The 128,329-nt window shown below is 39.6% G+C and overlaps 3 protein-coding genes, 1 long non-coding RNA gene and 1 pseudogene across 21 annotated transcripts; 4 read left to right on the top strand and 1 right to left on the bottom strand.

Annotated features, from left to right (window-relative positions):
• Positions 1–27,882: 27,882 nt before the first annotated feature.
• Positions 27,883–56,980, bottom strand: LOC104585592 (uncharacterized). Of its 18 annotated transcripts, XR_016085902.1 has the most exons (9): positions 56,438–56,639; positions 40,429–40,590; positions 39,004–39,062; positions 36,743–36,841; positions 36,565–36,650; positions 34,212–34,298; positions 31,547–32,400; positions 31,183–31,317; positions 27,883–28,027 (listed from the first exon to the last, which is right to left on the bottom strand). XR_016085902.1 is itself a non-coding variant. In XM_088904384.1 (6 exons), exons 1-6 carry the CDS (start codon positions 56,663–56,665, stop codon positions 27,990–27,992), a joined length of 396 nt encoding a protein of 131 aa, XP_088760510.1. In that variant the 5' UTR covers positions 56,666–56,874; the 3' UTR covers positions 27,883–27,989. The 18 variants fall into 18 exon arrangements, 4 of the variants coding, with proteins under 4 accessions (XP_088760510.1, XP_088760509.1, XP_088760511.1 ...); XR_016085899.1 differs by lacking the exons at positions 31,547–32,400; positions 34,212–34,298 and adding an exon at positions 56,646–56,822 and having other exon boundaries at positions 56,438–56,534; XR_016085898.1 differs by having other exon boundaries at positions 31,183–32,400.
• On the top strand, positions 30,110–35,971 carry LOC148800670 (uncharacterized). The gene is made up of 2 exons (XR_016085908.1): positions 30,110–30,272; positions 34,598–35,971. It is a non-coding gene; the product is annotated as an uncharacterized LOC148800670 (long non-coding RNA).
• Positions 42,269–42,790, top strand: LOC148800669 (uncharacterized). The gene has a single exon (XM_088904382.1). The coding sequence runs from the start codon at positions 42,269–42,271 to the stop codon at positions 42,788–42,790; it is 522 nt and encodes a 173-aa protein (XP_088760508.1).
• LOC104585607 (protein WEAK CHLOROPLAST MOVEMENT UNDER BLUE LIGHT-like 1) lies at positions 42,800–44,040 on the top strand (annotated as a pseudogene).
• Positions 56,981–66,779: 9,799 nt separating the features above from the next.
• On the top strand, positions 66,780–124,879 carry ABC1 (ABC transporter 1). Its single transcript, XM_010242527.2, has 8 exons — positions 66,780–67,560; positions 80,788–81,007; positions 88,679–88,831; positions 94,587–94,745; positions 95,075–95,234; positions 106,854–106,963; positions 123,259–123,375; positions 124,119–124,879. The coding sequence occupies exons 1-8, from the start codon at positions 66,959–66,961 to the stop codon at positions 124,512–124,514; spliced, it is 1,917 nt and encodes a 638-aa protein (XP_010240829.1). The 5' UTR covers positions 66,780–66,958; the 3' UTR covers positions 124,515–124,879.
• The last annotated feature ends 3,450 nt before the right edge of the window (positions 124,880–128,329 follow it).

Genomic DNA, 128,329 nt, shown 5'->3' with positions numbered 1-128,329 from the left:
CCAAACCCAAATTCACCCCATGTCACATGACAATTTATATTGTCACGTGACAGATTAATCTTCTTATAAGATTAGGTTCTCCATACTATCCAAACCCAAATTCACCCTATGTCACGTGAAAACTTAAACTATCATGTGACAGCTTAATTAATCATATTAATTATGGCCTTAGGCCCATTTCCTTCAAAGGTTCATGAACCAAGATGTTGTATGGCTAATTTATGTCTGATTTGTATGGCGTGAAACCCCACAATGACCTCACATAAGTCTACATGGGTTTAACCCAGCCTCTATGAAAAGGCTTAGCCAATTTTACTGTTGAACGTACTAAACCCCTGAGCACATCACCATGGGCTCAATATGGGCCCAACATTTACACATAAATGATCATTAAATTGAATCATCCTATGAAAAATCCATGGATAATGGACTTAAGTAAGATATATCCCACCAGGTAATCAGCCCTTAATGGTTTCTTATACTTAACCTCTCGACCTATACTGATCAAACACTACTCAACAAGGAAGTACCTCCCCCTTGGCTACAAGATGTAGTGTCACACTCTCTACTTAGATGAATATCGGTAATTAAAACCTTTTGCAAATAGTTTTCATAAAACATTAATACATATATATATCATATAAATATATTTTGCAAAGCTAAATTTCAAACACAGTTGAAATCCATTGCTAGGAGTTTAGGTTTTCATCAAAGAGAATGTAAGCCCAATCATTCACTTTGTCCGACAAAGGGGTCAATCATATCACTATGATCACCCACTTAAGTGAATTATCAGGTTGTCCCAACATACCCAAGTTTTGACCCTTAATGGATCTCACTGATCGGTCTGGTGGTAGCAGAGCACATTGAGGTCACTACTGAGACAATAAGGGATTGCCCAGGCTAATAACTCGCTGAATGGGAAAGAATTGAAACCTCCCAACTGGAACATCGATCAACATCGAATTTGTAGTTGAAGCTACATTTCTCGAGACATGGAGCACGAAAGGGTAGTTGCACAGACATTAAGAAACAACCTCATCAGGGTTGATACTCTTGCAGAGCTCTTTCTCGTTAAAAAGTCCTGCAACAGTTGTTGGACCTTGGGGGTCCTATTAAACTTGTCGACAAGGACAATATCGTGAATGCTGCAAGATCATAAAATGGGGATGCTCTCCGTCATCGTCTTCGTCTTCGTTAGCAAAGTATTACATGTTCAAGAGTCATAAAAAACCCTTGAAATCAAAGGAGAAAATCAAGTTTAAACCCCAACTCAAGATCCTCTATCATTCGAGGACGAGACAGCACTTGAAGTAGATGGTGTTGCTGGCCAAAATCATTGACAAGGAGCAAATCATTGGAAACTTCCACAATCCATATATGTTCTTTCACTGGTTAAGGTGGGGCTTACTAACGAAGGTGTCACGGCCACTATTTATGGCGTTAATAGAGGAAGAGGACTCAGAACCGGAGCCAATGCTGACGATCACACTATTCTCCTTCATCCCCAAATCACTACCTCGGTATAGAACCCAAAACAATTTCTTTAATTTAAATATAGATCTCCAGACCACTGAATCTTCTACGAAGAGATAGATCTAAACCCTCTTCTCCTTCGTCTCCAAAGCACTACCCTAGTATAGAACCCAAAACAACTTCTTTTAATTTAAATCTAGATCTCCATAAACAAATTCCACCAATTGATAGGGCCCTTGGTTTTTCACTTCTCTGGTTTATAGTTTCTTATATTGAAGGTCAAATCTCTTCAGAGGGTTCTGTTATTGGACGGATTTCTACATCAGGGTTGTCTCAGTGAGATTTATGTATTTGATGGATTTTAGGGGGAGCGGAGATTGAGGTGATGAAACAAGGAAGAGAAAGAGAAGGAAGGGGAAGAAGGAAAGAGAAGGGAGAGGGACAAAAGGGTAAAATTAAAATTGGGTTTTAAAAAATTTATATATCATGTGTGTACAAGTTTTGACGGAATACTAACGAATGCTAACAGTAAGGGTATAGCTAGTCAATTGTCAGAAACAATAGGGATAGCATTAGACAATAGTCAAATAGTAGGGGTATATTTAGTCAATTAGCTAAATCATAAGGATAGTTTAAGAAATTTACCCTTGAAAAATTCAATGAAAGAACAAGTTGAAATAAAAAACTAAAGATATTATGGGAAGAACAAAATCTAGGGTAAACTATTGAAATCTTCCCTTAAGTTTTTTACCATTATTAAAACTTCCCCCAAAGTTAAGTAATTTCAATGACCTCCCTTGAGCTTTATAATGACTAGGTTGTAAATTGATCCCTCCTATTACAATCCATTAATAAGATGCACAAAAATATCCAAGATATCCATGTAATTACTAATAAAGCGTGTTTCTACAAAAAAAAAAAAAAACAATACAAATTTATAAACAACACAAAAAGAATTAATTTAAAGTTACAGCTTTACCTTTGAGTAATTGATATGACAGGAAAATTTGAACAATAAATCAATTAAAAAGAGATTGAAAGTGTTTGGGCTAGACAAAATCTGGAAAATAAATATTTTGATAAAAAATAAGTAAATGGATATTTTGGACACTTTCATGCCTCTTTTAAAGAATTCAAACAAAGGGGTCAACTTGCAACTATGTCATAAAATTTAGGAGAGGTGATTGCAACTATCAAACTTTAAGGTGTTGTAACACCAACTGCCCTCGGATTTTGCCCACTGGGCTACATTGTGGGCAAGTTGTTGGCCCAACGTGGGATGAAGGAGAAATTAACAGGCTGATGTTTAGGAATGAAACCCAAGACATCTGCTATTGTGTTAAAAAACGATGGAACTTTGCTGCCTTACGGTTTTTGATTAGTTCTATCGCCAACTTGGAGTCTGATTCGACGACCGCTTCCACCGGAGCAAAATCCTTAACTTCTAACACTCCGAGCCTGATAACTCTCAATTCCGCGTCCAAGGCTGAAAGAGCATATAGCTTTCTGCACTCTATCACCAATGGTTCTCCCCTCTTTATCCTGGATTATTGTTGCAATAGTAGTTGTGCCCGACCTCGCACAAAAGGCTGCATCACAATTAACCTTTATGCAATTTTCAGGGAGGGATTTAGCCTTCTGAAACCAACAGAGGCGACTGAGGAGCATCACTACTATCGTCTGGGAAGGGGCAGCGTTCCTTGAGGACCTTGGAAGCCGAGAGAGCTATGGCTTTCGGGCTTGAAGACGATTCATTAAAGGCGAATTCGTTTTTGGCCTTCCAGAGTTCCCAACACGTTAAGGCCATCATGGCGAGCCCGAGCTACTATATAAATAATTATGTATTATCTATAATTATATAATATATATTATATTATATGATAAATTACAAATTAATACATGTACTTTTGGAGTTAATCTTACTTTAGTACCTGAAATTCAAAGTGTACAAAACTAACAATTAATCTAGTACAAAATCATTAACAATGTTAAATGTCATGTAAAGTAACATAAATTCCCTTAGGATTTTCAATAAGTGAAAGAAACATAATTTCGAAATGGCCAAAATAGCTATGGTTAAATATCTTTTCACTATAAACGAATACCACTATTCACTAAAGTTATGCCCTAGTCTCTTTACAAAGGCTCTTCCCGTTGGAGACAGTAGAGAGAAAATCATTGCTAGAGAAAACGATGGTAGGACCGGAGAAAAGAGTTTTGACACGCCATCGTTCTTGCCATCATTGTAATATATTTTCGAGATATTCAATCCATTATCTTGCTAGATAAGAGGTTATTTGCTCCTAAATCTTGCCATCGTCATGGAAGACAAACAAGGTAAAAAAAGTATTTTTTTTCTCTACTTTCCTTTTATTTTGTGAATACTCATTCATTACCCTTTTCGTTTTCTCTGACTGTTGTCCATTTTGGTTTGTTAGATATGACAGTTTCAAGAGAACCGACTTTGTGAGTGCTTACAATTTTCTTGTGCTACAATTTTGGTTATTTTATTTTGATGCACTTTTTTATTTCATTTAGTTAGAGTGCATGCTTTTCCCATTCGATTATAATTTGGTGTTCTAAATTATTAGGTTTTGTTTTATTCATTTGCTTATATATTGACTCTTGTTAAGTCAATGGTTGGTTTCTGATGGTGCGCAATCCGGTCACTTTTATCTGGCACTTGCGTGACTCCTGAAAGGTACTTGAGATGGAGAAGATGAAGAATCCCCGGGGGTTTACCCGGCGGGAACACTCCGACGCTTAAATTAGAATTCTGTGAAAGATGCAAAGAGAGGATGAAGGCTAAGAGTGCAGATAGCGCGAGTATATGGAAGTTACCTCTATTCCGTGAGATTGGGTTTCTTATAACAGAATTTGGTTGCATCAGGCCCACTAGCCTCTAACAGGGCAGGTATAACCGCCACTGTCATCCTGCCGCAGCCGTTATAGGCAGGGCTGAGGTGGCACGCGCGGGGCCGTCATTGCACGGTACGTGCCTGTCAAGTGTAATGCACCCTGTAAAGGTGGCAGGCACGACACTGTCTGACGAGGGACATGGTTGCTGTCCCCAGATTTGTCGGGTACGATGGTCGGGCAGGAGATCTTCCTGCGATATGCCGAACTGCTCTTTTGCGAGTTACCCTGTGCCGAGCTATCCCGCAAGTGGCGAGCTGCCCGTGGCAAGCTACACCGAGCTGTCCGGCCCGAGGTGTCTTTACCTTTCTTGTAGCTCAAAATGCCTTAGCCTTGGGGAGGAGGTGTAGGTCAGGTGGCTCTCGGCGAGTAGCTTATCCCGCCGAGTTGCCAGGCTGAACTCGGTGGGCCCTTCCCTCCGAGTTGCAGTTGCGTTTGCTGTGCTGTCATGCTGATTCATCGCTTGAGCAAGGTCACGCCCACGTGTACCCGTGCTACGAGGTCGGGCCAAATCACCCTCCATCAATTGCTGGCGGTGTTGACCTAGCACGAGGAGTTCATGTCGCGCTGGGTGGATTTGGCTTCGGTACTCATGCTGCTTCGTCACGCGGCTCGCCGAGCTGGATCGGTCTAGTTCCCGGCTCAGTCAAAAGGAACTCGGGTCGAATTCGGTTTACGTGCGGACGTCACGCGATTCGGACTTCGCGACGCCAAAAAATGCGCTAAACTAATTTCACCTCGAGGAACCCGTAGCCGGTTTTTTTGAGAGCCATTGGATCATCTCCATCTTGACCGTTAATGCCCGGGTGCAACGACTATAAATAGTGGGGGACCCTTGGTCATTTCTTCGCCACAAAGTCATCAGCATCAGTGTTGAGCTCGCGTTTGAGGTTCCCAGCTCGGGTCTTCTAGCTCGGTTATTCCCCTTAGTTCAGTTCGTGTTTCCTGCGGTGAGTCCCCGAGCTTCCTTTCCTTTTCCGAATATTCTTTCCTTTCCGTGTTGTGATGTCTAGTGTGGATAGCCTCATCGACGAGCCCGAGGTGGGTACCTCGGCTCAGGGTGGCTCTTCTGCCGCCCAGCCGTCCAATGTACAGGTGGCTTCGGGTCATCTGGCATCCACCTCCCACCGAGGTTGGGTGCCAGATCAGTTCGGCCCTTCCACCATGACTCCGGAGAGACTCCAGGAACTCATACAGAGGTTCAACCTTCCTGGGGAGTACTCTTACAGTCTCCCCACCGGCAGCTTTCCACGGGAGCACGGTCCCGATGAGATCGTGGTCATTAGGGAGCAACTGGTCGCCGGACTCCGACTTCCTCTTCACCCCCTGATTGTTGAGGTGCTATTGCACTTTAACATTACCTTGGACCAGCTTCACCCGAATTCCATACGGAATTTGGTTGGGACCATTTCCCTTTGCTTCGACCGCTCCCTCCCCATTGACCTAGATATCCTTAGTACTATTTTGGCAATAAAGAAGAGCGCTTCGGGCACTCTCCCCGGGCACATGCGGGCATATTATCTGTCTCCCCGTCCGGGTTTTAAATTAATGCATAAGCTCCCGAGTAAAGTCCCGGCCTAGAAGTGGGACTACTTCGTAGTTCGGAGTAGCATGGGGTGGCCCTTCCCAACTAACTGGAGGGTGGCCGTTCAAGACCCCGGTGTTATCCTCGATGGGAAGACCAAGAAGTCACTTCAGTCGTGGACTCAGCTCGGGTTGAATTACAAGGACTTCACAGCCGAGGAGAAGCTCATCCAGGTCGGCTTGAGCCCGGGTAGGTTTTTCTTTGCTCTGGCTTTTTTGTCTGCATGCTTACTTCGGGGTTACTAACGTCGAGCTTCACTGCAGGTCCTATGGAGAAGGACAAGATAGACGGTCAGAGGCTCTTTCGCCAGATGAAGAGAAAGAAGCGCGTAGCCAAGAAGGCGCGCATTGAGTCTCCGCAGGCCTCCGTCGAGGCTCAGCCTTCACAGGCCCCAGTTCCGTAGCCCGAGCTTCCTGGCGTTCAACCCGTCATCGATCTGGAGGGGGACATGGCGCCTCAGGGGCCTAAGACAGCGGCAGAGCCCACCACTGAGCCTGTCGAGACTGCTGCCAGGGGTGCTACAGAAGCCACCCTTGAGGCATGCCCTGTAGAGGCTATAGCTAGGGCCTGCCCTGTTGGTGCCGCTGCCGAGGCTTCCGAGGAGTCCGCCCATGCGGCAGAGATGACGGTGTCTAGCTCAGAGAGTCAGGGGGGCGAAAGTGTCCTGAACCCCCGGTGTAGTCTCTAGAAGAGCAAGGAGGCTGCGTACCCGGAGGAGGTCACAGAATGGGCTAATCTAACTCCTGATCAGCTCGGTGCCCGGGCTGCTTCTCATACCATGGTGGTGAGTTCCCTGTGAAAGATTCTCTTTCTTTCTCTTCTTTCTCTCTTTTTTTTTGACTGGTCTCCTTCTTGTAGGTGAACTCAGCCGTGCATGCCTTGACTTTTCAATCTGATCAGCATCTAAAACGGGCTTTGGAAGCTGAGAAGTCATCCCACGCAGTCCATACCGAACTGAGGGCAGCTCGCAGTCAGATCCACCACCTGCAGAACGATGCCTCATCTCAGAAGAGCTTTATTGAGGTGCTGTTGGCGGAGAAGAGCGAACTGGCCCGAGACAAGGACAGACTGAGGGCCGAAGTGAACGGGTTTAAGGTCGGCCAAGAAGCCTTGAGGCTTGAGGTTGACAGTCTCAAGGCAGATCGCGACGCCCTGAAGCTCGAGGCGCAAGTCCTCAAGGAAGCAAAAGGGAAGTTGAAGCACGAGGTGGAGTACCTCCGAGCCGACCTCAAAGAGAAGACCGAGATCTTCGAGGATGCCCTCAAGGAGACTAAGGTTCAAGCAGTTATCGACTACGTCCAATCTTCAAGATTTGATGATGTGATGACCGAGGCCTACCGCAAGGGCTTCAAGCTCAGTCGGTGGTTGATTAGACATCTCTACCTCGGTCTTGATACAAGCGCCATCACTACTTCACGGATCACTGATGACATAGTGCGTCAGTCAGCGGATGATCCAGACTCTGAGGACGAAGGCGCCGATGATGAAGCAGAGGCCACTGGTCCGGTTACTGCCTCTGAGGAGGTCCCTGGTGAAGGCAACGAGCATCCCAAGTAGCTCAGTCCTTGTATTTGCGAGCTTGATCTTTTTTCTTTTTGTAACAAACTTCTTGTATATTTGTAATGAAAATACACTTTGCAACATGCTGTGCAATTTACTCTCTCTACTTGTTGAAGTGATTATTTTATCTTGAACCGTTAAGCTATTAAGCTAAACACCCGAAGTGGGGGTTTCTCAAATGTTGTTACCCCGAACTGTCTTCCGGTACTTAGTAGGGGTAACTTATGTACACCGAGGCGAGTAACATAGTAGGGTATATGCCCGACCTGTCTGCGCCCGATTTGAGTTGACATCGGTTGTCCTTAATGGGTTCAACCTGTTGCATGCCGGGGCAGGCTATGCATCACAAAGTTCGTACCTAGGCTGCCTACGCCTTAGGCATTATAAGTACTTAGCCTATGCCGATGAGGCGGCTAGGTTTTATGTGGTGCCGAGGTCTTTCATTAGCTCGGCATTTTAGCCCTTAGGTTGGGGGGCGGCTTATAGTCCGCTCTCCTGAAGTTCACCCGTGCCGAAGAGGTGACAGGGTCTTATAGCGCCGAGGTCATGTTAGCTCGGCATATTGGCCCTTAGGCTCTGGGAGTGACTCGTAGTCCACTCAGTTGTTACAGGTAATACTGTCTTAAGTTGACAATATTCCATGCCCGAGGTACCTATCTCCCTTCGAGGGTTCCGAGCTCATATGTTCCTTCCCCGAGCACTTGTTTCACTTGGTAAGGTCCTTCCCAGTTGGACTCGAGTTTGCTAGCGTCAGGCTCAGGTACCATAACTTTACGAAGGACCAGGTCACCGACGCGAAGGTTCCGCTTCTTGACCTTGGCATTATAGTACCGAGCTACTCTTTGCTGTTAAGCTGCAATACTGATTTACGCGAGGTCCCTTACTTCGTCGAGTAGATCAAGGTTGGTATGCAACTCATCCTCATTCGTCTTATCATTGTATGCTTCCAGTCGCAGCGTAGGTACTTCGATTTTTGCCAGGATAACTACTTCGGTGCCGTAGGTGAGGTTGAAGGGAGTCTCTCCTATGGCGGTTTTCTCCGTCGTTCGATAAGCCCATAGAACACTGGGTAGCTCTTCTGCCCAAAACCCTTTAGCTCGGTCCAAGCGTGCTTTTAGTCCGTGGAGGATGGCTCTATTTGTGACTTCTGCCTGACCGTTTGCTTGAGGATGTGCGACTGAAGTGAAATTCTGTCGAATTCCCATGTCTTGGCACCAGTTCTGGAATTTGATGTCCTCGAACTGTTTGCCGTTGTCAGAAATCAGTACCCGAGGTAACCCGAAGCGGCACACAATGTTCTTCCAAAAGAAGTTTTGGACGTTCTAGGTTGTAATCGTTACAAGAGGTTCAGCTTCTACCCACTTGGTGAAGTAATCCACTGCTACTACTAAGAATTTCCTCTGGCCTGCCACTGACGAGAATGGTCCAAGTATGTCAATGCCGCATTGTGCGAAAGGCCACGGGTTGTTGAGATACTTGAGGTCGGCAGCAGGTTGGTGGTGGATATTGGCATGCTTCTGCATTTGTCACATTTTCTGACGATCTCGGTGGCATCTGCCTTCATTGTTGGCCAATAATACCCCTGTCATAGAGCTTTTTGGATGAGAGCTCAGCCCCCCAAGTGTCCGCCGCACAGACCCTCATGAGTGTCGCAGAGTACGAGCTCGGCTTCAGTAGGTCGCAAGCATCGCAGGTAGGCGAGTGTGTAGGATCTCCGGTACAGCCGTTTGTCTATTTTGACGTATTTGGCTGTCTGGCGCTCTACCCTTTTGGCCGCTTTGCGATCTACGGGGAGGGTCCCGTGTAGCAAGAAGCCCGCGAGCGGGTCAATCCAGCTCGGCTCTGCTTGAATGACGGGAGTGACCTCCTCTACCCCCCCCCCCCCCCCCCGAGAATGCTAGGCCAAGGCAGGTTCTCTATGTACACTGTTCTCATAGTGATATTGCTGGTGCTGGATAACCAGGACAGGGTGTCGGCCTCAACGTTCTTCGACCTCGGGATTTGCCTGATAAATTGTGACTAGAAGTTGAGCAGGGACTCTCTTACTTTGGCTAAGTAAGCAACCATGGTTGGTTCGCGAGTTTCGTAATCTCCTGTTACTTGGTTGACTACGAGCTGGGAGTCGCTACAAATGACGATGTGCTTGGATTTTACTTCCCCGGCTAAAACTAGTCCAGCTATCAATGCTTCGTATTCCACTTCATTGTTGGATGCCGCAAACTCAAAGCGTAGTACGTACTCCAACTTCGTGCCGCTTGGGCCGTGCAGAACTATTCCGGCTCCATTGCCGTGTTGGTTTGAGGAGCCATCTACGTGAAGGATCCAGGGCTCCTCATCCCAGTTCGCGCTTGACCTAACTAGGAGAGATGCCACACTGGTTGCTACTTCACGGGGCCCAGACTCAACTGGCCTGGGAGCTCCGGGCTCGCCCGAACTGGGGGCCTCGTGCTCAATCGGCCTAGAGACTTCGGAGCTGAAAGTGCACTCGATAATGAAATCTGCTAAGGCTTGGGCCTTAATAGCAGTTCGCGGCTTGTATTGAAGGTCGTACTCGCTGAGCTCAACGGCCCATTTCGTCAGTCGACCAGAGACCTCGGGCTTAAGTAAGACTTGCCTCAGAGGTTTGTTGGTGAGGACGATAACAGTATGGGCCTCGAAGTACGGACGGAGCTTCCGATCTGCGATGACCAGTGCGTAGGCTAGCTTCTCTATCTCTGGATATCTCGTCTCTACTCCCTGCAATACTTTACTAACATAATAGATGGGTCATTGAACCCGATCTACTTCCTTTATCAGTACCAAGCTGACCACTTCGTCACTTGCCGAGAGGTACAACTCTAGAATATCGCCCTCTTCGGGCTGGGTTATGATTGACACACTAGCGAGGTATTTCTTGAGCTCGTCAAACGTGAGCTAGAAGTCTTGGGTCCATTCGAACCGTTTGCTTTTAATTGCCTTAAAGAAAGGCAGACAGCGGTCCGCCGACTTGGACATAAAGTGGCTCAGGGCGGCTATGCGGCCATTCAACCTCTGAACCTCCTTCAACTTCCAAGGTGGTCTCATATCTAAGATGTTCTTAATCTTATCCGAATTGGCCTCAATGCCGCGCCGGTTAACGATGTATCCTAGGAATTTGCCCAAGGTAACATCGAAGACACACTTTTTGGATTCAATTTCATGTTAAATCGCCTCAGAATTTGGAAGACAAAATGTAAGTCTTGTATTAATTCGTGTGAGAATTGAGTTTTGACGACCATGTCGTCTACATAACACTCTATTTTTCTGCCAATTAATGGCTCAAACAATTTATTTACAAGCCTTTGAAAGGTTGCCCCAAAGTTTTTCAACCCGAAGGGCATAACCTTGTAAATAAAGACCGAACTCTGTGATGAAGGCAGTCTTTTCTTCGTCCACGGGATCCATCCTGATTTGGTTATAGTCCGAATAGGCGTCTAAGAAACTCAGCAACTCGTGCCCTGAGGTCGCATCCACCAGGCACTCGATTCTGGGGAGTGGGAAGCAGTCTTTTGGGCAAGCTCGGTTTAGGTCGGTGTAGTCGACGCACATGCGCCACTTGCCATTAGCCTTCTTTACCAGCACGTGGTTGGCTACCCAGCTCGGGTAATGGACTTCTCTTATGAAGTCGGCTGCGAGGAGCTTCGTGACCTCCTCGTCGACTGATTTCCATCGCTCCGGGGCTAAGTTGCGTTTCTTCTGTCTAATAGGCCTAACTACAGGATCAATGTTGAGCTTGTGAGTTATAAGATTATGGTCTATACCGGGCATCTCTGCCGCGGACCATGCAAAAACATCTAAGTTTTGAAGTAAGAAACTTACTAGTTCGGATCGTAGGGGTTCTAGAATGGAAGCATCGATCTGAAGTGTCCGAGTTGGGTCTGCTGTTGAAGTCGGAACAGCGACTGTTTCTTCCGTGGGTGTAGCTCGTTCCTCGCCTTGCTCTGTAGGCCGCTCCAGTTCGAGGTCGTCAGCCACCTTGGTTTTCCCCCTTAGGGTGGTGACATAGCACTTGCGGGACTCGAGCTGGTCGCCCCGCGCTACCCCCACACCGAAGTCTGTAGGGAACTTCATTGCCAAATGATAAGTGGAGACCACCGCCCGTAGGACATGGGTGATCGGCCGGCCTATTATGGCGTTGTATGGGGAGGGGGTCGCGACCACCAGGAATTCATGGTTGATTCTGACTTCGCAGGGCCATGTGCCGACTTCCATATGTACTGTTACTTTCCCAAGGGGCCTGACTTCTTCGCCGCTGAAACCCACCAAAGGAGTGTTCGTGGGCCGCAAGTCACTTCCTTGCAACTGAAGCTGGTCGAACGCGGCTTTGAAGAGGATATCTGCCAAGCTACCTGAGTCAACGAGGACATGCCTGACCTCGAAATCATTGATCCTTAGTTTTATGACAAGCGCGTCGTCGTGGGGGTAGTGGATCCCCTGCGCATCGTCCTCCGTGAAGAAGATTGGTTCTTCTGTCTTCGGCCGCTTCGGAGGATTTTGTTCTTCCCTGGTAGCTTCGCGAATTGACGTCCGAGCTGCTGCTGAGGTACAACCTGCAACGATCGAGCCTCCCACTATCATGTGGATGGTGCCCCAAACCGGCCTCTCTTCCGGAGGCTGCCTCTATGACTGTTCGGCCGGCCTACTGCTGGACTCGGGAGCATCCTTATCGTGCTCCCCTTGCCGACCTGCTTTTATATTATTATTATTATTATTATTATTATTATTATTATTATTATTATTATTATTATTATTATTATTATTATTATTATTATTATTATTATGTACAAAGTTCCTTAAATATCCGCGACGGATGAGCTCCTCTATCTCGTCGTGTAGGTTCTTACTGTTCTCGGTACTATGACCATGGTCTCTGTGAAAACTATAATACAAATTCTTATTTCTTTCATTGGGATTCCTCCTCAGGTGGGGTGGCCACTTCACGTACGAGGCGTCCTTGATTGCCATCAGGATTTCGGCCCGCTTCGCATTCAGTGAGGTGTAATCAGTTCGGTCGCTACAGGGACTCGAAACGGCTGACCTGGCTTTGCCCCCTGAGCTACATCCTTTTTCTTCCGGCTGTTCCCTTGGCTGGAAGGCTCTCCTTCTCTTTTCCTCTTCTCGGGTGCACTTTCGCCCTTCTGGTTGATCTCTTCCTCGGTGGCTATAAACCTGTTTGCGAGCTTGAGGAATTCAGTTATGGTCACCAATTGGTTGACAACCATGTGCCACTTGAATTCTTTGTGCATCACGCCCTTCTTGGCCGTTGCAAGGCGCACTGCGGGGTCCAGGCACGGTATCTACATGCATGCATCGTTGAACTGCTTGATATAGCCCCGAATGGAATCTCCCTCTCTCTGGACTATATTGAGAAGGCTTTTCCCAGTTCGTGGGCACCGCTTGCTGGTGACGAAGTGGGACGTGAAGGCTTGCGTGAACTGCGCCCAACTTCTTATCGATTCGGGCGCCAGGTTTCGGTACCATGTGTGGGCCACTCCTCTGAAAGTGGTGGAGAAGGCCACGCACATGCAAGACTCACTGGCCCTCGCCAGGTGCATTTGCGACTGGAGGCATCTACATGATCATTTGGGTCGAACGACCCGTCATACTTGTCGAGAGGGGGGAGCTTGAAGTCCTTAGGCATTGGAACAGCCAGGAGCTCGGGAGACAGGGGGGAGGAATAGAAAGAAGGGGAGCTTTAACTTCACCCGAGCTTACCACTTCCCTGCCTCCGAGCTCGGGCAGGTTGTGGGTGGTAGATCGGCGAGCTCGGCGGCGGCGTCTCTGCTTCTTAGCGGGCTCCGCATTGGTGCTGCTCACCTCCGTGCTGTCAGGAATGGTTTGTGCAGGAAGCAGCTCCGGTCGCTGGTGATGGCTGCGGACAGAGGGATCCTGCTTGGAGTCTACAGCCAGGATCTCAAACCGGTTCTCTAGAAGCGGGGTTTCGAACTTTGATTGCCGAGGTGATGTAGACCTGGCAAGCTGGGGTCCTCCCGACCTGATAGCCCGCGGCGAGGCTAGAGTGGCCGGTCTTTCTTGTCTGCTGCGGGAGGAGTCTTGGCTCTTAGGGGGTTTTTGGGAAGCTTTTCCTTGGCAAGAAGGGCGTTCATCCTGGCAGCGAGACCTAGCTCGCTGTGAGGCTAGGTGTCGAGGAGGGAGCTGAGGCTGAGGCAACTGAGGGAATTGCTGCTGATAGTGGTACTGGGAGACATGGTGCAGCACTTGTTGCTGGTAAAGCTGGTGTTGCTGGAGCTGCTGCACTTGGGCTTGCATGGCCCGCATGCACTGCATCAAATCGTCGAGCTGGTTCTGGCTGGTCGCCAGAGGGACAACAGTCGGTTCAGCAAAGGTTGTAACAATAGAGGGGGGAAGGGGAACACCCACAGGCGCCGCTGCTCGCGGCACGTTCAGGATGGGGACTCCGTCCACCGATAGGTGAATGGTGAACTGCCCAATGCAGACCGTGGGAACCTGGGGTTGTTCCCTGGTGTTATCCATCTCCATGATACGTTCGACATTGCTTGAAGAAGCCATGAACGCTGAGTTTTCAGAGAAGAAAGAACTGTGAAGGTTTAGAGGAAGGCTTTTAGAAGCGGTTTCCGTAGATGACGCCAAATGATGGTGCGCAATCCGGTCACTCCTAGCTGGCACTTGCGTGGCTCCTGAAAGGTACTTGAGATGGAGAAGATGAAGAATCCCCAGGGGCTTACCCGGCGGGAACACTTCGACGCTTAAGTTAGAATTCTGTGAAAGATGCAAAGAGAGGATGAAGGCTAAGAGTGCAAATAGCGCGAGTATATGGAAGTTACCTCTGTTCCTTGAGATTGGGTTTCTTATAACAGAATTCGGTTGCATCAGGCCCACTAGCCTCTGGCACGTGCGGGGCCATCATTGCAAGGTACGTGCCTGTCAGGTGTAAGGCACCCTCTAAAGGTGGCAGGCACAACACTGTTTGACGAGGGACATGGTTGCTGTCCCTAGATTTGTCGGGTACGGTGGTCGGGCAGGAGATCTTCCTACGATATGCCAAACTGCTCTTTCGCGAGTTACCCTGTGCCGAGCTGCCCGTGGCAAGCTACACCGAGCTGTCTGGCCCGAGGTGTCTTTACCTCGGGGTATCTAGAGGCGGGTCGGGTGTTCCTGTTTGGGAGTGGCCCAAAATCCACTGGGAGGAGCTCGGGCATTAGGAAAGGTCAGGGGGCCCCGAGCTCGGAGGTAGCTCGGAATGCCTTAGCCTTGGGAAGGAGGTGCAGGTCAGGCGGCTCTCGGCGAGTAGCTTATCCCACCGAGTTTCCAGGCTAAACTCGGTGGGCCCTTCCCTCCGAGTTGCAGTTGCGCTTGCTATGCTGTCATGCTGAGTCATCGCTTGAGCAAGGTCACGCCCATGTGAACCTGTGCTACGAGGTCGGGCCAAATCACCCTCCATCAGTTTCTTTATAAAATGTCATTTTCTTGATACCATTAGTTTCATTGATAGGGTTTATTGTTCATTATGGTTCCCTACCATGTCTCCCACCTTGTTTGCTACTAAGGTATGATGTCTTTTCTGCCAAATCTTGGGCATTCCCTTTATTCCTCATCAAGCTAGAGGTTAATTTTTTTTTCTTTTGGTTTGGCCTTGCAGCCAATGGTAACTCCCAAGTTAATATGTTGATTGTGGCCCTCCCTCCCCTCATTGTTTGGGATGTATAGAGAGAGAAATTCTAATGAAGAATGGAGAATAAAGTTCATTCCTAAGTTGTTATCGAAAAAATTATCACCTAGATCTAAGAACAAAACAATCATAACCTAGGTTAGCATCCCTCTGAAGGGATGAAAGATCCATCATATGGATGGCCGAACCTTGCAGGTAGCTTGGGCGAAATTTCAAAAATTTATCACTCTCCCATGTGGGAATCACATTACCTATTTTAGAAAATTGCATTTTCAATGATCAATCTTGAACCTAAACCGGACCAGATCTAAAACCAAAAGGTAGGAGAGGGAAATACCTAATATAGAGTAGTAGTAATTCCCAATGAAGGTGTTCACGCCCACGGAGATCACCAAAGACTGCTACCACTGAAGATGATGTAGCGCAGGGTGGAGCAGAATCAGCAGGGTGGTTCTTCAACAAGAACCTGATTCTTCACCAAGAATCTGATGGAGGGCGAGTGAGCACGATTTCAGATCAGTTTTTCTTCCAAAAACTAATATCAAGAACCTTTCTTGATCACTCCTACAGGTGGAAATCGAACTGGCAACGGCGACAACAACAGGAGAAGGAAAGACCAGAAGATGGCGTCAGTTCAACTGCAATTGTCTTCTCTCTTGAATCAGTAATCTTGAATGATGAATTGGGGTTCGCCCTTCACCTCTATTTATAGCCTTAAAGAGAGGTTCTCCTAATCCCTTTAGGAGTTTCCTAATCCAAATCTTGTATTTGGATCAGGACTCTCTTCAAGAGATAAAGATAATCCCTTATCTTATCTGCAGATAAAGATCAACCCTTCTAATTTGATTATGAGTTTCCTGATCGAAATCTCTATTTGGATCTGGATTCTCAGAGTGGATAGGGACAATCTCTTATCCTATCTGCTGATCTAAATCTCGGGACCGCCACTCTTTAATTAATCATATTAAGCCAGTTCGAATTGGGCTTTAGGCCCATTAAGTCCATGTGCTCACTTATCCCCCAAACTGCTGCCCAGTTGGGTATTTTTGTATGGCGTGGGACCCAAACATTGATCTACACATCAGCCACATGGGTTCAGCCCAGCCTCTGTTACAAGGTTTGGCCGAATTCGTTGTAGGAGATAGTGAACCCCTGAGTCCCTCACCATGGGCTCTTAATGGTCCCAACATTTACACTAAATGGTCATTGGGTCAAGCCACCTTATAAAAACCCAAGGACTGTGGGCGGATGCAAGATTAGCCCATTAGGCATTACCCTCAATGGTCTTACACTTAACCTCTCAGCCCATAATGATCAAACACTGCTCGACAAGAGAGGACCTCTCCCTCGGCTACAAGGAACAGTGATGCACTCTATACTCACATGGATCCCGGGAATTAAAACATTTTGAAACCATAATATATATATCTATATATATATATATGTGTGTGTGTGTGTGTGTGTGTGTATCTATATAAATATATTTTGCAAAAACAAATTTCAATGGTTGAAATCGGTTGTCGGCAGCTTTGATTTCCACCAAAGAGAGTGCATCCCCGATCATTCACTTTGTCCGACAAAGGGGCTGATCCTGTCACTATGATCACCATTTAGATGAATTCTTGGACTGTTCCAACATACAGGTTTTGACCCCCTCTAAGGATCTCACTGATTGGCATATCAAAGACAGCCCATTCTAACAACTAGTGCAGTATCATAATCGAGTCTAGGGGTCAAGTGTAACATTCCAATTTTGCCCATCTATCTCCAAGGTCCAAGGCAATACTAAAATTTTGGTCCAGTTCAGGGTTTCAAGAAACCCACACTGCATGTACCTCAGGTCTCACAATGGCAGCTGAGACAAGCTACCCCAATCAACTTGGCGGCACATCAGTGTCAGCCTTGACAGGATAAATCTCCCCTGATCTATTCAACGGCTGTGAAGATTATAAACTAACACGAGTCTCATATGTGTCTAGTTTAAGGGTATTACACAGAAACACAATATAATAACATGAATCAAATATGTAGTTTATTCATTTACATTAAATGTCATAAGGTACATCATTCTGATTGGAGCTAAGGGCATACACTGTCTAACACTCTCAGAGGGAGGGAGGGAGGGAGGGGGGAGAGAGAGAGGTTCATTTTAAATATCTTATGCATGTCTATTAAAAATGGCCATAGACCCCAAATTTGAGTAGTGAACTGGGAGCACCCTCCAATGGACAAAGTTAAAAGTAAATGTGGATGGTGCTTGTTCCAACAATTCGAGCAAATGTGGAGGTGGTTGAATTGAGATGAGCAAGACTCCTTTATTTTCTCTTTTACCTTCTTCTATAATGATAACGATGGCTCTAATATCGTAGCTGAATGCTAGGTCATTCCCGATGCCATAAATTATGCTATGGCTCTTGGTCTCAACTTGGTATTGATAAAGAGCAATTCAAAGATAATGGTTGATTTTATCAATGACAAAGCTAAAGCTCCTTGGCACTTATTAGGCTGGATTGGTGATATTCATGACGTGCTCTCTTCTTTCACTGAAATTTAACTTTAGCATATTCTCAGAGAAGGTAATTTTGTGGTGAATGCTATAGCAAAGCTTGATGTTTCAGAAGGAAGATCCTCCACTTTTGATCGTGTGTTAGCTATTCCATGTGAGATTAGGTTTTCTATTTTTGAAGATTTATTGTACTTACCAAAAATTAGAATTGGCTAAGGTGTACGAAACTGAGTGTTTACGGTGTGAAATTTATCCTAGGCTTCACGGCAAGGTGGGCTACATCCTCCCTATAATCTATTTATATTTTATATTATTTTTAATAAAATTTTATGTGCCTGCTCCTCCACCTAGAGTAATTGGGGTTCAAAAAACAAGAAATTGGCATAAGGGCCATTTATAGCCACTTTAAATTTGTATTTTTTTGCCATTGAGAGATCAGATTTGAACTTGACATGAACGGGTTTGAACCTCATTGAGCATGAGAAACTAAGGAAAGTCATTAAAATCTCGGTTTGATTGATTAAACCTTCGAAGATCCTCGAAAAAATCATGATATATTGAGATTTCTGAGTTTTCCTACTTAAGCGTTTCTAAAACAATAGACACATGGTGGACTAATTTCAAACCAGCTCCATCCTTTATTCTTTATAAATAAGGCAGAGAACAAGCTTTAAGGGCAAATTTTCAAAGGGAAGAAATGAAAGAGAAACCCACCATTCTAATCAGCAAGAACTTGAGAGAAATTCAAAATCTATAGTTGGAATTCACCAAAATCACATCACTTCTCTGGGTATTCATGTTCTAACATTCAACAAAAGCAAAACCACTCTCAAGTATTCACTCTCTTGCATCAAGGAGTGTTTATAAGTCATTCTATCGGTTTGAAATTTCAAAAAACACCATTATCTGGCTCTGCAATAGCAATTGTCAAGCTTAGTCAAAAGCTAAATCAAAGAGATATGTTTCTTAACACGTGTTGTTAGTTTTTTGTTCTTTTTAGTTAGTTCTTAAAATAGTTTTTACCATGTATTTGGTAGTTCAAATCTTTGTGTTATGTGTTTCAATGCATTGTTGAGACATTTGAAAGATTATTATGAGGTGTCGAGCACCACTTCTATGTGAGGCATATCTGTTCAAAACTTGAGGCAATATTCAAGGAAAGAGACTTGATGGAATGTCCATGGGGAGCATCTGTAGCATACACACTTGTTGAGTTTGGGTGGCATATGGATAGATTGAAAACTTTGAACATAGAGGCATATGATTGGTTAAGGAAATTACTCTCAGCAATACGGCATATTTGCAACAATTTCTTGGAGGATTTTAATAAGTGGATACTAGACGCAGAGAGAAGTCCATCATTACATTGGTAGAAACTATAAGGAGGTAGTTGATGAAGTTGGTGCAAATGAGGCACCAAAAACTTGCCAATGATATGATGAATTGTTTGCCCAAATGTTAGGAAAAGAATAGAGTTTTTGCAAGAGCATGATCGGAATTGTTTTGTTTTATATGTTGGGATGTCCATTTTTGACGTGACTCATTTTGATAGATGGGCAGTTGTGAATTTGGAGAGAAGGATTTGTACATGTAAGCAGTGGATCAATCTATGATTTTGTCGATTTTATCTATAACAGTGAGAGGTGTAAATGAGCTTATGGCAATATCATTGTGATCATCCCAGATGAAACTCAATAGCCCACTATCCAACAATAGATCCTCGTTGTCCCACCTACTATTAAGTCACAACTAGGAAAGTCAAGGAAATTAAGCAGCATAGCCCCTGATGAGTTAACAACAGGACATTGTGTGTTTACAAGGGCAGGTTGATGACATGTACAATACGTGGGCAATCAAAACATAATAAAAGGTGGTGCAGAGGCCGACAGTAGAGACAAATAGAAATTAGGGGTGCTGAAGGTGGTGGTGTGAGTGTTGGCCAAGGGTCAAATAGAAGAAGTTCAACACAAGCATTAGAAGGGGCACAAAGAGAAACAAAGGTTAGGACTAGAGAGACATCTAAGAGGGGTAGATTGTTATCCCAAAGGAGTGGATCTCCTTTTCAGAGATGTAGAGCACTAGTTCTAAGGGGTGGAGCTACATCTTAGATAGGGAGGAACAAACTAGTGTTGCGACTACCACCACCCCAGTGCCAAAGGCAAGAATTGAGGATTATTCTTAGGTAGAATAGTTGCTTTTATATATGTTATTTTGTGTTATGTATTATCTCAATCAACTAATAGAATTTTTGAATATTCTATACAAGAGAGCTATACCATGGAAGGTGGACCATCTACAAGGTACCATAATTTACACACATACGTTGTGACTCTACAACATCCAATTTTGTAACATAAATTTCATGCATTATTTGTCATATGACATACATAGAACATCAATGCTTGGTAGAAGTGCAACCCCCTCATTTTATCAAAATTATGAGAAGCATGAAGGGCCCATTGCTTGGTGTCAACCCACTCTCTCTCATAAAAGGCAAGACCTACCCCTAACTGACCATAAGTAGTCAAAAACGCTATGAGAAATAAATAGAACAAGAAAAGAAAAATACAAAAATGTTCACAAAATTTACATATTACAAATGGTACCTTCTAGACAAGCAGTCCCTTGTTAACGATCTTTGCATCCTATTTTAGCCTATATTTAAGATTGCTACTATTTTGGTATGTGCATTGTATGAGGTTAGAAGCTTAAGTCAATAAGAATATCCTTTCCATAAGTCATTTTTCTTTGATAAATGGTATTAATAAATGAGGATGCCAATAAACCAATACCATAGTTATTCATGATCTTATTCATGTTTGTAGAATTAGTCAATTATTCCATAATTATTCATGATCTTATTCCCTTAATTGTGGTAGGGGTTAAGGTGTTTTCATGACTTATGTGGGCTTTAGGTTTGGGAGGAATAAAGTGCCAGGTGGCTTCAGCATGGTAAATTTGAACTATAATCTCCAAAAAAACTAATTTAAATGGGCAACAACATTGATTTTCATTGGGAGCTGACTTTGATTGATGTTAAGCATGATATGAGGTTGTTGATTGTGATATGAAACATTAAAAATCTAAATTATTGGTATTATGATACATGCATGTGCATGCATGCACTAGGCGCACAGTAGCCGAAGACCCGGTCAAAGTGGATAGCAGCAGAAGACCCGGTCATGTTAGCTCTTAGTTGGGATAAGCCTTAGCCATTCAGTTTTAATTCTGTTAGAATAGATAAGTCTTCAATTATGTTCCTAGATAAGTGCATTTTGTTTTTTTGTTGATAAGCTCCTAAGATTAAGGGGCAGTAGTTCCTATTTCTACTCCCAGTTTGTAGCACAATAAGGCTATAAATATAGCCTGAATGAATGGAGTTGGCATTGGCTTTTCTACAAACAAACTCTCTCTCTCTCTCTCTCTCTCTCTCTTCTCCTTATTCTAGATCCTCCTCCCTCTTGTTAGATAACTTGAGCGTATCATTGGTATCAGAGTCGGTTCGACCATGGACACCCGTAGAAAGACTAACGCGGAGTTTCGCAATGAGGTCAATGAAACCTTAGCGCGACATGAGTCGAGCATCGACCAAGTGAACATTGTCTTACAAGCAGTGTTAACTGAACTCCAAGCCCTTCGAGCCTCACGAACCACTCCCAATACCACTCCCGAGATCAACCCCTTCGCCCATGAAGAATCCTCACACCCCCATACTTCCCGTTCAAGCTCCACCCATGACCCTCATCAACACGTCAAGCTGTCATTCCTAAAATTTAATGGGGATGATCCGAGCGGTTGGATTTACAAGGCGAAGCAATATTTTGAATTTCAAAATATTATTCTGGACCAACAGGTGCAGCTAGCTTCCTTCCATTTGGAAGGCATCGCCTTATAGTGGCACAGGTGGTTGACCAAGCATCGCGGACCGCTCACATGGGAAGAACTCTCCAAAGCGGTGTTACAACAGTTTGGCCCCACCGACTACGAGGACCCATCGGAGGCGTTAACCCGCCTGAAGCAAACCACCACTGTGACGGCTTATCAAGAAGCCTTCGAGAGGCTCTCTCACCGAGTTGACGGCCTGCCTGAGAGCTTTCTCATTGGCTGTTTCATTGCAGGACTTCGTGATGATGTTCGTTTAGATGTGAAGATCAAGCAGCCTCGAACCTTGATAGAGGCGATTGGAGTGGCCCGGTTAATGGAGGAACGAAATCACTTACAGCGGAGAGCTAGCCAGCCAGTTCGATCCCCATCAGCCATGACAACCCAGAAGGCGTCACCCAACCCCATGGCCGGTGTACTTGGGCCTCCACCAAGCTCGCGCGTGAACCAGGTTTCCAGTGCTCCTTCCCCAACATTCCGGCGACTCACCAACTAGGAAGTGCGAGAACGTTGTGAGAAGGGGTTGTGTTACTACTGTGATGAGAAGTTCACCCTCGGCCACCGTTGTGCACGTCCACAACTGTTCATGATTGAGGATCCAGAACCGGCGGACGTGGAGACTGTCAAATCAGAGGAAGAAAACCAAGAAGCCATCCCTGAAATCTCCTTCCATGCTATTGCAGGAGCTGAGCACCCGCAAACCATACGTGTTCTTGAGAAACTGAAAAACAAGAACGTGACAGTATTAATTGACGGCGACAACACCCACAACTTCATTGACCAAGCCATCGTCTCCAAGTTCGGGTTGCCAGTGAACCGAGACAAGAAATTTCAAGTTATGGTGGCCAACCGTGAAAAGATCGAGTGCATGGGGTAGTGCCGAGCTCTCACCCTCGCCATTCAAGGACACCCCGTTACTACTGACTATTATGTTCTTCCCGTCGCAGCATGCCAGTTGGTGTTGGGAGTACAGTGGCTAGAAACGCTTGGACCCGTCGAGATGGATTACAAACAATTAACCTTGACGTTCAAAAAGGAGGGACTCTCTTGCACCTTCCAAGGATTGGGATGAGCCAGCATCGAAGCCTTCTCACCGATTTTTCTTCCACCCGAGATGGACCACCTTCTCACCGAATTTTCCCATGTGTTTGAGCCACCCGCAAGCCTGCCTCCTAAACGACCACATGACCACCGGATTGCACTACTTCCCGACAAAGGACCGGTTAGTGTGAGGCCATATCGATACCCGTATTACCAGAAGACCGAAATAGAGAAGATGGTGAAGGAGCTTTTGTAGACAGGGCTGATAAGACCAAGCAATAGCCCATTCTCATCACCGGTTTTGCTAGTGAAGAAGGCTGATGGAGCTTGGCGGTTTTGCGTGGATTACCAAGCACTGAACGAAATCACTGTTAAAAACAAGTATCCCATCCTCGTGATTGATGAATTATTAGATGAGCTCAACGGCACCAAATTTTACTCCAAACTAGATCTACGATCAGGATACCATCAGATTCGAGTGCAAGAAGAAGACGTTCCTAAAACGGCTTTCCAAACACATGAAGGGAATTACGAGTTCTTAGTGATGTCGTTCGGCTTGACGAATGCACCTGCAACTTTTCAAAGCCTCATGAACGACCTCTTCCGTCCATACCTCCGGAAATTTATTTTGGTCTTCTTCGACGACATTCTGGTTTATTCTAAATCATGGGAAGACCACCTATCTCATTTGAGAGTTGTTCTAATTGTATTATCCTCTAACAAATTATTTGTAAAAATGTCAAAATGTCAATTTGGTGTTTCGCAGGTCGAGTACTTGGGTCATGTAATTTCAGAACAAGGCGTGTCCGTTGATCCAGCCAAAATACAAGCTGTTCTCGCATGGCCTACACCGACATCAGCAAAGGGGGTCCGTGGCTTCCTCGGGTTAGCAGGATATTACCGGAAGTTTATCCGCGACTTCGGAAGCATTGCAGCTCCCTTATTGACCAAAGGGGGATTCCAATGGAACGAGGCAGCAGAGCTGGCCTTTTAGCAGTTGAAGAAGGCACTCACTTCACCGCCAATCCTACGTCTACCAGATTTCTCCCAATGGTTTGTGATTGAATGCGATGCGAGTGGAACCGGGATTGGTGCCATCCTCATCCAGCAAAACCGATCGGTGGCCTACTTCAGTGAAGCATTGAAAGGTTCAGCCTTGGCATTATCCACCTATGAGAAGGAGATGTTAGCTATTGTCAAAGCCGTTAAGAAATGGCGCCCATATCTGCTTGGGAAACCATTCACAGTCCGCACCGACCAAAAAAGTCTTAAATATTTACTCGAGCAAAGGATAACCATACCGGCACAAACGCGGTGGCTGCCAAAGATACTGGGCTACGACTATGAGATCGAGTATAAAAAAGGGGCTGAGAACCAAGGTGCGGATTCCTTGTCACGTATGGCTGAATTTCAGTTTCTTTCCATCTTTATACCACACGCAGACTAGTGGCTGACGCTACAGGAAGAGGTCAAACAAGACACCTTTTATGGGGAATTGATGAAGAAGCGACCCTCCCACAAGTTGCTTCAACGGGATGGGGTATGGTTCAAGGGGGACAAGATTTATTTGAGCCTCGCCTCCACCTTGATTTCAAAGGTAGTGGAAGACTGCCACTCATCCCCTATAGGAGGACACTTTGGGTTTCATAAGACCCTATCTCGCATCAAACACAACTTCCTTTGGCCCCAAATGCGTCGGACGGTGAAGGAGTTCTTGCAGCAATGTGACGTATGTCAACGCTTCAAAACAGATTGCATGAGACCAACGGGATTGCTTCAGCCATTACCGATTCCTACTCAAATGTGGACAGACATCTCCATGGACTTTATCGAAGGATTGCCTCCCTCCAATGGGTACATGGTTATCATGGTAATTGTGGATCAGTTGACAAAATATGCCAACTTCATTCCCTTAAAACACCTTTTCACTGCCACCATAGTCGCGAAGGCATTTGTTGCCAACGTTGTCCGCCCACACAGAGTACCAACATCCATTGTTAGCGACCGTGACAAGGTATTCATCAACTCATTCTGGTAGACACTTTTTCAGATGCATGGGACGAAATTGTGTATGAGCTCAAGTTACCACCCCCAAACTGACCGGCAAACCGAAGTTGTTAACCGGACGTTGGAGCAATATCTACGGTGCTTTGCAGGTGACCAGCCGCGAAAATGGTTAGAGTGGGTTCCTTGGGTAGAATACAACTACAACACCTCCACTCACTCTTCCACCAAAATGACACCCTTCGAGGCAGTCTACGGGATCCCACCCCTAGTCTCCTGACCTATGTACTGGGTATTGCTCGAGTAGGGGCAGTTGACGAATACTTGCGTGACCGGGACATCATCCTACGCGAGCTACAACATAACCTCTAGGTAGCCCGGAACCGGATGAAATGTCAAGCGGACCAGCACCGACGAGAAGTCTCGTTCGTAGTAGGTGACTTCGTGTATGTGAAGCTACAGCCTTACCGGTAGACATCGGTGGCGTTTCGGCGTTCCATGAAGTTCGCCCCACGTTATTTTGGGCCATACCCAATCATTGAGAAGATTGGTCCAGTAGCCTACCGCTTAGCCTTGCCCCCCGGCTCTCAAATCCACAATGTGTTTCATGTCAGTTTGTTGCGGAAGCACTTGGGACCCATCACCCTACTTCCACTCAGCTTCCTCCAATCTCGGATACTTCGACCATCCTACCCCAACCGGAAGCAATTCTGGATCGTCGTATTATTCACAAGGGCAAATACTGCCCAAAATCCGAAGTCTTGGTCAAATGGATTGGAGCGCCAGCTAAGGATGCAACCTGGGAGAATGAATGACGCTTCAGAAAATCTTATCTCGACTTCCTTGCGGACAAGGATCCTTCAAGGGGGGAGGAAATGATACATGCATGTGCATGCATGCACTAGGCGCACAACAGCCGAAGACCCGGTCAAAGTGGATAGCAGCAGAAGACCCGGTCATGTTAGCTCTTAGTTGGGATAAGCCTTAGCCATTCAGTTTTAATTCTGTTAGAATAGATAAGTCTTCAATTATGTTCCTAGATAAGTGCATTCTGTTTCCTAGATAAGTGCATTTTGTTTTTTTGTTGATAAGCTCCTAAGATTAAGGGGCATTAGTTCCTATTTCTACTCCCAGTTTGTAGCACAATAAGGCTATAAATATAGCCTAAATGAATGGAATTGGCATTGGCTTTTCTACAAAGAAACTCTCTCCCTCTCTTCTCCTTATTCTAGATCCTCCTCCCTCTTGTTAGATAACTTGAGCGTATCATATTACCCTTAAATTTGGGTTCTAATATTTGATATAAATTGATTGATGCAAGAGTTCTAAATATGTTAATGGAATCACTGACAATGTGAGAATTCAACATTTGGACTTCATAGATCATAACTTTTTAGAGATTAATTACTAGAGCTTGATATGCTTCCTTTTTCATGAATTTATTTCCATGTAAATCCATTAAAATTTGAACTTTTGATTGAATGGATATAGGACACTTTGATGAAGATGGATATAGGAGATTTTATAACAGTTAGGTATATGTAGGGGTGTACAATCAGTCAGTTCGATTAGAACTGAGAACGTAGCTGATTATTTGGTTTGATCATATTCCCCAACAAAACCAAACCGAATTGGAGTTTCAAATTGAACTGAACCGAACCAAATTTATTTTGGTTGTCACTAGGAGCATTAAAAAATTTTGATATAATTGCTAGGGGTAATTAATTTAAGGGAATAGTTATTCCCTCCCCCTCTCTTGGGAATGAAATCCCCATTTCAACTTATTCCAATTCCTGTTTGAACCAAACAAACTATGGTAATAAATCATTCCAATTTCGATTTTGAAGGATTTTGATTCTAGTTCCAATTGTGAACCGAGCTGACCCTAAGAACATGATAATGTGGAACTTTCAAAAGTTGTTTAATTATTATATTTTGGGTGCAATTGGTTTTTTGTTAAAAACAATTAAATGGTTGATTTTTTTGTGACAGTTATATCGAGAGTTTGTTGACAATTAGTTTTTTTTTTGTAACATTTAAGTTATTATGTCATTTGAATTTGGTTTTTTGTATCATCTTAAACAGGTGTATAGATGAGTTATTGTATCCTTTGAGTTTTTTTTTTTTTGTGTCATTTTAATCAAGTGAGTTATTGTATTGGTCATTCAAAATTAATTTGATTTCTAGTAGGTGTTATCCAATTCCTTGCAAAGTCCTATGAAAAGTAAACAATAAATACATTTATTTGTATTATCAGGAAGTGATGGCATCCCTCAAGGAAGTTGACTTGGACATTATTCCTTCAACTTGACTATTGGGATATGAATCACTTACAAAAGAAGGTACCATAATTAGTTTAATGAGTATTATTCTCTAAATGATCCTACCCATTTTCCATGCAAAGGAATGATGCGAGAAATCTAAAGTGTCCATAAGGGCTATGTAGATCGTCTATATGGTCACTCCTTAGTCCAAACAACATAGCACATCTTGTATTGGAGTTTTCTCCAAGTGATTCCAATTATACGCAATTGAAATTCTTAATTTAATAAGTGCCTAGCAATATAAAGTAGGTCATCCGTTTTGTATTCAGTTGACTAATTGAATTCCCTCTCTCTCTCTCTCTCTATATATATAAGTGCGAATAAAGGGTTTTGGCTTCTGGAATTTTCATTGGACAGTTTTAAACCTATATCTTTAGGTCTTTGGAGGGCTTATATGTAACTATAATTTGATAAAATGTTGCACATTAATTGACACAATGAAAGAACACTACTAGAAAAATTACCTACAAAGCCAATAAAAAAATGTCTTTAAAGATAGAAAAAATACCTGTAGAAAAGAATTAGAGGCACTTTGGTGATTGCCTCTAAATGTTATAGAGGCACGTGTCATATAATTAGAGGCATATCTTATAAGTGCCTCTAAAGATGAGATATTGAAACACATAATCTTGCCTCTAAAGCATTGATGCTAAAAGCATTTTATATAGGCATATATTAATGCCACTAAATATACATTTTTAGGGGCATTTTAATTAAATTTGAGGCAAATCTAATTACCTCTAAAAATAATTTTAAGAATCCTTTTTAATCTTTATAGAAACACTTAAAATTGCCACTAAAGTAATTGGTTTTATTTAGAGACACTTATGGCTGCCTCTAAAGCTTATGTAAATCTATATACAAACATTTAATTTGCTATTTAAAGCAATTCATTCACATATCTATTAAAAGATGGCCATTGTTTTTTAATATTGTTTCATATTAATTGATACAAATTCAAAGAGAAAAGAGCAATCCATCTACAAAAACATATAGAATAAAAAATACAAAAAACAATTCAGTATTTCATCTCGACACCATCTTCATTCTCTTTCTCCTATAATCTGCAAGAAAAAAATAATACAACAAAAAGCAAAAAAAAAAAAACGTCAAATTAGTTACTATATTTTTCAAAAGCAAAAGATCTTTACCATCAAATTACATATATATCGAATGATTCTTACCTTAAAAACAACCTTAAATCCATAACTTAGTATATGTTTAAGTAACTTTTCATGCCTTCCTTGTAGTTAAATTAGAAGCCAAAACATATAAACTATGAATCTTGCTTAAAAAAGGGCACTTTGGGGGTTGTCTTTGGGAATAACTTCATCTTCAATTTATCAGAGTTAAATAAATAGAATACCAACCAAAAGACTCAATGTTTCAAAACATCAATTAAAATTAAAGAAATAACATTAGATTTTTTACCCCTATTCTGGAACTTCCTAGGTTGTTGAGGCTACAACCAACAAATGATTAATTAAAAATTATGTAATTGCCATGCTCAAGAAACTTAATATCTTCTTGCGTGGTTTCCTTTATCCTCTGCATTTGCATCAATTTTGTTATAATTTTGGTCACTTTCTCATTTCTTGGTTTGCCATACAAAGTTTTTCCTATTCTTGGTATTCATATAATGTATCCAAACTTCTTTCGATACTCCCTATACCATGTAACCTAGTTTAAGACTATTGGATGGTCTTACCTTATGGGGGAGAGGACAAATACTAAAACTCAACATGCTCCAAAGACACTTAACCTTAAAACATTCTCCCCCCTTTCTTGTCTACTTAGTACCTAATCATATCGACTCTAAGATTGAGTCCAACCTCTAGCATTAAGTTGTTAATTAAAATGCATTCACTTTGTGTGTGCATGTGATAGAGGTGTTATTGGTTTGTAAACACTACAACCTAAATAGACATGCCATACAAATCCAATCACTACTAGAAAAATCACCTATAGAGTCAACAAAAAATGCCTCTAAAAACAGAAAAAAAAATGCCTCTGAAAAGAATTAGAGGCACTAAGGTGATTGTCTTTAAATGTCTAGCATCTAAATGTTATAGAGGCACTAAGGCGATTACCGCTGAAAAGCATTATATAGAAGCATGTATAAATGCCACTAAATGTGCATTTTAATTAAATTTGAGGCAAATAATTTGCCTTTAAAAGTAATTTTAAGAATCATAGTTATGCTTTATAGTAGCACTTGTAAGTACCAGTAAAAGTATTGGTTACTTTTATTTAGAGGCACTTGTGTCGGCCTCTAAAGATCAATTATTTTTATTTTAAAAACTATTTATCATATGTAAAGCTTATGTAAATCTACATAAAAACATTTAATTTGATATTTACAATAATTCATTCACATATATATTGAAAGATAACCATTTTTTTGTATATTGTTTCATATTAATTAATACAAAGAAAAGAAAAGAGAAATCCATCTATAAAAATGTAGGCATTTTATATTAATTAATACAAATGCATATGAGAATTTGTTCTTTTTCTTTTCTTAGAGTAGGAAGTGAATTGTTTTCAACTTCATAGGAATGGGAGAATAATGTAATAGATGGAATGTCAAGATGAACTTTTTTTTTTCTTTTCTTAGAGTAGGAAGTGAATTGTTTTTATAGATGGATTTCTCTTTTTCTTTGAATTTGTTTCATAGGAATGCATATGAGAATTTGTATTAATTCTTATTTCAAAAGTATTGGAAACTCTTTTCTTTTCTTAGAGTAGGAAGTGAATGATTCTCATATTAATTAATACAAATCTCAATTCAGGTAATAAATGTAGGCATTTTATTTCAAATCCTTGTAAAGGTAAAAAATAATAAATGCTACTTAAATAAAAATTTGATTGTAATTTGAAAATGCCCTTGGATGTAGCAGGACATGATACAGGAGCAAAAATAACTCATAACGTATCACACTCGTGTTATGGATGTGAATTCTTGAATTGAGAGAATGGATAGACATGAGACATAGAAATCACACAAAACAACAAGACAAACAATTCATATAATATAAAAAATAGTAGTGTAGTCATTCTTCTTTCGTTGTACATTAGCTTTGAGTGAGCGAGCAGTCTTCAACTTCTTTTCTCTGAATAAGTTTCTGGATGACCAGAACATGAAGGGACCTGTCATGAGGAACATGAAGGGTCAAGTTTCTGGATGACCAAAACAGGTTTATCATGAGGAACATGAAGGGACCTATCAGGGAGGGTGATATCCTCACCTTGCTCGAGTCTGAAAGGGAAGCCAGGAGATTGCGCTGAGGGCCTTTAACATTTTCAAAGGTTTCTTCTGTTAGGTTTTTATCTTTTTTATGTTTTAATGGGAATCCTCTATTGAAGTCATACAGCTAATACCTAGTTTGAAAATAGATTGGGTTTTGATGAATTCCTAAATTTTGCTTGTGTTTGTGATCTGGAAACAAGGATTTGTTTAGGAAGGTTATTATCTTATCTAAAAACATAGTAGTGGAATCACTGGAGTCCAAGCCAGAAAGATTTAAGATAGTTTAGTTTGAAATCCTATAGGATAAAGTTTTTATTTTTCAGATCTTCCAATTTGATAAGCATCAAGTGCCACTCTTATAATTTAATTTTCTTATCCATAGCCTTTACCTCCTAATAAATGCCTTAATTATTTTTATATACTCTGTAGTTTGCGCTTTCTCAGACAAGAAAATGAAGATAATAACAAGAAGTAATTGCAGAATTGCATGCTCCCACTCTTTTGCTACTTCATCAATCTCCTTAGAATTGTCATTTGTTGAAATTGGCATATAAATGAGTTAATATGTAAATCTCAAATTAAAGTCAAAAAGTATAGATATTAAAAATAAAATAATAAATAAAAAGTATATAAGCACCAACAGAAACAAGAAACTTAACTTGCTAATCTGATTTACAATGGAGCCATATGGTTGGAATAGCTAGGTTAGGTTGAAATGATGCATTTTTTGGACATGTTGATCCAAGATAAGTGGCATACAAGTTATAGTTTCAGCCATACCATCTTGACATGTAAATACCATATTATAGTTCATTTAGACAAAAATAATTAGATCCATTATGACCAGAGCAAAATGGAGATATGTTGAGACACAACCAAAAAAATAAAATAAAACCTAACAACTATATAAAGAAGGAATTATGCTACAGAGTATAGAGAAGATAAATAAGAATATTTAACATCCTTGACCTTTCTCTGATGCAGCACATCTGTTATGATATTCATGAAGTTCCTTGCAAAGATCCTCATTGGTAGCCTTGAGCCAAGAATCCTTTCCTTGAGAGCCTACATAGTTAGATCATATAGTTGTTCCTTGCAAATTCCCTATTCCAGATCATATGGTATATTGGAATAAGGATCAGTAATTGAAGATCATAACACTTAATGTCATCCGCTAAAATCATTTGGAATAGATAGGGACATTTGGAGGAGAAGATTAGAATGATTGGTTCATTTATTATTTAACAAATTAGAAAAAAACCTAAAATGAAGTAAATTAGATCGACTCATCTACTATTCAATAGAAATAATGCTAAAATCATAAAGCCCTAACTGTATCAATAAAATAGTTGTTGTTCTTCTTGTCCATTAGAGCTATTGTCTTCTTTCGATGGAATCTCAAAAATGTTAGTCAAATCCATGGTTCTTTACTCCTATACCGTACAGGAAGAAATAGAATTAGAAACGAAGCTGAAGCTACTCTGTTTTGCATAGAAGTAGAACGAGAATACGAAGACGAAGATACTCTATTTTGCGCAGAATTAAAACAAGAATGCAAAGCTGAAGCTCTTTGTTTTGCATAGAAATAGAATGAGAAGACGAAGTTGGAGCTCTTTGTTTTGCGCAAAAGTAGAATGAGAAGACGAATTGAAGCTCTATTGCACTTGGGCATGAAAATGATGGGAAAAATGGGTGACCCCTGGCATTTGGTAAATTATATTTAATAATATCAAAAAACACCCTTAAATTAATTGGGGCATAAAAATAAAACACTAGAGGCATCCACAAAGTGCGGCAATATTTGGACATCTATTGAGGTATTTTTTATCAAATGTCTCTGACCTATGCCTCTAATTATATATTTTCCAATAGTAAATGGTGTAACACACCAGGAGAATTGTGTTTCAGAAACTGATACCATATCTGAGTTACTAAGATCATAAATAAGAAATGATTTATCCACTACATTTGACTTCTACAACTTTTTTTCTCTTTGAAAACAAGAATACATTAAGTTGACGTTGAATGCTTTCACTTTTCGCGTAATTGATGAAAAGAAAATGAGCTTATATTATAAGACAAGACCACATTAGTCAAAACTTTTCTTTTAAGTTTATAAAATCGAGCATGAAGCAATTTATAAGCATTTTATACTCACCATCATTTGCATTCCATTTATTCAACAATCTATAAGAAAAAAATAATACATAAAAGAGTCAAATTAAATTAGTATTTATAACTTTTCAGAAGAGAAAAAATTCTAACCATATAATTAAATTTAGTTATAAATGTCAAAGTAAAAATCACTAAATGTTATATTACCAAAAATGTGACCAAGCAATGGTTGCTCCAACAGATGTACTAATTGTTTTAAGACGCCCATGTGGTCTTATCAAAGGCTCTTCACGCAGTATTGGTACCTCCATATATACCACCCAAAATTCTTCCCCTAATTCTACATCACCCACTTTTTTTGATAGATCTTTGCTAACAATAGTTGCGTTATCCACAAATACTTGTTTTCTTAAGAAAACTTTTGTTACATCTTATTATGAAATCCTATTGTTAGTAAAACAATACCCAAAAAATAAAACATCAAATTAGTTTTGTTAAACTACCTTGGGCCTATAATTATAAGTATTCTTCCCTTTTTTACTAGTTATTTTATATGTACTTATTCCACAACTTCAATGTAGGGCTGTCAATCTTGACCCACCCAATCTATTGGTGGGTTAATATGGGTCGAGCAACCCATTAAGGTCAATGGAAAAGGGTTAGGGTGGGTTGGGTCGAGGGTACCCATTAGGGTCAGGATGGATTGGGTCAAAGTCAACTCTATTTGTACTCACCAAATCACAAAAACTAAAAGTTGTAGTGATTCAAACTCAAGTCTCCTAGTGTGCCAACATTTCATTACACTTCCAAACCACTATGCCACATTTGATTTTGACAATAAAAGTGAAATAAAATGGATTTTATTAACTTTCGTGTTCACATGCAATTTTATACAAAAACACTTTTACAAAAACATTTTTACAAAAGCAATTTTATAAATGACTTTTATAAAAGCACTTTTACATAAAAGTACTTTTGTAAAAGTATTTTTACAAAAACACTTTATGAAAGTACTTTTTTGAAAACATAAAGCACTTTTACATGAAAGCACTTTTATTAAAGTACTTTTATGAAAACACTTATGAAAGCATAAAAGTACTTTTACGAAAGTCCTGTTATTTTCTGCATTTTTTGTATTTTTTGTTTTTTTGTTTTTTTTCTATATTTTCTAATTTTTTGGTATTTTTCTACCTTTTCCGCAATTTTGGTGCTTTTTGCATTTTTTTTGTGTTTTTTTCATCCATTTCCTATAATTTTCTAGTATTTTTTTGCATATTTTCTGATTTTTTCTGCAAAAGTTATGAATTTTCTATATTTTTTAGTATTTTTCGTAATTTTTGGTGTTTTTTTATTTTTTACAATTTTCTGCATTTATCTATAATTTTTGCACTTTCGGGTATACAGGTTTACCTGACTCGTTTTCGTCATATGGCGGTCTTGAGAGATTATTCTCTCAAAATTTATTATTTTGAGTATACGGGGTCGTCTCGACCCCTTTTTTGTATTTATAAGTGAGGATAAGTGGGTTAGTATGGGTGAGGGTGGTTAAAGGTCAATATGGATGGGTCAAGTGGGTCAATATGGGTGGGTCAGGGTGGGTTATGACCCTTTAACTAGGATTGATTATGGGTCATGGTGGGTTGGTGGGTCAATATGGGTGAATTGATATTCAACTGTTACCCAACCCAACCCACCCATTTCCCACCCCTCCTTCAAGAATTCATTCTTTTGTGCATTGTTGCCAAAGCGACTTGAGACGAATGAATGATGACTTGAAGATACTTATCAATTAATAATGTTATCAATGATTTTATATAACTTATAACTAAATAAGTTTTCAAGAGACCTTATACAATTAATGAGTTAGTTAATGATCATTATACCTGGGGTTTTAAAGCTACATGGCCTGCTGAAGAGGAAACCTTATTTTGACTGCTAAAGACTTTATGTACATTATCATTCTTAGGATCCTATAAGAATAAATATCAAATGTTGACATCAAAAAGATTTGTTCAATAAATTCTAATAGGACTAAATGCAACTATCAAACATGATATTACCTGTGTGACATCTAAATGATTTAATGTTTCATCAACTACTTGATCACAATGGTTATGACCTTGTGAGAAGGTAGATATGAATTTATTCAGAACATCTTCCAATCGTGTTACAGTAAATTGTAAACTTTCCACCTTCGGCATGTGTTGCATTTCTTCATCAGTTTTCTTTTTGACAATGGATGCCATTTTTAAAGACTCTACTTTGACAGGTGTTATACCCCATATGTCCGAAGGAGAAAGGCCCAATCCAGACATGCGTACGTGACCATTATGTTCTCTCATAACTTGAGAAAAAACATCATTTCTTATATTTTCATTTTGTGAGCCCTCTATTTGTTGAATTGCATGCTTATTAAGCTATGACTGTGACATGGTAAGTATTCACTTCATTAGTATAAGAAAGAAAAACAAACAATTATTTGTGTTGAAGCTTCACCAATAGTTATTTCATCCTTTTTTTGTATGAGTCAACATAAACAACTCCGCTCGAGTTGGCTCACTTTCATCTGGCATTTTTGCTTTTTATTCTCAAGAAAAAAAAAAGAATCAAGATAATATCAAATTGCAAAAAAAAAAAAAAAAATCATTAAGATTGTCTATATTAATGATATGATTTACTCCTTCCTCTAATATTCTTGCAAAACTTTTTGTTGTAGTAGTGTGAACAATTTTTTGTCATAAACGACTTCTTAGTTCTATTGCTTTGAGCCTATTCATTAAATAACAAAATTGTAATTGATAAAAACACAAAAAACATTAATTTTTAAATGAATAAACTAAACAAAAGAATAACGAGTAACTAATACCTGGCATTTCTCATATTTCTAAAACTCATTAAGTTCCTTTCATTGATCAGGAAGGACCCGATTATCACATTTAGAGAGTTACTTATTTTCACAACCTAAATAATATTTTCTTTTCAATCTACAGTTCCAATCCTTCCATTTTTTTCTCAATGGACTTTAGGACCCGACTTTTATCGTTTGCATCAAGTTTAAACTTTCTCTACATCATACAAAGTAATCATGCATTCATATGATGATATAAAATAAAATATATATTATATAAATTAAGAATTTTATTTGTTATCGTAGTTTCTTCCCACATGTCATCTTTAAATTCTTGTGGCATTGCCTTCCAATTATCAAAAGAAATGGGGGCCATATTCCCTATTGTTACAAGTGTATCAAGAAAACAATTTGTATTAATACAAATTTATTGGTTTTCTGACATAGCCCATGTGTTAAGACATCATATAGCGCCTCGAGTTCTTTTGCACATATCATCTAACCTTATTATTGGAAAAAACACTTCAATAATAACTATATATATTTATATTTTTAATTCTATGTAAATCACAATTATACTAGAAGTTTCACCTGATGATTGAGCTGATTTTGAATTTCAAATTTGATTGCCCATAACGAGGTTGAGTGTTAATTGGTTATGATTGTTGTGGTTGGTTGGTAATACTACTTTTTCTCATGACTTTTAAAATGAGATCATGCACATATAAATATAAAAAAAAATGCAAATAGTCAATTGTTGATCTCTTTATAAAAAAAAAAAAAAAAATCAGTTTTGTTAAAAAGAAAACAAACTTTATATTCTTCATAATTGAGAAGGGAAAAAAGATAATTGAAAAGAAATTTATCTTTATAATTCTTTGTCATATACAAAATGAAGTAATAATTTCAAAACTCATCATTTTCATTGTTCTTTTTTTTCCTCAACAATAACTGTTGTACCATTTATACATGTTCTTCACAACAACATGCCAATCAATATTGATGGGATCTTTCACATAAAACATTTGCTCTACTTGAGATGCAAAAGCAAATAGTTCAACATATGGGTGTTAACCACTATGACAGAACCGTGGAAAGTTGACTAGCGTGAATCCAAATTCGTCATTTTAAATTACTCTACCATGGTTTACAACATCAACCCAATCACACTTGAACAAGCAAATCTTGTGGTTTCCATGGTATTTTAATTCAATGACATCTATCAACGCACCATAATAACCAACATCTTCAGTAACAAGGTTTTTATTATTGACACTTGCATAGCTTATTGTCTTTGCAATCACAACTACTCTACTATTTTGAGTTTTTTTCTATTATCCCTATCTTTGTTATGGAATTTAGTCCTATTTATCATAAATCCATCATACCTTTTAGCAATATCATTAGGACCAAGAGCCAACCATCTAAGGTCATCTGAGACCAACTCAGGCCTTCTTTATTGCATCTCCATGACCTATTAAATAAATTAAAATTAATTCAGACATATAAGATTGATCAATGAAACTATACATGCAAATATAACATGTTGTAATAGCAATTACTTACATGATTGTCAAACCATTTGAGAAAGTTTTCGCTATGGATGCGTTCTATGTCTTTGACTTGCTTGCAATGATTTATCTTCTAAGATTGTTTATATGCTCTCTGCATAATAATTAATTTAATAATAAAAATAAGAATAGTAAAATATTGAATCTTATTCTTGAAAGGGGATGAATTCATCACAATTGAAGAGAACATATCGGTGTACTTGTATATTTGAGTTTTGGTTAAGAGCAAATGGTTCACATTTTCCAAAGTGACGTTCTATTTGTTGGAAAATAGATGATCATTTTTCCATTGCAAAATTACCATAATTCCCTAAAAAAAGAGCTTAATTCGATTAAAGTTGATGCCACATTATTGGATAATGCTCTTTGTATGGCCAATGGAAGCAATTGTTGCATCATAATATGACAGTCATGGCTCTTGAGTCTTAAAATTTTTTGCTCATTTAAAATGTACGTGTCTTGAGATGCTAGATGCATAACCATCTAGAACTTTTACTTGCTTTAAGACTTCAAAGAAAACTTTTTTCTCCTTCGTATCCATTGTAAAGCATACTGAAGGCAAACACATTTTGTTTGGCCCAACTTACACTGGGTGAAGTGTTCGCCTTATATTCATTTCTTGCAAATCAAGACAAAACTTTAGATTACCTTTACTTTTTCTTTCAATATTCAATAATGTCTCAATTACATTATTGCATATGTTTTTTTCAATGTGCATGACATCAAAATTATTGTGCAATAAATTGTCCTTCCAATTTAGCTACAAAAACAAAAACTTTTTTTTTTCAATTAAATGGAAGAGTTTTGTTAAAACTATTTTTCCCAAATGTGACATTAATCTCTTGCAATTCTATGTTTTTGTTCACCATCAAACGATCTTCTAACACTTCTGAATTTATGATCATGCCTCAAAAATTGACAATGGCCCATGCAATAGATTTTTTACCAAGATTCAAGTATTTAGACCAAGTCTCCTTATTACAACAAGGACAAGCTAAGTAACCTTTAATGTTCCATCCAAACAAATCAACATATACAGGAAAGTCACTAATAGTTCATAATAAAGCTGCATACATTTGAAATATATATTTTCTTGAAGCATCGTAAGTGTATACATCATTTTCCATAATTTCTTCAAATCCTTTGTTGGAGGTTGTAAATAGACATCAATGTTGTTGATAGGTGTAGAAAGGCAAGGAATAAACAATGACAACATGAAATAAGGCTGCTTCATATACATCCATGGTGGTAAATTGTATGCCATAATAACAGGCCATGTGTTGTATGTAAGATTCATTTTTTTGAATTGGTTGAAACAATTTGCTGCTAATCCAAGTCTAACATTACGACTATCAAACGTTTTCCAGGCTAGTGAATCTACGGGATGCCTCAACTTTCCATCTTTCGGGTGTTCTTTAACATGCTAACTCATAAAAAAAGCCGTTTTTGTTGAAATGAATAACCTTTAAAGCCTTGGTATCAAGGAAAAATAACACAATATCTTAGCTGGGACTTTTTCCCTTTTGTAGATGATGTTGTGTTCCACCTAGAAGTACCACACATAATACATAACTCATACACAGCTATCTCTTCTTAGTACAATATGCAATCATTAGGACAAACATCGATGTTTTCGTAATGGAGACCTAATTCCTTGATGATCTTTTTGGTTTCATAAAATGACTTTGGCAGTGTTTCACCCACAAGAAATGCCTCCTTCAATAATATCAGTAATATAGTAAATGAGAGCATGGTGAACTTGTTACACCAAAGATATAATTCTTTGTCAACACCTTCTGCCAATTTAAAAAATTTTTGAGCCTCAACATTAGGCCCTTGTCTAGATGCTTGTGCCACATCATTCAACTCATCATCTGAACTTGAATAACCAAATGCATCATGTAGCATAGCATGTTGATCTGATTCATCATTTGTAACATTTTCACTAATAGGCATAGAAGTTGTAGATTCACCATGGAACACCCAATTGGAATAATCCTTTTTAAATCAATCACATACAATATGATCATAAACTTCTTCTCGGGTTCTCAACATGATATTATTGTAGTTAACACATGGACACAAAATTTCCCCCTCATGATTTGCATTGGCAAATGCAAAATCAAGGAATTGCACTAATCCTTCCAAGTAGGCCATACTTGTCCTATATAATCAAATAAATCAAGACAATTAAATATTTCCAAGTAGGCCATATTAGAGATAATAATTGGCTACAAAATCTATTTACACAGATACCTTGATCGATAAATCCAACTCTTGTCCATACTATGTTCGCCAACTACTCCCAATAAGACCTACAATCAAAAGTAAATGGAGGTAGAGAGAAAATCATTCTCAGTTTTCAAATATGAAAAAGCCTAGGACCCTAACTACACATAGAGCATCATAACTTCATGAGCACCAAAGCATCTTTGCACCTGGCATGCTTGATTTACAAGGGAGCATCCATGAAACTTAACTGGATGGTCCTTGAAAAGTAGGTATACCTTTTAGGGAGTTTGCAGATTTTTACATTCATCTAAATGAAGTGTTCATGTTGAATCTGATAGGTGAAAGTACGTCTAAACTAGCAGTTTCATCCCTCAACAATCCAATTATCACTTAGGAGTCTTCTTCAATCTCTAGTCTCTCATGGTCTACAAATAGTGCCAATCTTTACTCTTGGAGTACAGAAAGCATCTCTATTGAAATTGAGTTCCTATTGTCAATATGGTTAGGATCAAAGTATATCAACAATATTTCACCATATTGATTTCTAAAGACCACTCCTTATCCCATTCTTCCTTGGTTTCATAGGCTATAACCATTGAAGGCTTGATTTGATTATTTTGAGGAGATTGAGAAGGATGAGATATCATTGTCAAGGCTTTCTGTTGAGATATCATTCAAGAGAAAGCATCTCTGTTGAAAAGTTTATTGATGTTTCTTTTGGTGAATAAGTTTTTCAGAGGTTATGGGGTCCTTAATTGCTGGAATTGAAATTGGGCACAGATCACTACACTTTTGAATATTTTATTAAAAAGACAAAGCAATAAGTCATTCAGTTCATCAATTTTAGTCTCATTTAGTACTGAAATCTTTATGTATATGATTATTTATTCTACTAAAACAAAAATTACATTTGTTTCTTTCTTATTTCCTTTCTCAATTAAGACTCAGTTTGGGATGAGTACAAATACAAATATGTACAATGCAAATACTACGTTTAGAAATGTCATATACAAGAGTTTGCATTATACATATTTGTATTTGCACTTTCCCAATTTGAGATTAAATGTTTGTTACTTACCAAGCAAATAAATAAATAAATAGGAAAAACAATGAAAATGAAATAGATCATTGGTAACCAACTTAGAATTGAAAGATTGAGGAATTATAGTGCATAGGTTTACAAAGGAACACTAGTTCTTAACCAGCAGGTTTTGATCCTCTCTAGCACTAATTTCCTTCAATTAACTTGTGTTACTCACCAAGCAAGTAAACAAAGAAATGCAAATGAAATAGGTCATTGGTAATGGTAACCAATCTAAACTTGTGAGAGTGGAAAGTTAAAAGGCAAATGCTTACAAGAGAACACAAATTTGCACAACGGAACTTAAAAGACATACATAAGTATAATTAGATAGACAAGAAAAATCACATAACACAATATCTACTTACTCTCCCTATACTTGCATATGTAATAGAACATGGTGGAGAATTACATCAGCAGCATCTGCTAAATCCTCACTTATGCAACTCAAAAACTGAATAACAATTGCATTTGCTGGTTCTTTGAAAATTGTCAATCAATGGTTCAATGAAAATGTTCCAATCCTGGACCTATAAAATTTGAAACAAATTTTTAGTGTGAAAAATGATTGTAATGTAAGAAAAAATTATTGTAGTAGAGCCATAGACCAAAAATCTTTTTCTCTCTCTCTCTCTCTACACACACCCATGTAGGAAAAGCTTTGTTGGTCAAGTCATTTAGACAGGAATTCTAAACAACCCAGTAATCTTATGCATGGCAATGTTGATGGGGCCATAAACTCTAACCATGTCTCTAAAATAAATCCTTATATCTAGGCAGCTTTTAAAAATAGTAATATAAGATTTATCAATATTACTTGGGGAAATGTCAATACAAGGTTTGGAGCTGGATGATAAGGATAATGGGATTGGTAGGTAGCTGATCCATGGGATCACCAATCCAGTGAATGGTTTGTACAAGAAATCATTCCTCTAGGCTAAATCATGTAAGGGAGCTTCCTGATTGACTAAATTAAGCAAAAATTTTTCCTCAATGTATGTATGTATTTGTTAGTAAATAAGTATGTATGAATTTATTTATGTATAATTTTATTTAAAGATCTTGCGACTTGAGTGTATGTAAGTAAATAAGTGAGCTCTTCTTATGGGGTGAGTGTGTGGAAAGGCATAATGAAATTCTACTCTGCAACCATTCTTATCTTGGAAGGTGGGGAATGGGTCAAGCATAAGGAAGAAGAAGGATTTTTCTTCAAAGTTGGTAGTGGAGTGGTTGCAAAAGGAATAAAAAGGATTTCAGGTTTTTAATAATGAGAAGAAGAATTCAAGTGGCTGACATAAAATATGGATGTGAAATTCAGTTCGGATAAAAGAACTGGGTGGATGGGTCACTAGTTCAACCATCCAATTGAACATTGATATCAGGATAATAAAAAGATTCAAAGAAAAAAGCAATATTTGAAATTTGGTTAATGAATGATTCAGACAAGTCAATGGTTCAGTCTGGGCCAATGGATGTTTTCCAAGTCAATTGTTTTTTTGTAATATGGCATGTTAGAGGTTTATTGGGTTGTTGGTCAAACCAATGGATCAACTAAATGAACAAAATTTGGAATTCAATCTATATAATCTTAAAAAAAATAGTAATATGAAGAATTATTTAGAAATAGATATTTAAGTTGATTGGAATTGTTCAGACATTAATTGAGTAAAAACTAACAAATGGAATTAAATTAAATACTCAATCCAACTTAGCCATAATCCCAATTAATGGAAACAAATGACAATTGAGCCATTCCCTTTCAAGCTTGCTTTGAAAGGGATTCATTCCTTACTAGTTACTACCATGTGCATTCCTTTTTTCACCTTGTTTAAAGCCAGCTTAGTCGACTCCACATAGTTAGGATAAGGCATGGATGATGATGATGATTTTCTGATTTTCTGATTTTCTGATTTTATAATTGTGAAATTCTTTAAAGAAATCAACTAGAAGTGTTTAATTACCTTTCCTTGTTAGTTTCTTTCAAGAAACTAAGGCAATGCCCTATAATTACTATTTGAATTCTAGGTATCCACTTGAGACTCTGAGAACTTGCTTGGAATGGAGGAAACAGAAAATGCTGATAAAAAGTCTTGTCCTGAATCCTCTTTACCTGCTTCATCATCTAGCCAAGAAAATGGTCCTGTTGATTAACTGGCAACTACAACAACTGCGAATGAAAAAGTAGCAATTGACCAAAAAAATGCTATTATGGAAGATCCTAAAGTTGTAGTTGTACAAGATGCTTCTGATGGCCCAGCACCAGACCAGGATGGACTTCATACAATAGAGAACCTAGAAAGTCTACAGCCTAAAGGTGAAGAAATGCTACCAGGGTCCTCAGAAGTTAATCTATTACCTCATTCATCTGATGTCTTAGAAGCACATGCAACTGATACAACAAAGCATCCTGATAATGTTTCCTCTGATAGCATTGATGTTGTTCGAGTTAATGTTGTACCATCACCATCTAATGGCTCCATTGAAATAAGGAGCTCTAAAAATGATGATCATGTTCAGCAACTAGAAGAGCCTGTTCTACCCCAAATAGAGGATATAAGTGTTGCCCATAAAACACCAGAGTCCACTGATGTCTCTCAACATGTAAAACAAGTTGATGTACATAGAGGCCTTGTTGATCTTGTACCATTTGAGTCTGTTAAAGAAGTTGTTTCTAAATTTGGAGGAATTATTGATTGGAACACCCATAGAATACAGACTTTGGAGGTATGAGGTTTCTCTATGTTTGTTTTTGTTGCTGCTAACTTATTATCACATTTTCTTTGAAGTGTTTCACTTCTTATTTGAAAGAGAACAAGGAATTTGATATCCTTTGTGCTTCCTTAACATTTCCCAGTTTTGAATATAAAGAAATTTAAGTTACTTTTTTGGGATCATAGAGGCGCAGGCTTGTAGAAAAAGAACTCGAGAAGGCAAAAGAAGAGATTCCTGAGTATAAGAAACAGGCAGATGCTGCTGAAGATGTGAAAACTCATGTATTGAAGGAGTTGGACAGTACCAAGAGACTCATAGAGGAATTGAATCTGAACCTGCAGAGAGCACAATCTGAAGAAGAGCAGGCAAAACAGGACTCTGAGCTTGCCAAGCTCAGGCTCAGGGTGGTAGAGATGGAACAAGGGATTGCAAATGAGGCAAGTGTTGTATCAAAGGCGTAGCTTGAGGTGGGAAAAGCCAGGTATGTAGATGCAATAAATGAGCTAAAACCTGTGAAATATGAATTGGAAGCACTAAAGAGGGAGTTTGTGTCATTAGTTACTGAAAAAGATATAGTTGTAAAGAAAGCAGAGGAAGCTGTTTCTGCATCCAAGGAAGTTGAGAAGACAATGGAGGATCTGACTCTAGAACTAATTGCAACAAAGGAATCTTTGGAATATGCCCATGCTGCACATTTAGAAGTAGAGGAGCACAGAATTGGAGCAGCTTTGGCCAGAGAGCAAGATGCTCTTACTTGGGAGAAGGAATTGAAGCAGGCAGAAGATGAGCTACAGACTCTAAATCAGCAACTTCTGTCTACAAATAATTTCAAACCAAAACTAGATATAGCATCAACCTTGCTGCTGAATTTAAAAGCTGAATTAGCAGCTTACATGGAATCTAAGTGTAACAAGGAAGACATTGAGGAAGAGATGAAGCCAAAAAAAGAGCAAGAAGATCCAAATAGGAAAACCCATTAACAATTGGCAATTGCTTCAACCAAGAAGGAACTTGAAGATGTGAGGCTTAGTATCGAGAAAGAGACAACAAAAGTAAATTGTTTGAAGGTTGCTGGCATGTCAGTTAAGTTGGAGCTTGAACAAAAAAAATCAGCACTTGCCTCTATTCGGTAGCAAGAAGGAATGGCATCTATGACAGTTGCATCTCTTGAAGCTGAGCTGAACAGAACTAGGTCAGAAGTAGCCCTAGTCCCTCTTGACATCTATAACTTACGTAAAAATAGATACATGGATATTACTTATCAGTGATTGGGTAAAGACCATTACAGTTGAGTATAGAGATGATATGACCCTGAAATTCCACGCACGGTGAAATTAGTGGAGTCCCATATGATGAGTTAGTCTGGATCAGCTATAGGATTCCTCCACATGGCAAAGAAATAAGTGGGGTCAGGTAAAGAACAAAATGCAAATACATATAGAGCTGGACTAAAAAGACTGGTGAAAGAGCTCCAGAAGCACAAAGAAATGGCTGACTCCATATAGATTATAGAGAGTTGTATTTAAATAGCGAACTATCTTCATCTATACTACAATCAGCAGAACATTCTCTTTTGTTTTATGACTTCATCTCTGTGAGCCAGACCTATCTACATAACTGGCTGATCCAAGCATCTAGATTTATGCACACCCCAGAGAAAAGGTTACTACATTCCTTAGATTGACATTGAACTTCCCACCTCCCAAAGATGTCATATCATATGAACCAACAAAAGTGGTCTGTCCCCTAATACTGATTACTCAATTATCAACAAGCAAAGGGCTTGCCACAAGGTGGGAATTGGGAAAAACATACTAGAGTCTCAAATAGATTAGCACCATATTAGAGTCTGAAAACTTCCATCTTTGTTGCCTTTGTGCTGATACTTGAACTTATCATCAATTACCCTTTCACAGGTGGCAAAGAAATTTGGTAGGAAGCAATCATTATTCCACCAAAGATAAACAAGGCAAAAAGTGACAAACTTAGCTAAGACTGCTAGAAATTAAAAGTGTAGACACACGGTTCACTTAAGAACTAGGTCCACAAACAGGGAAGCAGCTGCACCAACCAATACCAAGGCAAAAAGGATCTGGGACTGAATCCTGCTGCCTTCACCTAAGTTTGGGAGGTTTCTAGGTTCGGGGCTAGGCTGCCCAAAATCTATTTGCCCATTTTAAGTTTTAATATGTTTTAAGTACATTATGCATTTTAGATAAGCTGTCCAATGTGAAATTTACATTCACATTGGCTTTATGTTGTATCTCAATGTGAGGACGAAGTCTATTTTTTTGGCATTAAAATGTCTCTGAAGTGGCAGAACTGAAAAGCTTATTGCTTTGTCTTTTAATAATTAAAAAATCTCTGAAGTGGTAGAAGGGAAAAGCTTATATTAAAAAAGCCTACCTAAATGCATCCAAATATGAATAAAACGTTAATAGTTAAGAGAAAATTTGTTTAAGTACTACATTAATAGATCTATACATATCCACATATTCATCATAATTCAAATCTTCTTCCATGGTTCTTTCCTAATAACATCTAGGTTTTCTCTACTACAAGAGGCAATTATAGGAGAGACTAATAGATTTCAAGAACTCTAGCATTTTTCTTGTCCTGGTCCCCTTCCCCAGACCCTGGGCTGCAGTCAGTAGTTACAACGAAAGAGGATAGAAATGCAGTGGGGAAACAAGACATGCGATGATATGAAGACCACACAAAACCAAGATAGACCTATGACTATGAGGTTGCACTGCATAGTAAACCCATACACCAGAAAATCAAGCTTTAGGGAAGAAGGACCACTTAGTTGGAGGATAGTGCGTAGAAGCAAGAAACTAGGAGGGATGGGAGTAGGCAACTTGAGATCAAAATACATGGCCTTATTAGGAAAGTGGATTTGGAGGCTTCCATTGGACTAAGACAAGTGGCATGGGGTGGGTATGGAGTATTCGTGTTTTGCATGCTAGTGGCTGGGATGTTGGGGTAAATGTAAAAGCAACATTAGCTTCCTATCTGAAGCAATTTCAGGTTTCCTTTCTTGTTTCTTATGATTCATATCGATAACGTATGATTTTTATGCTGGGAACAACTTTTTGTTTTGGGAATATCTCTGGTGGGGTAATGTTCCTTTGAAAGACCAATCTCCTTATCTTTGCAAAAATTCTTGAGATTCTTGCTTTGACTAAGTTGCTTGAGGAAGTCAAACCTGACTTTTCTAAGCCTGACTTTAGCATTTGGTGCCTTCCTCCTATAGACTATTTTCTTATGTGTGTGTGTGTGTGTTGCTTGCCTTCTTTGTAATGCTAGTGATGGGACTAGCATTATAAGACTTTACCATTGATGGAATCAATTAAGGCTGGAAATGGGGGCTTCATCCTCCACATATAAGGTTGCAGTCAAGGCTAGCTGGACTTTACAACGTAATTTATAAATCTGAGCTTTGATGGATGAAACAGGAGTAACCCTGGTCAGTCAGAAAGGGCTGAACCCATTAAAGGATCTAAATTCCACACATCTAAATTCCAAAGTGGTTGTGGGCTGGCTGCAAAATGGGGGACAGGGTTCTGTGGCTATTTAGTAATGTTATTAAGGAGATTAAAAAAAATTAATGTATAATTAGTTTAGTTGGGTTCATAGCCATTCCTTCATTCATTGGCAAAGCAGGGGGTGGACAGGGTGGAATTATTTTGGGGAATTAGGGGAATCACTTGATATACTTATGCTCTCTATGCCTTCCCAATCTCTGTGATGAAGACAATAAAACAAAAAAAAAAATGGAAAAGAGCAACATACATACACTAAGGCCACAACAGTTTCACTATAAAAGAGAAAATAAATTTTTTAGTCTATAAAGTCTTTGTTTCATGGCCCTTTTACATGGAAACAAACATGGAGGCGTTTCTCAAGCAATTTGTAGGTGTAGTAATTTTTCTTTGCATGGAGGGAGTAATTTGGTAATTTGGAATTTTGGGTTTTCTTTTCATCCCCTCCCTCAATTTTCCACTGTTTCCATGCATCATTAATGTTGTATTATTAGGTGTGTGAATTTTTCTTTGCATGCTTTCAATCTTGTTTGGAGATTGAGACTGATATAGGTGAAAATGGTAGTATTTGAAGGCTCAATTAGGATTTTAGAATCAGGATTGGATGGCTTAGCACCTTTGACTTATTTGTGGCTGATACAGAAGAATGGGGATTTGTACTTGGGCTGGTTTAATGGCAAACCCAGGCCAATCCTAGGCAACGAAACCTCCATAATCCAACCTGAGCATTAATCCTATCCCTACCCAATTGATGCCTTAGAAATGCACCCTCACCCAGCTGTGCAACATGATCTCTCTCTCTCTCTCTCTCTCTCTCCCATTTGGCCATTTGCATAAAAATCACTTAAGGAAAGGAAAACCAGTTAATCAGGCTTCAATAATCAATAGGGAAAGGACAAGTGAAAATTTAATTTATATCAAAACCTATCTTATAAATACTCATTCTAGAAGAAAAAGATACATCAAGCTTCTCGATCATTGAGATCAGCTTGCTTTAGTAATGTGCCTTCCAAAAGGAAAATTAGCAATGGAGATCATTTTGTGAAATACAATTAATGTCTGTTTTCTTGTATGAGGTTTAGTTTTTATCTAGTTTATCAGTCCTATTTTAGTTTTAGTTATAGCATAAAGAATACATATTCGAAAGAAAATGAATAGTAGTAATAGGCGAATTTTCAAATTCCCCCACCTCACAAATTTTTATCTATTTGTACAGTTGGGAGAATCTGACACAATACAAGGGGGTGGCACTGTGTCATAGGTGGGGTTTTGGAAAATAAAATCAGAAAAGAAGCAAAGAGAGGGTTGCTGAGAGGGTGAAAGGGTGAGAGGGTGAGAGGGTGAAGAGTAAGTAAACAAAGTCTGAATCTTTAGTCGAAAAATCAACAATCCAAAAAAGGAGGGTTGTTGTAGAGTGTAAGAGAAGGTTGCTGAGAGGGTGAGAGGGGGAGAGGGGGAGGAACTGAGATGGGAGAATTTGTGGAGGTAGGCCGTTGGAAAAAAGTTTTGAAGATTGAATCTAAGGAACTCCTATTTGAGGAGCAGAGATTAAATGGTCAGCTGAGTTTGAAGATCAGGGAAGCAAAGAGAGGGATGGTGCTGTTAGAAGGACTGGGGGTAATTGAAGGGCTCAAGGAGTTTGTGGAAGGTGCAAGTAACAAAGGCAAGCAAAATAGTTGGAAAGAGCTTTTCTCAGAATCTGGAAGAAGGGTTGTTGTAGAGTGTAAGAGAAAACTTAAAGGTTATTTTATCTCCTTGACAGAATTTTTTGCTTTCCAGAAGGAAGGAAGAGTCCTTATGTGAACTGCTGAAACGCATGAGTGTAAAAAGAGAAGCAATAGTAAAAAGGAAGATAAGCAGGTCTAGTAGTATGGTGAATAAGACTAAGCAATAGACTCCTTTAGTGTTAGCTGGGGCAGGCAATTACAGAATGGGAGTAAACATACAGAGAGGGGATTGAGAAAGTAAATTGATAGTTGAAGCTTCAGCTCCCATTCTTGACTGGAGGAAAGTTGCATATCTGTTAACAGCAAGGTTAAAGTTGAAGAGCACATTCATTTTAACATCCTTTGAGAAGAACAAGGCTTTGCTGGATTTGCTTGAGAACAGAGTAGAAGTTGGGGCTTTAAACATCCAAGCTAAGCTTGGAAATTTCACAGTATCAAGATGGTGTCCGGCATCAAACTCCAAAGATTTCTTTGTTGAAGATGGAGTGGTGGTGCGTCTGTTAGGTCTTCCCTTTCATTTGTGGAAGCAAGAAACTGCTGAAGCCATTGCTTTGATGTGTGGAGGATCACTAGGAGGGGCCTTTTGGGGAGACCTTCGTTCAGCTTCCATTTTATTGAATGGAGTAAAACCTGAGGAGATACCTCGGAAGATAGAGGTGCTAGTCGAAAGGCAGTGCTACTCAGTGTGGCTGGCTTCATCCACTGAATCGATGCTCTGGAAAGAGGCTCGTATGGAGGGAGATGAGAAGGTTGAAGAAGAAGAGCTGCGTGGCAAGAAAGGGTTGGAGGATTCAAACAAGAAAAGCACTTTCACTAAACTGGAAAAACATTTGCTGGAGAAACAAAAGGGTAGTAGGCAGGGGGTGGGATTTTCGCGTGTGGAAGAAGTGAGCAGTCTGGAGGGTGGCAGGTCCTTTGCACAGGTTGTAACTAGCGCCAAGACTGTTCTGAACAGGGAAAAGGGGTTGGGCCAAGGAAGATTTGAACTTAAACCTGTTAGAACCAAACCGGGGTCGGGGTTGGATGCGCGTGACCTTCTTAAAAGTCACGTGAGCTCGTGGGTGCTTGCAAATGGGCCAAAGCAAAAGCCCATCTGGGCTGCTAATGGTATTCTTAAAGGCCCAAATAGGCCAGCGGGCCCGACCCAGTTTGTTTATAAGGCGCGTGAGCCACTAAAGAAACACGTGACTGGGGTTTAGACTATGATAGACATCGGTTTCGGTCTATCATCGTCCCCAGCCGCGAGCCAAAAGGGGGAATGCGCGCAGCGTCGGAAACCAGGAAAGAAGAGGGTGTTACAGTGGGTCTCCCGACGCAGCTTGAAGGAGCTTAGCCCCGTGCGAGGCTTCTCAGAGAGGCCGGAGCTAAGTTTCACTAGGGGAAGAACTGAAGAGAAGAAAGAGAAGTTTGAAGGGTAGGTGCAGTGCGGTGAAGACGATGGTGAACCGGAGGACCTTTCTGTCAATGGCTCTAGCGTGGGCAGTGTAAACAATGAAGGCAGCTGTGCTGGAGGTGATATGGAAGGGTGGAATATTGCAAGATTATTCCAGGGTGAAGACTGCAATCGGATTATCTCATTCCCAAGACCACAGAGTGCACAAGGTTTTTCAGAAGGGGAAAACCAGGAGAACCGGAAGCAGAGCAGGAATATGCTATCTAGGGGTGACCCAGGGGTAGAGTGGAAAGATCACCAGGTTGACCAAAGGACAAAAGTACTTCCCAACCAACTCAGGAAGACAATTGGTTACCAACCTTCGGAACAAGAGAAGGAGGCCGGGAGCAGTCCTATTCTAGCTTGTCCTTCAGTCCCAGGTAACCATGTGATTTCGGTTTGTGATACTAATGTATCTCCTGTGTCTTTGGTTCCAGATTCCATTCCTGTACCATGTCCTGTAGCCCATGAATATGCAGCCGAGCTAGTAGGCAGGCTCTCTGAGGAGGGGGAGAGGGGAAGGAAGGATTGTGGGAAGGTGCGGGAAGAAAGGTATAGAAGTGGACAAGTGTGGGAAATCATTGAAAGAGTGTTTAAGGATGTGGAAGGGCAGCTGATATGGAGGAGGGAAGGGGAGGAAGGAAGAGAGGAGGGGTTAATGGAGAGGAGGGACAGGAATGAGGGTAGAGATGGAGAGGGTTACGGGGAGAAAGCAAGGAAGGAGGGAGGTAACAGTAAGGGGAGGAAGGTTGGAGAGGAAAGAACTGAGGTGGGACTAGAGGAGAGGAAGGAAAGGCAGGTGGACAGAGATGAAGGGGATTCTGTAGGAAGGGTAGGGATGGTGGAATCGGTGAGAGAAGACACGATAGCAGAATTTGTAGGGAAGTTGGGCTGTAGGCTGGAGGATTTGAACGAGTTGAAAGAAAGCTTACAAAAGAGGAAGATGCAGATCATAACAAAGAAGAGGAGGTTGAGTGAAGTAGAGAGACTAAAGAGAGATGTAGAAGGAGACAAGAAGCTCGAGGTAAAAGGAGATAGAAGGAAAGGGGGAAAGTAGCGGGTAGGTGGCAAGGGGTTTGTAAAAGAAGCGGAATGAAGATTCTTAGTTGGAATGTGAGGGGAATTGGGAGTGCAAAGAAGAGAGCAACAATAAAAGAGGTAATAAGACGGTATGACCCAGACATTGTGCTGTTGCAAGAGTCTAAGAGAATGGAGTTTAGTGACAAATGGGCAAGGAGTGTATGGAAAGCCAGGGGGATTAGCTGGGTGGTGGCTCCATCGTGGGGTGCTTCCGGGGGGATTGTAACAATGTGGAAGAGGGATGTGGTTGAAGGGATGGAGGAGTTGATCGGAAAGTACTCGGTTTCCATGAAGTTTAAGCAGCAAGAGGATGATTATATGTGGGTGCTCACAAATGTTTACAGACCGAATGATTACAAAGAGAGAAAGGAGCTGTGGGAGGAACTGGCTGATGTTAGAGGTTTGTGGGATGGGCCTTGGTGCATGGGTGGGGACTTCAATGTGATAAGGTTCTTGGAAGAGTCCAATAAGATTAACCAGAGGGTGACAAAAAGCATGAGGAAGTTTAACAGTTTTGTGGATGCCTTTAAGCGTAAAGAGATTCCCCTAGCGCATAAGGCGTTTACATGGTCAAATCTCCAATCTAGACCCATTTGCTCTAAGTTGGATAGATTCCTATTCTCTTTGGATTGGGAAGAACATTGGGGAACCTTGGATGCTAGAGCTCTCCCAAGGGTGACCTCGGATCACTGGCCCATAGTGTTATGCAAAGAGGAAAGAAGGTGTGGAGGTCCTACCCCCTTTAGATTTGAAAATATGTGGTTACTGCATCCAGGGTTTACTAACAAAGTGAGGGAATGGTGGCATGAGTGTAACCCGTCGGTGGAGTGGGAGGGGATAAAATTCCATAAGAAACTACAATTCTTGAAAGCAAGAATTAAGGAGTGGAACTTGATGGAGTTCGGGAGGACAAAAGAAAGAAAGGGAGACTTGATGAAGAAGATTGAAAGCCTTGACTTTAAAGAGGAAAGGGGAGAATTTGGAGAGGAAGACAATGACCTCAGGAGAGAATTGAGAAGGCAGTTAGAGGATTGCCTGCACAAGGAGGAAATTAGCTGGAGGCAAAAATCTCGGTGTAAATGGCTGCAAAAGAGAGATAGAAACACTAGGTATTTCCACTCTCCAACAGATGGCAGGAGAAGGAAGAACTTTATCTCCAAATTGGTAGTAGATGGAGTTGAGTTAGTACAGCAAGAGAAGATTGTCAGGGCCTGTGTGGAGCATTTCAAATCTATTCTAAGAAGGCCTGTGAGTAGAAGGGTGTGGGTAGAAGGTTTGGATTGGCCAGATGTAGGGGTGGAGAATAGGAGAAGGATGGAAAGAAGCTTTAATATAGAAGAGATCAAGGAGGCTGTGTTCTCTATGGATAGAACAAAAGCTCCAGGGCCGGATGGGTTTACAATGGCTTTTTATCAGGATTGTTGGGATATTTTGAAAGATGATCTCTTGCGGGTGTTTGAGAAATTTTTCAGGAGAGGAATTGTCAATCCGGGCATGAACTCTACATTTATAGCCTTAATTCCCAAAAAGAAAGGTGCATCCCACCCGAAGGATTTTAGGCCAATAAGCTTGGTGAATAGCTTGTACAAGATCATTGCAAAAGTGTTGTCTTTGAGGCTGAAGAAGGTAATGCCGGATATCATTGAACACTATCAAGGAGCTTTTGTGAGTGGAAGACAAATTACAGACCAAATTTTAACTGCTAATGAGAGTGTGGAGAACTTTAAGAGGGATAAGAAGAAGGGAGTGGTCTGTAAGCTGGACTTGGAAAAGGCTTATGACTTGGTGGACTGGGAGTTTTGAGGAAAGTTTTAACCAAATTCGGGTTTGGGGCTAGATGGTGTAAGTGGATCATGGGTTGTGTCCGAAATTGTCATTATTCAGTGCTAGTGAACGGGACAGTGGTAGATTTCTTTCTAGCCAGTAGGGGTATAAGACAAGGAGACCCCCTTTCTCCTTTCTTCTTTCTTGTTCATTTTAATTGCGGAGGTTTTGGGGAAATTGATTCACAGAGCAGATTCTAGGGGGCTCATTAGAGGCTGGAGGGTTGGGAGGATGGAAACCCCCCTCACACATTTACAGTTTGCTGATGACACGATTCTGTTTTGTGAAGGTGGTAATGTGAGGTTTATCAGGAATTTAAAGTCAGTAATACAACTGTTTGAGCAACTGTCCAATTTGAAGGTTAACCTTGGAAAAAGCTGTGTAGTGGGGGTGAATTTGGAGGACGGAGAAATCAGGGAGAGTGCTGAAGTGTTGGGGTGTGAAGTCACGGGGTGGCCTCTGAACTATTTAGGATTACCATTAGGTGATAATCCCAAGAGAGAGAGCTTCTGGAACCCGGTGATGGAAAGGTTTGAAAAAAGATTGGTATCCTGGAAAAAGAATTACCTCTCTCTTGGCAGGAGAATTACATTAATTAAGGCCACGCTTGCTAACTTACCCATCTTCTTCATGTCGGTGTTTAAAATCCCAGTGAAGATTGCTAACAGATTAGAGAAGTTAATGAGAGATTTCCTGTGGGAGCCGGGAGAAGAGAAAAGGGATCATAAAGTCATGTGGTGGTTTGGGGCTTGGGAGTATTAGGAGAAGGAATATGACTCTGCTGGGGAAGTGGCTGTGAAGGTTCCCTATGGAGAAGGAGAAGCTATGGGCTAGAATAGTGGCAAGTATTCATGGGCTGGAGCACAACGGATGGGACGCTGGAATCAGAGCTAGGATCACAAGCAACTCTCCTTGGAAAGCCATTCATGACCTGCTTCCAGTTTTCATTCCTAATATCAGGTATGACTTGAATTCCGGTAACTCCATAAAATTTTGGGAACAAACCTGGGTGGGGAGCGCCCCTCTAAAGGATCGGTTTCCGTCTTTGTACGCTCTTTCTGATTTGAAAAATGAGCCGATCTCGTCTTTCACCACCCTGTCCTCTTCCACTTCTGGGATTGGGTGGAACTTGGGTCTAAGAAGGGATTTCAGGGATTCAGACTTCGACTGTATTTCGAGCCTTCTTGCACTTCTTGATAACGTTGTCTTAGACCCCACTAGGGCGGATTCTAGAATTTGGACACCTAACCCCAATGGCATTTTCTCTTGTGCTTCGTTCTTCAAAGTCTTAAGTCAGTCCACCAGTCCTACCCTGTCCCTTTTTCCTGTTGGTGAGGTTTGGTGCAGAGCTATACCTCCTAGGGTTGGTAGTTTTTGTTGGGAAGCCTATCTGGAAAGAATCAACACTGGTGATCTACTCCAAAAGAAGAGACCCAATACTTGCTTGTCACCTCAGTGGTGTGTTCTGTGTAAAGCAGATGGGGAGACTGGTTTTCACCTAATGGTGCCATGCCACTTCGCGAGGTCATTGTGGGATTGGGCTTTCTCCTTATTTGGATGCAGCTGGAATCCCCCATCAGACATGCAGGGCCTTTTCGCCCCCTCCTTCTTCAGGTGGCGATTAAAAAGGGGAAGGACAATGTGGAGAGGACTAAGGGCTGCAGTATGTTGGACATTGTAGGAAGAAAGGAACTCCAGGACTCAGAAACTCAGAGAGGGACAGCAGATTTGAGGGCTATCATACAGTTTAGGGCGGTACAATGGCTGAAATCTCTGGAAATATTCACAGATTACACTGTGGATGACATGTTGAGGAAGTGGGGTGAAATTGCAAGTTGCACGCAGACCAAGTCAGTAATGAGTGTGGCTTGGACCCCCCCACCTAGTGGATTCTTGAAATTAAACTTTGATGGATGCAGTAGGGGAAACCCGGGACAATCAGGGATCGGGGGTGTTTTTAGAGATGAAAATGGGGTCATCTCTGCTATGTTCTCAGGCCCAATTGGAGTGGGTGACTCCCTTAGAGCTGAGATATGTGCAGTTATGGAAGGAGCCCGGAAAGCTAAGGAATTGAACATCAAGAAACTTATAATTGAAGGGAATTCAGAGGTGGTGATAGGGTGGCTGACCAAAGAACAAAATGATCTTTGGAAGTATAACAATGAGAAGAGGAAATTCAAATGGCTGGTGCGGGAGATGGAATTAAGACATGTTGGATTAAGAGATCAGCTAATTCCCTAGCTTACGGTTTAGCAAAACAAGGGGCAGAAAGGGATTCCTTGTTTTGGGCTAAGTTGTAATGTTAGTGTCCTTGTATCTTTGTATTTTCTTCTTTCCTTTCTTGAAGTTCTTTGTGACTCTTGGAAGATAAGTGTGTTTGTCTTCCACTTGTAAATTTTCTACTGATGAATTAATGAAAGTGTTATTGATCAAAATAAATAAATAAAATCAGAAAACAATTAAAAATTTGTGAGGTGGAGTAAAGTGAAGATAATACAAAATCATTAGTCCTTTGTACATGTATCCCTTTTGCAACGTCCATGGTTAGACCATTCATCACCTATTAATTTCATGTTTATATGCCAAGGGAATCTGTTAACAATGTTTTTGGCTTTATTTGGAGAAGGATTCCCTCAGAGAAGGTTCTGACCCTCTTTGTGCCTCATGGTTTTCCTTTTCCCCTAGGAGGAGAAGGGGTTAAATCATGTGAAAGTTCCTGAGAGAAGCAATCTGGTCAATTTGGGAGGGGACTAGTGCCAGAGTCTCTAAATTCCTCTCTCCTACAAACCCAGTTCAGCTTATTATAATCAGGGTAGACAATTAAGTTATATGAGAGAGGAGCTTAGAGATTTCAGTATTGATGTTGTTGTGAGAGGATGGGCAAATGCTTCCTTACAGAGCAGGATTGCTTTTTTTTTGACAAGTACAGACCAGGATTGCTTCTCCGTTTAGATTCATCAATCTTAATTTTGATGGATGGTTTTCTGGGCAATTCAGGCCCCAATAGCAGGATAGAACTACATCAAATCACACAGGTGCAAACTTTAAAGAAGCAACCACACTAAAAGACCTCTCCTACTCACAGATTGACCAAAAGACAAAATCAAGATCCAGAAAGACAACTCCACCTCTAGTAAAGTCCCACCTCACAGGATGCCATTTCTTCCCTCTCTTGCCATGGCCTCTGCCTCTACTGCTTTTTGAAATGCCCTATTATCCTTCTTGTGTCATTAACCTCCTTGCCCCTACTATTAATTTCCACCACTGAGAGTCCCCTACTATTAACCTCCTAGAGTATCATGGCTCTGTTGCATCTCTACAACATTGCTAATCTCAGTTGCCAAGTCCACCCCCTCCCTCTCAAAGTTTTGTGATACTAACACCTATATCTTGATTCTTGACTTTCCTACTCTCCTTATCTTTTTCCTGAACCTCCTATTGGATTTTGGTACAAAATTTTGTTAGTATTAGATTTTCTTGATTATTGTCAGCTTAAAATAAACTCTAATGAATCATTCATCTATGATACAAATAACATCAATAATCATGAATTAGATTTTGGTGCAAAAGCAGTAAATCATGTTCCATAAAAAATATTTAAATCAATAACATCAATATTCCAAAATATGGAATAAGAATTTGACAAATAGAAATTTATATATGATATCATCAGAAATAGCAAGCAATAATAAATTGTAGGCAGTGCAGAGATGTGAAGTAATGAAGGAGAATTGAAAGAACTCATGGAGCTTCTCAGAGCTGTGCGTAGAAAGAAATGTTAAGTCTGTGGGTCCGAGATTTGGAATCCCAAACTAGCACCAGTGTCCATTCTTTTAGTTTTAATCTAGTGTCTTTCTTCAAATCTGCTACAGATATTGCTTTGGCCTCATTTTTCATTACAGCTTACTATCCACTAAATCCTTTGGAATAGAGTGGGAGGAGGTGAAAATGGTTATTCGGAGGAGGAGGAGAAAGAGATTAGAATCAATCAGCTTTTAAAAACAAACCTCAAACGAACTAAATCAGAAATAAAAAACTAAAATATCCAAGCCCTAACCTGTTCGTTATTGTCGTTTTTGAGGTGTTTCGTTCTTCTTATCCACTCAAATCTCAAAAGAACCAGCCAAATCGATGATTGTCTCGCTGCTTCGATACTGGAGAAGGAGAAGCTGAACTGTGAGTATCATTTGATTGTCACTTGCATTTTGGGCATTCGCATATAAGAATGAAAGAAAAAAATAAGTGTCGTAAATTGTGGTTAATACCAAAACACCCTTAGTGGCATGAAGTATAATACAGTGGTATCTATAAAGTGCCTCTACATAAGTTCTGCTGAACTATATCATAATTGATTTCTTATAGAGGCATTTTTTATCAAATGCCTCTGCCCTCCCGCCCCTAAAAGTAATCTTTCTGGTAATGGAATGAATATAGCTGGCTTTCGGTTTTGTCTTACAAACAACCAACTAATAAATATAACTAGCGCTACTTTCTTCTTTATAATTTAATTGATGTGATTAATTGAGGTTGGTCACTTTAGCATATGAAGGCTAGGAAGAAGCACTTAATTCCCCCAAAAAACACATATGGAACAATGTATATCCATATAGGATTTTAAGCTCAAAGGAGTTGGGGATACAAGAGAGATCATAGTTTTGAATTTTAATCGAGTAGTGAGTACTAGATATGTTATGCTATAAAGGACAAAATTTAATAAAATCCTTGCAAGTTTGACATGGAAAATGAGAATAGATTGATAGAGAGAATACAAGGAAATGCACATGCATTCATAGAAAATGAAATTAGTAAGAGTAGAAGAAAGGTAAGGATAAGTTGTTAACCCTTCTCCTCATGGCTTGTTTGAGTAGTGATGGCTAGTGTTTTCAACTCGCAGTTGATTGACTGGTTGAACTACTCAAAGTGTTACCCAATAAAGATTTTGGGTCCAGTTTGAGTAAAACCTAGGGAGAGGTTAAAAACCATTGACTTGATAAAAAACTGTCCAACCCAGACGGTTGGGTGTTGACCCATTCGACCTGGTCATTGGGTCGTGGGTTGCTTACTAACCATGTATGCAAACTTTGGGAGGCCTAATTTTGCATTTAGATGTCTCTGGTTATGGTATTTTTTTTTTACTTTGGGTAACTTTTTGATATATGTGCATCCAAATGTTCCATATCCCGTTTATTTTTGCCAAAACCCCTTTTTTGCCTCAAATTGCAATTTTTAATATTTTTTTATGAATAACAAATTTAAAACTAAATAAAAAACATAAATTAGACACCTCATTCTTGCGCCCTTCTGTCTTTCTGCAATACTTTGAGCTCCAAACATGCTTTAGCTAACCTCTCAACTTGGGGCATTTTTTAAATTTTACAAAAGTTAGGGCCTCAGAAATCTAAGACCATAAGTACATATAGCAAAAAATATTCAAATCCAATGACACCAAGATCAATTGAACCCAACACCGTTTACCCCTCTTCCTAAGACCCAAAGTTGTAACCGATTTCGATCGTTCGATCAGAGTCATTTTGATTCTAAACCTCATTTCATGTCAAATCAGAAATCCAAAACCACTGGTATGTAGATCCTATAAATCCAAATCCAATAACACCAAGATCACCCGAATCCGACACCGTTTACCCCTTCATCCTAAGACCCAAAGCCGAAATCAATTCCGATCGTTCGGTTGAGATCATTTTGATCATGAACCTCAGTTCATGTCAAATCAGAAATCTGACACCATATTTACATAGAGCCTAAAAATCAAAATCCAATGACCCCCAGATCACTGAAATCCAACACATTTACCTTTTCATCTTAAGACCTGAAGCCATTGCCGATTCCGATCGTCCGATGGGAGTCATTTTCATCCTGAACCTCATCTCATGTAAAATTAGAAATCCAAAATCATAGGTACGTATATCTCAAAAATTCAAATCCAATGACACCAAGATCACTTTAATCTGACACTGTTTACCCCTTTATCCTAAGACTCGAAACCTGACACCATTTACCTCTTCATCTTAAGACCCGAAGCTAGAGCTGATTTTGATCGTTCTATTGGAGTCATTTTCTGAACTTTTGGAATTTTCATTGGACCATAAATGCTCCCTCTCTAAAGTTTAAATTGGAAAACAATATAAGTCAAAATTGTTATTTTACATCTTCATTTAATGCTTTTATACTACTTTTAAAAGTGTGAATAATGGTGTGGACCTTCTATACTAGAATACCCTTATTTTTTAATTTAATTTCTCTCTAATTGTGAGGGCATTTGTAATTTGAACTACTAAATTTCTTCTCATTCAATTCCCTCTCATTAAGTTGTATTATTAACTCCCATTCCTTTATTGAATCCTATATTTAAGATATTATTTTTACAAAATAAAAAAATTTAAATTTTATCAGTTAGATCTACATCCAATGCTTTTAATGATATAAATACATGTTTTTTTTTTTAAATTTACCCAAAAATGGAACTATTTTTCCATCGTGGTGGTGAGTAAGCAATTCAACCATCTAAGTCAAGTGGGCTAATCCATGATATCATAATTAAATAAAAACTTTAAAATATAAACAAATAACAAATGTAGAAAAATTGGGCACACACAGACACATATTGAAGGAAGGTGAAATCCATTAGATGGATGGCTGAACAATGCAAGATGGCTGGGTGAAATTTCAAAAACTTTCTTTCGACCTTCTGGGAATCGTATTCCTTGTTTTAGAAAAAACTGCATTTTTCAATGATTGTTCTTATATCGAAACTGGACCAGATCTGAAACCAAAAGGAGGGAGAAGTATACCTGATGCGGATTCTACAAATGTAGATCCCAAAGTGGTAGTTCATGTCCAAACCAAATCCCAAAACCAACATCCACTAAAGATGGCGCAATTTGGAATGCAACCGGTTCAGCAAGGTAGTTTTCAGCAAAACTGCAATCCAACTCTTTGAATCGAACTAGGGAGGTGACCACGGTTTTTCACTGATATTTTCTTGCAAAATCAGATATCAAATTGATCAAGACCAGTCACAAGAAGGGGAGATCGAATTAAGGTTTATAGGGTGACAAGAGCAAAGAGAGAGCTGAAAGCAGATTGATAACTCTAGCAGTTTGATCTCTCTTTTCTTTAAGCCTTAAGGAACACCACTCCTAATAGAATTAGGAGATTCCTAATCCAAATCTTTATTTGGATTTGGACTCTATTAGTGGATAAGAGTTATCCTCTTAGGAGAATGGGTGTTCCAGACCCATATCCAAATCCATATTCGCCCAAGTCACATGACAGCTTAAGTAGTCATGTGACCACTTGATTAATCTCATTAATCATGGGATTTAGGCCCATTAAGCAAGTGGCTCATGTCCTAAGATAGTTGATGGCCCATTTAGGTTCAGTTTGTATGGCATGGGACCCCAACAATGACCTTACATAAGCCCACGTGGGTTCGGCCCAGCCTCTGAGAAAAGGCCTAGCCAAATTCACTATCAAGTATAGTGAACCCCTGAGTCCATCAGTATAGGCTCTTAATGGGCCCAATATTTACAGTTAAACGATCATTAAGTCCAGCCAATATTTACAGTATAGGCTCTCAGCCATAATGATCAAACACTGCCCACCAGGGAAGGACCTCTCACCTGACTGCAGGGTGCAATGTTGCACTCTCTACTCGGATGGGTCCTAGGAATTAAAACCTTTTGCAAACACTTTTCCTTAAAACATAATATATATATATATATTATAAATATGTTTTGCAAACCAAATATCAAACACGATTGAAATCGATTACTACCAATTTTGGTTTCCATCAGAGATAATGCAGCCCCGATCATTCACTTTATCCGACAAAGGGGCTGATCCTATCACTATGATCACCCACCCAGATTGCCCTAAGATACCCAGGTTTTGACCCTTAAAGGATCTCACTGGTTGGCATATCAAAGACAACCCGATCCGACACCCAGTGTAGTACCATAGTCAAGTCCAGGAGTTGTGTATAACTTTCCAGTTTTGCGCATCAGTTTTGAAATATTTTGTGAAAACTACTCCTTCAAAGTATTTTCTAGAAATATTTTGTGGAAACTACTCCTTGAAAGTACTTTCTAAAAGTATTTTGTGGAAACTGCTCATTGAAAAAAGTTCCTAGATGTATTTTGTGAAAACTTTTCATTGGAAGTACTTTATGAAAGTATTTTGTGAAAACTACTCTTTAAAATTACTTTCTAGAGGTATTTTGTGAAAATTGCTCCTTAAAAGTACTTTGTAGAAGTATTTTGTAAAACCACTCCTTGAAAGTACTTCTTAGAAGTATTTTCACCAAACCACTCTTTGAAAGTACTTTATGAAAGTATTTTGTGAAAACTGCTCCTTAAAAGTTCTCTTTAATATTTATTATTATAAGGGTAAATATCTTAATCTACCCTTACTATTCATGAAATTGACAAACTATACCCTTATTGTTTACATATTGTCTTAAAGTACCCTTAAGTTTTCTAAGAATTGACACGTGGGTAAACACTAACAGAAAAAAAATGAAATATCGATTTTTTCCTTCACCATTCATCAAAATTTCAAAATAAAACCCAACTGATGAAAAACCCATAATTTCCAATTTTTTTCCAAATGCAACTTCCAAACCCAAAACCATATTTGAGAAATCCTCTTCATGCATCTTATTTCAGATTGAAAATCTCATGGTTTTTTGTAATGAACCTCAGATCTGAGTATCAGATACCAAAAGGACCAAAGGCGTCAAAGGTGGTGGAATTGGGTCTAACAAACCCTGCGAAGCAATTTGTGGGGTAACGACATCCATGGCCACTAAAAAATTGGCAATAAAGGTATGGCGATTAGGCATTGCAATGGTTCTATTGGTGCATACAAGGGCGGCTTGTGTTGCTCATGGGTCCGAAAAAGGTGTATTGAAGAACAACAACAAAAGAGGAGAGAAATAATACAAATGATAAAAGAGAATACATTGAAGAGGAGGGAAAACAAGCTACAGGAATGTTTTAAAGGACTTCTTTGAGCTTTGATTGGAAAAAGGCTTGTGAAAAAAAAAAGTTTTAGGTCCTTAACCTAGAGTGCGTCCAAGAGGAATGGAAAGACAAAGGACTTTGTTGGATGAATTTTGGTTTCTTGCAATTGAAGATTTGAGGAATACCATTCAGTTCTACAAAAAGAAATACTAAAGATTCAAAGAGGATTAGTGTTTTGAGTTTAGGAGTCCATAGTCAAGGAAGTGTAAACTAAGTAGAGAGGAGGAAGGGAATTATCTCTGCAAAATCTAGGAAAAAAGAGGAGACATGTGTAGATTTTTAAGGTTTACTTGCGGGTTTTGATGAGAGTTTTCGATCCTTACAAATACCTTTTTTCTGTGTTGTACGTTTTCTCCCCTTACTCCTCTTACTAACATGTGACTCTTCCTCATCATCTACATAATCAATTCCATCTTGCTTGAATTCCTCGTCACCATCATCACAATCATCTTCATCCTTGTTGTAATCATCTGACAACCTGGTTCTTCTACCCAACCGTTTGAGTTTAGTTTTTGATCGACTAGAAGAACCCTTTTGGGGTTTTGATCCGGAAACCTCTTTGTGGTTTGGATCTAACCATCTAACAAACCCTGTTTGATGAATGCATCTTGGAGATCTTCAAGTTTCTTCCATCCTCTAGAGACCACTACTCTTGCGTTGTTGTCTCAAAGAAAGGGCTTGCCTTACAGGCCACCATGTGGATTTTTGTGTTAAAATTTGAGCTAAAATCCCGCAACAATAAAATCTCAAGATGCTTGGAAGGAAAAAATGCAAACGATACACGATTGACTGCTCAAAGATTCCAGTTGACAACCTCCTTTTCATCAAACATTTATCATTCGAAAGTTATAGTGGCTGCCGTCGCTTGTGACGACGATGCCAAAATCACCGCCACCGCAACAATTCCCAATAGTGGTGGTGAACAATATGGGTATTTTAGGAATTTTAAAATAATACCACTCACGTGATGTCACATGTGAATGGAGTGTGACGGAAAATTAACAATAAGGGAGGTTTTAGATAATTATCAGAAAATTTGAGGGTACTTTAAGACAATATGTAAATATTAAGGGTACAATTTGTCAATTTCGTGAATAGTAGGGGTAGTTTAAGAGATTTACCCTTATTATTATTATTATTTATCAATGTTATTTATTATTGCTTATTATTGTTACTATTATTTATTATTTTGTTGTTGTTATTCATTATTTTTTTATTTGGGCCTACGTGGTCTCTCATGTGTCACGAAGTGGTGATGTGGCAGGTTTCATTGAAATGCATAATATAATATGTGAAAAAAATATTGTTTATATGTGTGGGTGAAATAAAGGCTACAATTGTCATTTATGCTAAAATAAGCACTTGTAGGGAAAGTAGCTCACAAAAAATCTGCACCCCGATAAGTGCTTAAAAAACACAATAAGTGATTTGGAAAATGGGTCACTAAACAACCATAAGTGGTTGTTTAAATAAGTACTTACATAGCCTTGGTTCATTATTTTAACAACCTCTTAATCACCAAACATAGCCTTGATTCCTTATTTTGCAAAAATGATACAAATGATACCTTTCTGTCCCAAACATTAAAAATCCATTATGTAGATTCTTGTACTTCATTTCACTTTTCATTTGTGATGTTTGGGGATAAAACGTGCACATTAATTTTTAAGTGAAAGATAATATTTTCTACGGTAGTTGATATTGTCTTTATTACATCTATAAATGTGTTATCAACTGATTTAAAACCAAACATATTTGTCATAGGAGTTTTATTCCAAAAAATTAAGTCAACCTTTTGAATTATTTTAGTTAATTATGCCTGTTGGTTGATCAAACAACATGACTCAAGTAAATTTAAAAGAATCTTCAATCTTGAACGAATTATTCTCCCTCCATGTAATAACAAATCAACAATTTTTGAAGAAGCAACTAATAGAACAATTTTGTTATCATCTAAATTTTGCAATGATTGTTTTTTACAATAATGTTTTCCTATTCGACTGCTTTTATAAACAAAGAATAAATCACCCTTATTATTATAATACATATTCATAATTTTATCAAAAATGAATTTCTAATAATCATTTATGTCCGCATGGCATAACAAAATTTTGAAATTCTATTGCACTAACATAATTCATTTTTTTCGTGTATCATCCTATTTTGTAGTACTTGAAAATTTTGCCTTACTGACATTGGAATGAGGTGGGTATTCATTTAAAGATCTTACATTCTAGTTCAAAATATTTTTCAACCTCATTTGTAAGATCTTCCCAATATTATTTTCAAAGCTCAAAAGCTTTTGTGACATTACTAAATGTTAAAATTTTACAAAATAAATTTATAAGTTGTGATTCTAATGCCCATTGAGATGATTTAAATAATGTATTATGTCATTTATTATCATCCTCAAGTAAATCAAGCGTTGAATATGTTTCCTTATATGTTGGATATAGAATGTCATTCACAATTCTTAAATCCTCAAAGCACATGACTTATCTTATTTAATAAGTCATTAAAATCAAATAATACCTCACATGAATTTGGTTGTGCATGATATAATCCTTCAATTGACATCTTTTTCTCATTTTCCACTCATTTGTGTCTTTGTTCCATACTCTCATTAATGGAAATTCTACATATGTTAAGCTTCTTGTATCTTCATGGTTTTGGTTTGCTTCAAACGATTTTGTTAACATGGTATGTTTGACATCATAATGATTATGAACCAAGTCAATGTTATCAAAATCAGTAATTGTTGATTTGATAAACGAAATTACAATAGCTTAATTGATAGAAAATGCTCTTGGTTTTCAAATTCAAATATCTTCAACATAATTTAACTGATGATATATACTTTCACAATAATGATTAATTTCACCTACATGCTTGTACTGCTACATATCACTAGCTATGAATGTACTCGTACAGGTATTGATCACCTTTGTGCACATCATTCAACATTTATATATGTATCATATCTTATTAGCAAATCAGAGTTATATAGACACACCGGTTAACAATTTCAACTCCATTCAACATAACCATTTTTCCATTATCTCTATGTCGATAAACAACAAATCCATTGTTATTTATTGTTGTCTTTTTGCAAAAGACTTTTGGATAAACATTTGAACACCTTTTCATAAACCCTGCATGCATTATTTGGATTGTATTTGCAACATGGTCCATATATCATACATCAAATAACTATTTCATGTAACAATATATCTATTTCTTTATTAAGTATCTCAGTAGTTATAATATTATCAATATCATTAATTGAATTTGGCTTATCTTCTTTTTGTTTATGTAATAAGTATGTGGGAATAGGAAGGCCTCGCTTTTGAAACTCAACTACATCAACACCTGTGTTTTAAGAAAGCAATAGTTTATAATGTGGTTTATAATAAATAATCTATCAACAAAACTTAAAATAATAATATATAAGTACTTAGAATGAGAATTCTAAAAAGTTTACCATTCTTCAGATCTTAAAGCATTTGCCTCAACTTAATATGAAAGACCCTAGCAACCAAATCAGGCTTATCTTTTGCTTATTGTCATGGTATTATTTTTAGTTCTTCTTCTTGTTTTTTTGGCTATTTTGATTTATAAATGAATGTAATGAAAAGGTCAAGGGGTCTTGCCTATCTACCATTGAATCATATACCGTGGCCCACTTGTAAAAGATGATGGCAATATAAACCTTTGACCAATTATTGAAGTATTAAGATCTCTTTATGTAATTGCATCCTCCAAACCTTGATAAAATCAAATTGCAATTTTGATTGATTATCTTTAAAATGTTTCAAGAGATTTTGTTCAATTGCTGCAAAATTCCATCTTTTAGTAAACCTTCTTTATGCTTGTTGTAAAGAATTTGACAATCATTTCAAGTTATGATTGGAAGCAATAGCATCAACGTTTCATTGTGGCAACAAATTATCAATTTTTGCAATTTCAAAAACATTTGCATGCTCTCTTGATAATGTTGAAGTTCATTCCTAAACCTTCGTTGGTGTAGTTAAAACTTTGATAGATCGGAAATGTTTTCACATGGTCTAAATTTGATAATCTCTTACCAAGCATGTTCACTAATCTCACTATCTATCAAATTCACAAGAGGTAAGGTCAAGATTCGAAACACAACTCTGTATTGCACATGCAAAATTTTGGAGTTAGACAAAGGGCTCCATTTAAATACAATAATATTTTCAGACTCTATTTGAAAACATGATGCATCAACCACAAACTCCTAACCTACCACTCCCAAGAGAGCATTACATTTCTCGAAAGGGGCTAATATTGTGGTGGATTTCAACATTAATCCTTTTATCACACCGTCTGCAATTCTCCTCCAATCCCTTAGTGGTTGTTCAGTAACCACTACTAACTTTCACTCCCAATCAACATTGGCAACATTGATGGTTATTCTATCATCACTTTTAATGTATTCTAATGTCAATAGCGCTCCCATCAAAACATTCTTTTCACCATCTTAAATTTGTGCACCACCATTATGTTAGGCTGCCTAAACTATGAGCACTAACCAATCCTCCCCCCTTCCAAAGCAATTTATTCACTATTCATCCCAATAGTTTTGTCAAAACACTCAGAAAGTTGTGAATGATTTCAGATAAATAAATGAAAGGATTCAACATTCTCTCTCTCTCTCTCTCTTTTTTTTTTTTGCTTCATGGGGTAGCCCATCCCATTTCCCTTAACCCCCCAACCCCTGGTGGCAGCGGGATTTGCTCCTAGGTCTACTTTGACGAATCAGAGAATCTACTAACTGAGAAGGATTCAATATTTTTTAATAACTCAAAAAAATAAATTATATGATTATCCCTAACTGTGAGAAAAACAAAGATATCTTATCAAAAAATACAAGCTCTGAAGAATGCCGATAAAACACTGTAAAGCGAGAGGCAAGGGTGACCGGAACGAAAAGAAATAAAGGTGAAAAGAGATTCCTTCACTCGAATTAACGAACAGACAACAGAAAGATATAGAAGTAAAAATAGATTCATTCACTTGAACGAGTGAATAGAAAACAAAAGATGTAGAGGTGAAGATAGACTTCATGAGTAGAGAACGAGAGATGTAGAGACTTTGAGCGATTAGATTAGACGTAATACATCGGTATCATGCATTAGACTACTACACTTTTTTTGATGTAGTATCATTTATTAATTTATTTATATGCATACTCGTCACATAAAACATTAGTACCTACTAATGCAGAGATACCATGCTTGTACATACAAAATTCTTCAATGCAGTTACCGGTTACGTTGATGGCTTGGTTCTTTTCTTCCTCTCTATTTCATTTCGAGCGTGTAAATAATAACCGCCACGTTCTTATTGGGAAATAACCAGCTGATCCCGACGCCACGTATACCCTGCCGCCTCTGATTCGCTGAAGGCTGCTCTGGTCGCTACTTTATCCTTGGGCTCAAATATCACGCGCATGCACCATAGGTATCCTTCGTTAACGGACAAGTTCGTTTCCTTCTCCCTGTATTGTTCTTTCCATGGCGTCGCTCCAGGACCTCCGGCGACTTCTCAATGGTGTCTCTCTCATTGCAACAGAAATTGCCAAACGCTCCCAAGCCCTCGAGAGCGCCAAAAATGGAGACTTTGAAGCCCTAGTCTCTTCATCCGCGAAGAAATTCGTTCTCTCGGTTACAGATTTAACTGGGCTGACCAAAGGAAAGATTAAGGAGTTCTCTATTCCCAGCTCGAAGGAAGCCGTTGTTTACTTCACGAACCCTTCTGAGTTCGGAGATTCCAACCCAACCAAGGATGAACGAATCATCGTTTTGGACCAGGAGGTTGAGAATTCATCCAAATTTAGTTCGAACGATAGCGGAGAAGTTAGGGATCTCGAGATACCAATCAAAGATATTGCAGGGAAAAAGTTCCAACCGGTTTCTTCTTCTGCAGATACTAACACTGACCGTGTTCCTGAATTCGAGAACTTGAGCGGAAATAATTCAGAAGCTAAAGAACGCCATACCGAACAATCCCCAGTAAGGAGTGGTATAGCCGAAAGAGCTGAAGTGGGAGTTTCATCAGTGAAGAGGAAGCCTCGGGAGAGGAGAGTTCCTTCAACTCCTTTCAGCAGAGCACTTGGGTGAGTTCCAATTCTATGCATTCGTCTAATTTACAAATAATTACTACTTATATATTTTACTCCCTTCCCCCTTCTTTGTTCTGTTATAGTTTCCGTCAAAATATGCAGACAAGTGGCTAAACACAACATGTGCAGACTAATGCTAACTATAGAAACATGCAATCAAAGCCATTAAACTAAGAGATATGAATGGTAAATTAATGAGTTGGAAGCTGGAAGAAAGAGTGGCTTTTATGTCTCTAAACATTAACACATCAATGGCAACGTATTTTTTCGCTTATTTTTAAGTAGGCAGAAACAGAACGAGCAAAGAAAAATTATGTGTTTGCTTTGATTATTAATCGGGAGTTTAACAAGCGAAGGACCTAAATAACATAATCTGGACTCTTTTCTTATTTTCTGTATAGGAGGGATAAAATTGACTGGACTGAAGAGCCTGATGGAAAATCCTTTGATCGATCATTCCACATTGCTATTGCTACTTGCTGGGGGGGGGGTGTCCATGTCCATTGATGCATCACCAGTGTGTAGTAGTTGTTACCATCACCATCCAGGCCATGTCCCGACTATATAGGGGCAGCTACACTAATCCTGTTTCGCCATTCCGTTATCTTTAGTGCCATATTCATTGTTAAAGTTTGAAGTATGTGCACTCCTAAGATTGAAACCCATATATGGTTTCTATTTCTTGATAAGGTTCTTTCATTAGTCAGTAGATCATCTTAACAATTGGTTGCAAGAGGTGTAAGAGGACCAGGTACTTGTTGGATTATTTGTTTCTATCATAAGACTGCCTCTATTTGGGTTTGTTGGTCACTTGATTAATTTCAATGGGCTTCTCTTCAGTCCTTTAAGGTTCTATTTGTTTCAATGTAAAATGGGTGCAGAAATTTTTAGTCTGAAATAGTTGAGCTATATTTTCTCATTTTTTTTACAATCAAAAACTATCTTTTCATTGCCATAGGCATCAAAACAAATTAGGAGAAGACAATATTATGAAAGAAAGAATTCTGAGCTGAGTAGTGGGGGAGGTTCTTAGTAGATTGATCTCTAGGGCTAGTTAGTTGCATGTTGGGTGGTGGGCAGAGATAGTGTTGGTAACCCATCTTCAATTTGCGGATGACATATTGTTTTATTTTTTTATTTTGTGATGGGAAGGGGGGGCAGAGAAGTGATTGAAAAATTGAAATTGGTGGTGAGTCTCTTTGAAAGAATGTCTAATCTTATAATTAATCGGAGCAAGAATTTGGTGGTTGGTTTAAATCTTGAGGAAAAGGATTTAGGATTTTTGACTGAGATTTTGGGGAGTGAGAGAGGGGAGGCTATTTACTTCATGTTTGTCATCAGGATGCCTCAGGCGGTTGTGAAGAAAGTAGAGAAATTGATGAGAGATTTCCTTTGGGAGCCGAGGGACAAAAAAGGATCATTTGGTGAGATGGGAGAAGGTGATCAAAAGATAAGAAGAGGGTGGTTTGGGTCTAGGGAACATTAGTAAGAAAAACCTTGCTCTTTTAGGTAAGTGGTTGTGGCATTTCCCCTTGGAGAATGGAAGGCTGTGGCACACAAAGTGATTTCAAGTAGCTGATAAAAAAAAAGTGATTTCAAGTATTCATGGGCTCTCAAGGAATGGATGAGGTGGATGCTAGTATGCTGTAAAGAGCTAATCAAGCTGCACCATGGAAAGCGATGCATGGTATAGTACCTCAATTTCTTGAGCATATTAGGTATGATCTGGCTTTTGGTAATAGGGTCTGAAAGATGTGTGGGTTGGGGAGATAGATCCCTTTGAAAGATGCGCTTCCTTCCTTGTATGCTCTCTCTCAAGCCTTAAAGAAAAACTTATGTCTGAATTCATTTGGCCTCTTTTCTCTTTTGGGTTGGGATGGAATTTTTTTGATAGGTAATGGAAATTTTATTAATTAGAATAAAAAGACAGCATACATCGTACAACTCCCCACAAAGAGGCACGGGGTGCAGCCTCTAAGCTACAACATAAAGCTTACAAGTGAGCCCCAAAAAGCTGATTCCTATGTGCTTCTTGTTTGGCTAGGACATCTGCCAGCCCCATTTGCCGATCTTCTTTCCCATTGAACTGTGACTGAGATATTTGACATTAGCCACTTAAATCTTCTCAATGCCTCCCTGTAGGGCCAGGCTGCCAACTCCGGTTCTTTTAGCCATCCAATAACCAATTTGGAGTCACCTTCAATCATTAAATGCTCCACTGCAAACTCTTTTGCAATTTCTGCTCCTTGGGATGGCATTTGGGGCTAGTGAGAAATATTAGAGAGTCTGAAGTCTTGCCTGTTAAATATTTTGGATAACGTAGTCTTTGATGATTTAGTGGGTGATAGTCGGGTATGGTCTCTGAGTTCTTTAGGTTCATTTACATGTAAATCCTTCTTCTCTTCCCTTGTGATCACTTCCTCTTCTTATTCTTTTCCTCTGAAAGAAGTTTGGACTGTCCCCATCTCCACAAAAGTTGGTGCTTTCTGTTGGGAAGCTTATTAAGGGTACATCAGCACATATGATTTGTTGCAAAAGAAAGACCAAATTGGTATTTGTCTCCCAACCTCTTGTTCCTTTGCTTGCTGTATTTGGGAATGGTTTTGCTCTCTTTTTGGTTGCATGTGGATCCCTCTTGTTAGTTTGAATTGCTCTTTAGCCCATTTTTTTTTTTTTTGGGGGGGGGGTACAAAGCGAAGAAGTAGAATCTTGTGGAAGTGTGCAAGGACAATGGTAGTGTGGAAAATTTGGAGGAGAGGAACTTGAGAATCTTCGAGGATAAGGAAAGGAATAAGGAGGTAGTTATCGAGAATGTTATAGTAAGAGTAGCATATTAGGTGAAGACTTTGAAACTAATTTCTGATTTTTCACTTGAAGAATTCTTCAGAAATTGGCGGTGAATTGCTCAATCATCCTATAGGAAACAAAAAAATCCTTGAAGTGTGGTCCCCCCAATTGGTGGGTGGATGAAACTCAATTTTGATGGTAGTAGTTTGGGAAATCCAACACCTTTCAGAATTGGAGGAGTGATTTGGGATGAGGATGGGAATGTTTGTGGTTTGTTTTCAGGGCCAATTGAATAGAGTAGTTCAATGAGAGCATAATTCATGGTTGTTTGTCCCCTAATTGGTGTGCCCTGTGTAAGTTTAATGGCGAGGCTGCATTTCATCTTCTTATCTCTTGCCCTTTTGTTAACTTTATTTGGAATTGGTTTTCTGCCCTTTTTGGTTGTAGGTGGTCTTCTCCTGATAATGCTGGATGGTTTGTTTAGCCCTACTAGCATTAGTTGCACTAAAAGGAGGGGTAGGATCCTGTGGAGGTGTACTAGAGCAACACTACTGTGTACTTTTTGGGAGGAGAGAAATGCAAGAATATTTGAAAAATGAGAAAAAGCAAGAGAATGATTCAATTAACACTAGTTCAGTCTTAGGTATGAGATAAGTAAGAAGGAAAGAAGAAGAAGAAGAGAAAGAAGAGGCTTAGCAAAGCAAGGGGTTCAAAGAACATATATGTTTTGGGCACATTTGTAATTCTGCCTTGGGTCAGCTTACTAAGCTGATTTCTTTTGCAACTTCTTGTTGTATCCTAAAGCATCTTAATTAATGAAATTCATTCAAAGTTATTGATAAAAAAAAGAAGAGAAAGAAGAGAGGAGAAGAAGAAAGGGTTCGATCTGAGAAGAGGAAAAGTCACCTCTCAGCCAACCCACCTTATATTTAGGGGCTGTTTGGCAAGTCTTTTTGAAAGATATTCTGGAAGCTCTGACAGTCAAAAGACGTAGTGAGCTTTTGCATTAAGATCTTGACAGTTAGGAGACCGTTTGGTTGAAAAAAACTGAAAATCTCCATTTGGAGCTTCCCGAAAGTCGCCCAAAATGGGCTTTGTACATCTTTTCGGCACGTCTTTTTGCGGCTAGATCTTTTCCCAACCAAACGGGAAAAGACGAAAACGCGGGCTGTTGGACTTCTAAAAAGCCGACAGCCCATGTGAAAAGACGTGCCAAACGAGGCCTTATACTCTTTGCATTAGACTACAAAAGACAAATCTGCCCCTCATTAAGTATGGGACACAACTTCAACCCAGACAAAATAGACAACTCATCCTTAACACAATAGACAAATGACCAAACTACCTTTGTATTATCGATTCTAACACTCCCCCTCAAGTTGGAGAGTATATATCACGTAGTCCATGCTTGTTACATATGTAATCCACTCTTCCCCAACCTCAACCCTTTTGTAAACAGATTTGCCCACTGGTTTCTTGAACTCACATGAGCTGTATTCATCACTCCACTGATCACCTTTTCTCTTACAAAGTGGCAATCAATTTCAATATGATTTGTTCTCTCGCGAAAAGATTGGATTAGAAGAAATGTGGAGTGTAGCTTGGTTATCATAGTACAACGTCATAGGTCTGTCAACTGAGAACCTCATCTTCTGGAAAAGATTTTTTAGCCACACTAGTTCACATGTAGTATGAACCATGGTCTTGTATTTAGCTTCAACATTGCTTCTTGCTACCACAATTTGTTTCCTTCTCTTCTAAGTCACTAGATTGCTCCCAAGGGAGGTACAATACCCTGTAGTGGACCTTCTATCAAACACAGATCCAACCCAGTCAGCATCTGTGTACCCCTCTATCTCAAGAGTTCCTCCACTCTTGTATAATAGTCCACGACTTGGAGTTCCCTTCAAATACCTAACAATTCTTAGGACTACCTCCCTGTAGAGAGACTGGGCTGAATGGGCCCTAGCCCATTAGTGTCTTTCTTGTTATGTTTTCTTATTGGGCCTTTTCTTTATGGGCCTTTAGCTCTAGTTTATGTTTTCTAAGTATAGTGCTGATGTGGATGCCTACTTAAGGGAAATCTTGTAAATTATGTAACTTAAGTAAGTTTATTAAAAGATTAGTGGGGGAAAGAGGATATTATCAAACTCTTCCTTTCTTTCTCCTTTCTTCTCCAATCTTCTTTCTTCTTCTTGCTGTCTTCTTCTTCTTCTTCCTCACTTTCTTTTGCTTTAATCTGAAATTTCTGCTAATTTTAATGGTTTGAATCACATCTTGGTATCAGAGCGGGTCTCCCTTCCAATTTTTCTTTTTTTTTTTTCTTTTTTTCCTATACACTTCTTTTCTAATAGAAAGGTGTATGGAGAGATACACCTTTGTGGTTGAGATCACAATGGCACATGGAGTTTTTGAACTTTTGTGGTTGAGATCACTGTTAGATGAATTGGATATAGACTGTGAGATGTCAATGATCTTATATTGTGACAACCAGGCTGCTATCAACATTGCACATAATCCTGTTCAACATGACAGAACTAAGCACATTGAAGTTGACAGGAATTTAATACGAGAGAGAGTTGCCTCGGGAAAAGTTTATCTACCGTTTGTTGCTTCTGAAGAACAGTTGGCTGATGTTGTGACAAAAGGTGTCCTAAAGGAAAGCTGGTTCACTATATAAGCAAGCTGGGCATGATAGATATCTATGCTCAGCTTGAGGGGGAGTGTAAAGAGACTGGGCTGAATGGGCCCTAGCCCATTAGTGTCTTTCTTGTTATGTTTTTTTATTCGACCTTTTCTTTATGGGATTTTTGCTCTAGTTTATGTTTTCTAAGTATAGTGTTGATGTGGATGCCTACTTAAGGGCAATCTTGTAAATTATGTAACTTAAGTATGTTTATTAAAAGATTAGTGGGGGAAAGAGGAGATTATCGAACTCTTCCTTTCTTTTTCCTTTCTTCTCCAATCTTCCTTCTTCTTCTTGCTGTCTTCTTCTTCTTCCTTACTTTCTTTTTCTTTAATATCAAATGTTCTGCTAATTTTATTGGTTTGAATCACATCTCTCCCAATGTGGAAATCGAGGTTGTTGCATAAACTGACTCACCATACTTACTACAAATGATATATTTGGCTGAGTAATAGTCAGGTAGTGCAATTTATCCACCAATCCCCTTTACCTTCCAGGATCATGAAACTCTTCACTTGCATCAATACTCAACTTGACATTTGGTTACATGGGTGTTTCAGCTGGTTTGTCACCCAACAACCCTATTTTTCAAGTAAATCAAGGACATATTTTCTTTGGCACAAGTTAATACCATGTCTTGACCTTGCAACTTCTATTCCCAAAAAAATATTTCAGTTACCCAAATCTTTTGTTTGAAAATGATCATGTAGAAAGTTCTTCAACTTGTCAATCCCATTGCTATCACTACTAGTTATGACAATGTCATCCACATACACCACTAACAAAATCTTCCTAGCTTCTGATTCATAACTGAACACAAAATGGTCTACATGGCACTGTTTCATGCCGAAGTCCCTCACTACTTCACTGAATATGCCAAGCCATGCACGTGGAGATTGTTTCAATCCATAAATCGCCTTCTTAAGTCTGCAAACTTTACCATCCTCCCCCTGAGCAACAAACCTCGGTGGTTGCTCCATATATACCTCCTTAACAAGATCACCATGTAAGAAGGCATTTTTGATGTCAAGCTGAAAGAGGGGCCACTCATACATTGCTGCTAAAAGAAATCAACACCCGAATTGAACCAATTTTAGCCACAGGAGAGAATGTTTCCATATAGTTAACACCATACAGTTGAGAATAGCCTTTGTCCACTAACCTGGCTTTTAATCGTTCCACATTGCTATTTGGAAGATATTTCACTGTGTATACCCACTTACATCCAAAAACATACTTACCAGGAGGGAGAGTGGTAAGCTCCCACATGTGATTGTGTGCCAGTGCAAACAACTTCTCTTCCATTGCTCGCCGCCACCTTGGAGAGACAATGGCTTCTTGGACATTCTTAGGAATTGAAATAGATGATAACAAAGATATAAACTGTCGATGAGATGAAGAAAAGTGAGCAACCAAAATATAATGGGAAATAGGATGAGATGTACAACTACGTTTACCTTTTCGCAATGCAATAGGAAGATCAAAGTTAGAAGGAGGAGGTACAACTGCTGGATCTACTGATGAAATAGGATGAGATGTACAACTACGTTTACCTTTTCGCAATGCAATAGGAAGATCACAGTTAGAAGGAGGAGGTACAACTGCTGGATCTACTAACGAGGACTGAACTGGAGGAGGGGCCGGTGGTCTTCTGTGAATATACACTTGTATTATTGGTGGGCTTTTAGTATTAACCTGCACTCGAGAAGACAACGACTGAGACACAACAGGAACTGTAGGAAGGGGGTCCTCAACTGGAACTGGAAGAGGAAACATAGGAGTAGGAGGAGGGACATCATAACTAGAAAAGAATGGAACAAACTAAAAGAAAGTAACATCAGAACACACAAAGGACCGATGAGAGTTAGGGTTGTAACACTTATACCTTTTTTGGGTTCTGGAGTAACCAAGAAAGATGCATTTTGTAGTACACACATTTAACTTGTCCATTCCAAGCCCTAAATTCTGAACAAAACAAACACAACCAAAAACTTTGGGAGTAAGAGGGAATGGAGAAAGAGTAGGGAACATGATTGAGAAAAGGGACTGACTTCCAAGGATAGACATGAGCATCCGATTGATGAGAAAACATGATGTAAGGGCAACATCATTCCAAAAATGCTTTGGAACATTCATATCAAGCATAATAGACCGAGCCGTTTCAAGTAAGTGTCGGTTCTTCCGTTCAGCCACGCCATTCTATTATGGGGTATAAGAATAAGAAGTTTGGTGAATTACCTCGTGGTGCTCTAAGTATTTTTGAAATGGTGTTGAGGTGTATTCTTTTGCATTATTCAAGCGAAGAATCTTAATATGAACACCAATTGGGTAAAAATTTCAGCATGAAACTTTTGGAAAGTAGAGAACATTTCACTTCTGTCTTTCATAAGATAAAGCCATGTCATCCTTGAATAATCATCAATAAAAATTACAAAGTACCTGTAGCCATTATATGACACTATTTGGACCCCAAATATCTAAATGAACTAAAGAAAAAGGACTCAAAACATGACTATCAACTCTAGGACTAAAAGAGACTGTATGGTGTTTCCCAAATTAACACGACTCACAATCCAATGATGAAAGATGACTTAAAGACGAAACCAATAACTTCAAGGCCTTGAGCAATGGATGGCCAAGTCTGTAGTGCCACTGGAGAGGAGTAAGAGAGAACTGAAGAGCTACTTTCAGACCACCACCATCAAGGTAATACAATCCCCCTGTCTCATGCCCTCCACCAATCTTTATCCCCATCTTGAGAACCTGAAACACACAAGAAGAGGGATAAAAGGTTATAGAACAATTAAGTGACTTGGTTAATCTACTAACAGACGTGAGGTTGAAGGGAAATTTGGGTACATATAAGACAGAGGATAAAGATAAAGAAGTGAGATCAACATCACCAACACCACAAACGGGAGTGGTATAACCATTAGAAAGGGTAACTGTTTGGGACATGGAAGACTGAGAAAGAGAAAAAAACACACCTGGAGTCCCAATCACATGATTAGAGGCTATAGAGTCAATAATCCAGTGTGAGAGTTTGGATGCCAAGCAAGTTATACCTGAATGTGCAAGAGTAATTGTGTTCTGTTGAGAAGATGTTTCTCATACTCCTCACGTGGGACATTGAAGCACCTGTAGATGTAGAGGGTGTCTGATTAGCCTGCTGGTTCTCACTAACTATACCACCACCACCACTAGTCACTGCATGATTGGCCCAAGTGTTGGGTGGACCATGTAGAGGGTGTCTAACCCACAATATGTGTACCTCCTAGGACCAATACTCCGTCCTCTATCGTGACCTCCCCCTGAATCTCGACCTCCACTGTGACCACTAGTATGATTGAACATAGGACCACTTCGGGTCCCTGGAAATCCACGACCACCTCTATTTCCACGACCTCCCCCTCTTGCCACCACAAAGCTTAACCTGTCCGCGAGAGTGGAATGCTCCGTAGGTTCAATAGAAATCCTCCAGAGTCGGGCAAACACCTCCTCAAGAGAGGGGAGAGCAGATCCGTCTAATATTTGTGCTCGAACAGGTTCATATTCAGATTTTAAACTCATTAAAAACCTTGTCACATCAAGTTGTTCTCGTTGTTGCTGCTGAGTTTTGACATCCGAAGTCAAGGGTGATATATATTAGGCTCATTAGGGAGATTTCTCATGCTTGCATAGTACTCTTCTAGACTTTGATTTCCCTGCTTAAGGTTAAAGTACTCCTGATAAAGTTGGTACACTCGTAGTGTTATCTTGGCCAGAATAAAGTTTCTTAGCATGGTCCTAGATCTCCTTAGCCGTATCCAAGAACATAAAATTCACACTAATTTTAGACTCCATGCTATTTCACAACCGGATCATAATTTGTGCATTCTCTTGTTCCCACTCACTAAACCCTGGAGATTTAGAAGAGGGTTTCTCCTCCCCTCATATGTTTCACCTTCTTCTTGGCTCTCAAGAACACTTCCATTGATTTAGCCCATGGCACATGGTTCTCACCATTTAATTTGATAGAGGTCATTTGAACATTCAGATAATTGGTGGAAATCATAAAACTAGTCTTATTATCACTACCCTCTCCAGCTGTTGCCTTTATAACAAAATCACCACACACCAAAAAAAAGGTTGAACTACAAGAGACAAAAGTCTAGCACTACACCGCACACCACACAATGAAACATTGTTGTTATGACACTGCTGCTGTCATAGGTTCAGCACCAGAAAACCCTATTGTTACCACACATATTCAGACATAAATAGAGAGAAAAACAGTCCATATGCATACTTATCAATCAGCATTGACACATGGATGAAATCCAGTCCAAGAGGGAGAGAACACTCTACACTATCAGCTGACTAGAGGGTTCTTTTCACACCTGTCCACAACCAGTCCTCTTTGAGTCATCGATTAGAGGGTTTCTAGCAAACCACCACAATGACCACCACCACAGCAACTGGAGGCATAGTTACCTCCAAGAAGGAAAAACGACTACTCCTTTTTGGTCCCTTACCGATCCCCCAATTAGTTTGGGAGTTATTTCAAAAATAAGTTCTGAAATGGCGATCCAAGGAGGAAGGAAAGAAGGACAAAAACTGAGTTCTAGACTAATTTTCTAGTGCTCTGATACCACTTGAATGATTCGATTACCACTAGTTCAGTCCTAGGTATGAAAAGAGTTGGGTTTGGAACCACCTTTAAAGGGAGGTAACACCTCGTGCCTCCTCTTAGGGTGCTTCATGCTTGTACTATTTCTATCTCTATTTAATAAAATACCATTCATTCATCAAAAAAAAAAAAAGAAGCGAGGAGAAGAAAAACGGGTTCGGTTTGAGAAGAGGAAAAGTCAATCACCTCTCAGCTGACCCACCTTATATTTATACTCTTTGCAATAGACTACAAAAGACAAATCTGTTCCTCATTAAGTATGGGACACACAACTTAAACCCAGACAAAATAGACAACTTGTCCTTAATTAAATAGATAAATGACCAAACCACCCTTGTACTATCGATTCTAACAGCAAGGAAGCCTTGATTGAAACAATAATATTGAGAGTGGCACACTGGGCAAAAGGCATGAAGTTGTTCTCAGATTTCAAGGTTGAAGGTTTCTTAGAGGGCTTGGGGTGTTATTGCTGCCTCTTCATGCCTCTTCATCTACAAGACAGAAATCTGTTGAGACATGGTCTCCCCCATTAAATTGCTGGAAGAAGCTGAACTTTGATGGGAGTTGTGTGGGTAGTTCGGGTCCCTCAGGCATAAGGGGGGCATTAGAGATGTTGATGGAAACATCATTGCTCTATTCTCTGGTCCTGTGGGACAGGGTGATGTGGCAAGGTCAGAGTTTATGGCTGCAGTATATTGGGTTGAAAAGGCAAAAGAGCTGGGTATTAGCAGACTGATCATTGAGGAAGACTCGAAAACTGTGAACTGTGATTAAATGGCTGCAGAAGGGAGAGGGAGTGACATGGCAGTTGAGAAATGAACTCAGAAGATTTAAATGGTTCCCAAAAGGACATGTCAATTTGTGTGAAATGGGTGAGGAGAACTGCCAACAGCTTGGCAGATTAGCTAAGCAAGGGGTACAAAGAACACATCTGTTTTGGGCTTAGCTGTAGTTTTGGTTTGGGTCAGCTTTCTAAAGCTGGGTTTCTTTCACAACTTATTGTTGTTACCGATTTTTTTTTTCTTTTAATCAATGAAATCTTGTGTTGCTGAGCAAATAAATAAATAAATAAAAATCATGGCTGCTATTGTTGGGATGCAGAAAGCTAAGGAAATGGGAATCACAAGGCTGGTTGTGGAAGGGGATTCAAAGATCTGTTAGAAGGCCCGCTGATGGTTTGGCGGATGGACTAGCTAAGCAAGGAGTAAATAGAAATCATTTGTATTGGGCTCAATTATAACAAGATGATGGGATCTTATTGTTGTAAAGGGTTTCAGTTCTAACATCTTTGTAATATTTTTCTCTTTAAGTTTTAATAAATTTTCTGCGTTTCTGATAAAAAAAGAATTAGTAGAGAAAGAGAAATAGAAGAAAGACAAGAAATATTGCACCTTTAGAAGATAAAGGAGAGTGAAAGATCATATGTTCACTTGCAGGTAACTTCAAAGCAAGCCTTTATTCCATTCATACAACTCTAAAATATCAATCACAATGACTATTATAAGTTGGATATAAGGGCTTGGATCTCCCTTATAAGCTCCAAATTCAAGTAGGAAATTGCTCCAAAACTATTTCTAATTATCTGAAAACTAAGACAAACCCACACTATAGTAAGGATTCCAACTCCTAAAACAACTCTAACCATCATTGGTTATACTGAATCCAAAAAAAATAAAAAACATCTCCAAAGACCAAGAAAATAGGAAGATGCAAATCCTGCCAAAAGACTTACACCCTAGAACTCAAATGATAACAACTTGCTCAAATCACATCCAAGTTACAAGATCTTGGACTCATTGGCTAGATAACTCAATAACCTATCAAATGGAACAAAAGGCATGCAAAAAGACAAGTTTTGGTCCTTAAAATAGACTGAACAATGGTGTAGTTGCATTTTTTCATGTTTTAAATAATATAAAATCTCTATAATTAAGACTCTATAAACTAAATTAACCTTCTAAAATGACTAACCCTATTCTTAACGTACTAATAAACTAGAAATAAGTTTGAAAAAAAAATAAATCTAAATCTCCTCGAAGCTATGAAGTTGTTATTGGTTCAAATATAGAGTAATTTGGTTTCTTTTTTTATGGTTTTTTCCTTGCTTTCATGGTTTAATATTTGCTGTCATGCTCTAATACTAAACTGATATAGGACAGGCAGGTTTTGTGGGAGTTAAGCAGGCTGAAAATATAAAGTAATTTCTCAAGGAGATTAATTGTAGCTTTAGCATGGTTTATCTGAAGCTATCTAATATGTGTGACTTGACCTGTAAACATTTATTTTTATTTTTATATTTTGGTACTTGTAAAGTTTTTTCTTTTATTCAGATCGAGCGATCTGCTTATGATACCCAGATACTTCTACATGCCTATACCAGTTTTGCACTATACTTACCAGATATGATATTGTATACATGGATACTTCTATACGTATTCCATAGCATTTACACTTCCAAAATATGTAAAATGGTGTGTTGCTGATCAAAACCTATGTAAAATGGTATGTTTTAACAAATAATACTATAAAAAATAGTATGTGTTAGACAAAAGAGACAAGATATGGGGCTTTACAGTCTACCAAAATCATGCAAAACATGCAAGTTTTGTATCTGATTGTTATGGTAAAATAAAATTTATTAATAGCTTAAAGAGACAGATAGGGGGCTTTGCAGCCTAGGGGAAAAAGAGAGCTCCACAAGTAATTATACAAATTCTAATCTCCCATAAATTCTGAAATTGCCACTAGTTCAAGAATATGAAGGAACTTTTCTTCAATGGTTTCTTTCCTTGCTTCCATGCTGAGGTGCTAACCTCATGGTGTTCAGAAAATCCATGAATTAGAGAAAGGTAAAAAAGCAAACTGAATTTTCCTTGAGATTCATGTTGCAATTATGTAATTGCCACCGTTAATATACATTTAAAGAAATTCTTGATGCTATAGCCATGGAGATGCCTTTCTACTCCAGCAAGTTGGGGAGTATGTCATTTGTGCAATTTAACAGTTCTTTCACTTTCCCAATTTCATTGTTAACAGTTCTATTGCATCATGCTTGATTTATTTATTGTCGGTACTTCAGGTTTGCTGGTCTGGGAGCTGGACTTGCATGGGGAACCATCAAAGAGTCTGCTAAGAGACTTGCCTTTGGAACAAATTCACAAGACAAAGAATATTTTTCACCATTTTTATCTGAGCAGAATGCTGAACGTTTGGCTCTTGCACTATGTAGAATGCGTGGTGCGGCACTCAAATTGGGGCAGATGTTGAGTATTCAGGATGAGTCCCTTGTACCTGCTCCGGTATAGCAATGCTCCTTCTGTACATTCTAGTCATTTATCTGTACATCCACCCCCCAGAAAAAAGGGTTTCTGTATGTAACTATTGTTTCTTACTGCAAATCCATGTATACACTAAAAGCGGTAAGCATTAATGTTTTTCCCCTGTAGTTCCAATGCCTTCTGATTGCAAACATAGTATGGAACTTCAAATGGGAGATAATTCTTTAGTCTAGTTTAGTCAACATGTTACTAGATGATTACCTAGCTATTTTGGAGGATTGTCTACCAATCAACTAGGCAGGTGGTATAGATATAAACATCTTAGTGGAGGCAAATGGTGGCACATAGTTAATTTGCCTTCTTTAAATACTCATTCTTGTGAGTAAGCTCATGAAATACATGGGGTTGAACAGAAATTCTGCAAGAGGCTTTAAAAACAGTTTTTATGCACATACCAACTAATAAAGAAGTGTTTGAGGACTATAGAAGATTTGAAGAAAAAAAATCATAAATCATTCAACAATTGTTTTATAGTGTTTAAGTAATTATAAAATATAAGTGAAGTAAATGATGACATATAACTGATATTTATAATAAAATAAACAAAAAACTATAGAAGAAATAGACATCCTTCTTCATAGGTAACTTTAGTTTTACAATTGTAGCGTTATCAAATATTTGTATACAAATACTTTTTTTAATCAGCAACAAAGAAAAATTTTCACTAAAATTAGATAAAAGAGGTACAACAAGAAGTTGTGAAGAGATACAACAGACCCAAAGGGATAAAAGTATCCCAGAATATTACAAATGAGCCCAATACATAGATTGTCTCTGAACCCCTTGCTTAGCTAGACCATCTGCCAAATTGTTTGTAGATCTTCTAACCCAATTGACTTGAATTATCATTTCCTTTGATAGCTACTTGAACTGTCTGAAGTCATTCCTTAAATTCCAAGTTATTCCTTCACCCTTTTTCAGCCAGCTCACAATTGTTTTCGAGTCACCTTCTATAATCAATCATTCAATACCCAATTCTTTTGCTTTCTCCACCCCAAAAACTGCTGCCAAGAATTTTGATCTGAGTATATCACCTTGCCCAACTGAACCTGAATACAAAGAGAGTATGTTCCCTTCCTCATCCCTTATTACCCCACCGATGCCTGATAGTCTGGATTACCCACACAACTACCATCAAAATTCAGCTTCTTCCAACTGCAAACTGGTGGTGACCAAACCGCAGAGGCTTTTTGTCTTCTAGAGGAAGAATAAGCTATTGCACCCCAAGACCTGAATAGATTTCAACCTTGAAATCAGAGAAGAGATTACAGGTTCTAGCCCAGTGCACCACTTTTAGGGTAATTACCTCAATCAGTGCTTTCTTACTTCTTTCTTTGCCTTAAAAGATCCTTTGATTTCTTTCTTCCCAAACTAACTATATCACCACTGCTTTCGTGCATCTCCCCAAGGTCCTACTCCTCTTTGTGTAACTAAAAGCATACATGCTAAACAACCCTTCCAAGCTAACAGAAGGGGACTACTTGCATCTAAAGAGAGAAGAAAACCATTTCCAAATACAGACAACAAAAGGGCAGGGGATTAAGAGATGAAGAGCAGTCTCACCATTTAACTTACATAAAAAACACCAGCTAGGGGACATTCTCCAGTTTGGTCTTTTCCTTTGGATCATATCACAAGTGTTTATACAACCGTGAAACACTTCCCAACAAAAGGCATTGACTTTTGGTGGGGGGGCACCAAATTTCCTTCACAGGAAAAGGAGACAGGGAAGAGTGTATTGTTTTGAAATGGTAACTTTCACCAAAACAACTTATAAAAACATACAATGTCTATCAGCCAAACGTTGGGCTTTGATCTGATCAGAGTAAACCTTTTAATCTGTAGTCCGGCAGAAGAAAAAATAAAATATAAGAAGAAAAGAGAGAAGGAAGAGAGAAGAAGAAGAGAAGGAGAAGAGAAGGAGAAGTTCTTATTTCAAAAGATATGTGGCTGGTGGCACCTAAGCTAGTATTTATACTTAGGGCAACAACTTATAACAAATAGAGGAGGAAATTCCAGAAATACTCCTAAGCTAGTAGATAACATGTTACAACACTCCCCCTCAAGTTGGAGCATATATGTCAATCATTCCCAACTTCTCACATAACTCATTATGCTGCAAATAGTGAAGACCCTTTGTAAGGACATCAACCAATTGTTCCTTGGAACTAATGTAAGGGGTACAAACTTCCCCCTTTTCAAGTTTTTCCCTTTATGAAATGCTTGTCAACTTCAATATGCTTGGTCCTGTCATGAACAATTGGGTTGGCCACAATATTAATGGCAGCCTTGTTGTCACAGTAGAGAGACATTGGACCATCAACAGAGAAGCCCAACTCTCCAATCAAATTCTTTACTCAAAGCACTTAAGCAACTCCATGTGTCATGGCCCGATACTCGGCCTCAACACTAGATCTAGCCACTACACTTTGTTTTTTGCTCCTCCAAGTGACCAAGTTTCCACCAACAAAGGTACAATATCCACTAGTTGATTTTCTATCATCAACTGCTCCGGCACAATCTGCATCTATGTAGACCTCCACTTTCATATGGCCATATTTCTTGAAAAATAACCTAGTTCTTGGATATTTCTTTAAATATTTGAGCACTCTCTCAGCTGCCTCTAAATGGGAGGTTGTTGGTGCATGCATAAATTGACTAAGGACACCAACAACGTAAGCTATATCTGGCCGAATCATTGATAGGTAGAGAAGTCTTCCTACCAACCTTTGAAACTTCTTGACACCTGGTACTGGTTCTCCAGTACAATCGCCAAGACAATGGTTTTCATCAATAGGAGAATCTACAGGCTTTGCTCCTACCTTTTCTTGTGTCTTGTAAGAGATCTAGGATATATTTCCTTTGAGAGTTGAAGATGCCTTTTTGAGAGCTTTAATACCGAGGAAATAACGTAGCTGTCCTAGATTTTCACCTCAAATTGCACAACAAGGGATTCTTTAACTCTCTAAATCTTAGAGTCCCAATTCCCCGTAATCACAATGTCATCAACATACACAATCAAGGCCACAACATTCTTTTGGTTCCTTTTGACAAATAAGGTATGGTCAGACTGGCATTGCTTGAACCCAATTTGTTGAAGAGCCAAGTGAAATCTACTGAACCAGGCCCTTGGGGATTGTTTTAAACCATATAAAGAATTTTTTAGTTTGCAAACTTTCCCTTCACACCCTTGTGCTACAAACCTAGGAGGCTGAATCATGTATACTTCTTCTTCTAGATCCCTATTCAAGAAAGCATTTTTAATGTCTAGTTGGTGAAATTCCCAAACAAAGTTAACAACCAAGGGTAACATAATTCGAATAGTGTTTATTTTAGCAACTGGGGCAAATGTTTCTGCATAATCAACCCCATACACCTGTGTATATCCTTTTGCAACTAACCTAGCCTTATACCTCCCAATTGACTTATATGCTTTGTGTTTTATGGTCAATACCCACTTGCACTCCACTAGCTCCTTGCCTTCAGGAAGATCCACCAACTCCTAGGTGTTGTTTTTTGTGTAAAGCAAAAATTTCTTCCTTGATTACATCTGTCCATTCAGGTATAGATAAGGCTTTTGCAACACTTTTGGGAATGGGACAAGAAGTGGGTAATAGGATGCTCAGTAGTACATGATTTAACACCCTTTCTATGAGCAATTGGGACATCAAGATCTTTGGTAGAATCATTAATAGCAATAGGTTCAATAATGTCAAGGGGAACAAGGGTACCTGGATTTGCCTTCAAGGAGTCAGATGATGCTAGATGTATAGTCTCTAATTGCTCCACATCCTTTGAATTCAGCTGTCCCTTACGGCGCCTCACAAAAACACAAAAAGGAAAGGAGTCAGAAATAGAAGGGAGAGAAACCTGTGGAACTTGCCTCTCCTCCACACTATTCTCCCCCTAAAGAGAGGCTTGGAAGAAGGGTTCAAATTCAAAAAAGGACACATCCATTGATACAAAGTACTTATGTGTGATAGGATTAAAGCATTTGTAGCCCTTCTAGGAAGATGGATAACCCAAAACAACACATGGAATAGACTTGGGGTCCAACTTACCCCGGTTTGGAGATAGGTCATGAACAGAGCACTTACAACCAAACACATATAGAGGTAGAAAATAAAGGAGATTGAGGAAAGAAAAGTTGATATGGGGCCTTGTATTGCAAGAGATGTGGTGGCATACGATTGATAACATAAGCTGTGACCATCACAACATTAACCCAAAACCGTTTCGGAACATTCATGTGTAGCATCATACTACGAGAAACTTCAAGAAGATGTTAGTTCTTCCTTTTGGCAACACCATTCTGTTGTGGTGTTTTGCTTCTATGAAGAGATCTGTGAAATGAAAAAAAAATCAGCTAAGTCATGATGAAAGTATTCCTTTGCATTATCCGATTGGAAAATTTGAACTTCAACATGAAATTGAGTAAAGACCATGCGGTGGATTTTTTTCACAATTCTGGGTACTTATCTGGAATGCATAGTATATATCCAAGTGTATCTAGAGTAATCATTAAAGAAGCTAATTAAATACTTATACCCACCCTCCGTGTGTATGTTCACAGGGCCCCAAACTTCAAAAAAAACATGGAAAGGAAAAACAGATCTTTTATTATTTGATGGAAAAGTTATTTCACAATGCTTGCTCAATTGACATGTTTCACATCGCAATCTAGTGACAAACACAAATTTAAAAAGTTCAGGAAACATAATTTTTAAAGACTCAAAGGACAAATGACCAAGGCGATTATGCCACAACCAAACTTGACTCTTAGTAGACTGACTCACTTACTGACTCATAAGACTCATAGGAGCTGATGCCGTAGGACCAGCTTTATTCTCCAAAATGTAGAGGCCATCAACCATATCTCCTTTACCAATCGTCCTCCCTGAGGTTAAATCCTAAAAAACACAAGGACGAGGAAAAAAATGTTACACAACGGTTTAAGGATTGAGTGATACTAGTTATAGACAACAAATTAATAGGAAGTTTGGGAACATGAAGGACATGGGGCAAAACAAGGCCATCAAGAAGGGATACAGATCCTTGACTAGCAATAGTGGATAGAGACCCATCAAGACATCTCACTTTGTCCCTTCCAGATAAAAGAGTATAGGTCTGAAATAAACTTGACTTACTAGTCATATGGTTTGATGCCCTTGAGTCAATGATCCAAGTCACATGAAATTTGACTTACCAATCATATGGTTTATTTTAGTCATAGGTTTGAAATAAATTTGACTTACCAGTCACATGAAATGCAAAAGCACCTTTACCTGATGTAGAAGCAAATGAAGTAGAAGGGGTAGGATCCAACCTATCCATCTGTCCAAGAGTCCTACTACACAGTTTCAAATGATCTTTGGAAGAGTTAATTATGTCTTCCTTAGGGTTAGAACCACCAGGATGCTCTTGGGAAGTACCAATAGTCAGATTATTTGATTGGTAATCTTGTGCAGCTAGATTTGTAGAGGTAAATTTCTTCTGAGGATGCTTCTTTGATGTGTCTTGATTCTTGGTTGCCGACTTGGGCTTCCCCACTTGCTCCTAACAGGTTTCTCGAGTGTGTCTAGGCTTCTGGTAGTGAGTACACCACAGTTTGTCCTTGTCACCATTTTTCTTTGATTCTCCCTTTTGTATTCCAATGTTACCCCCTCTTGCAACCAGAGCAACTGGTTGCTCCCCCTCAAAAATATTCATTAGATTTTTTTTGCTTTCTTCAGATTGAACTAAGGCATATACCTCTTGAACTGAAGGAAGTTATCTACTTCCTAAGATCTATACCCAAAGAGGTTCATAAATAGGATTCAGCCCCAACAAGAAAGCAAACACTTGTTGTTGGGAGACAAGTTTTTTGTATGCTTTAGCATCCTCATCATCCTTCCACTCAATAGTTTGGTAATGGTCCAGCTCCTTTCATACAGAGGTAAGGGCTGAATGGTATGTAGATAGGCTATGGTCTCCTTGCTTACAAGTAGATGATTCTGCTTGGAGCTGATAAATCTTGGCAAAATGCCTCTATTCAGAGTAGGTTGCCTTGGCTTGTTCCCACATCTCACAAGCTGTATCAGCCCATATGGAGTTTTTCTTTACATGAGGCAGCATGGAACCTAAAAGCCATGACATAACCATACTGTTTTCTTGGTCCCATCTATCATGTTCAACCGTACTAGATTTTGGTTCTTTAATCTTTCCACTTATGTAGCCAGCTTTCCCCCTAGCTGTGATATAAAGTTTAATGCCTTTGGACCATTCCAGATAATTTAGACCATCAAAGGGGGTAATAGTCATAGAGAAATTCATGCTGTCCATCCCCCTGTTAAGGTTTCCTTGAGGGGAAGTAATACCAGAGGTTGCTGAATCCTCAGTAGCCATTTTGCCAATGTTTTACTGCTGATTTTCCAAGAATAAACTGAAAGAAGATCTGTACTTCTACAGCACTGTTATTGGTACAAAGAGTAGGCAAACCAACCACCCAAACAGAGAGCAGCACACTAACCAAGGAGGACAGCAGTACCTCCACCACCTGTAATTTAAGAAGGGCTCCAAAAACAGTTTCAGCTGGACCGTAGGTCAGTAAACCCTAGCTGAAAAGCACTTCTGCTTATAGGAAAGGAGACAACCAGCTCCTACAACCCCAAACTGTGACATTCACAGTAGTGACACACTTAAATGTGAATGTAACAGTACATACCTGGAGTACAGTAGTGATTCCATGACCCACAGTCCATAAAAAACTAGGTGCAAACCCTAGAAATACTGCTCTGCATTCGGCTGTCACCACAATTACCACAAAGCTTCTTCTTGGTGCAACGACCAAGAGAAAAAAAATAGGAAGACTAAAAGGCTAGGTCAGTCCGAATGAGTTTTTATCTTCCTCTTCCAATTGAAAAACAGAGTTTCAGATGGAGAACTCGATCTGATAAGATTAGGCCCAGATCAGCGCTCTGATACCATGTAGTCCAGCAGAAGAAAAAATAAAATAGAAGAAGAAAAGAGAGAAGGAAGAGAGAAGAGAGAAGGAGAAGAGAAGAAGAAGAGTAGTTCTTATTCAAAAGATCTGTGGCTGACGGAACCTAAGTTAGTATTTATACTTAGGGCTACAGCTTCTAACAAATAGAGGAGGAAATGCCAGAAATACCCCTATGCTAGTACATAACATGTTACAACATATGCTATGCCAGATAAGTTTGCATCGCTGAGTGTTACCATGCTTTTTTGGAGCTTCAATTCTCTGATAGATCATTTTTTTACATGTATCGGAACAAACTATTTGTTTCTCCCTCCAGTGGGACCAGCACTAATCTTTTCCCTAGTTGAGGTTGTTAGCATGACACAATGTGAATGGTTCCTAACATGTTCTGTTCTGGTCTCTCTCTCTCTCTCTCTCTCTCTCTCTCTATCTATCTATCTATCTATCTATCTATCTATCTATCTATCTATATATATATATATATAACAATTCGATAGTTGTTTGTGTTGAAATTTGACAGATGGTTGTCATCTTGATAATCAATTTAATCCCATTGAGGTCTTGACCTTTACTAACGTAAATGTGGGCCTTAAAAATATTATTGCTATTTTGCTCCTGATGTACTCTAGATGTCTTTTATACACCTGTAGATTTTGGCTGCTTTGGATATTGTTCGTCAAGGTGCAGATGTAATGCCCAGAAGTCAGCTGAATCAAGTGTTGGATACTGAATTAGGTCGTGAATGGTCATCAAAGCTCAGGAGTTTTGATTATGAGCCAATGGCTGCTGCAAGTATAGGCCAGGTGATGTTCAATACTAGTTTTATTTGTTTATTTGACATCTGAGTAATAGAAAGTTAGAAACTATGAAAAATAATTTGGGCTACAATAGCTTTCTTATCTGTCACAGATGATGTGAAAAACTGACTGCTTTTGCTCTTTCTGTATTTTGGTGTTAGTTACTTTCTCCTTTGTTTGTTTGGATGTATCTATGTTAAAGAAGTGTGAGATCTTCTATGTCAAATTATGGATTTTGGTTCCTTCAACCATTGCACCACCAATTTGGAATCCCCTTCAATCACCACATTTCACAGATTCAATGCATTTATAATTTTAAATACTTCCTGTATAGGCAGTAATTCAGCTCTACCTGACTTACCCACTCTTACTGGACCTGAAAACAAAACAACAACATTTCCTTCTATGTTTCTCAATACTCCTCTTATTCTAGAGGGTCTTGGATTGCCTTGACTGCTTCCATCAAAGTTTAACTTGACAAAACCTTCAGGAGGGGCCTGACAAATCACATCCACTTTTTCTTTCTTGGAAGAACTTTTAGATATCACTTCCCAATTTCTCCAAATATCACCAAAGGAGAACTGGGCAAATGAATCCAAGGTTCTAATCCAATGTATCACCTTGGCCATTACACAATCTCTCACTGTTTCTTTGCTTCTCTCCTTTATGAAGATTCTTGCATTCCTTTCTTCCCAGATGGTCCAAATTACAGCAGCCCTCACACACCTCCACATGATTCTTCCCCTTTTCTTAGGTCAAGCAAAAGTGGAAGGATCAAATGGCATATTTTCTTTTGTTGGTTGATTCCACCTACACCCAAACAGAGAGAAAAACCAGTCCCAAATATCAACAACAAAAGGATAGGAGATTAGAAGGTGGTAACTACTCTCACTATGGATTAACACAGAGGGCACCAGTTTGGATATACACATAGAGGGGGTCTTCTTTTTTGTAGTATATCGGTATTAATCTTCCCGTGCACCACTTTCTAACAAAAAGCTCCAACTTTAGGTGGAATGGATCTATGCTAGGCCTCCCTGAAAGGAAAAGCAATGGGAAGGAGCACAAATAGACTTAATCAAGACGCACAAGAAAAAATACCTTTTGGGATGGGTGGTCCAAATGCGTTTGTCCAATTCAGAGGGGTCCACGCATAATCAAGGAGCTAAGCAACCTAGTCAATGAAACCAATTCATCATCCCTTAAACCTCTATGAAAACTAAAGTCCCAATTATGAGCCATCAGAAGTATAGGATGGGCAATGAATTTTGAGACAAATTCATTTTTGAACAAGGACACCAAGTATAAACAAGGAAAATGATCTTTTAGAGGAGAGCAACTGTTCCGAACATCCTCCAAAAAACAAATTAAATCCCAGAATGGGCATAATGCTTGATAAAATTGAGAATCTAATGGTGGATGCCATGAATAGCCTTCCTAGGTGATGCCAAAGTAGCCCAATAAGATATGCTTGCATCCCAACTAGTACCCAACCTCCCATGTATGCTTGCAACAACCTCATGCCATAAAAGGACAATCGACTCTGAGATTGTTTTACAAAGTAATCAAACCAAGGATCCTCTGATCATATTGAGAGAGAAAACATTTAACAGAAAACCTAGGGGTTCTGGAATGTGTTTATAGGCATAAATTAGTTTCAAAGGCTCAAGGGTTGATTGTTGATTATGTTCTTGGATTCTCAACAACTACCTATGTCTCTGTTCAAGAACTCCTCTTTTGGTTTTGAGCCAGAGAGCCAGAGATTTGGTTTTGCTGCTTGGATCTGTGATGGTTTCACTGGAACAAACAATTGGTATCCATGGGATGGAAGGTGCAGTAGCTATCAAAGACAATGTATAGGTAGAGGCATTGTTGAAAATTTGGATCTGTTGAGTTTTGTTTTGAAATTTGAAGAATAATGGAGGGCAAAATTGACCACAAAAAGGTAATATTAGGATTTAAAAAATTCTATATGTCGCATGGTGTCGCATGTGAATGGATTGTAATGGAATGCTAACAGATGTTAATGGCAGGGGAGGATTTAGTCATTTGTCAGAATGAACTCCCCAAAAAAATGATGTCTCAATTCACTGATCATTCTAATGTTGTAAATCACTTTCCGTTTTTTCCTAATTATTGTTTGAGTTCTATGAATTATGATATTTTGTTGGAAGGACTAGTTGGAAGTTATTTTTGAGCTCATTATTCTTGTCATGTTTTGTTGGAATGTCAACTTTATTTATTATGTTTGTATCCTGCTGAGTTAGGGTCCGTTTGGACAAATTAAAGCAGTTTTTTCTTTTGTTTTTTTTGCTGTAACTTAAGTAGGGGCATAAGGGTCCTTTCCCTTCTAATTATGGTCACCCTATATATATTAATATAAGCTGGCGCCGCCAGCACTGTAGTAGACTCCAAATCTCTCTCTTTTCTTCTCTCCTCTCTTCCTCTTCTCTTCTCCTACCTCTCCTCCTCTGTTCGGCTGTTAATATGGTATCAGAGCGGTTCTGCTAGGCCTGTGAGCAGATCGAACAAGCATCAACCTGCTGTCTTCTTCAATTGAGATAAAAAAAGTGCAGACCTACGACTGGTACAGATTTTTTTAGTGTTTTTTTCCTTTTCCTTGGTCGTGTACCAAGAAGAAACTATATGACTCCAGACTGCTGAATGTTTTCTGAGAAGCTGTGAGGTTTGAACCTCTTTTTTTTATGGATCATGTGATCCCTTGTCTGAGAATTCAGATCTGTAGGTCGTGGATGACCTGATCTTTTAACCCTTGTGGTGTAACCATACTGGTTTATGACCCTAAAATCTTTTAACCCTTGTGGTGTAACCATACTGGTTTATGACCCTAAAATCTTTTAACCCTTGGTGTAGTGTGACTGCTAGGTTAGATCCTCTCTGAGATCACCCTAAAATCTTGCCTTTTTTGGACAACCTAGGCTGGTTTGTGGTTAGATTGTGTCCAGATTGCAGTGTGTGCATGTGGGCTTCATCCTTGGTGTTTCTAGGACTGTTTGTTTGGTGATAGGAGGGATCATAAGGTGTGTGTAAGGTCTGAAAGGTGTTTGAATCATGTCCTTTGAGAATTCTGCAACTTCAGGAATTTCAGGAGGTCAAAATGGAATGAGTGGGGGGATGGATATGAGTTTCCCCATGGCTGTAATACCCTTTGATGGACTGAACTATCTTGAATGGTCTAGGGGAATTAAACTTTATATTACTGCTAGAGGAAAAATTGGGTATATTAATGGTAAAATCAAGGAACCAAAGATTGGTAGTGCTGAACATGACAGATGGGACCAAGAAAATAGCATGATGATATTATGGCTCTTGGTTTCCATGCTGCCACAAGTAAGGAAGACCTTTATGTGGGCTGAAACAGCTTGTGAAATAGGGGAACAAGCAAAATCTACCTATTCAGAACAGAGACACTATGCAAAGATATATCAATTACAAGCAGAATCCTCCACTTGCAACCAAGGGGAGAGGAGTCTCTCGGTGTACTATTCAGACTTGACATCAATTTGGAAGGAACAAGATCATTATCAGAATGTGAATTGGAAGTGCGATGAGGATGCAAAGGCCTACAAATCACTTGTTTCCCAGCAACGGGTATTTACCTTTCTTTTGGGGCTGAATCCTACATACAAATCCATGAGGGTACAAATCTTAGGAAGTAAGAACCTACCTTTAGTCCAAGAAGTTTATGTCCTAGTTCAATCTGAAGAGAGCAGAAGAAGTGTGATGAATTGTACAGAAGGGGAACCGATTGCACTAGTTGTCCGAGGGGGTACAAGTACAAATGTTAGAGGTTCTTTTAAAAAGGGAGATTCACAGAAGAGAGTGGATGACAAAGACAAACTTTGGTGCACTCACTGTCAAAAGTCCAGGCACACTAGAGACACATGTTGGGATCTTCATGGCAAGCCGAAACGGGCTCAGGAATTGAGTAAGAGGTCTGATCCAAGTAAGAAGCCAACCCAGCAGAGTCAGAAGAAATATATGAGTTGAAGCAATCACCTCGGGCCTGGTTTAGTAGGTTTCATTTAGCAGTGCAACAGATGGGATTCAAACAATGCCAGTTAGATCATACTTTATTTGTGGAAAAAGGTGAAGGGAAAATTGCAGCTTTAATTGTCTATGTTGATAACATAGTAATCACAGGAGACTGGAAGACTGAAATATAGAAGCTGAAGAAATTCCTAGCCACTCAATTTGAGGTGAAAGATCTAGGCCCCTTACATTATTTTCTTGGAACTGAAGTTTCCCGCTCAAAAAGGGGCATTTTTATTTCCCAAAGAAAATATGTACTAGATCTATTAGAGGATACAGGCAAGTTGGGAGTGAAACCGATTGATTCACCCATTGAACCCAACCATTAGCTAGGAGACAGTCAGGGGGAGTGTTTGAAAGATGTAAAGAAGTTGCAGAGACTTGTAGGGAGATTCTTATATTTGTCTATGACCAGACTTGATATTGCCTATGCAGTGGGTGTTCTTAGTCAGTTCATGCATAATCCTAAGACAACTCACTTTGAAGCTGCAGGAGGAATCCTTAGATACCTCAAGAAGTTCCCAGGAGCTGGTTTGCTTTTCCAAAACCATGGGCATTTGAAAGTGGAGGTGTATACAGATGCTGATTGGACAGGGGCAATCGATGACAGAAAATCTACCAGTGGGTATTGTACCTTTGTGGGAGGAAACCTAGTCACCTGGAGAAATAAGAAGCAAAGTGTGATGGCTAGATCTAGTGTTGAGGCAGAATACAGAGCCATGTCTCATGGAGTTGCTGAAATGATGTGGATAAAAAATTGTTAGGAGAGTTGGGTTTTGCAGTTAACAAACCTATGTCACTTTACTGTGACAACAAGGCTGCTATCAACATTGCTGCTAACCCAGTCCTCCATGATAGAACAAAACATATTGAAGTGGACAAGCATTTTATTAGAGAAAACCTTGTGAGCGGAGAAGTGTGCATTCCTTATGTTAGTTCAGAGGAACAACTTGTAGACATCTTCACCAAGGGCCTTCAACACGTGCGGCATAATAATTTGTGTGACAAGTTGGGCATGATTGACATCCATGTCCCAACTTGAGGGGGAGTGTTGGAATGTTAACTTTATTTATTATGTTTGTATTATGCTGAGTTAGGGTCCGTTTGGACAAATTAAAGCAGTTTTTTCTTTTGTTTTTTATGCTGTAACTTAAGTAGGGACATAAGGGTCCTTTCCCTTCTAATTATGTCGCCTTATATATATTAATATAAGCTGGCACCGCCGGCACTGTAGCAGACTCCAAATCTCTCTCTTCTCTTCTCTCCTCTCTTCCTCTTCTCTTCTCCTATCTCTCTTCTCCTCTGTTCGGCTGTTAATATGTTTGACTCTTGGTAGTTAAAAGTGAATGGTATCAAGCATGAGAAAATATGATATTTTGTTCCCCAAAAAGTTAACTATCATTTGATTTCTTCATCTGCATGTTAAGTTTAATCCTTGGTCAGTCTGAAAGCATTGCTTCTGCATCAGGATCTCGAACAGGATTTTCAATTGAAATCTTTAATATTGAAATGTCTTTGTAAGGCACTTAATACTAAATTCACACTATATGTTTCCTTTTCACTTGTATTAACTGCAAAATATATTGATTGGTGAAAGTTTTAGAACTCTTTTAAATCGTATTATGTTTTAAGGTCATTCTGTAGTACTAAGTAGCATTTGTTTGTTCCTTATCTTTTCTGGTTTTTGCTATTATACAACAATGATCAGGTCCACCGTGCTGTCACAAGGGATGGTTTGCAGGTTGCAATGAAAATACAATACCCGGGTGTTGCTGATAGCATCGAAAGTGATATTGAGAATGTGAGGTTGCTTTTGGACTATACAAATCTTATTCCAAAAGGGCTTTATCTAGATAGAGCTATGAAGGTAAATACTGGTTAACTGTAGTTTCTTTTGTGTTTCACGTAAGAGCCTTCAAAATGCAAGAAATGCATAATGATTCTTTTCTTTCTATATGTTCCATCAGCTTTGTCCATACTGTTTTATGGTGATTGTAGCACATTATACTTTTTTCCCATAAAACTGGAAACAGACCATTGTGCATCTATGTCTTTGTCATTTTCCCTAATCCTGATAACATGCTAAATTTCTACTACACCTAGTGTCTCTTTTTGATCCTTCATTCCTTCCCAGCTAAATGGAAAATTATATAATTACGTTGTAGATCTATAATAATGCTCTTTCTGGAATTATAGGTGGCAAAGGAGGAACTATCTCGAGAATGTGACTACAAGTTGGAGGCGACAAATCAAAACCGATTCTGTGAACTGCTATCCAACATCGAAGGCTTCTATGTTCCTATGGTCATTGATGATCTTTCAAGTAAAAGAGTCTTAACAACGGAACTTGTCTCTGGTATGGTTGTTAAGGAATTACTTGATTTACATGTAAAGTTATTATCTTGTCAATCATGGTATATCCAAATTCTTCAAGACCTCTACTTATTCAATTCAAGTCAGCCTTAATCCCAACTAATTGGGGTGACTTCTAATAAGGAAACCTTTTATTGTTATGAATTTCATTAAATTTTTGCAGAAACTGATTGCCATTGATGCTGTCATGGAGTTTCATAGCTACTGTCCTTAAAGCATAGAGAAAAGAAAAAAAATAGTAACTTTCTGTTACTTCTAATTTAAACTACTAAAACAGGAGAAAAAAACATCTGGGCAATAGTTATTAAGATGCTAGAGACAAGATTAGGTGACTAGAAGACTAGAAGTAGAAGCAACTTGTCACCTAGTTGCCATGTATGTGATGAATTTTGACCTAAAAATGACCTATACATTTTTATATTGTTTCCCAAGTTTTTTTTTTCGTTTTTTTAATGAGTTAGATGGTTTCCATAGTTTAACTTTACTAACCAACAAACTAAGTAGCATAGTTGTATTGAAATAGGAAGCTGATCAAGTGAGAAGGCTGAATCTGCTGAAATGTCTAAGGAGAAACTTTCCTGTTCTGTTCTGCTGAATGTGAGAGAGAATATAGAGTGACAAAGAGTAATATATTGAAATGGAAAGGAAAAAGCCCTGTTGTGCTGAACACAAGAAAACTGAGAAAGACATAACAACATAAGAAAAAATGGGTAATAGTTATTAAGATGCTAGAGACAAGGGAAAGTGAACAAATAATGCTAACCATCCCTTGTTCCCTGAGGGGAATGGACAAATAACTCTGACCTTAGCTACTAGCAAATATGGGCTCAAGAACCTCAAACCAGTCTTCTGTTTCCTCAAGTCAACAGAAGAAAAAGGGAAATGAGCAAATAACTCTTGATTGAAGGGCTAATTCTCTGAATTAAAACTTTCTCCTTTTCCTCCTCACTCCTCAAGGTTCAAAGTTCAAACTCTTAAATTTGTCCCTCTTGTTTTAAGCAAAACCTTGAAAATCTTCTCTCAAGGTTGGTAATGTTGAGCACAAAATTTTGGAAGGATATTTTGTGTGGTACAGGGTATTTGTATGATACCTTCCCTAGTGTCTCTTCAGTCTATCATATAACAAGGATGAAGGATGCTAAGATAAGTGTTAAGATGTCTTAGGAGATCATATTGTGTGGTCTCCTTGTCTTCAGTGAAATCTTATTATGACTCCTTAATAGTGGAGAGAAGGAAGCCTGTCCCATGGAAATGGATCTGCAGGTGCTTATGTCCTTAATTCTCACCATTGGTCTTCTGCTATCAAAACTCAAAAGGGACAGAGAATCTGTCCCATGGAAAAAGAATCAAGAATACCTTTCACTGCTTATGTGATCATGAACCAGAACCAGTTCATCACTTAGGGTCCCTTTGGTTCACAGTTGGAACCAGAGTGGTCTATTCCTATAGTCTGTTTGGTTCAGACAGGAATCAGAATGGGAACTGAAATAAGCTGGAATGGGATTTCATTACCAAGGGAGGGGGAGGGAATGGCCATTCCCTCAAATGGGGGAATGCCGTTCCAATTCCACCAACCAAACAGTTGAAATCAGAATGGCCCATTATGATTCCGATTCCAGACCCCTATTCCCGCGAACCAAACAGGCCCTTACTGATTCACTGCTGTTAGTCTTGAGATGTTTATTCATTTCTTGAAACTGTTCAAGAAACAATGGGTAGGTTAAGTTCATTACTTTATGGATATTGGTTCCCTCTGTCATTTGTTGGTTGGTGCAGAGAGAATGCAATAGCAGATTTTTTCACAGCAAAAAGGCCACTAAGGATTGTGTCATGGGGAAGGTTGAGAGAACTTTGATTTTGTGGTCAAGTAATGTCAAGAAGTTGGAAGGCCTCAAATATCAGCATTTCTGTAATCATTGGGAGCAGATCATCTTTTATACCAACTTTTCAGTTTCATTTTTAGTTTCTTTTGTATCGAACTCATTGAACTTTACTTTTTGTTTTATATTTTTCAGAGTGGATCCATGTAAATTATGATTGAGGGTGTCTTGCTTTCCATTTCTTTTTTATATATATTCCCCTTTACATCTATACTAAAATTAAAAGTGTGAAACTTTTGTTTGACCAAAATACCCCAATTTTTGAATTTGATCTCTCTCTCATTATAAGGACAGAAATGTAATTTGTACAACTACTTTTCCCCTCATTCAAATCCCTCTAATTAAGTCTTATGTCTAAGATATTAGCTCCCATTAACATTCATTGAATCCTATTCTAAACTAGAATATCCCTATTTTGCTATTTGGCCTAATTGTGAGGGCACAAAATGTAATTTGAACTACTACATTTTTCCTCATTCAATTCCCTCAATTAAATCTTATATTTAGGGTATTAACTCCCATTCTTTCATTGAATATTATATTAATTGATCATATTAAAAAAAGTGCGACAAAGAATAATTGTTTTTTTATTGATGATAGAAATACGATAAAATTTAAAATCAACCAAAATGGAGTTATTTTCGAGTAAAACATTCAACCTTTTGGGTCAAATGTGTAAACCCTTGATGTCATAATTAAATAATAATAAAAATTAAGAAAGTATGAAAACACACAAAAGTATAAAAAATACAAAAAAAATTGTAGAAAACATTTAGACACATCTCTAATATCGAATATTCATCATATTAAACAAAAATAAGTGTATAGATAAGAATAATTTTTATAGACATAGAAATATAAAAAAGTTGTAGAAAATTTTGGAAATATATTATTTACTATTATCATCATCCTCAAAAATTGTGACGTGCAAAGCATGTATACACTTACTAGTATTAAAAAAAAAGAGAGAGAAGAAAGTGGTGGCCTTATGAATAGGCAGTTACCAATTTCTCAATGCTCTCAATAAAAAGAACATGCACTCATTTTTGTCATTTGACATGCCTAGGTAAGTTGTTGCTTAGTGATGACCTTATGAATAGGCAGTTACCAATTTCAGAATATAGAAGCTCCCAAATAAGGCAACTAAAGAAAATATCTTTTTGCCCATGCACCCCCAAGGTGATGTTTTGACAAGACTAACTTGAAGCAAATACCCTTAATATTTACATGACAAATTACCTGAGGTTTAAATAATATCTGGATGACCAAATATGCTTAGTAAGAACATGCACGATTTTAAATGAACATAAAAGAAAATAAAGGACTCCGAGAGATATCTCACAACCAACTCTTCTTTTGCTGCTTCTTCAGGCTTTGTTTTTTCAATAAGATGGACAACTGGTTTGCCCATATCAGGTTGCCTTTGGGTTGGTGCTGATCACAGAGTATACTGCAAACCGTCATTCTCAAAACAGAAGGATACCTGATAGCAATTGAAAAATTGAACTAATTGGATTCATAGAGACATTAATTACATTAGTTGTCTCATTTCACCTCATTGCCTTAGTGTTGATCTTGTAGCATGTACTAATAATTCTTTCTCCAGTGGCTAATCTAAGTGGCATAGTTTTGGTTTTGTTTCATTGCTTAGCAATGGCGAGGCTGATATTGGGAATTCATATGAAAAGGTCGATTTGCAATTTTACTCACTTAATTTCACCGTTCTGTTAGTTATTGATAGCTCAAGGCTGTTCTTGAGGGCACATTGTTTCTACAGGTGGTGGATCTCAGTATGATGGCATTAATTTGGTCAGTGTCCAAAATGTGCAAATGAATTTATTTTCCAGGATTTGAGAGCTTTAGCACTGGAACTGCCTGTGGTTCCAAGGTCTATGCAGGAAGGTATTCTGACTTGGGGTAGGAAAGTTGGGTGGGTCTTGGTAGGTGACAACAAGGTTCAAAGTATCGATTGGGCGTATCGTATCATATCTTTTGGGGTCTTTCGGGACCCCACTCTTTTTTTAATAAAAAATATGTAAAAATATCTTCCCAAGAACCAAATTTTGAAAAAAAAACTAAAAAAAAGCCATTTTCACTTTTATCTAAGTACCGATACGCCTCTGCCGATACACAGAGGCGTATCGATACTTTGAACCTTAGGTGACAAGGGTATGAATGGCAAGGGCATGGATGAGGGGTTGATGATTTTTTTCCCTCTAGGATCATATTATGATCTTGGGAGTCAAGAAAATAACTTACGGGAACTTCCCAATGACAGATGGGGAGGATGAGGTGCAAGGTGAGGCAAGCATAGACCAATGAGGTTTTCTTACTTTATTGAAAAAGAGAGAAGGTTTCTCACTAAGAAAGAAATCAGATTGATCTTGAAGGCCATCTAAGGATGGTTGGGATATGCTCCAATGGGATGCTATTGAATTGAGCGCTATGATTCCTAGATATGGACATGGATACAAATGCAGGAAATGGGGATATGCCTCTTCCAAGATCCTGGACATGGATGTGGATACGGATATCCAATGTAATATGTTTATTTCATGTGTCTATATCTAACTTTTGAACCTAAATGTCATATTTCAAGACTTGTCAAATTTAATTACATTTCTTAACATGTATAAATCTTTTTTGTAGTATAATTTGTTAAAACATACCATTTTACATATTTTTTTTGTAGATAAATACAAAAGAAAATTTATTAATGTGTTTCGACTGGTGCTACAGTAGTCTGAACCAGGAAGAGAAGAAGAAGAAGAAGGGTCTGTCGAAATCTGATGGATTACACATACAATCGACCCCCTTAATCTATATTAGACTCTAATAATCTTTACAAAGACAAAAATGCCCTTACTTAAGTGTGGGGCAGAGTGACTCTAATAACACTGCCACATAAGCAAGCTACTTAACAAACATAAGAAGACTAAACTACCCCTATTCGGCACACTTTAACACTCCCCCTCAAGCTGGAGAATATCTGTCATATAATCCCAGCTTGTTACATAGATAGTTCACTTTCCCTGAGCTTAGAGCTTTTGTAAACAAATCTGCCCACTGGTCATTCGAGCCCACATGTTCTGTATTTATCTCTCCAGCAAGAACCTTCTCTCTCACAAAGTGGCAATCAACCTCTATGTGCTTTGTTCTCTCATGAAAGACAGGATTGGATGAGATATGGAGTGCAGCTTGGTTGTCACAGTACAATCTCATAGGTTTATCCATGTGAAACCCAATTTCTTGTAGGAGATTCCTCAACCACACTAATTCACAGGTAGTGTGAGTCATGGCCCTATATTCGGCTTCAACACTGCTTCTGGCCACAACCGTCTGCTTTTTACTCTTCCATGTCACAAGATTTCCTCCAAGAAATGTGCAATAGCCTGTAGTAGATCTTCTGTCATTCATTGAGCCTGCCCAGTCTGCATCTGTATACCCAACTACTTCAAGTTTTCCCCCTGGTTTATACAATAGCCCACAGCCTGGAGCTCCTTTCAGATACCTTATAATTCTAAGGATTGCATCCCAGTGAGGTATACGAGGGTTCTACATGAATTGGCTCACCACACTGACTGCAAAGGAGATGTCGGGTCTCGTGATAGTCAGATAGTTCAGCTTTCCCACTAGTCGTCTATACCTTCCAGGATCTTCAAATACTTCTCCTGTATCACTGCTCAGCTTAACATTTGGTTCCATAGGGGTCTCAACCGGTTTTGCACCTAACAGTCCTGTTTCTTCCAATAGATCAATGACATATTTCCTTTGGCACAGATTTACACCTTGTTTTGACCTGGCAACTTCTATTCCCAAGAAATACTTTAATGTTCCAAGGTCTTTTGTTTGAAAATGATTTTGCAGAAATACCTTTAGTTTGCCAATCCCCAATTTATCACTACCTGTGATGACAATATCATCCACATAGACCACTAATAAAATCTTCCCAGCTTCTAAGTCATAGCTGGACACTGAGTGATCAACCTGACATTGCTTCATTCCAAAACTCTTCACCACTTCGCTGAACTTCCCAAACCAAGCACGTGGAGATTGCTTCAACCCATAAATTGCCTTCTTCAGTTTGCACACCTTACCAACCTCCCCCTGAGCAACAAACCCAGGTGGTTGCTCCATATATACCTCCTCCACCAGATCACCATGGAGGAAGGCATTCTTTATGTCAAGTTGAAAGAGAGGCCAATCATACATAACTGCCAAGGAAATTAGTACACGAACAAAACCAATTTTAGCCACCGGAGAGAATGTCTCCATGTAGTCCACTCCATACAACTGTGAGTAATCTTTAGCAACAAGTCTGGCCTTCAGACGCTCCACACTACCATCTGGCTAGTATTTCATAGTATACACCCATTTACAGCCCACAACATGCTTACCAGGTGGGAAAGTAGTAAGTTCCCACGTTTGAGTATGTTGAAGAGTAGAAAGTTCCTCCTTCATTGCCCGCCGCCATCCAGGTGAACTAAGAGCTTCTTGAACATTGTTAGGTATGGAAATAGGGGACAAAAGTGAAACAAACTGGCGATGTGAGGTAGAAAGACGAGATAATGAAACAAAATTGGAAATGGGATGGAGGGTAGAACTGCGTTTACCTTTCCGTAAGGCAATGGGTAGGCCAAGGTCTAAAGATTCAGCAATAGGAGCCATGAGAGGATCTGCAGATGAGGTAGAAGCCGGAGGAGGGGCCGGTGTCGTTCGACGTGTATACACTTGTCGGATCGGTGGTCGTTTAGTGGTGACCTGCACTGGATGAGGTGATGAGTCTACTCCAACAACAACCTTTGGAACTGGATCACTGACAGGAAGAGGAAGAGGAGGTAAGGGGGAAGACAAGGGTGCTTTATGACTGGAGAAGAAGGGTATAGACTCAAAAAAGGTGACATCAGGGCAGACATAACACTTTTGGGTAATGGGATTATAACGCTTGTACCATTTTTGAGTCCGAGAGTAGCCAAGGAAGACACATTTGATTGAGCGTGCATCTAGCTTGTCTATTCCAGGACTCAGATTGTGGACAAAGCACACACAACCAAAGACACGAGGAGTTAATGGAAATGGAGATAAAGTGGGAAACAAGATAGAGAAGGGGGACCGATCATGAAGAATAAAAGAGGGCATCCGATTAATGAGAAAACATGTAGTGAGTACAGCATCACTCCAAAACCGTTTAGGAACATTCATGGGGTGAAGCATAGACCTTGCAGTTTCAAGAAGTTGACGATTCTTCCGTTCAGCCACCCCATTTTGTTGAGGGGTGAAAGCACATGAGGTCTGATGAATAATGCCATGCTGTTCTAAATACTATTGAAATGAAGTAAGAAAGTATTCACGACCATTATTTGAACGGAGAACTTTGATTGGAACACCAAATTGTGTGCGTATTTCAGCATGAAATTTTTTAAAAATGGAAAACAATTCACTTCTTTCTTTCATTAAGTAAATCCATGTCATTCTTGAACAATCATCAATAAAGGAGACAAAATACTTGTACCCATTATAAAACTATTTTGATTGGACCCCAAACATCTGAATGAACCAAAGAAAAAGGACTCAACATACGACTCTCAACTCTTGGACTGAAGGACACACGACGGTGTTTACCAAACTGACATGACTCACATTGTAAAACTGACAACTGGCTCAATGACGGAACCAACATCTTGAGAACCTTGAGAAATGGATGTCCCAGTCGGCAATGCCATTGTAGAGGAGTAAGGGAAGTCTGGAGTGCAATTGAAGATCCACCACCGTCAAGGTAATACAATCCACCAACTTCATGCTCCCCACCAATCTTCTTCCCCGTCTTGAGATCTTGAAAAACACAAGTGGAAGGAAAGAATGTAACAGAACAGTTAAGAGCTTTGGTTATTTTACTAACCGACATAAGATTGAATGGAAACTTAGGTACATATAAAACAGATGATAAGGGGACAGAAGCCATGTCAACATTACCAACACCACAGATGGGAGATGAGGACCCATTGGCAAGTGTAACAGTTTGTGATGTGGAGGTTTCATAAAGAGAAGAGAACACACCTGGAGTCCCGGTCATATGATCTGAGGCTCCAGAGTCAATAATCCAGGAAGGAGTTTTAGATGACATGCAAGCAATACCTGATTGGGCAAGTGTGGCAGTGGTATGCTGTGAAGAAGTTTGAAGGAACCGTTCATACTCATCACGCGGTACACTCACCATCTCCCTCCCAGAAGTAGATGTAGATGTGGGAGGAGTTCGGTCTGCCAGTTTACTGTCACTGATATCAACCTCGCCTGCTACAGCATGATTAGCCCATTTAGAGGGAGGGCCATGTAGGTCATAACAGAAATTCACTATGTGTCCTTCCCTACCACAATGAGTACACTTCCTTGTAGAGTTATTTTTTCCTCTGCCACGGCCTCCCCCTGAGTCACGACCACCCCGACCAATTATGGAATTTCCACGGCCTCCTCTGGGAGCATGACCACCCCCTCTTGTACTATGTCCACCTCCTCTAGCTGTCACAAGTGCTGATCTATCAGACTGTGTGGGGTTCTCAGTCTGTCCCAAAGAAATTCTATGAAGCCTTGAGAATATTTCCTCAAGTGTAGGAAGAGTAGAGCCCCCCAATATTTGGGCTCTAGCTGGTTCATATTCCGACTTCAGCCCCACTAAAAATCTTGTAACATCTAGTTGTTTCCTTTGCTGTTGCTGAACTTTAATATCTGGAGTGAGGGGATGATAGACATTGAGTTCATTCCTTATATTCTTCATGCAGGCATAGTACTCTTCTAGTGTTTTGGTTCCTTGTTGTAAGTCAAAGTACTCCTGATAAAGCTGATATACTCTTGTTGTGTTATCTTGTCCAGAATATAGCTTCTTAGCATGCTCCCATATATCCTTAGCCGTATCAAGGAACATGAAGTTGGCACTAATTTTGGACTCCATACTATTCCACAGCCAAGTCATGATTTGAACATCTTCTTGTTCCCAATCATCAAACCCTGGAGAGTCAACCGGTGGCTTCTCATCTCTTACATGCTTTACTTTCTTCTTTGCCTTGAGAAAAACTTCCACTGATTTAGCCCATGGAACATAGTTCTCCCCATACAGCTTAATTGAGGTCATTTGTACCCCTAGGTAGTCAGGGGAAATTACCACACTAGGTTTCTGATCAATGTACCCATCTCCTATTGCTGCCATTGTACTCTTTCACAGTTGCCTCTAACCTTACTTTTCAGCTACAAGCTGATTGATGTTGTTCACAGTTTGATACTTCAGCACCTATTGCAGCCCCTAAACACAACAGTGGGAGCACACACTTGTTCTTATTCACACTACTGCTGACTTCACACACCTACGACCCACATAAGCATCAATTTACCACTCACTAATCACAAGTAGGCCCTCTTACAACCACTCAATAAAAAAATTGTGCATCACAAGCACCATAACACAGTCAAATCTGCTACACCCAGTTCAGACTTGTTTAACACACTTAAGAGGGCATTACACAACCACAAAAAACTCGGCAAGGTCACTGCATTCCACCTTACACCACTCGGCCACTTACAGCAGCCCTAACACCACTCAACAACTCACAACAGCCCTACACCATTCGGCTACTGCACACATAGCCCTTTCTAGGGCAACAATGAACCTAGTTCTCTAGGTTCCAATCAATACTAACAGCTTCTTGTAGGGTTTCTACCCAGAAATATCAGTAACACTAGAAGAAGAGATAACCGACCTTCCTTTGAGAATATCAACCAACCATTCACTGCTGAAGACACTTTCCTTGCTGAAGAAGGTTATGCACAGCAGAGAGAGACGAGCTGTGATGTTTCTGACCTAGGGCGAACCAGTTCTCTCCATTGACTGACCAGAAACGAAGGAGAAGAGTCACGAACACTGCTGAGGTGCTTTACCAACTGAAGTAGGTCAGGAGCATGGCTCTGATACCATGTTTTGACTGGTGCTACAGTAGTCCGAACCAGGAGAAGAAGAAGAAGAAGGGTCTATCGAAATCTGATGGATTACACATACAGTCGACCCCCTTAATCTATATTAGACTCTAATAATCTTTACAAAGACAAAAATGCCCTTACTTAAGTGTGGGGCAGAGTGACTCTAATAACACTGCCACATAAGCAAGCTACTTAACAAACATAAGAAGACTAAACTACCCCTATTCGGCACACTTTAACATAATGAAAAAAGGTATAATTGTCTAGGGTGACAAGGAGTCACCACCCAAAAACTGGAATCCCTCAAACTCAAACTTCACAAGATAAACCGACAGAAAAGACCCAAAATTTGAACCAAAATCTTCCCATTTGCAGCCAAAAGGTTTGGAGGAAAAAACCCAATCTACAAGCCTTGAGCTGATGATCGCCACTATTTTTCCCTTGCTCTTCACCTTCTAAAAAATTCTTCTATTTCTTTCCTTCTACAACTCCCAACAAACAGCAAAGGGAATGCAGCTCCAAAGAATTTTGTTTTGATTATCCCGGATGAAGCCATCACTTTTGTCTTTGAACCTACATGCTCCGGCACCACTGAAATTAAGCAACTCCTTTGGAAAAATCAACCTTGCTCAATATCTCAGCGACCCATAACATCAAAAGGCCCCTGATAATCCCTCAAATTCCGATTCCATCCAATCTCTATTCCTTGAATCCCCAATTTCATTGATAATTCTCCAATCCAGCTTTGATCCTTGTAACATCAATGGCTCAGTTTCGTAGTTCCTAACAAAGTTCTTGACCACCCCCCTTATTTTTTTCCTTTCTTAAACCTCTCACAATCCAGATACAAATTCTCAGATTTCCTCTCATTTCTCTTTTTTTTTTTCTTTGTTTTCTCAGCTCTCTCCTGAATGAAGGATTTTACTTCTTCATTCCTCTTCCTCTCTTCTTTCTTAGCCTCTTCCTCCTCCACTTCCCTAAATTCCTTCCTCACAAACTCTTCTCCACCTAAGAAAAACAGCCCCATTTTACATATTTTAGAAGTTTTAATGCAATAAAATGCATTTGGAAGTATTAATGCTGTCTAGCACCAAATACTGGTATGCTAGACATGTATAGGTATCTGGGTATCATAAGTTAAGCCTATGGCTAATAGGAATAGAGGCCAAAAGAATTTTGAGAAAGAGGTGGAGGAAGTTTTTTTTTTTTTTTGATCAGCAAGTTGAAGGAAGAAAATTGGCAAGAGAGTGTTAACAAGCACAACTTCACAAGAGGGAGGTAAGAACTGAAGGGGCAAATTTGGTAGATTTTTGGAATGGGTCTATTTTTGCATGGTTAGGTGATATATGGGGTTCTGGATTTTGTCCTTTTGCTATTGCATCTGGTTGACTCCTATAAGGGTCTGTATCTGTTTGGAGTGCCTAGGGAGTGTCACATTCTTGTACTTTTGGTGTTTTTTGTGGAGTATTTAGTGGATGATTTTTGTAGTGTATCGTGTTTTTATGGCTGTGGATTGGTAGGGTGTGGCTATTCTTTTAGTCTGCACTTGTTTTTGTTGAGTATCTGTTTTTTCTTCTTCTCAATTAGGTTACAATGCTCATCGTAGACATCTTCTATACTTTGCCTTTTAATTAGTTTTTCAATTTATTATAATAAGCATGTTGTTGTTGTTGTTATTACTTTATTTGTGTGAGAAATCCTTATGCATCCTGTTTAGTTGAATGTCTCACTAATTCCCTTTTCTTTGCTTAATGCAGGAGTCCCTATTGATAAGGTAGTAGTTTTGCCCAAGGAAACTCGTGATTATGTAGGGAAAAAGCTGCTTGAGTTGACATTGATGGAATTGTTCGTTTTCCGTTTCATGCAGGCAAGCTTTCATTATTCATTTGTTTTTACTTGTTCCTTATTCGAGTGAGTTTCCTGTATTTATCTTCTCATTTTTCTCCATGTTAGATTACCTAGTGAAGTTTTTAGTTTTCCTAATACTAGGATAAAAGTTTCAATATTTAGAATTAAACCAAATGGGAAGGAAAACTGCCAAAGGTGGAAAGGGTGGTGTGGTGGGAGGAGGGGGCAAGTGGGATTAGAAATGATTTTGAATTAATACATGAGCAAAACTGAGAAGGGTTTGATGAAGGTGTGGAGTGTGGTGTCAGTGAAGTAGTGAGCTTCAAAGGAAATGGAAATAATCAAAGGGGAGTACTTGATTTAGGAAAATAAGGAGGAAGAGGCATTGAGAAGAACAGGAACAGCAGTGGGGAAGATGAAAGGAATGAGGAAGAAAGGGGATGATGGGAGTAAAAGAAAATCGCAACAAACATTCAGGCCCAAGGTTTATAATAAGAAAAGAAGGTATCATCCCAGGCCTCTAATAGAAAAAAAAAAGACAAGGCGGTGGTGGATATTGAGTCTAAGGATGAGGATGATTCAAGTGAAGTAAGTGAAGAGGAGATTGGTGTCAACTAAACTCACTCTGTTAATAAAACTATTGATTTGGACAAGGTTATTGATACCAAAGTAGAAGCCAGTAAGGCGTTGGGATTAAATGTGCAGGTGACATTTTTGTAGGCAAATGTTTGAGGAATTAGAAGGAAGATTCAAGATGCCAGTGACTGATGATGCTGATAGTTCCATTTAGGTAAAAAAAAGAAGAAAAAGAGAAAAAGAAAAAGAAAGAAACAAGCAAAAATGTTGATAATTATCTCTTGAAATGTGAGGGGATTGAGAGATTTCAGAAGAAGGGAGGTAGTTAGGAACTTGGTGGGGGATAATAGGGTGGGTTTGTTATTGCTGCAAGAAATAAAGTTGGAGGTTTTGGATTCTTTTGTCATTGTAGATTTATAGGGATCAAGTAATGATGGATGGGTTGGGTATGAATCAGAGGGATTATTGGGAGGATTATTAATTTTGTAGGATTTAGAGGTGTAGACAAAGGTTGGTTATTTCAAGGGTCTTTACTTGGTGTCAATGGTGTTGGATCATTGGGAAACTAAAGGGATGGTATTGGTTTCAAATGTTTATGGGCCAAATGGTGGAGGTAGGACCGAGGTTTGGGAGGAGTTGGAGGGGGCTCATGATGCAGCGCTGGGTCTTGGTTTTTAGGTGGGGGTTTTAATGTATGTGCAAGAGTTAACGAAATGAAGGGGGTGTAGAGAGACTGGGCCAAATGGGCCCTAGTATCTGTTTTTATGTTTTAAGTAGTATGTTATTTATTCTGTATGTTAATGGGCCTGTTAACCTCTTTCATAAGTTCTTTTAAAGTTCTTGCATAGCTGGCCGCCCACTTAAGGGCAGACTTGCAATTAATCTAGTTAATGAAGATTAATAAAAGAATTAGTGAGGGGTGAGAGGAGATGATCAAACTCCTTCCCCCTTCTTCTTCAAAGAACATTTTTTCCTAGTTGGTAGAGGGTTTGGAGAGTTAGAATCGGGCTGTTGATTTTTGCCCAAAACCCTAGCCGACTAGAGAGTTTCCAGTTACAGGTTAAAGAGACTGTTTGGGTGTGGCGCTCAAGGCTTGGATGGCTCCTTTTGATCTCCAGAAGTGGGCGATTGCAGTTGGAAGAGGTTTGGGAAGCTCTAGTAGGAGCAACTACTTCTTCTCTCTTTCTCCCCAGGAATCGGGTGTAGTGAAACCCTAGTTTTGGGACCTTTAGGTGTTGAACTGACCTCAGTTAGGTTTATAAAGATTAAAACCCTTGTTTTTTTATTTTTGTTTGGTCAATGGAGCAATTTGGAAGTGAGATAAAGCAGATCCCGGTGTCGGGGGTTAGTCCAGTAGATTCCCTTTTGATAGGAGTGACTACAATCAAATTGAATGGAACGAATTATTTGGCCTGGGCACAATATATAAAGATTTATGTCTGTAGTGGAGGTAAACTGGGGTTTCTCACGGGCAGTAAGGAGAAAGCAATAGAAACTGATCCTACATATGAGAAGTGGATGCAGGAGAACTATACAATGATTGAATGGTTAGTCAATTCTATGCCATAGTTGTCAAGGCGACCCAAGGCGGGCGCCTAGGCATTGCCTAGGTGTGTGGGCGCTTTTTGGGTCTCGCCTCGCCCAAATGCCATATGATGTATCTTTAACATGTTGTAATTTTTTCATATTTAATATTTTTTTATATTTTAAGTCTATAATATAAATAAAGACATGATGCACTGAATCATTATTTTTATTTCTTTCATATTATAATAATTTTTTTATTAATCTCTTATCTTTTTAAGGTTTATGATAGATAAAATATCCAAAGATGAGTTTTGAGAGATATAGATATGATATTCAAAGACGAGTTCAAGAGATATCCTCATCAAGTTCCAAGTTGTATGCCTTTGAAGAAGAAAGGGAAATTGATCATAGAAGGTATGCTTTTCATTCTTCTTAACAAAAAACAGGGGCTCTGCCCCTTCTTCTTTTTCTTGTTTTGGAAGTTTGGAACAAAAACAAGGGCTCCGCCCCTTCTTCTTTCCTCCTCCTCCTCCTCCTCCTCCTCCTTCTTCTTCTTCTTCTAGAACAAAAAACAGGGGCTCTGCCCCTTCTTTTTCTTATTTTGGAACAAAAGCAGGGGCTTTGCCCTTTTGTATTTCTATTTCAATGGCAAAAATAGGGGTTTATCCCCTTTTTATTTTATTTTTCTTTTAGACATTAAGCGACGCCTAGGCGACCAGGAAACTAAGCGCTCCCCTGTCGCCTAGGTTCGCCTTGGTGCCGTGAAAACTATGTTCTATGTAGCCTCACATAAGTCAACATTATCTCTGGATGATTTCAGCTAAGGAGATTTGAAAACTATGTTCTCAGAAATTGAATGTTGCAAGGGCCTACAAGCTAAAGAATGATGTGAAAAATCTGAAACAGGGAGAGAAGAGTGTAGTTGTTTACTACTCAATGTTGAAGTCACTATGGCATGAGATTGATGTTATGGAAACAATGGTATGGGAGAGCACCAAGGATGTAGAGACATTCAGAAAATTCGTGGAACGAAACAGGGTGTTTGAGTTTCTTACAAGACTCAAAATGGAGTTCGACATTACTAGGCAAAATATTCTGGCCAAGGATGAGGTCATTCTTGCTTAGGCATATGCTATGGTAAGCAGTGAGGAAAACAGGCGGTAGGTACAGTTACAGGGTCCGCCTACAGAACACTTTGCACATGCTAGAATAAAGCCAAAGGGTCTGACTAAGAAGAAGGAAGTGATGTGTGAATACAGCAAGAGACCAAGGCATACTAAGGACACTTGTTGGAAACTTCATCTAGGTCTTCTCCTGGACAGGTTTTAGGATAACAACAATAACAGTAATTTTAAGAAGAATGGTCAGACTGGAAAGCCTAAGAATGCTAATGTTACCATAATGCCTGAAGGAGGGAATAGAGAAAGTGAAGAAAAATTTGCTATGGAGTAGCTAGCAATTGTAAAGGTGGAGTTTGAAAAGTATGGGAGGTTACTGAATCACTTGGAAACCACTATCTTAGCATCCAACCCTTCCAGTAACACCTCATCATCCGCATTTGCTCACTCAGGTACACGTGCTTATGCAAATCATGCTACTATTTCAAGTAATCATAAAATCCCTTGGGTTATTGATTCTGGTGCATCAGACCATATGACCAGTTTATAAACCTCTTTTGTTCATATAAACTCCTCTCTGGTAAAGAGAAGATATTCCTTGCTAATGGGTCTCTTGCTCCCATCTCTGGTAAAAGGGATTTCAAGGCCTCTAGTACCCTTGTCTTATCCTTTGTTCTTTATGTCCCCAAACTTAATATCAACCTTTTATCTGTTAGTAGCTTGACTAAATCCATGAACTGTAGCATAACCTTTTTTCCTACCCATTGTGTTTTTTAGGACCTAACATCTCAGAGGACGATTGGGAGTGGCCATGAGGTAAATGGAATATACTTGTTGGACACACCTGATAGGAGTCTTGGACCACTTAATGGAGTAGCCTTGGAGTCTGTTTTATCAGAGTCTTTTGATAGAGTCATGTTATGTCATTTACCTTTTTTTTTGCTTTGAGTCATTTGTTTCCTGATATGTTTAAGGGAATGACTTTATCGAGTCTTCATTGTGAGTCATGTGAACTTGCAAAGCATTGTAGACATTCTTATTCAGTAAGCAATAAAAAATCTATTTCTCCTTTTCATATTGTGCACTATGATGTGTGGGGGCCATATCATCTACCTGCTATTGGGGGTTACAAGCATTTTATTCTCTTTATTAATGATTATTCTTGTTATACTTGCTTTAAACTCATGAAATCCTGGGATGAAGTTTCAACCACTGTGTAAAAGTTTCATGAACTTATTCTTACTCAGTTTAACACCCGGATCAAAATATTCTGCTTTGATAATGCTAAGGAATATTTTGAGAAGAACCATTCATCATACTTTGAGACCTTTTGGGGTTATTCATCAGAGTTCTTGTTCCTACACTCCACAACAGAATGGAGTGGTGGAAAGGAAGAACCGCCATGTAGTTGAGGTTGTTAGATGCCTCCTGTTTGCATCACAAGTTCCTATCAAAATTTGGGGAGATGCTATTTTACTGCCACATATTTGATTAACCGTATGCCTTTTGGGTTATGGGTTTCAAAACCCCATTTAGCCTTCTCTTTCTAGATGAGGATCTCTTTTCTCTTCCTCTCCAAGTTTTTGGGTGCACCTGCTATGTACATGTTCATAATCATCAGAGACATAAATGTGAGCCTAAGGCACATAAGTGTGTCTTCTTAGGATATGCCTCCATACAGAAGGGGTATTGTTGTTTCGATCCAGTTCATGGCACCCGTTTTGTCTCTAGGGATGTCACATTTGTTGAGTCTATTCCTTTCTTTGGTGTTTCTCTTGAGGGGAAGCATTCTGAGGAGCCATTTGCTATGTCCCCAGTTGTTCCTCTTCCAGTTCCCTTTGAGTCTTTTGTTGTTCCATCTTTCTCTATTGCTTCTCCTTCCATTGGGTCTACCTCTCATGTTCCTGCTCCTCCAGATCATCCTCCTAGTTTTCCCTCACATCCCATTGTCCAAAGGTGCTACCAAAGACAAAGATTCCGACATGGGCAAGTTGTTTCCACTCCTTCAACAGAGCTCCTGTCACCTTCCACCACTTATGAGGTAATAGGTCAGCCTTCATCTGACCCTTCTACTACCTTCCCAAATCTTGACCTTCCTATTGCCCTTCACAAAGGCAAGCGGAAGTGTACAATACATTGTATCTCCAAACTCCTGTCCTATAGCCTTCTATCCCTTACCTACTACTCTTTTCTTGCCTATGTTTCTACCCATGTGATTCCCAAGTCTATAGCAGAAGCCCTATTCAAACCTGAATGGAGGGCTATGATGACTGAACTAGATTCTTTGCATAAGAACCATACATGGGATATTGTGGATTGCTTGAAGGAAAGGAACCAATGGGTTGTAAATGGGTGTTCATTATTAAGTATCATTCCAATGGCACTATTGAGAGATTTAAGGCTAGGTTGGTTACTAAAGGCTACACTCAGATGTGTGGTATTGATTACCTTGAGACTTTTGTTCCTGTGGCTAAGATGACTTCAACTCCTTTTGATTGGCCTCTCCACCAGTTTGATGTGAAAAATGCCTTCTTGAATGGAAACCTACATGAAGAGGTCTATATGTCTTTGCCTCCAGGGGTATATGGAAAGGAAATGCAAGGGAAGGTGTGTAAACTACAAAAGTCCATTTATGCTATCAAACAGTCTTCTCGAGCATGGTTTGAGAGATTCAGAGTTGCCCTTGCCTCTTGTGGTTACACACAAATTCAATCTGACCATACTTTGTTTCTGAAAAGAAGTAACTCCTTGGTGACTTTTCTGATTGTTTATGTTGATGACATTGCAGTTTGTTAGGAACTGCCCAAACTCAGGGATTTTTTTCGAGGAAGCCTACTTCCTGAAGAGAGAGAGAGAGAGAGAGAGAGATTATATTCCCCAAATCAATAATTCCTCTTCTGGCTTCCTTTCCTTATTTATACAATTCTGTTATATCAGCCTCTCCACTTGTCCAGTTTGTTATTTAGTTTGTTCTAGTGGTTGGCTGTCAGTTACATTACTTAAAGGCTGATGTGGCATTTTCTTGTACACTTGTATTCCCTTTATTTGTGTCTCAACAGTCCCTCCTCCCTTGAAAGCGACCTTGCCCTCAGGGTCAAGATGTGGAAATCTATTCTGTAAGTCCAAGTAAGGTTCCCAAGTTGCATCCTCGAGTGGGAGACCTGACCATACCACCAATGCCTCTGGTTCGATGTGATTCCCTTTGCGTATCCACCTGAAATCTGTTATCTGGGTGGGCTCAGTTTGAACTTGGCCATCTTCCGAGAATGATGGGAGGGTGGTTGTTATTATTGCTCCTGTTTTTGGCCATTTCTTTAATAGAGATACATGGAATACAGGGTGCAATTTTGATGTTGCTGGAAGGTCAAGCTTGTATGCCACATACCCAATGCGTTCCACAATCTGAAATGGGCCAAAGTACCTTGGGCTCAGTTTGTTCCACCTGTGGCCTGCTACTGAAACTTGCTTGTATGGTCGTAGTTTAAGGAAGACTTGCTCCCGAATCTGGTGCTGGACCAGCCTATGCTTTATGTTGTAAGAGTCTGCCATCCATTGTTGGGCTCGATGGAGGTGGGATTTGAGATCTTGTAACACCCTATCTCGCTGGAGGAGTTGGTTTTCCACTGCTACTACTGCTGTAGACCCTTTCTCATATGGGAGTAGGGGAGGTGGGTCCCATCCATATAGAGCCCGGAAGGGAGTCATTTCTGCTGCACTGTGGTACGTGGTATTGTACCACCATTCCGCCCAATGAAGCCACTTGAGCCACTGACGTGGCCTATCCCCTGCATAGCACCTTAGATAGGTTTCCAAACTCCGGTTGACCACCTCAGTTTGCCCATCTGTTTGAGGATGGTAGCTGGTAGATTTGAAGAGTTTCACTCCCTGTAGTTGAAAAAGTTCTGCCTAGAAATGACTCATAAAAATTGGGTCGCGGTCTGAGACAATAGAGTTAGGGGTACCATTGCAGTCATGCCACCTCCTTAGTAAAAATCTCAGCCACCATTGAAGCTGTAAAAGGGTGGGAAAGAGGGAGAAAATGGCAGTATTTGGTGAATCTATCAACCACTACGAGAATGACGGACTTGCCATAGGAAAGGGGAAGCCCCGTTATGAAGTCCATGGATATATCTGCCCACACTTGTGTAGGAATTGGGAGTGGTTGTAGCAGTCCTGCTGGAGACTGGGTATCAGCCTTATTTTTCTGGCAAATGACGCATTCGGCTATGAATTTTTGGACCGAATTCCGCATGCCTTTCCAGTGGAATTGGGTGGCTAGTCTCTTGTAAGTGCGCAAAATCCCTGAGTGTCCTCCTGCTGGTGATGAGTGGAACACTTCCAAAAGCTTCTAAATATGGGCTGAATCCTGTGGTATCACCATTCGGCGTTTATACAACAACAAGTTATTCTCCACTGTGTACCCTGGGTGGCTAGTAGGGTCCTCTTGGACCTGTGAACGCAGCTTGTTCAGTTGTGGGTGTCTTTCAGCTTCTTCCCTTAACTGACTCATGATGGAACATGTTGGGCCCGTGAGAAGTAATGGAAATAGTTGTGGTTGGCGTGACAGTGCATCTGCCACCTTGTTAGTGTGCCATGCCTTGTATTTAATGACATAATCATAGCCGAGTAATTTGGCTATCCATCGCTGCTGTTTCGGGGATAGTATGGACTGTTCCAACAGAAATTTCAGGCTATGGTGGTCAGTTCGTATGATGAACCTCCTCCCTAGAAGGTAGGGCCGCCACCTCTGAACTACGAGAACAATTGCTATTAGTTCGCGTTCGTATACTGACTTGGCCCATTTCTGTGCTGTCATTGCTTTGCTGAAAAACGCTAGTGTCCTTTCTCCTTCCATGAGGACCGCACCTATTCCTTGGCTTGATGCATCACATTCAATGATGAAGTCCTTTGAGAAGTCTGGAAGTGCGAGCGCTGGTGGGGACAAGACAGTTGTTTTGAGCGTCTCGAAGGCCTGTTGGGCCTCCCTAGTCCAGCAGAAACCATTCTTCTTAAGTAAACTTGTCAAGGGGGCAGCAATCAATCCACACCCTTTGATGAATCGCCGGTAGTACCCTATTAGACCCAAGAAGCCCCATAACTCCTTAACATTTTGAGGTCGGGGCCAATTTATCATGCTTGAGATCTTTTCTGGGTTTGCTGCTACAATGTCGTTTTCGACTACGCGCCCTAAGTAGTGTACTTGCGTCTGTCCAAATGCACACTTTGACTCCTTTGCAAAGAGTTTATGAGTCCTTAGTAGTTCCAAGGTGATTTGTAGATGTACTAGGTGTTCGTCCCATGTAGAGCTATATACCAGTATATCATAAAAAAAAAACGAGTATAAATTTGTGCAAATGGGGTCGAAAAATGGCATTCATAAGTGCTTGGAATGTAGCTGGCGCATTGGTCAACCCAAACGGCATGACCAAAAACTCATAATCCCCCTCGTGTGTACAAAAAGCAGTCTTGTGGATGTCACCCTCATGGACCTGAATTTGATGATATCCCGATCTTAGGTCTAGTTTAGAGAATATGGTGGCCTTGTCGAGTTCATCTAGTAGTTCATCGATTACCGGTATGGGAAATTGATCCTTCACAGTAATGTTGTTCAGGGCCCTATAGTCTATACAAAACCGCCATGTCCCACCCTTCTTTTTCACAAGTAATACCGGCGTGGAGAATGGGCTTTGGCTGGGTTGTATAATTTTTCTATCAAGCATATCTTGCACTTGTCTCTCAATCTCTAGTTTCTAAAAATAGGGATAACGATAGAGCCTTACATTTGTGGGTGCTGTTCCGGGCAGCAATGGAATGCAATGATCATGGGCACGTTTCGGTGGTAGTTCCTTTGGCTCTTGGAAGATCACTAAAAACTTCTGAAGTAGCTGCTGTAGTTGTATGTGGGCTTCTTCGGATCTGCTGGAGTTACTTCCTTGGGCTAGAATTGGGCCATTCCCATGAGAGTTTATCTGCATTAAAATGATGTGGGTTGGGTTTGCTACCTATTTTCTTAGGGTGGCGAGACTAATGGGTCCTGGACCCTTGGACAACTGTCCTTGAATATGCACTTGTGAGCTGCCCATTTGAAAGTCCATGGTGAGACGGGCCCAGTCACATATCACCGGCCCTAGTTGCCTTAACCATTGGACTCCGAGAACTACATCTGCTCCATTGATTTCTAGGGGATGTAGATCTACCTTGAACTCGTGTCCTTGTATCTTCATCTTTAATCCTGTGCATGTACTGTCGCACACCAGGTTGCTCCCATTAGCTACGTGCACCCGGAATGTTGTACATGGTTGGACCGAAATCCCCAGTTGTTTGACCAATGTTTGGGTAATGAAATTGAGAGTGCTACCACTGTCTATTAGAACCAACACATGGTGCCCTTGTACCAGTCCGATTACTCTCATAGTTTGAGAGGAAGCAAGGCCGGTCAAGGCTTGCAGGGATACTTCCGGGTATTCCTTTGTCCATTGCCCCCATTCTTGGTTGTCCACTGGCTCTTCAATGTCTGCTGATTGCTTGACGTTTTCGGTTTCGGGTTGAAGGAAGAAAACTTGCGGGATATTACAGCGATGGCCCGGTCCGAATTTGTCTCCACATGCATAACAAAGGCCCTTTTCTCGTTGGGCTTGCATCTTAGCCCAGGTTAACCTCTTGGCTGAGCTGGGGCCTGAACCAGAGTTGCTGTCCTTGCCTGTGATTCCTACTCCTGGTCTGGACTCCGGTTTACCCAAGATACCTGGTTCTGGATTCGGTATACCTGGTTTGACCGCAGCTCCCAAAGGTCGATTAATCCTTCTTGCCCGATTCAGTTTGTCTTCATGGAGTCGAGCTAAGGTTGCTGCGTCAAGAATGGTGGTGGGTTGCATGGCTTTCACCTCTAGCCGTAATTCTTCCATGAGTCCACCAACAAAACTGCCGACAAGTGTGTTTTCTGGCCACCCTTGCACGTGCACAACTAACCTTTCGAACGCCATTTGATAATCTTGGATGGAGCCGGTCTGTCATAGCTTAGCGAGGCTTTCATCATAGTTTTCAAAGGCCGAGACTCCAAATCTCATGGTTAAGGCATCGGTGAAGTCCACGCATGTGGCTCTTGGGTGCCGTCGCCGGTACCACTGGTACTAGACGATCGCCTCTCCTTCCAAGTGTGCGGAGGCTAATGGAACACGATCAGGTCCCTGCATATCGTGGTAATCGAAGTATCTTTCTGTTCGCAGAAGCCAGGATGTGGGATCTCCCCCTGCGAAGACGGGAAACTCGATTCTTGTCGTTCTTGATCCGCTTCGATGACTGGTGTCACTGCGTTCTTCCTGCCTTTCCCGATTCAGCGCTAGTGGTGTCTGTTCCAGTCGTTCAAGCAAGGATGCGAAGCTTTCTTTGATTTCTTTGACGTCAGCCGATAATCTTTGCATTTCTCCTCCCATGTTGTCGACTCTGTTCTCCATCGCGGACAATCTTGTGCTTGGCATCTTGGCTCTGATACCAACTTGTTAGGAACTACCTAACTTAGGGACTTTTTCGAGGAAGCCTGCCTCCTGAACGAGAGAGAGAGAAAGAAGAGAGAGAGAGAGAGATTGTATTCCCAAAATCAATAATTCCTCTTCTGGCTTCCTTTCCTTATTTATACACTTCTGTTACAATTCTGTTATATCAACCTCTCCACTTGTCTAGTTTGTTATTTAGTTTGTTCTAGTGGTTGGCTATCAGTTACATTACTTAAAGGCTGACATGGCCTTTTCTTGTACACTTGTATTCCCTTTATTTGTGTCTCAACATAGTTATGAGTAATGACACCTAGGAAGTGATTAAGCTCAAAAGATTTCTTAACTTTGAATTTGAGATCAAGGATTTGAGGGATCTCAGATATTTCTTGGGAATTTAAGTTGCTAGGTCTAGGGATGATATCTTCATTTCTCAACGCAAGTATGTTCTTGATAGTGAACTATTGTCTGATAGGGAAGTGTTTCAGAGACTGCTAGGGAAGTTGTTATAACAGTCTGTAGTAGCTAAATCCCCAGTTGAAGTAGAGTACAAGGCAATGGCACATGGAGTGTCGGAATTACTGCGGCTGAGATCACTTTTGGAAGAGTTGGGTATTGACTATGAAAATCCAATGATGCTCTATTGTGACAACCATGCAGCGATCAACATTGCACATGATCCTGTTCAACATGACAAAACTAAGCACATAGAGGTTGAAAGACATTTTATACGGGAGAGTTGCTTCAAGAGAAGTTTCCTTGTCATTATCTCTTCAGAAGAGCAGTTGGTTGATGTTTTGACCAAAGGTGTTCCAAAAGGGAAGCTAACACACTATATAAGCAAGCTGGGAATGATTGACATCTATGCCCAGATCGAGGGGGAGTGTAGAGAGGCTAGGCCGAATGGGCCCTAGTATCTGCTTTTATGTTTAAGTAGTATGTTATTTATTTTGTATGTTAATGGGCCCATCTTTATGGGCTTGATAACCTCCTTTATAAGTTCTTTTAAAGTTCTTGCTTAGCTGGCTGCCCACTTAAGGGCAGACTTGTAATTGATCTAGTTAATGAAGATTAATAAAAGAATTAGTTAGGGGTGAGAGGATATGATCGAACTCCTCCTTCTTTCTCCCTTCTTCTCCATCTTTTTCTCCTATAATCTGAAATATTTTACTGTTCTTTTATTGGACTAAATCACATCTGGGGGAAAGGGAATAGAGTGTCTGGGGCTGTGAGAATTTTTAGGGATTTTATTTAGAAGAATGGATTGGTTGATTGTAGAGTTTTGGGATCAAAATTCACATGGTCCATTGGTTAAGATCCACCAATTCTGAGAAGATTGGATGAGAGAAGATGATGGGGTGGGGATTGGTAAAGTGTGTGATCTTTGCTTGTGGTTGTACAGATCAAGTAGGAAGAATGTTTCTATTAAAGGAAGTTTTGAAATAATCCAAGATAGGGTTTTATGGTGCATAAAGTTTATGGAGGAATGTGTGAGCTATTTATCGAAGTTGCAGTCGGTTGAAGCTCAAATTGGAGGGACTTAAGATGGTGAGAGGAATCTAAAAATGGCATCTTCGCTGTTTATTCTTGTATGCTCTTGCAAGAAATCAAGTGGAGAAATTGGAGATAGCTGGAGTTTGGGGAAACCCTATTCCACCTAGGATTGAAGCATTTGCTTGGCTTGTAGTCTTGGACAGAATTCTAATTTTGGACCATATTCAAAGGAGGGGAGTCCACATGGCAGGAAGAAGTTATTTATACAAAGTTGTTCAAGAGAATGTTTTGCACTTATTTTTCAGTTGTTGCTTTACGAAAGACATTTGGGGATATTCTTTGTTTTTTCAAATCTGACTTCTTGGATCCTAGAACTTTGGCAGAGAATGTTCAGTGGCCTACAATGTGAGGAAATATCAAGGCGAATATTGCTTGGAGCAGTGTTCCCTTTGCCATCTGTTGGGAAGTCAGGAAAGAAAAAGTAGAAGGATTTTTAAAGGAAAAGAGAAAAGAATAGATCAAATAGTATTATTTTGCAGTAAAAGAATCATGGAGTGGATTGTTATCTTATCAGAATTTGAAAGTCTCCAAAGATCTTGAAAATGGTTTGGTCTTTACTAAAGATAGAGTCAAGAACTTAACTAGTTGTATTTTTTTGAATTGTATTGCTTATTTCTTTGTTTTGGGGTTCTTGATCTTTCGATGATCTCTCATCACTAGTATGGATGTATTCTTTATTATTACAAAAAGAACATCTTTATTGAAGAAAAGGCAAACAGAATGAATGTAGAACAAGCCAATCCATTAAGGGATGGCAAAATAGAACAAAATGAAAGAGGCTGAGAGGTAGACCTGGACGAAGTTAACCCACCAAAAAGAACACTAAATAAACAAATGAAAGAACAAGGGAAAAATAAAACCTGATGAAAACCAAGGAGAAGAAAAAGGAAGTCTTTGGTTTGGAGCTTCCTCAAAAATTGGGTCTTCATACGTGGGGTCCACTGGCTTATTTATTCTTTAGAGGAGGTGATAACCAAGTTAAAAGGGGCCAAAACTAGTCTGAGATTTTGGTGTCCTTAGATAAAGTTTTCAATTACCAATTCAATGACAATTTGTTGTGTACTGAGAAATTTGTGGCCATTTTAGTAATAATGTGAGTCTGTAATAGGACTAGAAAATTTCTATTTCTAGGTCTATCTTAGAGTTTATTATTTAATTTTAATAGGATTAGTAATGGGTTTTATAATTATTTTATGGAATTCATATTTGAGTGTCCATATAGGTTATATATTGGATTACCCTATTTTGATCAGTAACCATCAATGAATTTATTACGTAGTTATAAAATAATGATATGAACAAAGTAATGTTCAAAGCACCGCAGTAATTGGCCAAGCCTTGCTAGCCACCCATTTTTTTTGGGAGAATGACGGTTCAGCCCAGGGTCAGAATTTTTAGGCCCAAAGTACAGTTGGGGTGGGTGCCAGCTCGGAATTGATGCCAATTCACAGGCGGGCATTGGTGTGTAGAGTGGGGGTTTTTGACATTTTGAATGTTTATAGCTCTGCAGTGGAAATCAGAAATCTGCATTGGGCCTGTCTGTACTTCTCCTTTTTTTTTCTTTTAGAACTTCCCTTTAGGGAATCAATCCCTAGTACTAATATTGATCCCTATTAACTCCTTTTGTTGGTCACAGCTATCCTGGGGTCTTGGGAGGGGTGCACCAGATTGGGGCTTACCTTAACTCTAATGAAATTAGGAGTCAATTTTGTTAAATTTCCATCTTTTTTCTGATAGATAATTTTCAATTTGGAATTGGGCCCTGCTTGATGCAATAGTAAACTCTTGGGCTGACAAGCATAAGAAAACGGGTTTGAGTTTTAGAGTGGCCACTTAACGCGAGAGATTGCCAAATGTTAGGTAACACCAAAGTTGGAATTGAAATGTGAAAAAGGGATATCAAAGTCCTTGTGTTGAATCCATAAATAAATCATTGTAATTGAAATTATTGAATGGAAAGAAAATTACTGTCCCCCCTCTCTCTACTAATTTCTTATTCCAAGTGTCTTTCTGTTGTAACAGCTAGAGTTCCTCTCTCTCTCCCTCAAGAAAGTAATTTATTTTATTGATGAGAGAAGAGGGTTGAAGCATAATGAGGGGCTGCATACAGATATATCAAGCCAACGTGAAAGCCAAAAAAAAAGCAAAAAGTGTCTAATTGCTTTTCCTTATCTATTTTTTATCATTAGTCACCCAAATAATCTTCCTTTACCTAAAAATCCTACTACCAGATCTGAAGATTCTATGACCCCTTACCTGTCTGCCACAAACTCATCTCACCTTTTCATCCAGTCTGAGAAAATGCTATTTGTGTCTTGAGATTGTTTATTGTGATGGCATAAAATGCAAGACAGACAGATTCTATGACCCTTTACCTGTATTAACGCTTCAAATGAGTACAATGTCCATGATGAGTAATTCAATTTTTAGTTTAAATCTTATAGACTTATACTTTATCAGTGCATTTAAAGGATCACCTAGGTGTTTTGGAGGTCCATGTCTAGGTGACCAAGTAGGTGGTGGTATAGATATTAACATCTTGGGGGTGGGGGGCGCAAATAACTGCAGGTCATTTTTACTCCTGTTTCAGTCACATTAATATAATACTAGAGTGGGTGCTGCCAGACCCAGTAAGATTCTCTTCCAAACTTGTCTCTCCTCTGTTCTCTGTTCTCTCTCTCTCTCTTTCCTACGTCACTGCAGGTTAAATTTCTTCCACCACCTCTATGTTTAGTATCTGTACAAAGAGCATTGATTTCCTCATTTCCATCACCCCCTTGATGGTCTGAACTATTTGGAGTGGTCCAAGGGAGCAAAACTGTTCATAGGGGGAAGGGAGAAGCTTGGGTACTTGGATGGTGATATTGTTGAACCTAAGAAGGGACTGACACATGCTAGGTTGTTCTAGGAAAATTATATGATTGTGTCATGGCTTCTGCCATCCATTCAGCCATCCCTAAGGAAAAATTTTATGTGGGCTTATATAGAAAAAGAGATTAGCAAGCCAGAGCTACCTATGCATAACAGAGACACCATGCTAGGGTCTATCAATTGCAGGCTGAAGCAGGGAGACAGGAGTTTATCTGCCTATTATTCTGATTTAACCTCTATGTAGAAGGAGCTGGATCACTACCAGACTGGAAGTGTGAAGAGGATGCTATAGCTTATAAGCAAGGTTCCAAATATCGATACGCCGGTAGGGGTGTATCGGGCGATATCAATAGTGTTTTGTAGGCTTTTTTTAGACCAGTTCAGGGGGGCGGTTTAAGGCTCCTCCACCCCCTGAACCGGTCAGACCCCGATACACCCCCTGTAGGGCCGTATCGGGAAGCCACCGGCACAATATGTATCGGCCGATACGGGTCGATACGTATTGATACTTCGAACCTTGCTTATAAGGTCCTGCTCTCCATGCAGAGGGTCCATGAGTTCGTGCTGGACTCCACTCCCCATATGAGCCTATACATGCTCTTGGGTGCAAGGATTTATCTTCTATGGAGGAAGTGTACTCCTTATGTTGGCTCCAAGGAGCAACTGCTGATGTATTTGCTAAGGGTGTGAGTGTTTTGTGCCATAACAAATTATGTAACAAGTTGGGAATGATTGATATCTATGGTCCAACTTGAGGGGGAGTGTTGTAAATGTGTCATATTTGGCACAGGGGTATTTCTGTCTTTTTACTCTTTTTTAACTCATCCTACCGCCAGACCCACTAAGATTCTCTTCCAAACTTTTGTCTCTTTTGTGTTCTCTCATTTCTCTCTCTATTCGCTCTCCTACATTACTGCAGGTTGGAATCATAGCCAATATTTGGTTGATAGGAGTATACATAGAGCTAAAAATTAGGGTTCTTAATTTTTGGCCTTCAGGAAGGCCATTTGTTTGGATACAACTAAACCAATTAGTTGTTTCTTTGCAGTCTGTGTGTGTGTGCCTGCTGCAGATGCATTTTAATATTTATTAAGCTAATTTAGAAAGAAATATATTGGTTGTTCATGTTTTCCACTTTTTTGTGTTGTAATGCTTTGCTATCAACTGATCCAATGCAGACCGATCCTAATTGGAGCAATTTTTTATATGATGAAGATACAAAGGTGATCAATCTCATTGACTTCGGGGCTGCCCGAGACTACCCAAAGAGTTTCGTTGATGACTATTTAAGAATGGTACAGTATCTTTGCACTCAAATAGGACGCCTTTTTGATCTTTTGAACTTGTTTATTACATCCTCCGCTAAACAAATTTCCATTGTATAAAAATTCTCTTCATGTTTTCCTCAATATTTGGACAAAAAAAAAAAAGAAGAAAAATGGATTAACCCATGATGCCATAGTTAAATAATAAAACTTTTAAAATAGAAATAAATATAAAAGTTGCAAAAAAAAAGTAGAAAATTTGAACACATTTTTAATATTTTGTATTAATCATTTTAAATAAAAACTAAGCCAAAAAATGAAATTGTTTTCCTATTTGGTGGTGGGTCAACAATTCAACCTTTTGGGTCAAATGAGTCAACTCTTGATGTCAGAATTAAATAATAAAAATTAAAAAAAAATGTAAAAACAGAAAAATATGAAGGAAAAAAACAAAATTTCGCAAATGCTTTATATTAATCATATTAAAGAAAAATAAGTGGGATAAACAATAATTGTTCTTATTGATGATTTTAATGAAAAATATAATTTAAAACTAACCCCAAAATGAAATTATTTTCCTATATGGTTGTGGGTCAACAATTCAACCTTTCAGGTCAAATGTGTCAACCCTTGATATCATAATTAAACAATAAAAATAAAAAGATAAAAATACTAAAAATGTGTTTTCTTTTCTGTTTTATCCATACTGTACTCTTTTTTCTGGTCATGCTTTAGCTGTACGCGTTAAAGGGTTATTCCATCCATTTGGTCAGGTGCTTGCATGTGCAGACTGTGACAGAGATGTGGTAATAGAGATGTCACGGAGGCTTGGATTCCTTACGGGGATGGAGTCTGAAGTAATGCTAGAGGCACATGTTCAGGCTGCCTTTGTTGTGGGGTTGCCGTTCTCAAAGCCAGGTGGGTATGACTTCCGCTCCACCACAATCACCAAGAGCATTACCAACCTCGGGGCTACGATGCTTAAGCACAGACTGACCCCACCACCCGATGAGGCCTACAGTCTTCATAGGAAGCTCTCAGGTGCATTCTTGGCTTGCATCAAGCTGGGGGCTGTTGTACCTTGTAGAGAATTGTTGCTTGAAATCTATAGGCAGTATCAATTTGGTGATGATATAGGTGAGATCTTGACAAGCAGCACGATGTCATGATATGTCGATCTTCAATTTTTATCAATTGATTGATTTATATAATAATTTTGGGATGCAATCGTGTATCCCCATTCCCTTTTACTATGGCCTGAGAGAACTGAGGAAAACAGAGCGGCAGCAGGCCATGTCAAAAGTCGAAACAAGTCAAAGGTGGTGTGTATAGTTTTGTATGAAGCATCTTTTTTCATTGGTGAGTAACCCATTACAAAAAAGAATTAATCTGTGGGTTTGATCTCGCACCTCCTAAATGAAGGGTTGACATGCGGCCATCTTGGCGACTGATGGATCAAAAAATAGTCAGTAAATCATGTGATAAAAGAATGTAACCATTTTTTTCCTGAAAAAGTAACCACTTTATTTACCTATGCCTAGTTTAATCTCTTAAAATGGAACCTGTTAAAGGTAGGTCCTGATTCTTATGCTTAAAGGCATGTAATCTTATTCATTTTAGAAGTCGGGTGATATTTAGGCGAGACTCATACATTGGCTCTACAGATCCTCTGTATATAGGAGTAAGGAGACATGACAATTCAAGGAAGGAATCTAGAGATACAGGCACCCTCATTGTCTGGTTCTATGAATTTATCTGTAACCTGGTTTCAAATTCTTTATTTATTTATTTATTTATTTATTTTTCTTTAAGAGATAAGATCACCCATAGGCCATATGACAGTTCAAGTTGAATGTCGATGACCCCAGTAGAGGCAAGCCGGGCTTTGGTGGTGGAAGGTATAATAAGAAAGGTGTCGGGAAGCTTTCTTTCTTCCTCTTTATTTATTTTATTTTATTTTTTATTTTTTATTTTTTTTGCTTTCAATAGTTTCTAATGGCCATAAGAGTGTAAAACTTATACTCAAGTGGTGTTCCTGGCCCTTCTTGCTGGTCTAATGTTTTAGTATGGGAGTCTGTTCTGTTGAAGTAGAGAGTGATAATGAAAACCTTGTTAATATAATGAATGGTGGTGAGTTTAAAGAAAAAACAGGAAGAAGGGCCAGGAATCAAGGCCAAACGTTCATAAGACACATGCCCCAATCTTGAGTGCTAGAGACTAGAAAAAGCATCAATATTTAAACTTGAGGAGTGTAAGGCTATTGATTGTGTGACCAATACAAAGTGGTAAAAATCATCACGCATCTTGCTGAATCGAATCACGTTCTTGGAGATCAGGTCCGGTAATACACAGAAGGTTGAAAAAAAAAATTGCCACACAATTCAGTTGAGAAGTAATCTTGTTGATTGATAGTAACTTGCAATTGAAACTAGGAATGAACAAAACATCTTTCAACTGAATCTCAGGTGTTATGTTCACAGAGCCATGAGATCCGGTGACTGATTTTGTGCCATCAGGTAGATGAATTGCCCTTCCAATCATTTTGGATTGGCTTTGATCAGAAATATTTGTAGCGGGACGCATGTGATTCGAGGCACCGCTGTCAAGTAGCCAGCATTTGACGTTCAAGATTGAGCAAGGATCCAAAGACTTACCAGCAATTGGAGGCAGAGGTTATTGGCATGAGCTGTAAACTAGGAGAGTATCCCTTAATTCTGGGATAACTCTTATCATAATAATTTGTATGTAACTAGGAAATGAAGAACAAGATAGTTTGGGTGTAACTAGGAGAGGTGTGTATATAACTCATTCGTTGCAAAGGAAAAAATAAGAAATAAGAAGAGTTTTCTCCTTCTACTCGAGTTATCATGGTATCAGAGCGTCACGGTCCGTGACAAACTCGACTTCCTGATCGCTGCGAAGTCTTGGTCGCCGATGGGTGACCGTTGCTACTACCGCTGCAAATCCGGCGGTTGCTCCAACGTGTGGTTTGTTTTTCCTCTACCCAGAACTATCAACTCCACCACGGTCACCGGTGGTTGACCGCTACTATTGCCGCTGCAAGTCCGGCAGTTGCTCTGCTAGATCTCGCCGTCTCACCATGGTCACCGGTGGTTGGCCGCTGATATTGCCGCTGCGAACTCTTGTTGAGTGCAACCCGCCTCCTCTTCACATCAGAACTGTTGATTCCACCGTGATCACCGGTGTTTGGCCGCTACTACTGCCGCTGCAAGTCCGGCAGTTGATCTGCTAGATCTCGCCGTCTCACCGTGGTCGCCGGTGGTTGGCTGCTGCAAGTCCGGTGGTTGCTCTGCCAGATCTCGCCGTCTCACCGTGGTCGTCGGTGGTTGACCGCTGATATCGCTGCTGCAAATTCTTGCTGAGTGCAACCCGCCTCGTCCTCCTGATCGCTGCGAAGTCTCGAACTCGCCTGCTTCTTCGCAATCTGCAACGACCGAACATCATTCTCTAACACTTAGCGTTAGGTGCGATTGTTGACTCCCTTCTACTCTGAGACGCCATCGGTAAGAACACCCTTCGGCAGACACAACCATGTCTGATTCGGAAACCTCATATCCGTTTGGAGAACAACAGCCCAATCCTACCCTCACTGAATTGACCACCAGAATGATTGAGCTCCTGCACAAACCGACCCCGACTATAGAGACCTCCGCCGCTCATATCGGCATTAAGTTGGATGGCACCAACTATGCTCTTTGGTCCCAAGTTGTTGAGATGTATATCTCTGGCAGAGACAAATTGGGATATATTAATGGTGAACTTCCTCAGCCTCCACAGACTGACCCAAGCTTTCGAAGGTGGCGCACCGACAACGCTATTGCCAAGGGATGGTTAATTAACTCCATGGACGTATCCTTGATTGGTAACTTTATTTGATTCCCTACAACAAAGATGGTGTGGGATTCTGTTGCTACTACGTACTTTGATGGTAGTGATACCTCGCAAGTATACAATCTCCGACGCCGTGTGACCCGCTTGCGCCAGTCTGGAGGGTCTCTTGAAAAGTATTATAATGATCTCCAAGGTTTGTGGTGAGAAATTGATTTTCGCCGTCCAAATCTGATGGAGTGTGCGGTGGATATTCAACGGTACAATACTCTTCTTCAAGAAGAAAGAGTGTACATCTTCTTGGATGGCCTTGATGACAGACTAGACAAGATTCGGGCAGATGTACTCCAAATGCATCCGTATCCCACTATTGAACAAGCATACGCACATGTTCGGAGAGAAGCTATCCGACAAAGGGTCATGATCACCGGTAACAATATGGAAACTCCGGGAGCTGTTTTGGCCTCTAGAGGTGTTAAAACTGGGCAACTTACGCCCTCTTCAATGGGTTCTCTGCCTTCAAGCAACGAAAAATCTGGTACGTCCTCTAAATCTCGAACATCTTCTGGTGGAACGAAGTGTTCTCATTGTGGTAACTCAAAGCATACCCGGGAGAATTGCTTCAAGCTACATGGCTATCCCGACTGGTGGCATGAACTCCAAGCTCGGAAACGTCAAGACAAGGCCGAAACTAGTGGTAAGGTTGCAACAGTTACAACAGAATCTCAACTCTCAGCACAGGGAGACGTACACCTCTCGGATTCATGTAACAATCTTCCCAACAAAACTATTGATACATGGATACTTGACTCAGGGGCTACTGACCACATGACCTATGATGCTACTGATTTTTCAAAGACTTCACCACCAAGACGGACTACAATTGCTAATGCGAATGGGGCTATCTCTGAAGTCACAGGAGCAGGCATTGTGACCTTGTCACCTGCAATATCCTTGAAGAACACCTTGCTTGTTCCCTCTCTCTCCCATAAATTACTGTCTGTTAGCCAAATCTCCTCTGATCTAAATTGTGCTATGCTCATTTATCCTACTTTTTGTCTTCTTCAGGATATTCTCACCAAGGAGATAATTGGGCGTGGTATGGAGAGGGGGGGGGGGGGGGGGGGGGGCTCTA

This window comes from Nelumbo nucifera, chromosome 4 (assembly GCF_055504915.1).
Source record: "Nelumbo nucifera cultivar China Antique chromosome 4, China Antique-T2T, whole genome shotgun sequence".
Taxonomy (NCBI): Eukaryota; Viridiplantae; Streptophyta; class Magnoliopsida; order Proteales; family Nelumbonaceae; genus Nelumbo; species Nelumbo nucifera.
This window is presented reverse-complemented; position numbering and strand designations above follow the sequence as displayed.

What these genes read in the sequence shown, in the direction of transcription:
- LOC148800669 (XM_088904382.1), top strand. Translation starts at nt 42,269, where the DNA reads ATGGAAGATCCTAAAGTTGTAGTTGTACAAGATGCTTCTGATGGCCCA.
- LOC104585592 (XM_088904383.1), bottom strand. Translation starts at nt 56,665, where the DNA reads ATGCCACTAAGGGTGTTTTG. An exon ending in CCTAATGATATTGCTAAAAG is followed by an intron (nt 31,279 to 36,564) that starts GTATGATGGATT and finishes CTAACTATGTAG; the next exon opens with GCTCTCAAGGAAAGGATTCT. An exon ending in ATGTGCTGCATCAGAGAAAG is followed by an intron (nt 30,114 to 31,182) that starts GTCAAGGATGTT and finishes TCCTCATGACAG; the next exon opens with GTCCCTTCATGTTCTGGTCA.
- ABC1 (XM_010242527.2), top strand. Translation starts at nt 66,959, where the DNA reads ATGGCGTCGCTCCAGGACCTCCGGCGACTTCTCAATGGTGTCTCTCTC. An exon ending in CCTTTCAGCAGAGCACTTGG is followed by an intron (nt 67,561 to 80,787) that starts GTGAGTTCCAAT and finishes TCGGTACTTCAG; the next exon opens with GTTTGCTGGTCTGGGAGCTG. An exon ending in ATCTAGATAGAGCTATGAAG is followed by an intron (nt 94,746 to 95,074) that starts GTAAATACTGGT and finishes CTGGAATTATAG; the next exon opens with GTGGCAAAGGAGGAACTATC.